We start from the raw sequence: 139,715 nt of genomic DNA, 5'->3' as shown, positions 1-139,715 counted from the left end.
TGTCTCCTGGAACCTCAGAGGAGAGAGACTTGCAGGTGGGACTGGTTTGGCACCAGGCCTCAGGTTTTCCTTTGAATGGAACTGAGAATTCTCTTGCTTCAGAGCAAAAAACAGAAGCAGGAAACTGTGCATAGAGGAGGAGTTTACAACTGAACACTTCACCCTTTTTCCCCTCTTTCTTTTTGGGGGGTGGGAGGTAAAGGAGGCAAATCCAACCTTCCAAATTCTTCTCCAAGATGTTTGGCCAAAAGTTTGGCAGCCACACGTGGGAACCACTGTCTGGGGATGCTATGTCAGGAGCTTCTCCTCTGCCTTTGCTTATCAACAGGCACAGTCCCTGCCCCTCCATCCTCCACATCCCCTCCATCCTCTACAATCCCTGCATCCCCTCTATCCCTCCATCCCCTCTATCCCTCAGTCCTCCACATCCCTTCCATCCTCTACATCCCTTCCATGTCCTCTATCCCTCCATCCTCTACTTCCCCTCTATCCTCTCTGTCCTTCCATCCTCTACATCCCCTCCATCCTTCCATCCTCTACACCCCCTCCATCCTCTACATCCCCTCCATCCCCTCTATCCCTCCATCCTCTACATCCCCTCCATTCCCTCTATCCTTCCATCCTCTACATCCCCTCCATCCCCTCTATCCCTCCATCCTCTACATCCCTTCCATCCCCCTCCATCCTCTCCATCTCCCCTGTGGCCTCTCCTAGGCAGCCTTGGGGAAGCATTGGTGCTGCTTGGAGGTGGCAGGCACACACCCCATAGGAACCTCTGTGACTACCAAGTTTGCTCCCAGACAAGGCCAGAATGCACAGGAATCTAATTACCAGTGTCCTGGAAGAGCAAATATTTAGCCAGTGGAATCAAGGTAAGGAGAAGAGAGCCTGTTCAAAATGGATCCAAGCAGGCTTTGTGCATGACATCCTTCCCCAAAGCAATGTCACTCCCTGAGCTCAGGGAGACATTGTGACCCCAGCCCAGCAAGAGTGGTCAGGGACTGGAATGTGCTGCCCAGGGGGGTGGTGGAGTGCCCAAGCCTGGAGGTGTTTGAAGGAGGTTTGGCTGTGGTGCTTGGGGCTGTGGTTTAGGGCTGAGCCTTGCAGAGCAGGGCTCTGGGCTGGAGTTGGTGGTGCTGAGGCTCTGCTCCAGCCTGGCTGTTGCTGTGTGATCCTGTGGCTGTCCAGAGGGAAAGCTGGAGCAGAGCCTCTCCTACAGAAGTGGCCTTAACTAACACACTAAATTTGGGTTAATTATGCTGCAAGATAAAACTTGAAGGCCAAAAGCTGAGCATCAGATACACAATGAATCTAATTAATGTGAGCACAGCTAATTAGATTTGAATCTGCTCACAGTCTTGCATGTGTGCCTGAAACTGCTGCCTTTATGGCAGTCATTTAAATAAAGCTAAGCAGGGCTGGATCCAGGAATTCAGCAGCCCCAGTGATTGCCTTTTAAGCATGTGCTCTTCCCCTGCATTGGTGTTGTATCTGGTTTCTTCAAGCAGCTGTTAGCTGTGGACCATTTACTCCTCCAGAAGCTGACAGAGGTCCTGTAGCTGCCACCACTCCTGCTGAGGGAGGTGGGGATCTGCAGGAGCCATTTGGCACAACTCCTTAGGCAGAAAAGTTGTCTCCTGCCTAGGAAATCTCCTGCAGAGCCTGAAGGGCAGCAGCCTAGTGGGCACTTGGCCTGCCAGGCTGAGGCACTCACATCCAAATTCCCCCCAGCCCTGCGAGGGGCTTCCCATGGGTGTAAAGGACAGAGCTCAAGGCAGGTCCTGCCCATGCAGCCTGCTGTCGCTGCTGTGCATCTGCCTGTGCTGGAGCATGAGTGATGAGAGCACCTGGGCAGCACTGGGAGGCCTCTCAGGGCCAGGTGATGGGAATCAGCCTGGAGTGGAGCTGCTGGGGGATAAAAGACAGCTTCAGGCTCATGGGAAGGACTCAGGGCTAGGAGCAGGGTGAGGGATGTGTCACAGGTACTTGAGGGGAAGTGGAAGTTGCTGTGAGGTCCTCACACCGGCTCTGGGATGCTGTAAGAAGAGAGCATGGTGAATCCATAGCTGAGAAAAGCCTCACAGAAGAGTTGAGGTTGGAAGGGACCCCAAGGATCGTCTAGTTCCAACCCCCCTGCCATGGGCAGCTTCTTCCTCTGACATCTAGAAATGGTGAGTCCCTGTGTGCTAAACAACCTGCTGGGGCAGCCCCTCTTCCTGGGAGGGAGCAGCCAAGGGATGAAGCCTCTTGCAGCTCTGCCTGGGTGAGCCTGGAAGGGGGAATGCTGAGCAAAGGTGGTGTGGGACAGTCAGTACATTCTGCTGGTCCTCCCAAACCACAGCACAGCCCCTGGGGTGCCTTGCAGTCTGCTGCCTCGTGAGGGAGGGGGCCTCTGTATGCAGTGGCAGCACAGCCCTTAAGTAAGATCTATCACACACGTTAGAGGGACTTAGCCCCTAATGAAATGGGACTGCCCTGAGCCCCTAAAGCTGTCGCTGCGGCAATTGATTTGATTTCTCTCCATCCACTGTGGCAGAGGAGGGAATTGTGCTCTGGGGGGGGTGTCTCATGCTTCTAACTCCTGCTGCTGCTCAGTGTCACATGGAGACATGATCTGGTTTAGGTTCCTGACAGCCTCTTTGTAGCTGGAAATCCACTACAGCTGAGGCTGCTGGTTGAAGATTTCCCCTGCCTTCCCATCCTCTGGCCAGCGGGGTGGGAGATCCAGCCTGCACCAAAACCCTGAGTGCACCACCCCCAGTGCTCATTTCATGCCCCATCCCTGCTGTCTCAGGAGCCTTGTGCCTGGCTTTCAGACCTGGCTTTGTCGTGCCCAGCCTCAGACAAAACTGGCCCTTTGTTGGGGCTGGCTGTTTGCAGAGCAGAGGAAATGAACCGCAGGGCGGGGGAGACACGGTGGAAACTTGCCTGGGAGTTTTGGACCCCAGCACATCCAGCAGAGGCAGTTGGCTTTGCTTAATTAAAATGATCATCATGCTGAAATATTTAATTAGATGCAGGCACCTGTAGCCAGACAACTGCAGCATTCTGCATTAGCTGCCGTGGCAGGGACGTCGCTGCCACGCTCGGCGGCTCTCGCCTGGCACTCTGTCAGAGGCTTGCCCTGCTTCCTTGGGCTTCCTGGTGCTGTGTCCCCTTCTTGGGGACAGCCTCCTGTTCCCACCTGTGAGCCTGTCCTGGAGAGATGGGAGAGAGGACTGCATCCTTTGGCCATGCTGCAGGCAGCTGCTGCAAGCTGCCACAGCTGAGACTCTGCCACCTCTGCCTGCTCTGTCATCCTGTGCTCCCTCTGCCCTTCAGGCAAAGCCCTGCTCAGCATGAAACCTGTCACCCGCATCAGGCTCTGTCACTGCAGGCCACATGCCTGCAGAAGCCCTTGGTGCACCAGTTCCAGGTGGCATGCCCTGCAGAGCAGTTTTCCTGCAAGGGAAAAAAAGATGAGTTTGACCTCTTGCAAGAACCTTTGTCTCAGCCTAGGTGCCTGAAGGTTCAGCTGATCAGGAAACACCAGAGAGTCACAGAATTGCCAGGGCTGGAAGGGACCTCAAGGCTCAGCCAGTCCCACCCCCCCTGCCATGGCCAGGGACACATCAGTCCTATCCCTCCCTGACACCCTCACAAGTCCCTCCCCAGCTTTCTTGGAGCCCCCTGCAGATCCTGGAAGGCCACAATGAGGTATCCTGGGAGCCTTTATCTCTCCTTATCCTGCTAGCAAAGACTCCCTCGACCCTGAGGCAGGCCAGAGCAGCAGCCATGGTTTTCAGGAGAGCTGGGGGGGGTGGGTTTAATCTCCCAGTTCCAAAACCAAAGACTGGAAAAGTTTGGTCCATGCCTTGTTGGGAATGCTCAGCTCACACAAGCATCTCCAGGGCTGCAAGGAGATAGAGCAGGCAGTGGTGGTCATGTATGCAGAGCCCTGGGGATGGAGAGTGGTCTCAGCCTGTGCTGCAATGGTTGTGGCATGTGGCTGCCTGCACACCCTGGGGGTTGTCTCACTGTCTGCTGGTGTGGTGCAGTTTCCTTCCAGCTCTGGCAGCAAGCTGTGGTGGTGGCTACCAGTGCAATGCTATCATGGTATGCAAGCCACCACAGGACCCTGTGCCAGACCCTCCAGACCTCCCCTGAGCTGAGAGGAGGATTTCCAGAGCGTGGCTTGGGGGGCTGAGCTCAGCCTGCTCTGTCAGGCCATCTGCATGGGAGCTTGCTGGGGTCGGCACCAGGAGAGTGCCAAGTGCTGACCTGCAGCTTGATGATATGATCGATCCAGGGAGGGAGCTGGGGGTTAATGAAGCCAAGCACGGCTGGAGACAGGTGAGGATTGCTTTGGTCCCCTTAATGGGGATGAATCACCGGTGATGCCTTCCCATTCCTTACTGCCTGGGAGATAGATGGGCTCCTCAGCAGCCCCAGCCCTGCTCAGAGGGGCTGTAGAGGCATGATGCAGCAGGGGGCCTGGCTCAGAACCGGCAAGAAGGACAACTGCACCTCCTGAGCAGATGGGGTGCTGCTTAATCTTGAGAAGACTGAGAAGGGATCTCATCAATGTGTATAAATATCTGAGGGGTGGGGGTCAAGTGGAGGGAGCCGAGCTGGTTTGGGTGGTGCACAGCAATAAGCCAAGGAACAGTGGATACAAAGTGGAGCAGAGGTTTCAGCTCAGCATGAGGAGAAACTTCTTTGCAGCGAGGGTGACAGAGTCCCGGAGCAGGCTGCCCAGCGGGGCTGCGGAGTCTCCGTCTCTGAACACATTCAAAACCTGCCTGGATGCATTCCTGTGCAGACTGCCCTGGGTCATCCTGCTCCGGCAGGAGGGGTTCGACTTGCTCTCCGGAGGTCCCTTCCAGCCTTTGACGTACTGCGGTACTGTGACTTTTGGGTGCTGCGAAGGAGAGCGAAACTCCCCCGAGCCGCCGGAGCAATTTCCTGAGTCACGGAGTCCTGAACGTGACTGCAGCCCACCCATCTGTCACGCCTTGGCTGCGAGACAGAGCCGGGAATGAGCTCTGCCCACACGGAGCGGGGCACACAGAGCCGGCAGCGCGCCCCGCCTGCTCAAAGTGGAGGGTTTGATTACCGCCGAGCCCCGTAACTGACAGCCGCCCTGGGGAGCAATCACCGCTCCCAAAGGCGAACCCCCGGCGCCTGCCACCGAGCGCGGCTCGGGCGGCGAGGGATGCGGCGCCGAGGGCAGAGGTCTACCTGCAGCGTGCCCTGCGAGGGGCTGCCGGGGAAAGAGGGACGTGTGGGCACGGAACGCTGAAGTCTTCGCCTCTGCAGGGCATGAAAGCTCCTCTGGGAAGGCAGCCAAGCCGTGGCGAGGCTCCAGCAAAAGATCCTGTAGATCATCGTGATGTGCCGGTGCCTTACAACCACACGGTGTGTGCAGGGAAGGGACGTGGAGATCAGCTGAGCTTTGTCCTCTTAGAGATTGGGAGCTGATGTATTTCCCTGTGTGAGGACCTCTGACGGCTCAGTGATGCTCACAAGCCCCTGTGCCAGATGAGGAGGCTGGGGGAGATGGGGGGAGGGGTGGATCTCTCCTTGTGGCCAGCCCTCCCTCCCCTGCCGGCCGAGCAGATCAGTGCTATTGCCACAGCGTCTCCCGGGCCCCTCGGATCCAGAAGCACATCAGTATATATTATGCCTCATTTATGCTCAGGCTCCTGCAAGGAGCTGCTACCCCCAGAAACCATGCTCAGAAGAAAAGGTCAGCTCTGCAGGGCCCAGCGCTGCACAAAGCCTCCATCCAGAGGATGTAATATTGCAGCTAGGGTGGAATTGGTTTCTCTGTTCCTGAAACCCTCTCAGGTCACTGGCACGTCTGCCAGGCTCCAAGTAATTAATTTCCTCTCCGTTCCTCCATCTCCCACAGCACTTCCTGGCCCCCACCCCCCAGCTCAGAGCTGCAAGTGCAGAAAGCCTTCCTGCTGGGAGCACTCCTGAGCCTGGCAGTAGAACAGAGCTGGGTTTGGAAATTATGTTTGGCTCTCCTTGTTCACAAGGTCTTCACTAGTGGCAAAAGGACATTTCAGTAGTGAGGGGGACCCCAGCCCTCTCAGTGAACAGCTCACCCATTCAGCTCTTATTGCTTGGGTAGTACCAGGCAGTTCTGGAACCAGTCCCTATCCAAAGTCCATCTCATCTCAGAACAAATCAAGCTCTGGTTGCTTTGTCCCAGCTGTGTTTCTGGCTTGTGAGGAGCTGAGGCATTTCCAAACAGTGCTCTTTCTCTTGAATGCCAATGATGTCCTGGCCTGCAGCAGGAGCAGTGTGGCCAGCAGGAGCAGGGAGCTCATCCTGCCCTGTGCTCAGCACTGCTCAGGCCACACTTTGAGTCCTGTGTCCAGTTCTGAGCTCCTCAGGTTAGGAAAGAGGTTGAGCTGCTGGAAGGTGTCCAGAGAAGGGCAAGAAAGCTGGGGAGGGGTCTGGAGCACAGCCCTGGGAGGAGAGGCTGAGGGAGCTGGGGTTGCTTAGCCTGGAGAAGAGGAGGCTCAGGGGAGACCTTCTTGCTCTCTCCAACTCCCTGAAGGGAGGTTGTAGCCAGGTGGGGTTTGGTCTCTTCTCCCAGGCAGCCAGCACCAGAACAAGAGGACACAGCCTCAAGCTGTGCAGGGGGAAGTTTAGGCTTGATCTTAGAGGAAGAGATTTTTTTTCCTCCCCTCTCTTAGCTTTGATAGCTTTTTCTGTAACTCAGGGGTGGTTAGAGTGGCTCCCAGCTTCCCCCATGGTTCTGCAAATAGTGCTGAGACCCTGCCAAGGACATCTTTCCTTTCCCAAGAGAAGGAAGCTGTGCATCCTCCTGTGGGTTGTGTGGCTTCCAAACTCAGGAGGGATGTACAGAGAAACTGACATGAAGTTGTATGGTTGAGGGGGAAACCTGGATGCCAGAGTGGGTCCTGTCTCCTGAGAGGTTGGACACAGCCTTGAACTCACAGCTCACAGGATGTCAGGGGTTGGAAGAGACCTCCAAAGATCATCCAGTCCAACCCCCCTGCCAGAGCAGGAGCAGAGAACCCAACACAGGTCACACAGAACACATCCAGATGGGGCTGGGAAGGCTCCAGAGAAGGAGACTCCACAACCTCTCTGGGCAGCCTGCTCCAGGGCTCTGGGAGCCTCCCAGGGCAGAAGTTCCTCCTCATGCTGAGCTGGAACCTCCTGTGCTGGAGTTTCCATCCACTGCCCCTTGTCCTATCCCAGGGAGCAAGTGAGCAGAGCCTGTCCCCTCCCTCCTGACCCCCAGCCCTCAGCTATTGATAGACATTGATCAGATCCTCTCTCAGCCTTCTCCTCTCCAGTCCCAGGGCTCTCAGCCTCTCCTCCCCAGGCAGTGCTTCACTGCTTCAATCATCCTGGCAGCCTCCCTTGGACTCTCTCCAGCAGATCCCTGTCCCTCCTGAGCTGAGGAGCCCAGAGCTGGATGCAATGTTCCAGGGGAGGTCTCAGCAGGGAGAGCAGAGGGGGAGGAGAACCTCCCTGGCTCTGCTGGACACACTCCTCCTGATGCAGCCCAGGAGTCCTTGGCCAGAAGGGCACACTGCTGCCCCTTGTTCCTCACATCCAGGGCAGCATCCAAACATGCATCTGTTAGCAGCTAAGCTGCCTCCCTAACCTCATTTGCAGAGATGCATTTGGAGAAGCAATCTGCACAGAAATTGATTTGTCTCCCTGGTTCAGTGACCAGAGTGGTGATTTTAAAACAAACAGATAAATAAAGTCCTTATTTCATGTTGAATGAAGCACTCAATTCAGCTCCAAAGAGAGCACTGGGGGCTTGCTCTGCAGTGCTTACCACTCTCATTTGAATTGAGCTGGAGTTCGAAATGAAACATCCCTAATGGACCACTGGAGCCTTTCAGGATGGTGTCTATTTAACTTTATGACTTAGAAACCATAATGTTTTGGGGAAGGAAAAACACTTTGCCAGCTGCACAGCCATCTAGATGATTCTGAAGTGGTGAGCATCCTCTAAACAGATGACCACATTTCCTGAGCCCTCTTTGGGGCTCTCTGATGCTGGTGGCCAGGCTGAGCTGGTGTCTTGCAGCTGTAGAACCACAGAGCTGCCAGGGCTGGAAGGGACCTCAAGTCTCAGCCAGCTCCAACCCCCTGCCATGGGCAGGGACACCTCACACCACAGCAGGTTGCTCACAGCCACATCCAGCCTGGCTGCAAACACCTCCAGGCAGGAGGCTTCCACCACCTCCCTGGGCAACCTGTGCCAGGCTCTCACCACCCTCCTGGGGAACAACTTCTTCCTCACAGCCAATCTCAATCTCCCCACTTCTAGTTTTGCTCCAACCCCCCCAGTCCTGTCCCTCCCTGACACCCTCACAAGTCCCTCCCCAGCTTTCTTGCAGCCCCCTGCAGATCCTGGAAGGCCACAATGAGGTCTCCTGGGAGCCTTCTCCTTTCCAGCCTGCACAACCCCAACTCCCTCAGTCTGTGCTCACAGCAGAGCAGCTCCAGCCCTCTGCTCCTCCTCCTGTCCCTGCTCTGGACCCCTTCCAGCACCTCCAGATCCTTCCTGGCACAGAGGCTTCAGAACTGGACCCAGTGCTCCAGGTGGGGTCTTAGATGTTCCTTCCAGCATGGAGAAGCCCCAGGTCCTTCTCTTCCTCCGTGTGCCTTGGCATGATGTGCAGCAGGGGTCAGTGCCCACAGCCTTTCTGCCCTCCTGGCCAGTTTGGGTTCAGGCACCCTCCCAGCTCTCTCCTGGCTCTTTGGGTGCTAAGCTCTGTGCCCCAGTTCGTGGGCTGGGTGGGAGGCTTTAAAGCCTCTTCCCCATTTCTCCCCCTTGCTTCCCACACCCCTGAATTATTCACTGTAGTGCAGAGACCTCATGAATTATTGATCCCAGATTTGGTGTCTCCTAGCAACATATTTGCTTATTCCATTGCCATCCCTGTCTGATCTCTTGGACTCATGGGCTGTCTCTGGCCTCTCTCCCACCTTCACCCCCCCTGCCACAGCCAAGTGGCCATGGCTGAACCCTTACCCCTTGCTCTGCTGGGGGAGGTGGGAAGGGCTTGCCTGGAGCTCTGAAGTGAAACTCCCCTCTAAGAGCAAAACCTGTGGGCTTGATGCCATCTCAGGGAACAATCAGTGCTCCCCAGTGGATGCTCCAGTTTACCCTGAGATGGATCAGCTGCTCCAAAGTAGCTTGCTGCTTCCAGAGCCCAGATCACTTTGTGAGTAGATGTGGGAGGCACCTGGGAGGCTTCCTGCCTCTGCAAAAGCAGGGAAAGAAGGTTTAAGGAGGGGGTGAACCTTTCCAAGCAGTGAGGCTGGGAGGGGAAGGAATGCCCTGAAGTGACCTTTTTGGAGCAAACTCATTTGTTTGGTTACTTCCCTGGGAGAGCAGAGGAACAAGAGCTTTGCAAGCACCTCCTAGCTGTGGTTTCTCACCTGGGTGTCCACCTCTGCCCTCTTTCTGCAGCCTGCATGGCAGTTACTGGAGAGCATCCCACAGTGGGGTGGGTGGGCAGCAGCCAGACCCCTTCTAGCAGCTGCTGAGAGATGACCTCTCCACCCAGCTGTGCTGAGTGGGGTCCCAGAGGAGCCAGGGGAGTGCTGGTGGATGGAGCTGGGCTTTCTGGCCCAGCACTGCTTCAAGCCATGCCTTCTTGGGCTGCTCCTTGGCAGTTTTCTCTTTGCAGGCACCATGCTCAGGTGAGTGGGATCCAAGCTCCATGTTCCTTGGCATCACCCCTGCACTACCTGGGGCTGGTGGCCACTGAGCAAGGAGAGCCTTGAGCCCTTCAGTCCCAATCCAGTGACTCTTTATAGCTCCCCTCTAAGCTTCTCTGTGCTTTAAGCTAACCTTGCCTCTGGCTTTGAAGGACTGGCATGGGTTTGGGAGGTGTGTTTGCAGCAAACCTTCCCCTCCAGCTCCTGTCAGAGTGGTGTCACTGTCTCTGCAGGTGCTTGCTGGAGTCCCCAGTGCCTGTGTCAAGAAGGGCTTGATGCAGCCCCACACTACAGCTTGCTGTAAAATGCCAACCTCTCTCCCTATGCTTCATGAATAATTCAGAGGATCCTCTAAAAATAAAGTTCCCCAGGCAGCCTCTGAAGCCTGAGTAATTGGCCTCCAAGATCATGGGAGAGGTGAAGAGCTCTGTTCTCCCCTGGGGCTGCTCATTAGCAGAGAGGCTGAGGTCTGGCCAGGCACTGGCTGCTGGTAGGGCTGGAGGAGCACAAACCTGCCTGGTCTGTGCCATGTGAGGCAGCCCGGGCTGGGCTCTGCCTTTCCCTCCCTGCGGGGCCAGCCCGTGGCAAACCTCCACTGATCTGTTTGCTGAGTTGTTGTGCTGTTGTAGCAGTGACCTGGCAGTGACAGTGTAGTGCCAGGGGGTTTGCAGAGCTATGTTGTACAGAGCAGGACTAGCAGAGGTTTGCTCATTAACAAGCTGTTAGATGCTGACTCCCATGAGTAGATCCCAAGGTCTGCTGCACACTGAGAGCTGCAGAAGGCAGAATACAGCTCATAGAATTGTCAGGGTTGGAAGGGACCTCAAGGCTCAGCCAGTCCCAAACCCCCCTGCCATGGCCAGGGACACCTCATACCACAGCAGGTTGCTCACAGCCACCTCCAGCCTGGCTGCAAACACCTCCAGGCAGGAGGCTGCCACCACCTCCCTGGGTAGCCTGTGCCAGGCTCTCACCACCCTCCTGGGGAACAACTTCTTCCTCACAGCCAATCTCAATCTCCCCACTTCTAGTTCTGCTCCATCCCCCCCAGCCCTATCCCTCCCTGACACCCTCACAAGTCCCTCCCCAGCTTTCTTGGAGCCCCCTGCAGATCCTGGGAGGCCACAATGAGGTCTGCTGGGAGCCTTCTCCTCTCCAGCCTGCACAACCCCAACTCCCTCAGTCTGTGCTCACAGCAGAGCAGCTCCAGCCCTCTGCTCCTCCTCATACAGCAGGATGCTTTATGTGGCTGTGAGCAACCTGCTGTGGTGTGAGGTGTCCCTGCCCATGGCAGGGGGTTGGAACTGCCTGAGCCTTGGGGTCCCTTCCAGCCCTGACAGTTCTATGGTTCTGTGAAAATTCTATGTGCCAGCCCAGGGGTCCCTGCTGGTGAGGGTCTTAGTTTAGAGCAAGACAAATGCTCTTTTACCTCTTCCAACAGGGGTAAAAGAAAAACCCTGGTAGATCAGGACAAATCCCACTCTGCTGGACCTGCTTACTCCCTTCTGTGTGGTAGGCACTTCAGTGGTGGACCTTAACACCACAGGGTGCAGCTGCATGACTGTGAAAAGTTCCCAGGCAGCTCCTTGGGAGCAGATCTGTCACAAGTGACTGTGCACAGCAGCTCTTGCCTGGCTGTGCTCTGTGTGCCCTGAGCTGTGCCATGACTTTACCCTGATGGAGAGGGTCCTGAGGAGGCCACAAAAATGCTCAGGGGGTTGGAGCAGCTCTGCTACAAGGACAGGCTGAGGGAGCTGGGGGTGTGCAGCCTGGAGGAGAGAAGACTCCAGGGAGACCTCATAGCAGCCTGCCAGTACCTGAAAGGGGCTCCAGGAAGGATGGAGAGAGACTGTTTGCAAAGGCCTGCAGGGGCAGGACCAGGGACAATGGCTTCAATTAGAGAAGGGCAGATTGAGACTGGATGTTAGGAGCAGGTTCTGCACCATGAGGCTGGTGGAACACTGGCACAGGCTGCCCAGGGAGGTGGCTGAGGTCCCTCCCCTGGAGATACTCAAGGTGAGGCTGGATGAGGCCCTGGGCAGCCTGATCTAGCTGGGGATGTCCCTGCTGGCTGCAGAGGAGGTTAGACTGGGTGAGCTTTGGAGGTGCCCTCCAGCCTGGACCATCCTATGACTCTCTGGCTCTGCCATGCAGCTGTGGGGGTGTGCCAGCTGCAGCAGCAGCTCTGAGCAAGCGTGGCTGCTGCTCTGCAGGGCCCTGTGCTTGGCACAGGGATGCCTGCAAAGGAGATTTCCCTGAAGGGATTAGATGTGTGAAGGATTTGAGTGCCCTGTGACAGACAGGTGTGTGGTGATGGATGAGAGAGCAGCTGGGGAGCCAGACAGTGCCACTCCATTTGAAACCATGTCTGCAGGCTGCTGCTGGTGGTGTGGGACTTGTGTTTCTGGAGCTTTTGAAACAGACCTCATCTCTTTTTCCTCTTTCACTCTGCACCAGTAACCTGCAGCAGCACAGGCTGGGAGGGGATCTGCTGGAGAGCAGCCCTGTGGAGAAGGACCTGGCAGTGCTGGTGGGTAACAAGCTCTGCATGGGACAGCAATGTGCCCTGGGGGCCAAGGAGGCCACTGGGAACCTAGGGGGCATTAGGAGGAGTGTGTCCAGCAGAGACAGGGAGGTTCTCCTCCCCCTCTGCTCTGCCCTGCTGAGACCTCATCTTGAGTCCTGTGTTCAGTTCTGGGCTCCCCAGTTCAGGAGGGACAGGGATCTGCTGGAGAGCATCCAGGGGAAGCTACCAGGATGATTGAGGGATGGAGCACTGCCTGGGGAGGAGAGGCTGAGGGGCCTGGGGCTCATTAGTCTGGAGAAGAGAAGACTGAGAGGGATTTAATGTTTATCAATATCTGAGGGCTGGGGGTCAGGAGGGAGGGGACAGGCTCTGCTCACTTGCACCCTGGGATAGGACAAGGGGCAGTGGATGGAAACTCCAGCACAGGAGGTTCCACCTCAACACAAGGAGGAACTTCTGCCCTGGGAGGGTCCCAGAGCCCTGGAGCAGGCTGCCCAGAGAGGTTGTGGAGTCTCCTTCTCTGGAGCCTTCCCAGCCCTGTCTGGATGCATTCCCCTGTAACCTGTGCTGGGTTCTCTGCTCCTGCTCTGGCAGGGGGGTTGCACTCAGTTTCCAGAGGTCCCTTCCAACCCCTCACATCCTCTGATCTGAGCTTTCTGGCAGGTGATGGGGCACCTCCAGGTCTTGCTGCCAGCCAGGACTCTCCTTGCCCATGGCAGCCCCAGCACAGGGCTCCAGCCCCAGCACAGGGCTCCAGCCCCAGCACAGGGCTCCAGCCCCCTGCCTGTGAGTTCAGCACGGCTGGGAAATGGCTGAGCTCTATCTTACTGGACAGGAAATCAATAGCTGGGTTTAAGATACTTTTCTATTGCTGTTGATCACGGTATATTGCATTAAGAGGCAGTATATTCACTTGGCTCACTGCTGCAGGATTTTACAGCTCTGGAGCTCAGGGCAACAAGCTTGGGGATTTTTTCTGGGTTTTTTTTTAACCTTTTTTATGGTTTTTTGCACTTCCATCACAGATGGAAATTCTGCCTCATCCCCTGACCTTCTGTGTTAGCAAAAAATACTGCTCTTGCTTTGCAATTAATGAGCTCAGAATGGGGATAAAAAAGATAGAGGTGTGAGTGAATTGGAGAGAGCTGCTAGGATCTGCAGAGGGCCTGAAATAGTTCCTGCAGGATGCAGCCTGCTCTCTGCACTTCCCTGTGCTGCTCACTCACAGCACAGGAGGCACTTTCATTACCTGCTTATCAGCATGTCCAAGGAAGAAAAGATCAGATAGCAGAGCTGTAACAGAGGAAAATGAAAGAGGGGGGAGATGGAGGTGGTACAAATTCAGCTGTGCCATCAGGCAGCAGCTCTTGGAGGAATATCCCCAGGTTCCTCGATGGCACAGGGGCACTCAGAGCCCAAAGTTTGTCCTTCTCTGGGGTCCAGCAGGGACTGAAGCAGCTGGAAAGCAGAGGAATCCCTGGGACAGTTAGCTAGGCAAAGCCCTTGGCTGCAGAGTGAGAGACTGTTCCTTCTGCACTCAAAAGCTGCTGCCCCTGGAGTGGCTGTGACATGAGGCTGCTCTGAGGCTCTTTTCCTCCTTTCTAATGTAAGCAAAGCAGGCAGCTGGAGGGGATGGTGAATCACAAGTGCCTTGCCCAGGTGCTGAGGGGTGGTGCAAGCAGAAGGTCTGCAGAATCCTTCCTTCCATCCATGGGAATGCCAGGTTTCTCCCACCTGATTCCTGAGCTCTGCTGCCAGAGCCCTGGTCCCAGGGCTGCTCCTGCAGGCAGCACAGGGGCAGCAGCTCTCTTGGCTCTTTTGAATGGATGTGCAGTGAGGGCTAAACATGAGAGCACAGCTGAGCTGACATGTGAGGGGTGAAACTGCCCCTGTGGTCTCAGAGCTCCTCCAGCCACAGGCTCCCCACATCCAAGAGGAGAGGCCGAGCTCCGGGTTGAGTCTCTGCTCTCCTCCCAGCAAGATGCACCGTGGGGCAGCCCAGCACCAGTGCCTGGCACTGCTTCAGATGTCTGATTTCCTATAGAAGCAGCCAGCTGAGAATAACACTGTGGAACAGTTCAGGGAGAAAGAGGAAATGTGGAGAGCACTGCCAGCCCCTCCCCAGATCTGTGTCTGGTGGAAACAAGGTCACTTCTGCAAGCCCGGTTCCCTGCCAAACCTTTCCAGCAGAGTCGATAAGGAGCTCTCCCTTTCGCAAGGAGACTGCTCCGGGCCTTTCCTGAGCTGCAGAGACATCCGCCGTCTCACAGAGCATCTCTCGGCTGCGGCAGGAACGTGCAGCGCATGGCAACGGCCTGCCCCCTGCCCCCGCCCCGCTCCGCAGCCTCTCCTTGCGAGGTGAGCACCGAACCCGGGCTGGCCCTGCCCCAGCTGCCCCCTGCCCCAGCTGCCCCCCGCCCCAGCTGCCCCCTGCCCCCGCTCCGCTCCGCAGCCTCTCCTTGCAAGGTGAGCCCCGAACCCGGGCTGGCTCTGCCCCAGCTGCCCCCTGCCCCCGCTGCCCCCTGCCCCCGCTGCCCCCTGCCCCCGCTGCCCCCTGCCCCAGCTGCCCCCTGCCCCAGCTGCCCCCTGCCCCCGCCCCGCTCCGCAGCCTCTCTTTGCAAGGTGAGCACCGAACCCGGGCTGGCCCTGCCCCAGCTGCCCCCTGCCCCAGCTGCCCCCTGCCCCCGCTGCCCCCTGCCCCCGCCCCGCTCCGCAGCCTCTCCTTGCAAGGTGAGCACCGAACCCGGGCTGGCCCTGCCCCAGCTGCCCCCTGCCCCAGCTGCCCCCTGCCCCCGCTGCCCCCTGCCCCCGCCCCGCTCCGCAGCCTCTCCTTGCAGGGTGAGCCCCGAACCCGGGCTGGCCCTGCCCCAGCTGCCCCCCGCCCCGGCCCTGCTCTCCGACCCAGCGCTGGGTAGGTGGCCCCTGCGTTCCTGCAGGCGCCCTGCCGGAGCCTGCGGAGGGCTGGCAGCTGAGTGTGCTCATTAGGCCATCGCTGAGGACCTCGGGGCAGCGGCACCTTCCCATCCTGAGCGGCAGCGTCCTGCTCGGGGCAGCTCCGAGGGTTGGAGAAGAGCCTGGACGGGGCACTTGGAGCCATGGTTGAGTTGATTGGATGGTGCTGGGTGAGAGGTTGGACTGGATGATCTCAAAGGTCTTTTCCAACCTGGTCTGGTCTGGTGTGGTCTGGTCTATTCTATTCTATTCTATTCTATTCTATTCTATTCTATTCTATTCTATTCTCTCTGCTCTCTTGGCTGTTTTGCCTGGCAGAGGGACCCAAACCCCTGCCAAGCCTACAGGCTGGTGCAGCCTTGGTTCATCATCTGTGGCTGGCTCAGCCTCAAAGCGTGCTGGCAACCTGCCCTCGTTGCTACAAGGGTCACAGAGGAAGTGTCTGGAAGCAAAGTCTGGGGCGAGTGGTGGTGGTCAGCAGTGAAGCTGCCCTGCAGCCAGCTCTCCACTGACCAGGTACAGGAACACCCTGAGGGCTAAGCTTTGTGCTGCCTCATCCTGAGGTGCCAAGGGCAGGCACTTTGTGTGTGTTCCACTCCTGCATTTCCAGCCCTGGGGGAAGCCTCTGAGCCCTGCCTCCCATCCTGCCCCAGCCAAGAGCAGCCCTGTCAAACTGTTGAATAGACGCTGTTGGGTGATAGGTTGGACACAATGATCTCAGAGGTCTCTTCCAACCTGGTTGATTCTATTCTGTTCTATTCTATTCCATTCCAATCCCACTCCTGCTGCTGCATTTTGCTGCTGTCAGACCCCTTCCAACCTGTTCCCTTGGGTTGCAGTAAGCAGCCACAGCTGCCCTGTCCCTTGCCAGTGCCCTGTCCCTTGCCAGTGCCCTGACCCCTGCCAGTGCCCTTGTTTGTCTTGCATGGGGATCTGTGTGGAGGGGGGAAAGGAGCCTGCTCCACGTGCCAGCCCCTGAGTGGTGCCAGGGCTGGCAGCAGGGAGCTGCTGTGGCTGCTGCAGGGTGCAGGTACCTGTCCCTTCCCAGCACTGTGTAAATTTAGGTTGGGAGTGTTTGTTTCAACGACATGACCCATTTAGCACATCCCAGTGTCTCCTGCTGAAGTGACAGCTTTAACATTTCCCTTTAACCAGTACAGATTGTGCCACCCCTGGGTAATGTGTTAGCAAATCACATTGTTAGTGCTGCACAATAAACCACTTTTATCTCGTGCTGGGAGAAGCTGCAGAGGCCTCCCCGGGGAGCCTGAGCTCACCTTCTGAGCTGGGGCTGGGGCTGGGGCTGGAGCTGCCTGGTGTGGGCTGGGCAGCGCCAGACATGAGGGCTGAGCCTCCCAGGCGATAGGTGACTGCCCTGAAACACTGTGTGTGGGGGTCACGACTCCCAGGGGGGTTGTGCACCGCTGCAGAGATGATCTCAGCATCACCTCAGGGTGGAACAAGCAGCAGAGGCTTAACTCTGCCCTTGCCTCCCGCTGCTTGCTCCCAAGTGCCCTGGGACAAGGAGATGCCAGCAAACTCTGAGCCCTGCAGCAGTGCCAGCCCTGCCAGCCCCATGCTGCAGCCCCAAGTGCTGAAGGGAGCCTTGCTTGTGGTTCTCAGGCAGAACAGAAGTTGTCTTTTGGGCGTTGCTTTCAAATACTGGAGATGAGGAAATGGGGGCAAGGTACCTCAATAGCTCAGCATGAGGGAGCTGGGGGTGTTCAGCCTGGAGAAGAGGAGGCTCAGGGGAGACCTTCTTGCTCTGTCCAACTCCCTGAAGGGAGGTTGTAGCCAGGTGGGGGTTGGCCTCTTCTCCAGGCAGGCAACCAGCACCAGAACAAGAGGACACAGTCTCAAGCTGTGCCAGGGGAGTTTAGGCTTGATCTTAGCAAGAAGTTCTTCCCAGACAGAGAGATTGCCCTTTGGCATGTGCTGCCCAGGGAGGGGCTGGGGTCAGCACCCCTGGAGCAGCCTGGGTGAGGCACTCAGTGCCATGGTCTGGTTGGTTAGTTAGGGTTGGCTGATTGGTTGGACTTGGTGATCTTGGAGGTCTCTTCCAAGCTGGCTGAGTCTGTGACTCTGTTGCGGGTCCCTGTGGCAGAGGAGAGCACAGGAAGCTTGGCATGCTACACCTTCCCACAACAGGGGAAACTTCTTTCTGGTTTGGTTTTGGTGTTTTGTTTGGTTTCATTTCTGGGTTTTGTTTCTCTTTTCTTGCCAGCTGGTTCCCTTGGCACAGACCTGCTGCTGGGTACTGGGGTGGCCAGAGCCAGGGCACTTCAAACACCAGGGTAAAGAGTAAGCTCTGGAGAGCAGCAAGTCTCTTAGAGGGACCCTTGCAGTTTGCTCATGTGAAGACCTGCTGCCTGCTCCTCCTCTGCCCTCTCACCAAGAGTAAAGCTGCAGGCTGTGGCTGGATTTTTTATGGCTGACAGGGACAGGCTTTTGCTCAGGGCCTCTGCTCAGCTGTAAGTCAAGAGCTCTCCAAGCCCTTCGAAGGGCTTGCCTCCAGCAAACGCCAGCAGAGCTCATGGAAACTGCCACGCCAAGCCTGGTGGAAGAGCAGCAGTGTCTCAGGAGAAGACAAAAGACTTTGTTCAGAAGAAACACTACCAAATGCAGATGGAGAGGTGCACAGCCCATCTGCTGCCCACAAGCTGTAGCCCTTTGGAAAACTCCTTCCTACCTGCTGGCCTCCAAGCCTGGTGCTCCCCAGGGACTGTGGGCATCCAGCAGCCAGCTCCCACCCACACCCCTCTCTGCATGCTGCCCCTCATGCCTTGGGCTTCCCAGCCTCTGCCTTGAGTTCCTGCAGCTACCTCCTGCCTTTGGGGATGGGAGATGACCCCCAGCATACCTTCAGCTGGATCTGTGCTTCAGGTGCTGCTCCCTGCCTCCCCCGGCCTGGGCTGGCTCCATAAGTTACTTCTCGATGCTGTCACCTGCAGGAAGGAATCACCAAGTCTCTTCTGGCCAGGTGTGCCCTGTAGGAGAGATTGCTGCAGCAGGGCAGAGCCATGCTGGCAGCTTTGCAGGCCAGAGGCTCCTGTGTGTTGCTGTGAAGAGGAGGGGGCAGTGCTGGCCAAGGATCTGCAGGAGCTCTTAAACCCTGCAGCATCACTAATGCCAGGCATATCAACTTGCACTGACCCCAAAAGCCACAGGATGAGTTTTTCCACTTAAGAAGAGGTTTTTAATGTACTCTGCATGCTTTAGCATTGTTAATGGCTTAATGAATTAGGCTAATGATGGCTTTGCAGTTGCATATTGGTCTCGGTACAAATGCTCAGCCTGCTCGGGGGGACTGGCAAGGTAATTCCCCTTTCCTTTCAGGCCATTAGGCAGGCTGGGCCGAGGAGCTGCACAGAGGCTGGAGGGAGGTGGAGATGAGACACTGCATCAGGCAGCACTGGTGACTGCCTGATCATCCGACCCAGGGAGCTCTGCAGGTGAGTGAGCCCAGGAAGGCAGCTGGCAGGGAGCACAAGGGGAAGGTGTCAGCTGTCCCCTTGCAGGGAGAGGGAGGAACAAAAGGGCAGAAGGGAGCATGCAGGGGCCAGAGCTTGGGGCAGGGTGGCTGTGGAGGGGAGCTGAGGTGGCTCAGCTTGTGCTGGAAAGACCACTTGCCATAAAGCTCTGTGCTCTACACCAAGAGCACGTCTGGAGCAGTTTCCCCTGGTTGCTTGCTGGCATCCTTGCTCAGGACAGCTGGCCACGAGCCTCAGCCAGGCAAGTAGTGACCCAGCAGCCTGTGTACTGCCCTGACCCCAGCACAGTCCTCCTGAGGGGGGTGCTGCTAACCCTGCCCCTACAGAACCTGCAGGTCCTCAGTTTGCCTCTCTGCCCTGGGGATGCTCAGGGCTGTTCTCATCCCAGGAAGGGCTTAGCTGAAGTTTCTGCCTGATATGCTGCTTCCAGCATGACTTTTTTCTCACTAACTAAGAGAGGGAAGGAGCTGGTGCACCATAATGATTCTTTCCCTCTCCTTAGGCTTGGCTGAATATTGATGTCAGCTCAAACACAAGGAAACACAGCAGCATCTAAGGAGTAGCACTCTCAGGCCAGCTCTCAGGAAAGCCTTTCATCTCTAAACCAGGCCTGGACATATGGCTGCAAGGCTAAGAGAGGAGCAAACCACATCTTTCTGCCCTGGACAGAGCAGAGCAGAGGAAGGCTGTGGATACACTGGAGTGAGTCCAGGGAAGGTCAGACACTGAGGTGGACAGAGCACAGGACAGGAGGAGAGGCTGGAAGTGTTGAGTCTGCTTGGAAAAGGCTTGGAGGATGTAACTGCTGCCTGCAACTACAGCCTGGGGGGTGTCACTAAAAGGACAAATGAAGGCAACACAAAGCAATTCAGAGGACAGCTTCCTGAGGAGCAGGCCTGAAGGAAATTCAGTGCTTCCACCCTCTCTGTGCTCCTTTGCTCTGCCCCTTGTGAGCTGGCAGAGAGCCTCGCTGGGGCTTTTGCTGGGATGCTTCCATTTGTTTTCTCCTGGTGCAATCTCCTCCTCTTCAGACAGCAGTCCCAGCAGCCACAAGATGGACAGATGAGTTATGCCTGGCTTATGAAGCTGCCAGCTGGGGTTCCAATGAACTCTACTGATCTCATCAATCATGTGTGTGACCCCTCTGCCAGCCGCGGCTCCGCCGAAACTTCTCTGATGTGAAAACCACTCCAAGGGTGGAAGCAGCACTTTGTCCTGCTCAGCAATAAGAAGCTCCCAGCTGCTACTTGGGTGAGTGTAAGTTAGCCCCAAAACCTCTCTGAGAGGATTATCTTAGAGGATGAGCAGAGGGCTGGAGCTGCTCTGCTGTGAGCACAGACTGAGGGAGTTGGGGTTGTGCAGGCTGGAGAGGAGAAGGCTCCCAGGAGACCTCATTGTGGCCTTCCAGGATCTGCAGGGGGCTGCAGGAAAGCTGGGGAGGGACTTGTGAGGGTGTCAGGGAGGGATAGGACTGGGGGGGGGATGGAGCAGAACTAGAAGTGGGGAGATTGAGACTGGCTGTGAGGAAGAAGTTGTTCCCCAGGAGGGTGGTGAGAGCCTGGCACAGGCTGCCCAGGGAGGTGGTGGAAGCCTCCTGCCTGGAGGTGTTTGCAGCCAGGCTGGAGGTGGCTGTGAGCAACCTGCTGTGGTGTGAGGTGTCCCTGCCCATGGCAGGGGGGCTGGGACTGGCTGAGCCTTGGGGTCCCTTCCAAGCCTGACAGTGCTCTGGTTCTAAACCCCCCCTGCTCATGCCTCAGTGGGGTGTTGATGATGCAGGCTGTTATTAGTGATCAAGGACTGAGCATGATCAGCCAGGTAGCAAACAGAGGCTAATGCTTCCCAAGTGCTGTGCAGTTGTGGATGTGAGACACTGCCAGGAGGCAGAGGAATTATGAGTGCTCACAGGGAGCTTAATGCTGTGCACAAATGGACTGATGAGCTCCTTGGACAAAGGAAGAAGAAAAAGCTGAGCAGAGATGTGGGCTGATATTGGCACTTGCTGAGTTGCCTACGCCTCTGACAGCACAGATAGGGAAATGTGGAGAGCTCAGGGAAGGGTCATCTCTAAAAGCCTCTTCACAGGGAGCAACCTAATGGTCTCAATCCATTTAAGCTTGTCTGAAGATTGAGGTGGTTTGAGCACAATTTTGCAAGGATCTATGTGAGGAGATTATACTTCCAGGTCTATTTATTTAAGGGCTTGTTTATATCCAGGGCTTTTAAATCCAGCAGGCAAAGCCATAAAAAAGATTAAGGACAGGATGCCCTAATGTTTTTATTCAGGGACTGTAATTGACCCTCAGATGTTCCACCACAACTCCAGGCGAGATCTTCCATCATGCAGCATTTCAGAGCTGGATCTTGATGACTCTTCAAAGAACCAGGGTGTAGCTGAGGGTAAAACCTCTGGCTTAGCTGGCTGCAGAAAGCAAATGATGCTCAGGCTGGTTGGGGCAAAGCCCAGCGCTGGGTCTTTCAGAGCAGGTGCCCTTCCAGGGAGCAATGAGCATCCACATGTGGCCAGGGACTGTCCCCACACTGAGCTGGCAGCAGTGTTGTGGTGGGTTGAAATTATGCCCCCCCACGCAACATAAAATTACCAGTCTAGCTCAGCTGGCAGCAAATGAAGCTCTGTTTAGAATCATAGAATCAATAAGGTTGGAAGAGACATCAGAGATCATCAAGTCCAACCTTAGTATCATAGAATCAGTCAGGGCTGGAAGGGACCACAAGGATCATCCAGTTCCAACCCCCTTGCAGGGACACCCCACACTAGATCAGCCTGGCCAGAGCCTCATCCAGTCTGGGCTTAAACACCTCCAGGGACAGGGCCCCAACCACCTCCCTGGACAACCCACTCCAGGGCTTCACCACTCTCATGGGGAAGAACTTCCTCCTCACCTCCAGCCTGAATCTCCCCACCTCCAGCTTCATTCCATTCCCCCTAGTCCTATCACTACCTGAGAGCCTCAGAAGTCCCTCCCCAAACCTTTCACCACAGACCTCATGACTACTAAACCACGGCACCAAGTGCCACATCCAATCCCCTCTTGAACACCTCCAGGGATGGTGACTCCACCACCTCCCTGGGCAGCACATTCCAGCGGCTAACAACTCTCTCTGTGAGGAACTTTCTCCTCACCTCCAGCCTAAACCTCCCCTGGCACAGCTACTACAAAGCAAAACTACAGTCTGAACAATAGAATGCAATGAATCTGTGCAAAGTAGACAGTGTTGACACGGGCTTACCAATTGTAAACGGCACCAAACTGCCCCTGGACAAAACCAGGGGGGGTACCAACAGCTTCCTTCTCTTCTCTCCCTTCCCCCCTGAACGAGAGACAAAAGGAGAAAAACAGAGAGTAGCTAATTAGTACTTAGCCACCACAAAGAATGCAGCCAAGGTCAGCAGCAGCCAAGCAAAGTATCTGCTAGAGAGAAAAGGCAACCCAACAAAACCCCCAAGAGTTAGTTTACACAACTCCCTTCGTTAGTAATTAGAGCAAGGGGATTAATTGGACCTTATCATTGCTTTCCCTTTTGGCATCCCACGGTCATTTCTTTACATTCTGCCACTTTTACTGAAGACCTGGGGAAGATTTCCCCAGGCACAGCCTAAAAGTAGCACAAGTGTCAGGGAGGACGAGTGGGCAGGCAGCAGGATGCTGCTGGCCCGGGAGCTGCAGCATTTCAGAGCAGCCAGCCCTGCATCTGCACACAGAGCCTGCCAAGGACGCCGGGGAGGGCACAGGCTCCGCTCCGCTCCCTCCTCACCTCCCTGATTTCCCCCTGCCTTGTTGCTGGGTAACTCTGTTTGCCCAGCATGGAAGGGACTCTGTTTTCAGAAGAACTCCCAACCAAAGTGTTTCTTCTTCAAACAGCAGAAGTGATTAATCAGAACCTGTGCTTGCTGTTTTGGTTTGGGCTCTCTGTACCACTGCAGCCCACAGGAAAACAACAACAAACAGCAACCAAAAACCGAGGCAACAGGCTTTAAAACTTTTGACTACAAAGATGAACGCCCCTTCTTGCTGCTCTTGGCTAACCTTGCCTTAAAATTAGATCCAGCTTCGAGGTTTCAAGGCTGTCACAAGTGTGACAGTGCTTAAGACAGGCAAAGAGTGAGCTGTTGATGTTCACAGGCTCACAGGATGTCAGGGGTTGGAAGGGACCTCCCAAGAGCATCCAGTCCAACCCCCTGCCAGAGCAGGAGCAGAGAATCCAGCACAGGGCACACAGAACACATCCAGAGGGGGCTGGGAAGGCTCCAGAGAAGGAGACTCCACAACCTCTCTGGGCAGCCTGCTCCAGGGCTCTGGGACCCTCCCAATGCAGAAGTTCCTCCTCATGCTGAGCTGGAACCTCCTGTGCTGGAGTTTCCATCCACTGCCCCTTGTCCTATTCCAGGGAGCAAGTGAGCAGAGCCTGTCCCCTCCCTCCTGACCCCCAGCCCTCAGCTATTGATAGCCATTGATCAGTCTTCTCTCCAGACTGAACAGCCCCAGGGCTCTCAGCCTCTCCTCCTCGGGCAGAGCTCCAGTCCCTCAATCATCCTGGTAGCTCTCTGTTGTTACCTGCAGGGGAAGAGTCCTTCCCCCCATCAGGCAGGGGCCCTTGCCCTGTTTTGTGCCTGGTCTTCCCAAACACGGTCTGGCTCTTTTTTTCTCTTGGGGCCAACCTGCTCCTGCTGCCCCTCCTGTAGCATTGGCAAACACAGAGGTTTCTCTGTGTTAAGCATCCAGCTCCCTGCAGAGCTGGGCAAAGCTTGGATTTCTCCTTTCACGGCACAGAGCCTGCTGGTGGGGCTTATCACAGGCACAAAGCTAGCTTGAAATGTGGCCATCAAGCAAGACTTCCCAGCGCCCTCCTTTCACAATGGGTCACCTCTGCAGGGAAGGTTGTGGGAGCCAGCAGCGCCTCTGCCTCCTCTGCTGCCCTGGGCGAGCCCTGGCAGACTATTCTTTCCTGAGTGCTGATCAGATTAAGTTGTTATCTCCATCTGAAACGCAGTGGATTTCTCCTCTGGCTGCCACAGCCCACGTCAGAAGGAGATATTCTAGCAGAAGGCAGCCTGTGAGAAGCTAATCAGACACCTAACGGGAAATGCTCAGAGTAATGAGCTGGGGAAAGGCAAAAAAAGAGCTCTGAAATGCATTCCCCGTGGCAAAGCAGGGGCTGGAGGGAAGGCAGTTTGCTGTGGCCCGGGAAAGTGCTGTATTTCTCAGAAGCAGAGACGTGCAGCAGTCCTGAGCCTGTCTTCTGATAACTCCTTAGCAGGCACTAAATCAGTTAGATTGGGCACAGGGGGGATTTTCAGGAGGCAGTGGGGCACTGCCTAGCTTTTATTCCTGTGTATAAATAAGAGGACTGCAGGGAAGAGCCTATAAATAAGAGCAAAGAATGCAGAAGTCACAGAAACAACCAGGCTGGAAGAGACCTCCAAGCTCATCAAGTCCAACCCATCACCCAGCCCCAAGTTGTAGGGATGCAGTTCTGTGCCTTAACCCAGGGAAGCATCACCACATCCAGGCTGCCATGAATCTTCAGCACTGACTGCCCACAGCTCTGGGCTAGGTCCTCCTTCTCCTCTCCTGCTTTCAAGCCATGCCCTGCCCCAGGCTGTGCTCCTGCTGCCAGCCATCACCACCGCGCTCCGGCTCCACCACGGCGCTGATCGAAGAGCAGGCTGCTGATGGATGTGAGCTCATTGATCTCATGCAAACTCTGGTGAGAAATACATAATACATGACCCTGGATTTAGACACAGCAAGCTGAATCACAGGACATTGCAAAGCCTCCTTTTGGCTGTGCAGGGCCTTGGGTCAGATCAGGCCTGGCTGGATTTGCTGGCTTACACCAGCTGCAGAGGAGCTGCTTCCCACCCACAGGGTGCTCAGGCTTTGCCTTTCACCTCCAAGGCATCTCTCCTGCACATAGAACCATAGAGCTGTCAGGGTTGGAAGGGAGCTCAAGGCTCAGCCAGCTCCAACCCCCTGCCATGGCCAGGGACACCTCACACCACAGCAGGTTGCTCACAGCCACCTCCAGCCTGGCTGCAAACACCTCCAGGCAGGAGGCTTCCACCACCTCCCTGGGCAGCCTGTGCCAGGCTCTCACCACCCTCCTGGGGAATATTTATTGCACCCCCCTGCCCTGCAGAAAGAGAAGCACCCAGGGGACACATGATTGACACCAATGTGCATAACTTGCTGAACTGTTTCACCCTGGTGCTGATATTAGCAGCTCCCTGGTACCAAGCCCTGCTCCAGGGTTCTCCATGGGATGACTTCTGTGTATACCAAGCTATAGGCTCCAAGACATAAATGGCCAAAAACTGGGTAAAATGAGAGGCAGCCTCTTTCCTCATACCTAGCACTTTAAAGTGCTGGTTTTAGTCAGTGGGGGAAGGCTGGAGGCCAGGGGAGTTTGTGTTCCCCCAGCCATCAACCCCTCTCTGGCTGCTGGGCAGGTACCGGTGTGGGTCCCAGGCTTGGTCCTCCCACAGAACTGACTCATCCCAGCAGCTGCCCTGGCTCCTTGCTGCCAGACAATCCTGCTGGAGTGGTTCCTGGAAATAGGGAGCAATACTTCCAGTGTAATTTATTACAGTCACTGAGAGGTAAGCTCAGGAGGAAGGGGACATCAGGCTTTCAAAATGCCAGGGTCAGGGGGAAAGGAAGGGAAAGGAAAACCCTCTCCATTTAGTTCCTTAGAGATGCTTTTTGTAAGGTAATGCTGATGAGGAGCCACACTTGGGAACTGGTCACAGGAGGGTAGGATGGGATAGGGTGGGATAGGGTGGGATAGGATAGGATAGGATAGGATAGGATAGGATAGGATAGGATAGGATAGGATAGGATAGGATAGGATAGGATAGGATAGGATAGGATAGGATTAACCTGGTTGGAAAAGACCTTTGAGATCATCCAGTCCAACCTCTCACCCAGCACCATCTGATCAACTCAACCATGGCACCAAGTGCCTCAGCCAGGCTCCTCCTAAACACCTCCAGGGATGGGGACTCCACCACCTCCTGGGCAGCACATCCCAATGGCCAATCTCTCTGTCTGGGAAGAATTTCTTCCTAACATCCAGCTGGAAGGCAGTCCTGAAGAGGAGAAATGGGATGGCAGAGCAGAGAGTAGGGGATCAGGACAGGCCTGGCAGTGAGTTTGCAAAGAAGGGCTAACAGGAGGGGAAGAGCCAGTTGGGTCTGGAGTGGATTTAGCTGCTGTCTTTGCTCACCTGGCTGTCTTTGCCCCCTGCACTCCCTCAGAGAGAGAGGAGATGTCCTCCTGAGCACTGAAAATCGATGCTGCTGCTGGTGTGCAGAGAATTCCTCCCAGGCACTGCCTGTCAGTGTTGCCTCACCAACACAGCAAAACAGGGCCAGTGCTGAGGCTTGCTGCTGTGGCTCCAGGGTGCCCACCTGGCACCCTGTGCCTCACCCAGAAGCAGCACCCCACCGTGGGAGCAAGCTGTACCTGAATGAGGCCCACAGGAAAGCTGGAGAGGGATAGGCTGTAAGGGCTGGTGGTGACAGCACAAGGGGCAGTGGTTTGAAACTAGAGCAGGGTAGATTCAGAGCAGACATCAGGAAGAAGCTCTTTACAGTGAGGGTGGTGAGGCTCTGGGGTGGGTTGCACAGAGAAGTTGTGGATGCCTTCTCCCTGGAGGCATTTCAGATCAGGCTGGATGAGGTTTTGAGCACCCTGGGCTGGTGGGAGGTGGCCCTGCCCATGGCAGATGGGGTTGGAACTGGCTGATCTTTAGGGTCCCTTCCAACTCAAGCCATTCTATGATTCAATCTATTTACTGTTCCACAGATGCCTGATAGAGCACCAAGAGCAAGCCCCTCAGCAGGAGGAAGAGGAGGAGGAGACACTTCACTGGTACTTGGTTAAACTCCAGCTGAAACCAGGCTGTGGGAGGCTGTTTGAATCCTTGCCAGTGGGGAGGGGGAGGAAAGGGGAAATTGAAATTGGTATCTTTATAAGTGACCTTTTTCTCTTGGGTTTGTCTTGATTCTCAGTGCTGCTCTTGATCAGCCAAAGGAGACAAAATGGAAGGGAAATGCCTTCTATAAAGGACATGGCTGGGAAGGAAAGCACAGTGCTCAGAAACAGAGATCCCAGAGTGAATGTCCAACACAGCTCACCTTGCAAGGCCAGGAAGAGAAGGATCTCCCTGCAAGCCCTGCAAATGGAGAGACACCTGAAGGAGGGAGCCCCAGGAGCAGACTGAGCTGATTTTTGGCATGCTCTGCAGGTGAGTCACATCCTGAGAGCTCTCAGGGCCTCATGGGGACTTCATAGCTGTGCATTTCCTGCACACAATATGCTGTGCTGTGATAACCATCACACTGGGGGCTGGAAGAGCATTCCTGTGCTCCAAACTCATCTTCCCCATGGGCTCCAGCCAGGCAAAGCAAGGGCTGAAGAGTGCTGATTGCTTTGAGCCAGCAGACTTCTGCAGTGGAAAGCCATGGGGGGCTGCTCAATAGCACACACACAAAGCTGTGAATTTAAAGTCACTTGTGATTGATGCATTGAGCTCCTCCTGCCAGGCTCTGTCTTCAGGCAGGTATCACTGTGATGGACACACTCCCTTGCTGCTTCAGCCCCAGCAAAGGCCAGGGATTAGGAGTGTCCTGCAGGAGGGATGTGCCTAGGAGCAGCTGTGGGAAAGCCTCAGCACTCAGCCCTCAGTACGTCAGGTTTAAGCACAGGGAGGGTGTGCTGAAACCCCACACTCAGATAATGCAGGCATGTGAGGATGGGAACTGCTCCACCCACCACAAAGACCTCTGCCAAGCTTCCCAGCAAGAGAGATTGGCCACTGGGATGTGCTGCCCAGGGAGGAGGTGGAGTCCCCATCCCTGGAGGTGTCCAAGAAAGGCTTGGATGTGGCACTTGGAGACATGGTTGAGTTGTCAGGAGGTGTTGGGTGCTAGGTTGGACTTGATGATCTCTGAGGGCTTGTCCACCCTGGTTGATTCTCTGATTCTGTGAAAGGATGGGGCTGGAGGTGGTGAGGGACACCTCCCTGCTCTGCCTGGCATGGTGGTCTCCAGCAAAGAAAACCCAAACCCACTGGAGCTGGGTGTGCAAAACAGTCACTGCCTGCAGCCTGCAGCACCCTGGGCTTGGGGCTTCTGATGGAACAAAAATCTTCTGAGCCAACTGGCTAGTTGCTGGGGGGAGTGGAGGTAGCCAGCCAGGCTCTGCCAGAGAAAGAGGCCTGGTGTTGCTGAGCCAGTAAGTGGTGATGGCTCTAATGGTGTGCTCAAGCCCCATGGGAGAAGCTGCTCTGCTGCAGAGATGAACCTTGACACGGGTTCCTAACCTGGCCAGGCAAAGCACTGCAGCAAGAAACGCAACCAGAGGTGGTACTGCTGCTGTCAGCATCTCACTGGGAAGCTGCTGTCAAAAGGAAGAGGGCTGTGAGGCTTGGAAAGCCCGGGTGATCCTGGTGCCCAGGAAAGGCTGGGGCACGCTGCAGGGCTGGGCAGGCCAGGCAGGGGTGCCCAGGCTGCAGGCAGAGCGATGGCTGGCTTGGCAGGCAGCACCCAGGAGCCCCTAGGACCACAGTTCCCCTGGGTTCTGAGTTTGGCAGGACCAGTGGCTCCAGGCAGAACTCCCTTATCCTGAGAGCTGGGCTCAGATCCCCTGTGAGGTTGAGCCAGCCTGCAGACAGCATCTCGTGCTGCTGTGAAGGAACCAAGGCTGAGGTCCCTGTGAAGGTAGTGACCTGGAGCTAAGAAGAGCAAATGGGGGCTCAAACCACAAACACAGGCATGTGCATGGCAGGCCTCTCCTCCTTCCACAGCAGCAGAAGTCTCTTGTGATGCAGTGCTGCCTGAAAGTAGGTTTTCCTGTGTTTTGAAGGGCTCACATTTGGAGATGCACTCAAGGAAGCCTAAAAGCAGCTCAGAGCTCCCCAGTGCTGCCCCTGTGGCCCTCAGAGAGCTGATGTGGAGCAGGGAGCAGGGTCTGGCATGAGCAGCACCTGGAGGGTGCCCAGAGAAGGCTCTGGGGATGTTCTCTTGTTCAGCAGCCCTGAAGTGCCCAGAGAAGGCTCTGGGGATGTTCTCGTGCTCAGCAGCCCTGAAGTTAAGCACAGATCATTCCTCAGAAGACATGACTTATGAGATAACTTCTCCCCATTGCCACTCTAACTTCACCCTGTTAATCCCACACCTAAAGGGTGCTGCTGAGCCTTGCTGAATCACAGCCTGCTGCTCTCAGACAGGAGGCTTTCAACACAGCTGTGGGGTTGGAAGCCAAAGCACAAAGCTGAGTCAGGACAAGGACTCCAGAGGTAGCTTCACCATTTGCTTTGCAGTAGAACAAATCATCTTTGCGAGTGCCCTTCCCCCAAGCCCAGGGTGATCCCCAACCCCCCCAACATCCCCATGCTTCTGAGATGTGCTGCAGCAGAGGGACAGGCTGGAAGCCAGAGGGCAAGGATCTGTTTGTAGGACACCAAACCCCGTTGGAAGGGTCTTGTGCTGGGCAGGTGCCCCTGAGGAGCAGCAGGGCTGCCCCTGGTGTTTCCAGGAGCTGTGTGCTGGGAGAGCCACTGCTCTGGGACCTTCCCAGGCAGCTCCCTGTGCTGGGCAGTGTGCTTTGGCAGCATCACCCAGCCTCCAAGGAGCACCAGCAACAGGCTCCCCACAAGTCCCTGGTGCTGAGAGCAGGAAGGATCCCTGCAGGCAAGTGGCAGCTTTGCCTGGCTTGTGCACATTTCCTTGTTCTTTTATGGCAGCCCAGGAAAAGGATCATCTGCCCTCAAAAGACATGGGCAGGTGATTGCCAGCTCAGCTGAGGTCTGCTGTGCCACACTGCTGTGTGCTGGGGAGGACAGGAAGACCCAGGGGGAGGCTCCAAGCCACTGGAGGCTGCATTAAGAGGAGTGTGGAGGGCATCGAGGAGTGTGTCCAGCAGACTGAGGAAGGTTCTCCTCCCCTTCTACTCTGCCCTGGTGAGGCTACACCTGGAATATTGTGTCCAGTTCTGGGCTTCCCAGTTCAGCAGCGACAGGGATCTGCTGGAGAGAGTCCAACAGAGGGCTACAAGGATGATTGAGGGACTGCAGCACTGCCTGGGGAGGAGAGGCTGAGAGCCCTGGGGCTGGAGAGGAGAAGGCTGAGAGGGATCTGATCAATGTCTATCAATAGCTGAGGGCTGGGGGTCAGGAGGGAGGGGACAGGCTCTGCTCACTTGCACCCTGGGATAGGACAAGGGGCAGTGGATGGAAACTGCAGCACAGGAGGTTCCAGCTCAGCATGAGGAGGAACTTCTGCACTGGGAGGGTCCCAGAGCCCTGGAGCAGGCTGCCCAGAGAGGTTGTGGAGTCTCCTTCTCTGGAGCCTTTCCAGCCCCCTCTGGATGTGTTCTGTGTGCCCTGTGCTGGGTTCTCTGCTCCTGCTCTGGCAGGGGGTTGGACTGGATGATCTTTGGATGTCCCTTCCAGCCCCTGACACTCTGTGAGCCTGTGTGTTCCTGTGACTGGCCCCATCCAAAGCCTGCTCCTGCTGTGTTGACAGCAGCAGACTGAGCTGTCTGGGGACTGCTGGGGGAAGTTCCTGGCCTGGGGGGGATGCTCCATTCTCCTTCACAGAGCAGGAGACAGCCACAGCTCTGTTTTCAGCTGAGGTTTCTCAGGCTGTTTACCAGCACTGCCAAGGAAATCTGTTAGCTCCTCAGCCCTGCTGACAGCTCTGCCTGGAGCTGACTTTTCAGGGAAGTCACCTCCAGAGTGCTGGGGGCAGGGCTGGGGCTTTGTAGGAAGGAAACAGCAGCCACATGCACTTGCCCAGCCCTGAAACCTGTTAATCAGCACCTGAGACAAACGGCCTCACTCTCCCTACCTTGATGGGATGAAATCAGTGTCTGCTGACTGGTGTCAGGGAGCTGGTGTCCCCTGCCCGGTCTGGGAGCAGGGCATGAGCTCTCCCTGCTGAAGAGCAGTCACAGCATCACAGACTCACAGAGTGGTAGGGCTTGGAAGGGAAGCCCAGGAGATCACCTAGTCCAATCCCCCTGTTAAAGCAGCTTCACCTAGGTCAGGTTGCACAGGATGGCATCCAGGCAGCTGGAAGCTTACCAGCCATGGGCAGGGTTATGTGACTGGTGCCACAAGGATGCCAGCACCCTGCTCAGCCTCTGAGCCTGCTGCCACATCAAGGTGAGGTCAGGACCTGGCATGGTGCTACCTGCCAGCAGCTCAGGACATCAGCCCTGGTCTGTCCAGGATCTCCATCCCCACTCTGCCCTAGACCCCCAAGGGAGGGCAGGGTACCCCTCCCCCTGCAGGCAGGGAGATGAGCCAGGGGGCTGTCCTGTCCTGTCCTGTCCTGTCTGATGTCAGCAGCCCTAGGAGCAGGGTGGAGGAGGCGATCTGGGGAGCGTGGTGTGAAGCTCCCAGCCCCACATCAGCCTCCCATCAATTTCCTGAAGTAATGAAGGGGTAATTAAATTGAGCGAGGGAAGGGAAGCTTCACCGAGGGCAGGAGCACGTTGAGGCTCTTGAGCTCGTCGGGGGAAATGCTGGGCTCCAAATTAAATGCATTTACTGTTTCATGTACCCTTGCTTACAGTGGCTGTAATGAATCCGGGAATTAATTGTTTGCCCGTTTCAGACAAGTCCCTCCCGCGCTCCCCTCCCCCCTCCCCCCCGCTGTAATTTGATATTCCGGTTAGGAAACAAATTGGCATTCATTGGAAAATCAATCTTCTCATTGTTTAACTCTCATTCCTCCGGGGAACGTGTGGGAATGGAATTACATCCTCTGATAGGAGCCCTCGCTGAATGCCTAATTGCAAGCTGGGTGCAGGGAGGGCTGCCCGCGTCCCGGGGGGCACCGGCGCCCCACGCCAGCAGCATCCCCAGCGCCGCACGGGGCGGGGGGGGCACGGCAGCGCTCCGCAACGGCGAGTGCCAGCCGGTTGCCTCGGTAATGAGCCCGTTAACAGAGCCTGTCATTTATTAGCCGGGATGAGATGCAAAGCGGTGCTCACGGCGGGGGAGACGACGGCAAACAGCGCGAAGGGAAGCCTGGAGACACAGCACTGTGTTCATTCAGGCTGCGGAGAGGAAGCACAAACAAAATGTGTCCTGTCCTGTCCTGTCCTGCCGGCTTGAGACGAGCTCAGCCCCTGCACGTCCACACACAACGGGAGACAGGTCAGGGCTGGAAGGGGCCTCAAGGCTCAGCCAGCTCCAGCCCCCTGCCATGGCCAGGGACACCTCACACCACAGCAGGTTGCTCACAGCCACCTCCAGCCTGGCTGCAAACACCTCCAGGCAGGAGGCTTCCACCACCTCCCTGGGCAGCCTGTGCCAGGCTCTCACCACCCTCCTGGGCAACAACTTCTTCCTCACAGCCAATCTCAATCTCCCCATTTCTAGTTCTGCTCCATCCCCCCCAGTCCTATCCCTCCCTGACACCCTCACAAGTCCCTCCCCAGCTTTCTTGCAGCCCCCTGCAGATCCTGGAAGGCCACAATGAGGTCTCCTGGGAGCCTTCTCCTCTCCAGCCTGCACAACCCCAACTCCCTCAGTCTGTGCTCACAGCAGAGCAGCTCCAGCCCTCTGCTCCTCCTCCTGGCCCTTCTCTGGACACCTTCCAGCACCTCCAGACCCTTCCTGGCACAGAGGCTCCAGACCTGGCCCCAGAGCTGCAGCTGTGGTCTCAGCAGAGTGGAGCAGAGGGGCAGACTCCCCTCCCTGGCCCTGCTGGCCACACTTCTCTTGCTGCAGCCCAGGCTCTGCTTGGCTCTCTGGGCTGCAAGTGCTCACTGCTGGCTCCTGCTGAGCTTCTCTTCCCCCAGCACCCTCAGGTCCTTTTCTTCAGGGCTGCTCTCAAGGCAGTCCCTGCCCAGCTTGTATTAGTGCCTGGGATTGCCCCGACCCAGCTGCAGGACCTTGCTCCACATCTCAGCACACCAAGGTTCTTGCCACCAGGCTCCCAGGTGCTGGTGCTGTCAGGTCCCTTGGAAGCTTTCACAGCACGGGGATGGAGCAGTGCCCACTCAGGGCTTTGCTCTTCCCTTGCAAGAGGGCAGCCTCTGAGCACGCCAGGCAGCCGGCCTGGCGATGATGCTCTCTCCTCCCACGGAGACACTTGCTGCTGAAATAAACTGCTGGGTTTATGGGAAGCACTGGTTGTGGTTTACACTTTACTGCAGGAAATGAATAGCCACTTGTATGCAAAAGAGATTTGACTGTGAGCTCAGAAAGTGCTAATGAACACACAGCACCAAACTGCATGGAACCCCACGAGTCAAAGCTCCTGGAGAGAGATTTACACAGCAAAGCAGAGAGCAGGAGGAGATAAAATCCTCCAGCCAAAGTGGGTTATGTAATTACTCAGGGACTATAAATTCCTGAAAGATTGAGCTGTCAGTCCCTTCCCCCCAGATGCCCAGCTCCATTCCAAAACTCAATAACTTGCAGTTGTGAGGAGTTCATTCAGCAGCTAAAGCTCCACCAGGAGAGCAGCTTCTGCCTTTGCAAGGGACAAGCTTTCCCCCAGCCCAGCCCAGGCCAGGCCTGCCAGCATGCACTGGGTGAAGGACCCCTGGAGCATCTCCCTCACCCAGGGAATGAGCAGCAGAGGGGCTCCCTGCCCACCTCTCTCCCACCAAACCAGGAGGTGGCATCGCCTGGTCCCACAGGATTCTCCCATCAGCCCTGGGGCACAGGGTTGGCTCTGCCTGGCTCCTCGCTGCTCCCTTGCTTTCCCTCTCCCCCTCCCTCTCCCCCTTCACAAATTAGAGACAAACACGTTCCAGGTTGTACTAATTAGTTGTTTGGAAGATTTCAAAGGACCATTTGGGTGAGCATATGCCACCACTGCCAGGAGCCAGCTCTGGCTGACTGCATCCCTACCGCTGACTGGCAGCCACCCCACAGCCCCCCCAGGGCCCCCACCGGCGTCTCTGGAGACACCTGCCCCACGCAGTGGGTCCACCCGCTCCTCCTTACCGCTCTGGCAGGTCAGGAGGGGGAATTTAGGGTCCCCAGAGTCGGTGTGGTCACAGTGACAACATTCTTTTGCACGGGGAGGGGCCCAGCTCCCCACAGCCAGGCTGCTCCCTGCCCCCAGGGGACCCAGGGTGGCTCTGGCGTGGGGCCGTGAGGGATGGCATGCTGCTCCCTGCAGCGCTGTAATCACATTGCCTCCCTTGGCTCATAGTCTCACTTAGCAACACTCCATGAGCATCTTTGTCAGGCACAGATTAGGAACCATTCTTCATAAAAAATTAAGGGCTATGGAAATGAAGTGACCTCTCCAAGGGCTTCAATTACACTGCAAGGTAATTGTGCCTGCCCCAGGCCTCCAGCTCGGTGTTTAGGAGTCTTCAGCCACAATTTATGTATTTATTATAGTTTAAGTGTCCTTAGCCCTCAGCTCTTTCCAGTAATCAAAATATATGGCACAAACCCCAGCAAAGGGAGCCTGAGGCATGTGTAAAACACCACAGCAAGGCTCCTGGCCTGCAGAGGGAAGCAGCTGCAACCTCCCCTGCACCCCCACAGGCCTGCAGAGCTGCTCCCCTCTGCCCCACAGGACCCCCACAGGGCATGGCCAGGTGACAGGAGACCAGGCTGGGGATAAAAGGTCTGGGACCAGGGCAAGGCAGAAAGCCTTTCCTGGGGAGCAAACAAAACCCCAACCAATAGATTCCTTTTGTTGCTCTTGGCACCAAAGTTTGCTTGGGACTGGGACAGACAGGCAAGGCAGAGGCTTTGCCTCAATTTTGATTGGCTTTTTTACTCCTGCAAAGCCTTTTGTGGCTGTGTGCAAGTGTTTGTTTTCCAGGGAAGGGCTGCAGAGGCTGGAGCCAGGCTCAGCTCCTTGCACATCAGGGCAGCATCCCCAGGGCCAGCCGAGGTCTCTTCAGCCATAAAGGGAGCAGGGAGTTACCCAAAGCAGAGCTGGGCCACTGAGGCTTTACTTCAGCTCTCAAGGTGGTGTGGATGTGGTGCAGGTGAGCCCTGGCAGCCGTGCTCTGGTGCTGCTGTGTGCTTCCACCTGAGCTGCTGGATCTGACCAGTGAGAGGAATAGAAATGCTATTAATAAATCAATCTATCCATCAGGTACTTTGGGTCCTTTCCCTCTGCCCCCAGCTCTGGGGGAGGCTGAGCATGTTGGCAGGGAGCAGGAGTCTGAAGGAGTGAGGCTTTCCTTCCCCCTCTGCTGCCAGGAACAGTTCCTCCCGGGCCAGGATGCCACAGAAGGAAGAGCCTTGTGAGATATCACTGGGGAAAAGGAAAGGTGACAAAAAAGCAGATTTCTGGTTTTCCCCTTGTCAGGAAGACACCAAGGCCTACACCTGGGGTGAGAGGTAGATGGTTTAACAAGAACAAGATGTCACTACCTCCCTGAGCGATAAATCACTCCTCTTGCTTCCCGTGCAGCACAGCTGCGTAACAGCTGCTCCCTGCGCCGTCAGCGCCGCAGCCCGGCCGAGGGCAAAGGCGGCCTGGCCCCGTGGCTTAGAGCTGTAGGCGAACCATGCAGCAGCTGGGAAGTATTTGCCTGCCCCTGCTGAGCTGCAGGCTAATGCCAGGAAGATGGTGCAGTCGGGGGTAGATGAGCCTGGAAGCCTCAAGGGCTGTCTGCTAGGGGCACCCAGGGCGCAGGGATGTTGGAATAATAACCTTCGGATCACTCATTCAGGTGGCATCACGGGGCAAGTGAGGATCTTCCTCCCCCTCTCCTTCCTTCCTCCCCCTCTCCTTCCTCCCCCTCTCCTTCCTTCCTCCCCCGAGGCAGAGCAGAGCTGGGTGCCCGTCCCAGCCCTCCTGCAGCGCCTGGCTGGTGATGCTGCGGTGAGAGCACCAGCAGAGTTTCCAAAGGGTTCCGACGGACCTCCCTCGGTATAGAAACTGTAAGGACAAGAGGCTGCCTCCTGCTGCAGGGATTTAATTGCTGAGGAGGTGATAATTGCTTCGGGAGTAGTGACAACGATCTGATTACAGTCGGTGTGAGCAAAGAGAGCGCAGCACCGACCAGTAACGCAGCTCCTGGGTGCTTGGAAAAGGGCTAGGAGAAATCATGAGCATCACTGCCTGCGTGGGGAAAACCACCCCAGCCGGCAGCCCTGCAACCAAATGGCTGTGGATGGGAAGGTAAAGAGCTCTTCAACGAAGTGTTTAAGAAACAGTGGAGGAAATAATCCATCAGAAGTTCAGCCGGGCAGGCAGCTGTTGAAAACAAGCAAGTAGCTGGGAAACAAGGAAAGGAAAGGTGGCTGTGAAGGAGCACAGGAGAGGAGAAGCAGAGCCACAAGGAAATGTTGGTTAGATGCCACTGCTCCGAGGAGGAGAACTTACAACAGAGTTAGGAAAGAGCAAGCAGAGCCTGGAAGGGGCAGGCAGGGAGGCTGAGGGCAGGAAGGTTTGGGTTGCAGCAGCTGAGGGTGATGGATGCTTTCTCTCCCAGCTGCACTGAAGAGGCACAGCTTAAATTTGGCTGCCCTACCAAGTCTGCCTCTCTGGAGCCTGCAGCACTGCCTGGGGAAGGGACTGGAGGGAAAGGCTGATGAGGAGAGGCTGAGGGAGCTGGGGGTGTGCAGCCTGAAGAAGAGCAGACTCCAGGGGCAGGCATCTCACACTCTACAGCTGCCTGAAGGGAAGCTGTAGTCAGGCGGGGGTCAGGCTCTGCTCCCAGGCAACTTGTGACAAGACCACAGGGCATGGCCTGGAGCTGTGCCAGGGGAGGGTTAGGTTGGAAGCATTTCCTCATGGAAAGGGCAATCAGACACTGGGATGGGCTGCCCAGGGAGGTGGTGGAGCTGCTGTCCCTGGAGGTGTTTAAGGCAAGGTTGGATGTGCCATAGTCTGGTCAGTGTGGTGGGGTTGGGTCACAGGCTGGACTGGATGACCTCAGAGGTCTGTTCCAGCCTCAATAATTGCCCTGTGATTAGCAGCTCAGCCAGGCCACAGCCTTCTTCCTCTGGGAGGGGCATGGGAAAAAGGATGGAAGCCATGGGGCTGTGGACACCATCCAGAGGCAGAAGGCAATGGGAATTGTGCCCAAGCTATGCTGATGCCACCAGCCTCCTACCCCCTGCCCCCCAGGTCTTTTGCAGGGCTCATCTCCTGTGGTAGTGGTGAGAGCAGCTGGGTGGGCACTGCTCCACAGTGCTCACAAACTAGGTGAGGAGGGGCCAAAAGCTGGGAGCTGAGAAGACCACATCACCCTTGGGCATGTTAGCTCTTATGTGCCAGGTATGGCCTTGCTATGGCCCTGGAGCCTGGCTGCAAACACCTCCAGGCAGGAGGCTTCCACCACCTCCCTGGGCAGCCTGTGCCAGGCTCTCACCACCCTCCTGGGGAACAACTTCGTCCTCACAGCCAATCTCAATCTCTCCACTTCCACTTCTGCTCCATCCCCCCCAGTCCTATCCCTCCCTGACACCCTCACAAGTCCCTCCCCAGCTTCCTTGGAGCCCCCTGCAGATCCTGGAAGGCCACAATGAGGTCTCCTGGGAGCCTTCTCCTCTCCAGCCTGCACAACCCCAACTCCCTCAGTCTGTGCTCACAGCAGAGCAGCTCCAGCCCTCTGCTCCTCCTACACCCCAGGACATTCATGTGCACACCAGCCCAGCCCTGCTGCCTTTCACTCCCCTGTTGTTATTGATCCTTTGCTCTTTTCTTGACTTGTCCTTGCTTCCTGGTTTTTAAAGACCTCTGAATTTATGGCCAGCAGCTCCCCAGGAGGAACTGCAGCTGTAATGGCCAAAAGGCAGCAGCTTGGGTGCTGTGCCTTGCTGGGCTGTTTCCTTGGGCCCTGGTTACCATTTGTTTCCATCTGAACACCATTTCCCTGCAGCAGTTGCAGAGCAATATTCTATTAGCCTTTAATTCTGACCTTGCTGCAATTTTCTGCCAGGAAAATTGTTTCAGCTCAGGAAGGGCCAGGTTTGCTCTTCAGGCCAATGAAAATAAGTCTGCCAGGTTGAAAAGAAGATGTCAAAAGCAGGCACTAAAGATCTCTCTAAATGATAACAGTTGTACTTGAAAGCAAGAATAAGACACAAAGCTTTCATCCAGCAATTTTCATCCTCAGACAGCAGAGTGCTTTCAGCTGGCAGCAGGGCTGCTTGTGAAGGGGAGCAGGGATGTGGCTCAGAGCTGCCTTGGCTCTCTTTCTCCACCTGAAACCAGCTTCTTAACCTCAGACTTGCCAGCCCTCCTGTGCTCCCAGGCTGGGCAGGGACTGGCTTGAGAGCAGCCCTGAAGAAAGGGACTTGGGGGTGCTGGGGGAGGAGAGGCTCAGCAGGAGCCAGCAGTGAGCACTGGCAGCCCAGAGAGCCAAGCAGAGCCTGGGCTGCAGCAAGAGAAGTGTGGCCAGCAGGGCCAGGGAGGGGATTCTGCCCCTCTGCTCCACTCTGCTGAGACCACAGCTGCAGCTCTGGGGCCAGTTCTGGAGCCTCTGTGTCAGGAAGGGTCTGGAGGTGCTGGAAGGTGTCCAGAGCAGGGCCAGGAGGAGGAGCAGAGGACTGGAGCTGCTCTGCTGTGAGGACAGACTGAGGGAGTTGGGGTTGTGCAGGCTGGAGAGGAGAAGGCTCCCAGGAGACCTCATTGTGGCCTTGCAGGATCTGCAGGGGGCTGCAAGAAAGCTGGGGAGGGACTTTGGAGGGTGTCAGGGAGGGATAGGACTGGGGGGTACTCATTTCAGTTGAGTGTTTGGCTTTTTTCTAAGCACTTCTGACAGGCAGTGGCTCTGCCCTGGGCTGAGAGCTGCCTATGGCACCCAGCCACCTACCCCCTGGCTTTTTCTCATCCTGCCTCAGACTGTTTCTGCAGAGAAAAATACCTGAGCAAGCTCTGAGAGGCAGCAGCAGTGCCCTCTGAAATAGCTGCACAGGGTCTCTGTTTAACCCTGCCAGCTGGCCAAAAGGCAGGAGGCTGCCCCTCAGGCTGGGCTCCTGCTGGGCTTGGCCTTTGCACCTCCTCACTGCCGTGGGAGTGCTGGCACTGCAGCCTCTGCTGCCAGGGAGAGCTCAGCAAGGGAACCTTCTCCTGCAGGTAGTTTAATTGCAGCCATTAAGTCTTTAATCTGAGCATGGTTTGTATCTTTAAATGGTGATGCCACCCCTGAAACCCAGGCAAGCTGCCACTTGCCTGCTGCCTGCCACTTGCCTGCTGCCTGCCACTTGCCTGCTCCCTGCCACTTGCCTGCCCCCTGCCACTTGCCTGCTCCCTGCTTGCCACAGGCTGACTTGGCCAGGAAAAAATATACAACACTTAAATAAATACCTCAAGTACTGAAAAGCAGCAGCCCCCAGCCTGCAGTTCCAGAGCCCTTTGCAACTGGCTGCCTCTGCCAGAGCCCTCCCAGGCTGTGGAAGCTCCACCAGCACCCCCATACACACACCCCCAGTGGCTCAGCCTCCTCCTCACCCCTGCAGCCAAGCCCTTGCCCCAGCCCAGGGCTGGAGCCCCTTCTGCAAGGTGGAGAGGGAAAAGCCTATCAGCAGTGGCTCTGCCTTCTGCAGCCAGGGCAGAGCAGCCTGGCCTGACTGAACTGCTCCCCTCCTTGTGCTTGTGTGACAGGGAGGGGACAGCTGTCCCTTCACACTGGGTGCAGCCCCTCCAGCAGGCTGCTGGATGCTCACAGGACTCCCAGGGCGTGGGATGAACTCCTGCCTCAGACCTTAACAGTGATGGGATGCACTGCACAGTGCTCACAGGCTCACAGGATGTTAGGGGTTGGAAGGGACATCCAAAGAGCACCCAGTCCAACCCCCTGCCAGAGCAGGAGCAGAGAACCCAGCACAGGGCACACAGAACACATCCAGAGGGGGCTGGGAAGGCTCCAGGGAAGGAGACTCCACAACCTCTCTGGGCAGCCTGCTCCAGGGCTCTGGGAGCCTCCCAGGGCAGAAGTTCCTCCTCATGCTGAGCTGGAACCTCCTGTGCTGCAGCTTCCATCCACTGCCCCTTGTCCTATCCCAGGGAGCAAGTGAGCAGAGCCTGTCCCCTCCCTCCTGACCCCCAGCCCTCAGCTATTGATAGACATTGATCTGATCAGATCCCTCTCAGCCTTCTCCTCTCCAGACTGAACAGCCCCAGGGCTCTCAGCCCCTCCTCACCAGGCAGTGCTCCACTCCCCTAATCATCCTGGTAGCCTCCCTTGGACTCTCTCCAGCAGATCCCTGTCCCTCCTGAGCTGCCCAGCACTGGATGCAATATTGCAGGTGTGGCCCCAGCAGGGCAGAGCAGAGGGTAGAAAAGGAGGCCCAGCATGGCTCACCTGGTGGGGCTGGGGGAAAGAAGATGATGGTAAGCAGCATGAGCTTGTTCATCCACAGAGGCTGCTGGCACCCTTCCTCTGTCTCCCTGTGGTCTTCTTCAGCAAGGAAAAGCCCAGGAGATCCCAGCAGAGCCCTTCAGGACTGTGTGACAGGCATGAAGCCTCCCCACAGGCATGAATGGTTGGCCAGAGACCCCCTGGCTTCCCAGCCCACCTTAGGAGCAGGGTTCAGGACTCTCACCTGCAAAGGAAAGAGAGCTTTTGGGGGTGCCCAGCCCAGTTTAAAGGAGCTGTCCTGTGAGCAAGCAGATGCCTAGAAGGTGTGGACAAAGAGGGATGCCCCCCAAAAGGCTGCTCCAAAGAGAGACTTCATTCCACCTGGCTGTCTGATTCCAGTGCAATCTTATCTGCAGTTCCAGGGCTGCCTGGGAGATCCCTGCTGCCTCACCAGGGAAGAGGCTGTTTGAAAAAGGATTAAATCTGACAGCCTTATGCCAGGAGTGGATTTTTAAGACATAAGCAAAGATCCAGGAGGAAAAGGTTAGTGGCTGTTGAAAACACAACTGTGCTTAGGCTAATCAAGCTTAATTTGGAGCTGGGTGTTAGCAGAGCCAATGTGATCAGCCCTGCTGAGTGCTGCCCTCAGCAGCCACCAAAGGCAGGCAGCTGCTGCACTGGGGGGGAAGGGAAGGGAAGGGAAGGGAAGGGAAGGGAAGGGAAGGGAAGGGAAGGGAAGGGAAGGGAAGGGAAGGGAAGGGAAGGGAAGGGAAGGGAAGGGAAGGGAAGGGAAGGGAAGGGAAGGGAAGGGAAGGGAAGGGAAGGGAAGGGAAGGGAAGGGAAGGGAGCCAGGGCCCCCTTTGCAGCACAGACCCCCACCAAGACACTGCCCCCTCAGTGCTGCTGAGGTCCTGGGTGAGCAGCAGGGTTCTGTTTTCACAGGTTTAGGTTTAGGCTGGGAGGGACCTCAGAGGTCATCTGCTGTGGGCAACCTGATCCAGTTGAGGTTGTCTCTGCTGGCTGCAGAGGGGGTCAGACTGGATGACCTTTGGAGGTCCCTTCCAACCCTTCCACACACAAGCTTCCCTCTCCCCAACACTGACTGCAGCCATGTGCAGTGATGCCTCTCAGCATCCCTTGCTGCACCCCAGTGGGCACCAGTGTGGCTCCTCACATCCCTCCCTGGCAGCAGTTTCCAGGTCAGAAGGAGCCCCAGGAGGAGAGGACAGCCCAAACCCCAGTGGCACCAATGCTGCTGGGCAGGACTGCTCTGACCCAAGCCCTGCCAGGTGCCACTGAGAGCATGGCAATGCCTGGGAGCTGCCCCCATTCCTCACCCACCCTCTGCTTCTGAATTCACCAGGAAACAGAGCAGCTCATTCCCCTGCAGGCTGAGTCCCCACCATGGCCACACCACCAAGGAGCCAGCCCCTGCTGCGCTGCCCCTAAGGCAGGGAAATTGCTTTTCAGCCCCACACTGACACAGGGCAGCTGTGCAGCACCTCCCAGGGCTCAGCCCCTTCACAACACATGGTTCTGCTGCTCTCCAATTGCTTCAGATGAAGCAACTGCAGCACAGAATCACAGACTCAGCCAGGCTGGAAGAGACCTCCAAGCTCCCCAAGTCCAACCACTCACCCAACCCTAACTAACCAACCAGCCCATGGCACTGAGTGCCTCACCCAGGCTGCTCTTAAACACCTCCAGGGATGCTGACCCCAGCCCCTCCCTGGGCAGCACATCCCAAAGGGCAATCTCTCTGCTGGGAAGGACTTCTTGCTAACATCCAGCCTAAACCTCCCTGGCACAGCTTGAGACTGTGTCCTCTTGTTCTGGTGCTGGGTGCCTGGGAGAAGAGACCAACCCCCACCTGGCTACAACCTGCCTTCAGGGAGTTGGAGAGAGCAAGAAGGTCTCCCCTGAGCCTCCTCTTCTCCAGGCTAAGCAACCCCAGCTCCCTCAGCCTCTCCTCCCAGGGCTGTGCTCCAGACCCCTCCCCAGCCTCGTTGCCCTTCCCTGGACACCTTCCAGCAGCTCAACCTCTTTCCTAAGCTGAGGAGCCCAGAGCTGGACACAGGACTCAAGGTGTGGCCTGAGCAGTGCTGAGCACAGGGCAGGATGAGCTCCCTGCTCCTGCTGGCCACACTGTTCCTGCTGCAGGCCAGGATGCCTCTGGGCATTGTCCCTCCCTTCCTTCTACCTTGCTGCCTGATGCTCTCCTCCAGCTCAGTGACTTTGCCCTCAGCATGCATTGGATCTCGATGCTGCAGCAGTGCCTGCCCTGCCTGCCCTGCCTGCCCTGCCTGCCCTACCTCGCTGGGTTGCAAGCAGCCTCTCTCAGTTTTCCCAAGCCCCTGCTGCAGGCTGGCAGCAGGGTGCCAGGAATGGTCAGGCTGGACAGAGCTCCTCTTGCAGCCTCACCAGAGGGGGCAACTGTTCAGAGAGCCCAGGCAGAGCTTCCCTGCAAAGCAGGGAGGCAGCCACGCTCCTCTGCTCGCTCTTGGTGCCTATCCAGGGCTTTGGGGGCTGTTCCTGCATCCTGAGGCTCAGCTGGACCCTGCTCCTATCCCAGAAGGTTTCCAGGCACCCAGGGCGTACCAGGAGCCGTGCAAGCTCCAGGCAGCAAGGTGTGAGGCAGGGTGAAAAGCAGAACAAATGGTCTTACCGAGCTGGGGCACTTAAAAACGGTGCAAGTCAGCCCATAACTCACCTGGCCTTGCATCTCACATCGTTCCTAATGACATGTGTCATCAATAAGCAGCTTGTCACTGCCTCCTGCTCCTGGGCTGCCGCTGCAGAGCACAGGGTGTCCCTCCTGCAGACATCCACACCTGGGAGCCCTTCCCCTTCCCTGGGCAATGTCACTGCTCTGGATTTATTCCCTCTCCCTCCACAATTCCCCTCTGCAACATTCAGAAGCCAGTAAGGGACGTGGGGTAGAAGGAACTGGGACCACTCTGCTCTGGGATGCCCCTGTGCCACCATGCCTGGCCAAAGGAGAGGGACTTGCACTTCCCCAGGGACAGCAGCAGCCGGGCTGGAGCGGCAGCCTCTCAGAGCTGAGAATGTGCCCATTGCCATGGAAACAGCGGTGACATCAGCTCTGCTAACGTTATCCCAGTGACTAATGGTGCTGGGAGCAGCGAGCCAAACTCCTGAGACAATCCCCAGGGCCCAGAGGTCTGTAGCTACCATCCCAGGCGGGTGCCAAGATGTGTCCTTCACCCGCAGCGACACGGGGCAGGGCTGGAGGGCAGCGAGGGACCCCTGCCCAGGCTTGGGTGTGGGGCACAGAGGGGGAGCTTGGGCTGCAGCCCACTTCTGCTTGGAATCCTAACCTTCTGAGGCCCCTCAAGAGCTGGTGTGCAGCTGTTTCAGCAGCCTCCAGGGCTGCCCTGGCCAGCCCCTTGCTGCAGCACCACTGCTGTGTGGTGTGCAGGAGCAGAGGCTGCAGAAAGGGTGCACCCAGCGAGGGTGAGCATGGACAGGGGGCAGCTGCTGCTGCACAACCAGAGCCAGGCTTCTGGATCCCCCCAGCTCTGCTAAGTTCAGCAATTCCCCCACAGCCTGTAAGGGCAGCCTGGGTACCTCCCACCCTGCTGCTGAAGAAGGGGAGGGCAGGGCAGCTGGGGCCAGCCTGCAGCACAGTGAGTGTCCAGGCTGGGGGATGCAGGGGAGCATTCAGCAGGCTTCAGAAGGAGGGAGAACTCTGGGGAGAGGGCACCTTGCCCCAAGAGCTGATGTGAAAGGTAGGCACAGGGTTAGGTGTTCCACTGTTTTGCTTTTAAGTGGCAAATAGCATGAAGAAAGGCCCCAGGCAGAGGCAACTCACGGGAGGGGAGGATGAGAGTCTTGCTCTGAGGAGCCAGCAGCCATGGGCAGGGCTGGCTGCCTGTGGCCTCTTTTCCCTGGTAACCTGCTGGGTCCTGGAGCCATCTGGAAAACAACCAAAACCAAAGCAACCCACAGGGCAGCCCTGATTGTTTATTCATTTCTCCATTGAAAATCCCTTCCTTAAGCTACCAGGAGGGCTTACTGCATCAGCAGCTCATAACTCCTGGCTTCCCACAGCATCCTAACTCTTTATGGCTCTGTGTTATTTGCTGCCTGACCCTGAAACAGGAAACATTAGGAATTATTACAGGAATTATTTGGGTGCCCCAGATGCAGCCTGGAACCCTCTGCTGTTCACATCACCCTGGACAGCAATGTGTCCTGATGGCCAAGAGAGCCAATGGGATCCTGGGGTGCAGCAAGAGAAGTGTGGCCAGCAGGGCTGGGGAGGTTCTGCTCCCCCTCTGCTCTGCCCTGCTCAGACCACAGCTGCAATCCTCTGTCCAGTTCTGGGCTTCCCAGTTCCAGAGAGACAGAGACCTGCTGGAGAGAGTCCAAGGGAGAGCCAGGAGGATGCTCAGGGGACTTGAGGAGGAGAAACTTCTTTGGTGTGAGGGTGCCAGAGCCCTGGAGCAGGCTGCCCAGGGGGGCTGTGGAGTCTCCTTCTGGGGAGCCTTTCCAACCCCCCCTGGATGCATTCCTGTGCAGCCTGCCCTGGGTGATGCTGCTCTGGCAGGAGCTTGGGCTGGGTGATCCCTGGAGCTCCCTTCCAAGCTCTAACATTCTGTGATTCTGTGACATATTGAACCCTCCCTTGCCCAGCCTGTGGGCAGAGCAGTAGAGGTCCCCTCCTCCTCCACAGTGCCCTCAAAAGCAGTGGGAGCAGGCTGTTAACGACCAGAAGACACTGACCTGACCCTCACATCGCTGTGGGAGGCATTGATCACAGCAGCAGGCAGCAGCAAGGCAGAGGCTCTCCTCCCTGCGCCTGAGACCTTGGTGGTGTCCAGCCCCGGGGAGGACGAGCGCTGAGCCAGGATTTAGGACTTATCTCAGTGGGTTCTCAGGGGCTCCACAAATACCTCGAGCAGAGCAGCTCTGCTCATAAATCCCCATCCATCACCCAGTGTTAGTCCCCCTGCAGGGACATCCTGCTGGTTAAGGACAGATCGCTCATTTTTCTCACCAACACATAACAGGAATAAAAACCCCAAACCATCCTTTCTCCTTATTTCCCTTGGCTTCCCTCCACTTTGCCAGGCCGGACACGAGCACGGGTTTCCTCCTGGGCTGCTGGAGGGGCTCTGGCTGAGGCTGGCAGGGAGCCTACATCAGCTCCTCGCCATTAAGAGGCTCATTCAGGCAGCCGTCCCCCGCAGCGCCCATTAACACTCACCAGCGAGCGCCCGGAGGTGAGAGCTTCACTAATCAAATGTGCTATTAAGATCCTAATCCATTTCATTAGCCCATTTCATTTGACACTCGGCGCGGCTCAGAGCCGCTCTGTGTGCCGGGGATGAGGGCGCACAACCTGTCCTGTGGAAAAATAAATCCTTTTCATCGGGCCCCTAATTCCCTCTCATCCTTCATTAGTTTATTTCCCAAGCCGAAGGGGCGCCGGGGATGCGCGGCTCTGCTGGGCCAGGGATTTCCCCTCTGCCTGCATCTCACCCTGCAGACAGCAAGCCCGGGCAGGGATGCACAGACACCAGCAATATCCATCCCAACCCCCCCAAAAAGAGCCCTGGGAAGTAGGTCACCCAAGTATTTGATTTCGGATTGCTGGTCCGTGGTTTGGGGATGCTCTCCAGAAGGATCTCCGCTGGGGGCTGCACTGATTGAACACTTTGGCCCTACCTGGAGTCATTTCAAGCTGATTTCTTTCTGCGGTTGGTAGCCACATGAGAGGGTCCCGGCGGCCAGCAGGGGGGCGGGCTGCAGAGTTAAGGCACAGCTCTTCCGTGGGGAAAGGGCTGAGGGGGTCAGGTAAAGCCCCCCTGCACATGTAGACTGGCTGCACAGAAGCACACTTGGGGCTGCATCAAACCTTCACATCACCAAAGAAGTGCTTTAGGGAATACAACTTGGTGAGTGGCATCTCCGTGTCAGGGCCTGTGTGGGGCCAGGAAGAGCTGGGGGAGATAGCCACATCCCACTCAGCACAGCTGAGCTGTGTCAACCACAGGCTTAGCAAGGTCCTACCTGAGAGTAACCTTCTCCCTCTGGGTCTGGCGGTTATCTGGGAGCAGCCCCACTGCCAGCAAACCTTCCCAGCCACACTGAGACCTCCCCCAGCTCACTCCAGAGGGTTGTTGCCAGCTGCTCTGCACAGCACAGGGGAGGAGCTGGGTGGCAGCCTGGTCCTTGCTGGGTCGGGCTGCTAGGGCAGGAAGCAGATCGATGCTGGACCACCCTGGACCATCCTCCCTTAGCCACAGAGCCACACTGGCAGAGCCCCCAGGTCTGCTTGGCCTCAGGCTGCTCAAGATCTCACTGCCCACAGTCCAGGACAGCAGCACACAGCCCAGTTCCATCCCCAAGCAATGTGTGAAGGGTGGGGAGATGCAGCCCGGGGGTGGCCTCCTCATTTTTTCCTGCTGCAGTTGCTACCTGAGGTGGGGCAAAGGGGAGAGGTCCTGTCCCCACAGCCAGAGGGGGCAGTGGAGGTGAGGAGCAGCAGGTGGAGCATTTCTTCATGCAGGACTCTGAGGGGGCCTCAGGCCCCCTTGCTAATTTGTTAGCAGGCAGAGTGCCCAGAGCCAAGGGAGCCTGAGCCCTGCCTTGCCCTCTGTCCTCTGCCATCTCCTTGGAGACAAACAATTTCTGAGCAGCCCTTGCAAAGAGAAGTTGTTACCTAAAAGCATCTTTGCCTTCAGCAGCTCAGAGCCATCTGCTCCCTCAGCATTGCCTGGGGCATTTGCCCCCACCCAGCTCACCTGCTGCCCCCCTGGGCTGCTGCTTCAAAGTGCTCCTGGAGGGGTCCCCGGGAAGGTGACTCCACCACAGTGCTCTGTAGGGTCCCTGCTGGAAAGCAAGCCCAAAGCCAAGAGCCACGGTGCTGTGCTGGGGGAATGGTGCCAAGAGAGGGGAGCAGTGTGCAGTGCTGCTGATGGGGAGGGCAGCTGGGTGGCAGGGAGCTGCCACGGGGCCCAGGCCCACCCTTGGTGGCACAGTGCACATCTAGCCAGGGCTCAGGCTCCAGAGCAGCAGCAACACAGGCAGGAAGGATGAACTGCTGCTGAAAAGGGAGAGGCTCTCCCCTCAGGCTCCTTGGTGGAGGCTCAGTGCACCCCACTGGAGGCTGGGTTTGTGGTAGACTTGGCAGTGCTGGCTTAACAGATGGACTTGCTGATCTGAACTGTCCCTTCCCACCTCCATGGTTCTACCACCCTGTACTCACAGCAGAACGGTGTTAGGCACCACCAGGACAGCATCAGAGAACCCTGAGCCCCAGGGTCTCCTCTTCAAGTGCATGAGAGACTTTAAATGTGTTTTTAACCCCCCATCATCTCCAAAGAGAATCAAAGAGGGGCAGTGAAGCACCCCCACCGGGCAGAGAGATCACAGATCCCTCCCCTCCCTACCCCTGCCGGCTGCAGAGCCTGGAGCATGGCCATGGCTGGTGGGCAGGAGCCTGCTCTTGCAGAAAGCATTTCCCCAACCCCCTGGGCCCTGCAGTATTCTCCTTTGAAACTTCCACGGCCCTCTGAGCCCATCCCTGTCCCTGCTGTGGCTCCCAGAGGAGCAGCAGAGCTGTTCAGCCTCACAGGGATGACAGCTTGGGGGTGACACCATCCCTCCCCCTGCAGCCCTGCCCTCTGCCCATCCTGCAGCCCCCTCCTCCCCTGCACCACTTACACTCCAAATCACAGCCCTCCAGCTCTCTGCAGCAGGTTTGTGCCCCTCTCACGCTGCAGGCCACCAGCCCCCTGCCCAGGCAGGTCCATGCAAGGGCGGTGCAGAGCCCAGGCAGCTCAGGGAAGCACTCCTCTCAGCTTACTGATAGGGATCAGGCTGTGCCACAAACAGGCTTGTTAGAGGCTGCTCTCTGGAAGGAGAGTGCCCCCACGGCAAATCAGCAGAGTGTTTCTTTCAGGGACAAACAAGGAACTGAGCCCCAGTCCAGCTGTGTTGTGAGGATGCCTTCTGTTGCTGCTCTCTGCCTCCAGAGCATGGCCATGAAAAAGGGCAGGACACAAATGGATACAAACTGTGGGGGGCCGAGGATTGAAAGAGGATCAGAGGATGTTAGGAGTTGGAAGGGACCTCAGGAGATCATCCAGTCCAACCCCCTGCCAGAGCAGGAGCAGAGAACCCAGCACAGGGCACACAGGAACTCATCCTTGCCCATGGTAGGGGGTTTGGAAGTCGATGATCCTTGAGGTCCCTTCCAACCCCAACAATTCTGTGATTCTATGATCCAGATGGGTCTTGAAAGCCCCCAGGGAAGGAGACTCCACAACCTCTCTGCCAGCCCCCTGCAGTGGGACCTGGCAGAGCCAGGGACAGGCAGACAGCTCCTGGCCAGGATGCCACCCCCAGCCCCACAGGCAGCCTGCACCCCTGCCCACGGGCTTTGCACTGCTGCTTCATCTCTAAAGGGGTTGGTGAAGAGAGCAGCTGCCGTAGCAGTGCCCTGCAGGCTGGCAGTGCCCCGCAGGCTGGCAGTGCCCTGCAGGCTGGCACTAATCAGGCGTGGAAGCAGGGGCTCCTCAGGGTGCTGAGCATCCTCAAACACACACTTCCATTTTTAGCAGGAAAATCCTGGGGGTAAAAGAGCTAACTGGAAAGCTGTGGCATTGGGGGGCCAGAACCAATTAACATCACTTCTCAGGGAGGAAAGGAATCTCCCCAGGCTTGCAGCTCGGCTGCCCCTCACACAAATCCCCTCCAGGCTCTTCCCCTCCCTGATCCCAGGACTCCCTCCTCCCAGCTCGGATCAGGGACTAATCCTGTGGCAGGAGTCACAAACCATCTGGTGCCAGCCACAGGTGAGCTGTGCTGCAAAGAGCTCCCTGCCGGCTCCAGGCTCCGGCCAGCTCCCCGCCGGGCCGGCGGCAGGGGCAGGCGTTTCACAGCAGCCCCTCTGCAGCCTGCAGAGACCCCCTCCTCACAGCAGCCCCTCTGCAGCCTGCAGAGACCCCCTCCTCACAGCAGCCCCCCTGCAGCCTGCAGAGACCCCCTCCTCACAGCAGCCTCTCTGCAGCCTGCAGAGACCCCCTCCTCACAGCAGCCCCTCTGCAGCCTGCAGAGACCCCCTCCTCACAGCAGCCCCTCTGCAGCCTGCAGAGACCCCCTCCTCACAGCAGCCCAATGCTGCCGGGGGGTGAGGCTGGGCCGCTGCAGGAGACAGCAGCTTCTGTGCTTGCACACAGGCTCTGGAAAGCCTGCCTCCCATCCCTCCCTGCCCAGCCACGCCAGGGGGCTGCAGGAGAGCAGGGGCTGGGCCATCCCCCAGCTTCCCTGCTCTGCTCCAGGGCCAACCCCGTTCAACAGGCAGCTCCCACACCAAAGCACCCTGAGAGAAGCCCTGCCGGCCGCCTCCCCGCGGTCACAGCCCTCAGCCTCTGCGTCCTCCCGGGCCCTGCCTGCTGGCACAGCCCCGGGACCCGGTCGCACACGGCTCAGGGAGGATGCAGAGCACACAGGGAAGACAGGAGGGAGGCATGATTAAGCAGAATCCTTTATTCGCCTCCCCGAGCAGAGGAGAAGGTTTTGCCAGCCCAGCAGTCCGAAGGGCAGCAAGGGCCAGCCTCTTACCTGGCATTTGCATTTGCACCCCAGAGGCATTGGGTGGCTGCTGCCAGCCGAGCCCAAGGGCAGGCTCTGTCCGGCCGCGCTGGCTCAGCCTCCCGCTGCCCCCGGCCGTGCTCCACTGAGCCCTTCAGTCCTTCCAGAGGGTTCGCAGCTCTGCTCCCCCCGGAGCGGCCGTGGGCTGCTGCGAGGCGGAGGAGGCTCTTGCCAAGCAAGCGGGCTGCGGTAATGAGCTCAGATGGGAGAAGGAGAGCGGGAGCAGGGGCTGAGAGCTTGCTCTGAGAGCTTGCTCTGACAGCTCCCCCGGTGAATTCCTTGTTTCCTCGTCTCTGAGGCGGCCAGCCACGCGAGAAAGCTAATGTTGAAACACTTCTTAGCCGTACTTAATGTGGTATCAAAGCAGGAGCCACCAAGGGAGCCCAGCTGCCCCCAGCCCGGCTGGCTGCCGGGGCCATGCCTCCCCCCGCCGCCCATTCAGCCCCCGGGAGCGGCAGAGGGCTGCTTCCCCCTGCTGCACAGGCAGCATCTGCCTGAGGGTCCTGCAGCACCGAAGAGAGGCCAGCCCTCTGCCCCCTGCTTCGGAAGGGTGACACAAGTGAGAGCCAAGGGGAAAGAACAAATTCAGGGTAACTTACCTTACTTAGGGGCTTGCAAAGAGCCTGCACTCCCTTCCCTCATGCTCAGCCCCTACGCAGACCAGCGTGAGGAGCTTTGCTCAGGGAGGGAAGGGCTCTTCAGCCCTGCAGAAGAAAGCAAGCCAGGACTGGATGCAGTATGAACCAAGGTGCCAGTCAACAGTGAAGCTCCCTGACTGCTGCAGCTCCTTGGCTAAGTGGGGCCCAGCTGCCTCCTCACTGGGGGATGAGGCTGCAAGGGTGGCAGAGTCCTTTCTATGCAAAAAGCCCCCCAGAGCCAGCAGCTGGGGCTGGGACAGGCACCCCCAGCCCGGGCTTGGGGCTTGCACAGTGCAGGCTGGACACTCACAGAGTCCCCACAGGCCACACATCATCTTTGCCTTCTCATCCACTTCAGAGCAGCCAGGGAGCAAAGCCCCCTGGGGGAGCAATAGAGATCTGGCCACAGCTCAGCAGCTGGGGCACTGGGCTGGTACAGAGGGGCTGGGAGGGTGAGAATGTCCCCAGCCTGGATCACAGCATTACAGAGTCATAGCAACAGTCAGGCTGGAGCAGAGCCTCAGCACCACCAAGTCCAACCTAGAGCCCTGCTCTGCAAGGCTCACCCCTAAACCACAGCCCCAAGCACCACATCCAGGCTTGGGCACTCCACCACCTCCCTGGGCAGCACATTCCAGTCCCTGACCACTCTTGCCAGCAGAAAATTCTTCCTCCTGTCCACTCTGAACCTCCCCAGTGGCAGCTTGAGGCCATTCCCTCTGTTCTGTCACTAATGACCTGTGAGGAGAGACCAGCAGCAGCCTCTCCACAAGGTCCTTTCAGGGAGCTGCAGACAGCAGTGAGGTCTCCCTCAGCCTCCTCTGTTCCACACTAACCATCCCCAGCTCCTTCAGTCTCTCCTCAGCAGATTTGTTCTCCAGAGATGCCACAGGACACAGGCTGCAAGGGTTTGGGCTATCAGCCCATGACAGTGGTACCAGCTGACTGCCTGCCACATGCTGCTGTGGGCTCCAGGAAGCCAAGTGTGACGGTGAAAGACACAAGGCTCTCCCTGCAAGAAACTGAGGGGCAGAGGAGAAGTTGTGCAACCATCAGGCTCCCACTGAGCAAGCACCACAGTGCCACACACACACACTCACACCAACTGCTACCAGCTCAGCCTCCTGCAGGAGCTGGTGGAGGAACCCCACAGGGAACCCAAACCTCTCTGGGCTGGAAATCCCTGCTCCCAGCAGCTCGTGTTTCCAAGCACAGGGTGCAGCCCTTCTTCACCAGCAGGCTCAGTGCCTTGCTTGCCTTCTGCAGAGCAAACCTCCTCTTTTGAGTGGCAGCTGACTGAGGCTGAGTGATCTGGGGGGGGATGTTTCCAGCTGCACAGGGTGAGCAGGGGTTATCAGCCAGTTAAGCACTTATGGCCAATTCAGCCTTCCTAGCACCAGGCTTGGAGAGCAGGCAGCAGCTCCTCCAGAGGAAGGGGTTAAAGGCTGCTCTGCTGTGAACACCACACTGGCTACCAGAAAGCACACACAGGAGAAGGCCTCTGAAAGCTTCTCTTCAGGCTACAGTGCAAACAGTCCCTCAGCAGAGAGAGTGTGGTGTAAACACTGCAGAGGAACTCTGGTGAGGCACTACCAGAGCATGAGGCATTGTGCCCCCAGCCCTGCAGGGAGGGTTGGATGCTGCAGGAGCTCCTGGAGATAGGCTTTGCTGTGGGCTGTCACCCAGGGGAGCATCAGTCACAGGATGCCAGGGGCTGGAAGGGACCTGAAAAGCTCATCCAGTCCAACCCCTCTGCCACAGCAGGGGCACCTAGAGCAGATCACACAGGAACACATCCAGCTGGGATCTGAGTATCTCCTGGGAGGGAGACTCCACCTCAGGGACAGTTCTTTACTGCCTGCCCTTCCTCAGGTGTACTCCATGACCTCGTGCAGTGCACCTGGTGGGTGCTGGTGTTACCCTCTCTGCTGCCATCACCTCTCATAAGCTCCTTTCTTCCTGAGATCACTTAGAAACCCCAACAAGACTAACTCCCCTCAGGATGTTCCAACAGAGAGAACTTCTGCTGTAACCTCTTCAAAAAAAACCCAAACCAACCCAAACCAACCTCCCCCCCCCCCCCCCCAGCCTGGTGCAGATGTTGGGGCAGCATCCCCACCAGCCTTCCCCCACCACCTGCATTCAGCTACCAGCTGCACACAAGGTGGCCAGGCTGCATCACAGAGCTGGCAGGGCTGGAAGGGGCCTCAAGGCTCAGCCAGCTCCAACCCCCTGCCATGGCCAGGGACACCTCACACCACAGCAGGTTGCTCACAGCCACCTCCAGCCTGGCTGCAAACACCTCCAGGCAGGAGGCTTCCACCACCTCCCTGGGCAGCCTGTGCCAGGCTCTCACCACCCTCCTGGGCAACAACTTCTTCCTCACAGCCAATCTCAATCTCCCCATTTCTAGTTCTGCTCCATCCCCCCCAGTCCTTTCCCTCCCTGACACCCTCACAAGTCCCTCAGGAGCAGCTTCCCAGGCAATCCCCCACCCTCCTCTGCCTTCACAAGGTGGGGACACAGCAAAGCAAGAGCTGCTCAGGGGCTGTGTGCCTCTGCTCCCTGGCTGCAGTGGGCTGTTTACAGCACTCCCCAGTTTCTGTGAAGCAATACTTAACATTTACCAAGCATGCTTGAGCCCAGGGATGAAATGCACACTTGAGTCAGCCCTGCCTGCTGCAGCACCTGCTGGAGGCCAATCAGCCATTTGGATGCTGGTTGCCAGGAGTCCCCCAGGATGGCCATCCCCCCTTCCACAGCATCTTTGACTGCTGACACAGGGCCAGGCTGGTGACAGAGGTCACTGCAGCCTTTAGAAGCAGTGAGCTATGATGGTGAGAGAAGAGATTGAAAACAAGGTGAGGAAAACACTTCACAAGAGGTTGGAAGTGGCCTCTGGAGACCATCCAGCCCAACCCCCCTGCCAGAGCAGGAGCAGAGAGCCCAGCACAGGGCACACAGAACACATCCAGAGGGGGCTGGGAAGGCTCCAGGGAAGAAGACTCCACAACCTCTCTGGGCAGCCTGCTCCAGGCCTCTGGGACCCTCCCAGGGCAGAAGTTCCTCCTCATGCTGAGCTGGAACCTCCTGTGCTGGAGTTTCCATCCACTGCCCCTTGTCCTGTCCCAGGGAGCAAGTGAGCAGAGCCTGTCCCCTCCCTCCTGCCCCCAGCCCTCAGCTATTGATAGCCATTGATCAGATCCCTCTCAGCCTTCTGCTCTCCAGACTGAAAGGCCACAAGAGTGGCCTGAGGTGACAAACACCTCCCTGCCCATGAAGTGTGACTGTGGTCACCTGGTTCACTTTCCTGCCCTTGCTGCAGCTGCTGCTCATCCAGGGATGGTTGTCTTCTGCTTTGAAGTGGTGTTTGTCACACAGCAGCTCCCAGCAGTCCTGGAGAGACAGCTGGTGCCTCCCCAAGCTCCTGAGGCCTGGACAGCAGCTGCACTGCAGCTGCACCCACATGCCTCAGAAGCTGTGATCAGCCACCAGGACATGACCACAGCTCAGTCCCTTGTGCCCAGCTCCTGAGAGCTGCTGTGGGTGTTCACATGCAGCCTCCACAGGAAAACCACCCTCCAAAACCCGATGCCCAAGGGCACCAAGTCCCTAAAGCACCTCCTGCTTTGTGCTAGTGCTGAGGAGCAAAAGGAGGAGAGGGCTGCAGGTGTCAGTCTTTAAAGCACTGCCAGCTAACAATGCCCTGCTGCTCTTCCATGGAGCCCACAGCAGCTCTGCTCTGGTGGTTGTATAGAGTCACAACCAGGCTGGGAGAGACCTCCAAGATCACCAATCCACTCACCCAACCCTAGCCAATCAACCAGCCCATGGCACTGAGTGCCTCACCCAGGCTGCTCTTAACCCCCTCCAGGGATGCTGACCCCAGCCCCTCCCTGGCAGCCCCTCCCAAAGGGCAATCTCTCTGTTGTGCCCCTGAAACAAAAGGCAGTGGAGGACTGGTGCCAGAAACCAGAGCCTGTACTTGCCTGTGCCCTCTGCAGGAGGTGCCTGGGGCACACCAGGCCAGGGCACACCATGGGTGGAAGGCAATCCTGCCTCAAGCTGCTTGCAGCTGCAGCTCTCTTGGTGCACAGGCCAGGCCAGGCAGGTGCCCTGGCTCTGCTGGCAGCTGCCCACAGGGCCGCCTGGGCACGCACCATGCAGTACAGGCAGCTGCCAGGGCTGGCTGCAGGCACTTCCATCCCCCACACACACTGGCACACAGACACAGCCCAGAGGGAACTTACTCCTCAGGGTCAGGCAGGGCCAAGGGGCTGCAGCTGCTGTCTGTGCCCAGGCAGGACCCTCGGATGGAGGCTGAGGCACAGCGCAGCCGGCGCTGCCCCCCGCGACAGGAGGCCTGCAGGAGCCACTGCTGCCAGGGGCACAGCAGCAGGGCAGGGTGGCACAGCAGCAGGGCAGGGTGGCACAGCAGCAGGGCAGAGGGGCACAGCAGCAGGGCAGAGGGGCACAGCAGCAGGGCAGGGGGGCACAGCAGCAGGGCAGAGGGGCACAGCAGCAGGGCAGAGGGGCACAGCAGCAGGGCAGGGTGGCACAGCAGCAGGGCAGAGGGGCACAGCAGCAGGGCAGAGGGGCACAGCAGCAGGGCAGAGGGGCACAGCAGCAGGGCAGGGGGGCACAGCAGCAGGGCAGAGGGGCACAGCAGCAGGGCAGAGGGGCACAGCAGCAGGGCAGAGGGGCACAGCAGCAGGGCAGGGTGGCACAGCAGCAGGGCAGAGGGGCACAGCAGCAGGGCAGAGGGGCACAGCAGCAGGGCAGAGGGGCACAGCCTTGAGCCAGCCCTGCTGAGGCACAGCAAGGCACCAGCCAGGCCTGCACTCAACTGAGTGCTCTCACCACGCTCAGGAGCCCATTTGCCCACTCTCCCCTGCTGGCAATCCCAGAGGAGCTCTTGAGGGCTGTGGTTAGATCTGAATGGGATGCAGCAGGGAAATTCCCTTGGATCAGAGCTGAAGGGCAGGACATGCTCAGACAGGCTGGTGCTGCCTCTCCTGTTAGCTCCAGGATATGTTTCCTTCCCATTGATGAATGATTTGTGGTGAGCCTGCATCAGCCATGTGCCTTGAGTCTCAGCAGCCCTTGGGGCCAACACCCTCCCAAGGCTGCAGCAGCTTCAGACTGCTCATCCCCTTCACCTACAGGAGTGGTTTGAAAGGCCAAGGGAGGTGGACTGCCTTTTTAAGGCCAGCATTGCTCTTCCAGGAGCAGCAGCCCAGGGCCACCCAGAGGTGGATGTCACCAGCCCAGCTCCAGGGCTCTGTTTGCCACCCCCAGTGCCAGCTGCCAGCAGGCTCACTGGTTGTGAGTGACAGCTTTGATACACACACACATACACACATACACACACACACACTCTCCCAGGGGCTGCCCCAGCTCTGCATGGCTCACTGCAGCTCTCTAGCTGAGAGCTGCACTCCTCACTAGCCTCCCTCAAGCTTAGTCCTGGGGCAAGGCACCAGCTCCATGCAGAGGAGAGGCTGCCTGCAACTCAGCTTTCCACTGAGCTCCTGCCCTCCTAACCTAGCAGCAGTGCTGCCTTCAGCTGGGTGAGAGCAGAGCAAGGCAGCCCTCCCCCTGTGGCTCTCCCCTGGCAGCCACTGCCACTCTCTCCTGGGGCTCAAGCCTCTGTGGCTCAGCTGGTGCAGCAGAACCCAGGCTGCAGATGGTCTCCCTGCAGAGCACCAAGCACAGTGAAAGGTTCCTCACACCTGGCTGCTGAGCAAGCTCAGAGTGGGTGGTGAGCAGTGAGGCCACGGGGCTGCAGCAGCAGCCAGAGCCCCAGCCCAGTGCTGACAGCAGCTCACACAGCAGAGGCAGAGTTGGCCTTTAACCACACTGCTTTATTCCTGGAAGATGTCCCAGCAGAGGCTGGAAACATGCCTTGGGAAAAGCCAGCCAGGGGAGGGGAGGGGAGGGGAGGAAGGCCAAGTGACAAATATTTGCCTGTGCCAGGGGGAAAGGCCTCCAGAGGCAGGGCCTGGAGACTCCTCAGGCTTGGAAATTAAGGTCCTATTTTTCCTGTGGAGAAACTTCCCCCAGCAGATCCCTAAGTTCCCTCCCTGTGACTCCTAAGTGGGTGCAGTGGGCTCCTGCCTTGCTCTCTTGGAGAGCCCAAGTACCTCAAGTGCATCACAGCAGCAAAGGAAGCCAGTGTGTTGGTCTGTTTATGGTGAGGCACGTGTTGTGCTTCGTGCTGGCTGCACCAGGGGTGCCACCACCCTGCAGAGAGCTGCACCAAACCAGCACACTGCCTTGGGCACTCCTTGGTGGCATGCCCTCCAGGAGCTGCACTTTCTCCTTTCCTGGCTAATGCACCTCCCAGGTGCTGGACAGCACTGCAGGCAGCCAGCACTCGCCTGGGCAGCCTCAGTGTGTGCCAGGCCCAGCAGCTCAGCACTGGAGAGGGCCCAGGCCTTGGCAGCAGAGCTGGGAGCCCACAAGCTGAGATGGATACAGCCCCACACCAAGGCCTGCTGCAGAAGGTGATTGGCAAGGTCAGCAATAAAGGAGCTCCAGAGGGAGCCCCCAGGGTTATGGCCCCAGCACAAGTCCCAGAGCAGAAGGAGTTGTGATTCCCAGGCTCAAAAGTCAGAAATGGGATTTGGTGCCTCCCCCTGTGCCCTGCCCCTGCCAAGCTGCACAACATCCTCTGGCCAGCTCAGCCCATTCCTTTGCTTTCCAGACTCAGCCTTCTCTCCTCAAGGGGGGACACAGATCACTCCCTCCAGCCCTTCTGCAATTCCATCCAGCCTCTGCCTGCACTCCTCCTGCAGCTGCTTCAGCTCTCTCTCCAGGCTGGCCTCCCTCCTCTGCAGCTCTCTGATCACCTCTGCAGCACTGACAGCTGACACAGGCTGCTTGGAGACAGATCTGCTGCAGCCCCTCTGGCTGGCAGGCTGCTTGCCCCTGAACACCAGCCTGCCTGAGCCATGAGCTCTGTTCCTGCCTGCAGCACACAGCTGTGTGAGGTCTTGCAGCTTCAGTTCAACACTCTCCTGGATCTTCCTGGCAGTGGCAGGGAACCCCTCCTCCTGCAGCTCTCCCTTTCTTGCTTTCACCTGTAGAGAGGAGAGAGAAAGGCAGGGGAAGTCTGTGCTGCATTCCAGTGGGAACAGAGAACCCCAACCTCCCTCCAGGAAACACCACAGAGAGAGCTGCAGTCAGAGCTGCAGTCAGCCACAGGGAGCTGGGGCAGCCCCTGGGAGAGGACCAGGATGGACCAAGGAGAGGAGAGCCAGCTGTGAGTGTGGCCTAAGTGCATGGCCCTGCCAGCTGAGCTGAGCTAAGCTGTGCTGTCTGGCAGGCAGCAGCTCCAGTGGCCAGCAAGTGCTGCAGCCTCTTGGTTGTGGAGTCAGAGCCTGCCAGCTTCCCCACTGGGGGCTCACACACAGGGGCCCTGCACTCCCTCACCAGGAGTGGGCTTGGCTTCAGAGCAGAGCACATGGAGGGGCAAGAAGGGCAGAGCCAGCAGAGTCACCTTCACCACTGCTGTGCTTGAAGCCAGCACCTTCCCCTAACAGCTGAGCTGCCTGCTGAGCAACAGCACTACTGCAGGTTGCCCATGCTCTCTGCCTGGCAGTGCCAGCACACAGGGATGGCAACTGGCAGCTGGGCAGTCCTCAGCTCTCATTAGGGGGCAACAAACAGGGACAGAAAGTGGGGCAGGGACACAGAAAGAGAGGCTAAGGCCAGAAGGAGCAGCAGGCAGCAGAGCTTCCCTGCAGACAGGCCCAGTAAAGCCAGGCTTCCCCTGGGACAGAACTCAGACTGGCTGAGAGAAGCAGCTGGGAGTGCTGGGATCTCCCCAGGGCATTTGATTGAATGGTCTCCAACAGCTGGGTGTGGAGAAGCTGCAAGGCACTGACTGCCTTGCCAGCCTCACCAGTGGCTAAACAGGGCTGCAGTGCCTCACCTCCAAATGCAGCTGCCAGTGGGGAGACATCCCTAAGGACAGGGACCCTGCTAAGCCCTTCAGGCTGACACCTCCTGGTCGGTTTTGGTTCCTCCCACAACCACAACCACAACCACAGCCACAGCCACAACCACAGCCACAACCACAACCACAGCCACAGCCAGAGCCACAGCCACAACCACAGCCACAGCCACAGCCACAGCCACAACCACAGCCACAGCCACAGCCACAGCCACAGCCACAGCCACAGCCACAACCACAGCCACAGCCACAACCACAGCCACAGCCACAGCCACAACCACAACCACAGCCAGAGCCACAACCACAGCCACAACCACAGCCACAGCCACAGCCACAACCACAACCACAACCACAGCCAGAGCCACAACCACAGCCACAACCACAGCCACAGCCACAGCCACAACCACAACCACAGCCACAGCCAGAGCCACAACCACAGCCACAGCCAGAGCCACAACCACAGCCACAACCACAGCCACAGCCACAGCCACAGCCACAGCCACAGCCACAACCACAGCCACAGCCACAGCCACAGCCACAACCACAGCCACAGCCACAGCCACAACCACAGCCACAGCCACAACCACAGCCACAGCCACAACCACAGCCACAGCCACAGCCACAACCACAGCCACAGCCACAACCACAGCCACAGCCACAGCCACAACCACAGCCACAGCCACAGCCACAGCCACAGCCACAGCCACAACCACAGCCACAGCCACAGCCACAGCCACAACCACAGCCACAACCACAGCCACAGCCACAGCCACAGCCACAACCACAGCCACAGCCACAGCCACAGCCACAGCCACAGCCACAGCCACAACCACAGCCACAGCCACAGCCACAACCACAGCCACAGCCACAACCACAGCCACAGCCACAGCCACAGCCACAGCCACAACCACAGCCACAGCCACAGCCACAGCCACAACCACAGCCACAGCCACAGCCACAGCCACAGCCACAACCACAGCCACAACCACAGCCACAGCCACAGCCACAACCACAGCCACAACCACAGCCACAACCACAGCCACAGCCACAACCACAGCCAGAGCCACAACCACAGCCACAGCCACAGCCACAGCCACAGCCACAGCCACAACCACAGCCACAGCCACAGCCACAACCACAGCCACAACCACAGCCACAGCCACAGCCACAGCCACAGCCACAGCCACAACCACAACCACAGCCACAGCCACAACCACAGCCACAGCCACAGCCACAGCCACAGCCACAGCCACAACCACAACCACAGCCACAGCCACAGCCACAGCCACAGCCACAACCACAGCCACAGCCACAGCCACAGCCACAGCCACAACCACAGCCACAACCACAGCCACAGCCACAGCCACAGCCACAGCCACAACCACAACCACAGCCACAGCCACAGCCACAGCCACAGCCACAGCCACAACCACAACCACAGCCACAGCCACAACCACAGCCACAACCACAGCCACAGCCACAGCCACAACCACAGCCACAACCACAGCCACAGCCACAGCCACAGCCACAACCACAGCCACAACCACAGCCACAGCCACAGCCACAACCACAGCCACAGCCACAGCCACAACCACAGCCACAGCCACAGCCACAACCACAGCCACAACCACAGCCACAGCCACAGCCACAGCCACAGCCACAACCACAACCACAACCACAACCACAGCCACAGCCACAACCACAACCACAGCCACAGCCACAACCACAGCCACAGCCACAGCCACAGCCAGCCAAAGCAGCTCAGCCAGAAAAGCAGCCAAGCTTCACAGAACCACAGAATGGTAGGGGCTGGATGGGACCTTGAGAGATCATCCAGTCCAACCCAGTGAGATGGCGGGAAGGAGGGGAAGGGAGGGGAAGGGAGGGGAAGGGAGGGGAAGGGAGGGGAAGGGAGGGGAAGGGAGGGGAAGGGAGGGGAAGGGAGGGGAAGGGAGGGGAAGGGAGGGGAAGGGAGGGGAAGGGAGGGGAAGGGAGGGGAAGGGAGGGGAAGGGAGGGGAAGGGAGGGGAAGGGAGGGGAAGGGAGGGGAAGGGAGGGGAAGGGAGGGGAAGGGAGGGGAAGGGAGGGGAAGGGAGGGGAAGGGAGGGGAAGGGAGGGGAAGGGAGGGGAAGGGAGGGGAAGGGAGGGGAAGGGAGGGGAAGGGAGGGGAAGGGAGGGGAAGGAGGACAACAGGGAACACTAGAAGCTTAGATCCTCTGCTTGTCTCTCTCCCTCCCACCCTGTAAAGCCATCTCTGGTGCCCCAAGCACCTGGCAACAAAGAACAGGAGAAAACACACAGCAGTGTTAAGCAGAACAGGGCAGTGCCTGGGGAGCAGGCAGGGGCTGGCACAACTCCCCTGCCCCAGGGAGGAGCAAGTGCCATCCATCTTCCAGTGCAAGCCAATCTCTGGTCTGTGCCAGCTGACCCTCAGCTAAGACACGACTGCCAAGCCACAGAATCAGAGGTATGACCTCCAGGTCAGCAGGCATGCCTCCCAGGGCACAGCAGCACAGAATCACTCAGGTTGGAAGCCCCCTGGGATCAGCAAGTGCAACCACCAAAGCCACTCGGCAAACTTGACCCCTAAACCCCAAGCACCAGGGGAAAGCCAAGCTGCCTCTGCCACCTGCACGAGTCCCAGAGCCCTCCTGCAAGCTGAGCTCTGGAGTGCAAGCTTCAAAACAAAAGCAAGAGCAAGAGCCCATCCCCCAGGGAGAGGGAGGGCAGGATTCAGAGGGAGGTCACCCAGCGCCTCAGCCCTCCAAAGCAGCCCTGCAGCAGGGAGCTTCCCCAGCTCAACCCATGCCCCAGCCACGGGGACAGGCACAGCACTTGCTGCAGACCCAAAAGCAAGGGAGAACAGCTGACAAGGGCCTAGGAAGATGAAATGGATGAGCACCTGAGCTGCTCAGCTCAGAGCCAGCCACTGTGTCCTGCTGTGAGAGTCATGAGCCGTGAAATGCTTCCCTGCAGCCCGGGCTGAGCCCCGCGGCCAAGCTCAGCTCAGGTCGAGCTCAGTGCTGGGGACACTCCCAGCCCAGCCCCGAGTCCACTCGGCAGTGAGTCCCTCCCTTCCCTGGCCCCAGGTGAAGCTGGACAGCTCCTGGGGCTCTCAAACCTGCAGAGCCACGATCAGACATCAGCAGCTCACAGGCTGCACTCGGGGCTGTGTGGCACCTCTCTGCCCCACCACAGCTCAGCCAGAGCCCACAGCAGAGCCAGCTGCAAGAACAAGAGCTCCAGGACTGCACAAAGCCTCTCCTGCCCCTGCCGAGCTGCCCGTGCTCAGGGTCAAGCCAGCTGGAGAAGGAAAAACAGGAGGCTTTTCCCAGGCAGCAGAGAGTTTTGGTGCTGAAAGCAATTCTTATGGCAGGTGGGGGTCAGACTGCCTGCTTCCACTGCAGCCAGGAGGGGCAGGCACAGCTAGCCTCCCCTGCTCACACCAGCCTCACCAGGGCTTCACTCACCCAGCCCACAGCCCTCAGCAGAGTTTCTTCACCAGTTTTGCAGCCAAGGAATCTTCTCCGTGGTCTGCTGATGTCTTATCCTCCCCCCACTCCCAGCCCTGCTCAGGAAGGACTAAGCACAAACCCAATCAGATCAGGCAAGGAATAAATGTCCCTGGGTCTCCCCTGGCCTGCTCAAGGCTTTGCCAAGGCAGAACCAGGAGGCCTCTGCTGAGTCAGGGATTTGAGCAAGGAGGTGAAGCCAATCCTTACCCCTGAGCACGAAGCAAGGCTCCCCCTGTCCCAAAGTCCCCAAGGAACCCCAAGCCACCTCTGTGCTGCTGGCTAAGAGACTGCCTGGGGGGCACTTCTCTAACAGCACTGCAGAAGCAGCAAAGCTTAAAGCCCTCAGTTCAGTGCTCCCTGCTCTCCCCACTGCCAGCCAAGAAAGGGTGTCTGCACAGGGGATCTAGGGCTGGAATCCAGGGTGGGAAGAGAATGTCCCATTGTGTGCAGGGAGCCCAATCACTCAGCAAACACAGCCACAGAAGGCTCTTTACCTTTCACATTAGCTGAGGCAGGGCAGGAGCAGGGCTGCACTAAAGTGTTCCTGAAGAAACAAAGGCTCTCACACTCTCCACCCCCAAGGCTGGAGGGTTTCATTATCCATGGTGCAAGGCAGATGATGGAAGAGCACAGTCCCCAGCACCCAGGGCACTGAGCTCTAACTCCCAGCAGCAGCCTGAACAGGAACTGCTATGCTGGAGCAGGAGCAGCTGTAAGGACAAGGACAAGAGCCTCCCAGTCAGGTGTCAGGAGAGCAGAGTCACACAGCAGCCAGGCTGGAGCAGACCCCAGCAGCACCAGGCCCAGCCCAGAGCCCTGCTCTGCAAGGCTCAGCCCTAAGCCACAGCCCCAAGCACCACAGCCAAACCACCTTCAAACACCTCCAGCCTTGGGCACTCCACCACCTCCCTGGGCAGCACATTCCAGTCCCTGACCACTCTTGCCAGCACAAAATTCTTCCTCCTGCCCAGTCTGAACCTCCCCAGTGGCAGCTTGAGGCCATTCCCTCTGTTCTGTCACTAATGACCTGTGAGGAGAGAGCAGCAGCAGCCTCTCCACAAGGTCCTTTCAGGGAGCTGCAGACAGCAGTGAGGTCTCCCTCAGCCTCCTCTGTTCCACACTAACCATCCCCAGCTCCTTCAGTCTCTCCTCAGCAGATTTCTCCTCCAGGCCCTTCCCAGCTTCCTTGCCCTGCTCTGCCCTGGCTCCAGCCCCTCCACATCTCTCTGGGATTGAGCTGCCCAGACTGGACACAGCACTCCAGGTGTGGGCTGAGCAGAGCTGAGTGCCAGGGGACAATCCCCTCCCTGCTCCTCTGGCCACAGCACTGCTGACCCCAGCCAGGAGGCCTTTGGCTTTCTCGGCCTCCTGGGCACACTGCTGGCTCCTGTTCAGCTGCTTGCCCATCAGCACCCTCAGGTCCAGAAGCACCACAAGTTCTGATACCCAAGGAGGAGGAGGAGGAGGAGGGCACTGCACTGCTCTCTTCTGAGGAGGAAGCAGATTCCCTGGGACACCATCAGATAAATTTAACAGGGGAGATTCTCAGCCTGCAGACTCTGAGGGGAGAGCAGCAGCTCAGCAGAGCACTGTTTACTGCCTGGCAGCACAATCTGGAGCTGCCTTGGGTGTTTGTTGTGTTCTTGGCACTGCTCTCTCTGGTGAGCTCTGCAAGCATATGCACGGCCACAAATACTCTCCCTGCCATTTGGAGACTTCAATAGCTAAAAACTCTCTGAGGGTTACCTTCAAGTAATATTCTCTGCTCTTCACACCCTGAGTGCTTGTGAGAGCACTCCATAACCTCCTCCCGTATGGTTAATCGATGCTCTTTAGCAGCTCGCTGGCTCCCCTCAGCCAGCACACCATCATCACCCTGCCTGCAGGCAGCCCCAGCCTGGGGGGAGCAAACACCCTGAAACGGCTTGGGAGCCTCAGCACCCTGCACCTTCCCTCTCTGGAATGGGATGGGATGGAATGGGATGGGATGGGATGGAATGGGATGGACCAGGTTGGATGAGACCTTCAAGATCATCACATCCAACCTCTCTCTCTCTCTCTATCCCCCAGCTCTGCCTTTCAGGCTCAATCTACCAGCTGGAAGCTGAATTCCCAGTCAGCAAGCAGAGCTGGCTGACAGGTGCTGCACCTCCTCTCCAAAGGAACACCCCCACCATGACCAGCACCAGCCCAGAGGCACAGGCTGCAGGCAGGGAGGGAATGGGCTGAGGAGGAACCAGCAGCTTGCAACTGACACATGGCCCTTGCTGGGGCCAGCACTCACCTGCTCTGCTGCTCACCACAGCACAAGAGAGCAGTCACCCACCTGGGCTGAGCCCATGAGCCAGCAGTGTGCCCAGGGGGCCAAGGGCAGCCAGGCCTGCAGCAGCAACAGTGTGGCCAGCAGGAGCAGGGAGCTCATCCTGCCCTGTGCTCAGCACTGCTCAGGCCACACCTTGAGTCCTGTGTCCAGTTCTGGGGCCCTCAGTTTAAGAAGGACATTGAGATGCTGGAAGGTGTCCAGAGAAGGGCAAGAAAGCTGGGGAGGGGTCTGGGGCACAGCCCTGGGAGGAGAGGCTGAGGGAGCTGGGGTTGCTTAGCCTGGAGAAGAGGAGGCTCAGGGGAGACCTTCTTGCTCTCTCCAACTCCCTGCAGGGAGGTTGTAGCCAGCTGGGGGTTGGTCTCTTCTCCCAGGCAGCCAGCACCAGAACAAGAGGACACAGTCTCCAGCTGTGCCAGGGGGGGTTCAGGCTGGAGGTGAGGAGAAAGTTCTTCCCAGCAAGAGAGATTGGCCCTTGGGATGTGCTGCCTGGGGAGGTGGTGGAGTCCCTGTCCCTGGAGGTGCTCAGACAAGGCTTGGATGTGGCACTTGGAGGCACTCCTGGCACTTGGCAGGAGGTGCTAGGTCCTAGGTTGGACTTGCTGACCTCTGAGGTCTTTCCCAACCTGGCTGATTCCATCAGTCTATGATTCTCTGCTGTGCCTCTGCTGCTCCAGGCTCAATGCTTTCAGGCCTCCCACTCCCAAGACACTGAAAGCCAGCAGGAAGCTCCCAGGGCACCAAGTGTCCTCCAGCCCTACAGAGCTGCTCAGAGCTGCCAGGAGTGCACTCTGAGCAAGTACTGCTGATGGGCTCCTTCCAGCTCCTCACCTCACCCTGTCACTGCATCACTGCCTGGACAGGGCAGAGGCCAAAGGGCCCCAAGTGCTCCTAGACAAAGTCCTTTAAAGTGACTTCAGTCTTCCAAGAGGTCACCACAGGCTTCCCAAGGGTACCAGCAGCTAAAAGCTAAAGGGGAAACTGGAGTAACTGTCCTGTTGTAAGGAGAAGCAATGAGCTGGTGCAGCTGCAGCCAGGAGCAGCCCAGCTGAGATCACAGCCTGAGAAGAGCCTGAGGTGCCAGCCAGCCCATGAGCTCTTCCAGAGGCTGGCACAGTGCAGATGCTGCTGGCAGCTCCACGTGCAGCAAGAGGCAAAGGAGGAAACACCAGCATGAAACAGAGCTCCTCCCCACTGCCTGGTGGGTGGGGAGAGACAGCCAGCCTCTAGCTCCTGGCATGGTGGAGCCAAGCCAGGCAAGACACCCAGGCAGTGCAGGAAGACACTGCACCTCCCCAGGGACAGCACCATGGCTGCTGCCATGATCCCCAAAACCTTCAGGCTGAGCTCTGGCTGAGCAAAGTGTGGCCCAGGGGAAAGAGGAAAGGGTGAGCCCAGTGCAGGACACTGCCAAGGGGGGGTGAGGTGAGGCAGAGCAGTGGGCAGGCTGAGCAGGCAGCTGCTGCTGCTCTCTCCTCACAGGTAATTAGTGACAGAGCAAGAGGGAATGGCCCAAGCCCAGCCAGCAAGGCCTGGCCAAGCACAGCCAGCAAGGCCTGGCCAAGCAGAGCCAGCAAGGCCTGGCCAAGCACAGCCAGCAAGGCCTGGCCAAGCAGAGCCAGCAAGGCCTGGCCAAGCAGAGCCAGCAAGGCCTGGCCAAGCAGAGCTCAGCTCCAGCAGCACAGCCAGCAAGGCCTGGCCAAGCCAACATGCTGCTCTCCTTGCCTGCCCCTCTCTCTCTCTGTGCAGAACACTGATGAATAACCCCAGTGCTCTGGGTGTCCTCAAAGGCAGCAAAACCAAACCTTTGCCCAGCATGAGGGGCTGAGGGCTCTATGCTGCTTGAACAAAGGAGGACTCCAGCCAGGGGGGCACAAAGCTGCCTGCTGGTTGGGTTTCCCCATGGGCAGGCAGGGCTAAGTGCATGACAAATGCTTCCCTCCCTCAGCTAGAGACAGTGACCCATTCAGCCCCAGAGCAGCAGGGCAAGGCTCCATCTCAAGGGGTGCTGTGAATGCAGAAGTGGTGAGGAAAAGCAAGTCCTGCAGCTCCCTGCAGGGAAGGACAGGACCCTGCAGAGCCTGTGGACCTCAAACATTTGCTGACCACTGACTTCCAAGACCATGAGAGCCCCTCCAACCCTCAGAACAACATCTAAAGGCATCTGCTGCTTATACCAAACCAAACCAAACAACAAAATGCCATCCTGGGGGGGGTGAGAAGGGCTGTGGCCAGTAGGCCAAGAGAGGTTCTCATCCCTCTCTGCTCTGCCCTGCTGAGGCTGCATCTGGAATACTGAGTCCAGTTCTGGGCCCCTCAGGTCAAGAAGGACCTCAGGGAACTGCTTGAGGGAGTCCAGTGCAGAGCCACAGCAATGCTGAAGGCAGTGGAAGATCTTCCTATGAGGAGAGCCTGAGGGAGCTGAGGCTCTGTAGCCTGGAGAGGAGGAGCCTGGGGGTGACCTCATTGCTGTGTTAAGTGCAGGGGGAGTGCCCAGAGGCTGGGGCCAGGCTCTGCTGGGGGCTGCCCAATGCCAGCACAAGGGGCAGGGGTGGAAGCTGAGGCAGAGGAAGCTCCATGGACACAGCAGGAAGAATTATTTCCCTGTGAGGGTGGCAGAGCCTGGAGCAGGCTGCCCAGGGGGGTTGTGGAGTCTCCCTCTGGGGAGGTTCTCAAGCCCTGCCTGGCTGTGTTCCTGTGTGTGCTGCTCTGGGTGCTGCTGCTCTGGCTGGACTGGAGGAGCTCTGGAGGTCCCTTCCAAGCCCTATCACTCTGTGAAAACAAAGCAAAACAACCCCCTCCCCACCCCCCACCCCCCAGGAGAAAGCCAAAGCAATCTCTGCAATCAGCTGCCGTGGGCCCTGGCCAGCAGAGCCGAGCAGGAGCTGCTCTGTCAAACCCCCCCGGCTCTAATCTCAAATTCAGGTCTCACAGCGCCTTGACCAAAGGCAATTTCAAAGCTGTGAGAAAGTTATGAAGTTCAGACTGCAGCTCCACAAAGCTTTGTCTCAGTGAATCAAGCTTCTTGGCTGGGAGCTTTCAAGGTTCCTAATTCTCTGCAGCAAGCTCTGCCGGCTGAAGAGGAGCCAGTTAAAGAGGCTGGAAACCATCATTGCTATTTTAATAGCTGAACACTTCCCACACCGTCCTGCCTAAATGAGGTTTCTTTCTTCTCGCAAGATCCTCGCCCGTACACAAAGGGACTCGATGTTCTTCTGCAACAGCCCATTTAGCAGCCCTGCCCAGGCACTTAGGGCTTGAAAGCCACAATAAACTGCTCGATTAGCCTGAGCTACCCCCAGGCACAGGCCGGGGGCTTCACCCAGCCGCTCCCGGGAGGCATCGCTCCGCTCGGCCAAGCTCCGGGGGTCTCTCTCAGCACACATTCTTGCTTTGCTTTCATACAGCCTCAAGCAGATCAGGAGAGGAGCCCAGCCCTGTGCCCTCGGCAGTGAGACACAGGTCTGGTTCACCGCTGGCCAGGGAGCTCTGCCTCAGCCACTGGCTCCTCATAGGCTCAGCCAGCTTGGGAGAGACCTCCAAGCTCCCCAAGTCCAACCACTCACCCAACCCTAACTAACCAACCAGCCCATGGCACTGAGTGCCTCACCCAGGCTGCTCTTAAACACCTCCAGGGATGCTGACCCCAGCCCCTCCCTGGGCAGCACATCCCAAAGGGCAATCTCTCTGCTGGGAAGAACTTCTTGCTAAGATCAAGCCTAAACTTCCCCCTGGCACAGCTTGAGACTGTGTCCTCTTGTTCTGGGGCTGCTTGCCTGGCAGAAGAGCCCAACCCCCACCTGGCTCCAACCTCCCTGCAGGGAGTTGGAGAGAGCAAGAAGGTCTCCCCTGAGCCTCCTCTTCTCCAGGCTAAGCAACCCCAGCTCCCTCAGCCTCTCCTCCCAGGGCTGTGCCCCAGACCCCTCCCCAGGCTTCTTACCTCCTGTTTCATCTGCAAGTCTCACACCCTCAAAACTCCACTTCCAAGAGCTTGCAGAGGATGGTCCAGCTGTAACCTTGCCCTGGTTGAACTGCACTTCCCTCCCCTCTCACAGAGGGGACAAGGGAACTCCTCACTTCCCTCTCACAGAGCCAGGCAAGGGAACTCCTCACTTCCCTCTCACAGAGCCAGGCAAGGGAACTCCTCACTTCCCTCTCACAGAGCCAGGCAAGGGAACTCCTCACTTCCCTCTCACAGAGCCAGACAAGGGAACTCCTCACTTCCCTCTCACAGAGCCAGGCAAGGGAACTCCTCACTTCCCTCTCACAGAGCCAGGCAAGGGAACTCCTCACTTCCCTCTCACAGAGCCAGGCAAGGGAACTCCTCACTTCCCTCTCATAGAGGGGACAAGGGAACTCCTCACTTCCCTCTCACAGAGCCAGGCAAGGGAACTCCTCACTTCCCTCTCACAGAGCCAGGCAAGGGAACTCCTCACTTCCCTCTCACAGAGCCAGGCAAGGGAACTCCTCACTTCCCTCTCACAGAGCCAGACAAGGGAACTCCTCACTTCCCTCTCACAGAGCCAGGCAAGGGAACTCCTCACTTCCCCCCAGGGCCCCAGGGCTCTCAGCCTCTCCTCCCCAGGCAGTGCTCCATCCCTCAATCATCCTGGTAGCCTCCCTTGGACTCCCTCCAGCAGCCCCCTCCCCAGCCTTGCTGCCCTTCTCTGGACACCTTCCAGCAGCTCAACCTCTTTCTTGAATTGAGGAGAGCCCAGAACTGGACACAGGACTCAAGCTGTGGTCTGAGCAGTGCTGAGCACAGGGCAGACCTAAGTCCCAGATGCCACAACTCAGGCTGCACAGCACAGGGACCAAAGAATGAACACCCCTCCCCTCCTCCAAATGCCAAAGCCTCAGTACTTCACAGCACCAACAGAAAGTTCCCTCCCTGGGGCTCAGCCTCTCAGGAGGTATTTCTGTTTTAACTACAGATTCATCTCAAGGCTTTTCCAAGCCCTTGACTCCCATCAGAGGATCACAGAAATGAATGCAGCAACAGGCAGCCACTGCCAATATCTGCTCTGAGGAGCAGCCTGTGTCAGGGGCAGTGATTCAGACACTTGCAAAAAGGCTGCAGTGCTGCTCTGGAACAGCCTCTGACAGCTACAAATCACTGAGGAAGGCAGCAGAGTCCTGCTCCATCTAACAAACTGATCACTTGTTTCTCAGTTTATTCTTCCAAACTTCTCCTCTTGGGCAGCAGAGACAAACACTGCTGACAGGAGAGCCCAGCCCAGAGCCAAGTGGCTCCCAGAGCCTGGGAGGGCCCCCACCTTGTTTGAAGCAGAGCTTCACCACTGTGCAACATGAAGGCAGCCCCTTCAGAAGCAGCAGTGCTGCTAATGGCTTGCACTTGGAATGGGCCAGGCTGGAAGGGACCTCCAAAGCTCCTCCAGTCTGACCTCCCCACACTCAGCAGGGACACCAGAACAAGAGGACACAGTCTCAAGCTGTTCCAGGGGAGGCTCAGGCTGGAGGTGAAGAGAAAGTTCCTCCCAGACAGAGAGATTGCCCCTGGGGATGTGCTGCCCAGGGAGGTGGTGGAGTCCCCAGCCCTGGAGGGGTTCAAGAGGGGATTGGATGTGGCACTTGGAGCCATGGTTGAGTTGTCAGGAGGTGTTGGGTGAGAGGTTGGACTGGATGAGCTCTGAAGTCTTTTCCAACCTTATTGATTCCATGCTTCTATGATTCCCAACCAGATCAGGCTGCCCAGGGCCCTGTTGAGCCTCACCTTGAATATCTCCAGGGAAAGGGCCCCAAGCACCTCCCTGGGCAACCTGTGCCAGTGTTCCACCAGCCTCAGAGTGAAGAACTTGCTCCTAAGATCCAATCTCAATCTGCTCTGCTCCAGTTGAAGGCTCTTCTGCATTGCTGTGCTGCCTGGGGAGAACAGGATGTGCACACAAACTCCAGCCACACAGTCCCTGTGTTCCTATCCCCCCAGGCATGTTCATGTGCAGCACTGCTCAAACACACAGGAGAGGAAGGAATTGCCACCTGGGCACACAGGCTGTCAGCAAAGGGCCACTCCTGTGCAAAAGCCACAGGGAAGAGGAAAGCCAAAGCAAAGCCCCAAAGCCTTTAGGGAATTTCCTCACTGCCAGAGCAGTTTGGATTTCAGCCAGAGATGTTTAGCAGTGAGTGATGGACCACTGGGATGGGCTGCCCAGAGGTGGAGGAGCTCAGCCCTGCAAACAGCCAAGGGCAGGGTGACCCAGGTGTCCCTGCTCACTGCAGAGGGCTTGGACTAAATGACCTTTGAAGGTCACTTCCAACTCTAAGCCTTCTGTGACTCTGTTCCCTTGTCCCTTAGAGGGGTCTTGCATGACCACTGCAGAACCCCCACCAGCACCCAGCCCTGCAGGCCTCTCTGCAGGAGCAGGGTAACTCACCCAGCACCCCAGCTGCCCACAACTAGGGCAGGAGGCAAAGAGCCCTAGCTGCCAGGCAGAGAGCTGTCTGCCAGGGCACTGCCAGGCTTGCAGTGGAAAGCAGACACTTCCACAGCCACTGCCCTTCACAGTGCATGCAGCTTCTGGTAGCAGCTCCCAGGTCTGATGGCAAGCAGCAGCTGGAGGTGGAGGTGAAGCTGCTTCAAGTGGCCACTGTGTCTCCTACAGGCAAAAGCTGGGCCCTGCAGCTGGCTTGGGAAGGGCTGGGGGGGAACCAAGGAGCTCTCAGGGCTTTGAGGGAGTCACCAAGATTAAAGCAGTGAGCTCCAAAGTGTACTCAAGCTTGATTTCGATGCATTTCTGGCTGGGAAGGAGAGATGTGGCAATAATAAACGACAGGTTTCCTTGCTGTCAGCTCTTGTGCAAGCACAAGGGACACAGGCACAGAAAGGAGCTGGAGGCTCTCTCCCCTCCTAGGACCAAGTGCCCTGGACTGCAGGAGAGGTGACTGAGAGGAGAAGGCCAAGGGTTTCAGAGAAAGAGGACACCTGAGGTGAAGCTTTGCATGCAGGGATGCAAACAGCCTGTCTGAAAGCACTGCCACCAGCTCACCTCAAGCCAAGCACTGCTGCAGAGCAGAGGCCTCCTGCCTGCTGGTGGAGAAGGAACCCATCCTGACAGCCTGCCTGGAGCTGTAAAGCAAGCCAGGAACCTCCTGCAAGTTACTGTCCCCAGAACCCAGGGTGAAAGGCTCAGTAAAACACACTGATAGTGCTCCAGGGAGAGCTGCTCTAAAATACAGCCACTGGCTATGCCTAATGCAGCCTCTGCCAGCCAGAATCTGCTGAGTCCCCAGGCTCAGAGAGCAGTGCTCACCACCTGCAAGGGACTCAAACCCAGCACAGGCTGGGAGGGGATCTGCTGGAGAGCAGCCCTGGGGAGAGGGACCTGGGAGTGCTGGTGGCTAACAAGTTCTGCATGGGACAGCAATGTGCCCTGGGGGCCAGGAGGACCAATGGGCTCCTGGGGGGCATCAAGAGGAGTGTGGCCAGCAGAGCCAGGGAGGGTCTCCTCCCCCTCTGCTCTGCCCTGCTGAGACCTCATCTGGAACATTGCATCCAGCTCTGGGCTCCCCAGCTCAGGAGGGACAGGGAGCTGCTGGGGAGAGTCCAAGAGAAGTCTACCAGGATGACTGAGGGTCTGCAGCACTGCCTGGGGAGGAGAGGCTGAGAGCCCTGGGCCTGTTCAGTCTGGAGAGGAGAGGCTGAGAGCCCTGGGGCTGCTCAGTCTGGAGAGGAGAGGCTGAGAGCCCTGGGGCTGCTCAGTCTGGAGAGGAGAGGCTGAGAGCCCTGGGGCTGCTCAGTCTGGAGAGGAGAGGCTGAGAGCCCTGGGGCTGCTCAGTCTGGAGAGGAGAGGCTGAGAGCCCTGGGGCTGGCCAAGGGAAGGGAAAGCAGCAAGGGGGAAACAACCAACTTTCACCCACGCTCCTTCAGGCCCCCCAGCTCTGCACAGCAAGCAGCAGCCAGCACTCAGTTTTCAATGCCTGCCTCTTCCCTGAGGAGAGGGAGGCTTTCAGAAGGCAGAAGCCCCAGGAAAATGCCAGGCTGGGTGCTTTATTTGCAGTCACATTTGTGTGTGTGTGTGCCTGACAGCAGTGTGCTGATTTAGCAGCCAGCACAGAGTCTCTCTTCCCTCACACAGCTCAGCACAAGACTCAGCAATCTGCACAGCAAGTTGCATCTGCAGATGAAGAAGGAACCCACCTCTCTTTCATCTCTTTGTACTCTGCAAGCCCAACACTGGCTAGTCAAGGCCTGACCAACCTGCAGGGAGCCCTCAGAAGTGAGTGAGATTCCTTCCTGCATCTCCCCAGCTCTGCTTCCCTGCCAGCAGCTCTCCCTGGGCATGCCAGCCTTGAGCCAGGCTAGCTAGGGCCTTTGGGTCTAGCACACCTGGATCCTGCTGGGAAGAGGGGAAGTGATGCTGAGGGATGGAGCCCTTCCTCCCTCCAGGACAAGAGACAGCACAGTGCCTGCCCTGCATCCACCTGGCCATCTGCTCCAGCAGGGCCTCCACAGGCACTCAGCCAGAGGCCAGCAGCCAGAGCTCCTGCTCTGCTGAGTGACAAACAGAGCAGTGCAAGGACCTGCATGACCAGAAAGTGAACACAGACCAGGGGTGAGTCTGACTTCCCCCTGCTACAGCAGATCCATGCTTTCTAATAACCTAAGGCTGCTAATCCCATGGCAAATCCAGCAGCAGGACATGAAATCCTCCATTTAACTAAGAGCTACACATCAAAGCCCTCAGCCCTCTCTGCAGCCCTCCTGCCCATCTCCTCCACTGCTGCCTGTGATGGATGTTTCTCTTGGTCTCTCTGGGTTTCCTCCCCAGGCACCTGGGCCCAGCCAGCCATGCATTCCCCAGAAGCTGCTCCTGTGGCCTTGCTAGTTCTGCAATTTCCTTCTGCATGGCAAGCTCACTGGCAGCCGCTCAGGGCTCCAGATGGAGGCTTGCAAGCACAAAGGGAGCACAGAAAGGCTTTGGGACTGGGGCAGGGGCAGGGGCAGGGAATGTGCTGACTGAGGCACTGAACCATCCCCCCTGCCACTCCTCCACCTCCTGCAGCCCAGCCAGCCTGGGTGATGAGCTGCTCTCTACCCTGGCAGCTTCACCCCAGCAGAAAGCCTTGAGAGCCTGAGCAAGCAGCAGGAGCAGCAAAGATGCAAGGTGAAGACTTTGCCTTCCAGCATCAAACCAAAACAAAGAGCTTGTGAGAAGAGTTCAGAGGACTCTCCAGGGAGAGCTCAGCTGTCCCTCTGCCACCTGTCCTGGGCTGAAGACAGCAGCAGCACAACCTGGCCCTGCACTGGTGCAGGAGGGAGCACAGCAGAGCAGGAGGCAGTGGAAACCCCCAGGGCTCCTCTCTGTCCACAGTGGAGAAACAAGGAGTCACAGAACCAACCAGGCTGGACAAGACCTCAGAGGTCAGCAAGTCCAACCTAGGACCTAACACCTCCTGACAACTAACCCATGGCTCCAAGTGCCACATCCAGTCCCCTCCTGAACACCTCCAGGGGCAGGGACTCCACCTCCTCCCTGGGCAGCACATCCCAGTGGCCAATCTCTCTTGCTGGGAAGAACTTTCTCCTCACCTCCAGCCTAAACCTCCCCTGGCACAGCTTGAGACTGTGTCCTCTTGTTCTGGTGCTGCTTGCCTGGGAGAAGAGACCAACCCCCAGCTGGCTACAACCTCCCTGCAGGGAGTTGTAGAGAGCAAGAAGGTCTCCCCTGAGCCTCCTCTTCTCCAGGCTAAGCAACCCCAGCTCCCTCAGCCTCTCCTCCCAGGGCTGTGCTCCAGACCCCTCCCCAGCTCTGTTGCCCTTCTCTGGACACCTTCAAGTCTCTCAATGTCCTTCTCAAACTGAGGAGCCTCCCCCTCCTCTCTTCACTTCCATGCAGGTTAGAGACACACAGCACAGCCACACCAGCAACAGCTATCAGGGCACCCACAGCTCCTCCAAGTCGCTCTCAGCTCTCTGCAAGTGCTGCCTTTGCTTTTCCCCCAGTAGGTAAAATTTAACTCACTCTTGGTTGAAAACACAAAACCAACCCAAACCACCCAGAGCCATGTAGCTTGGCTGTTTCAGCATCAGCCTCTGGAGCTGCTTCCCTAAGTGAAGCCTCAAATCCAAGTGCATCCAAGCCCATCCTGCCCCTCATGGATGCAGACCCCTTAGGGAAGAGGCTCCTGCCATTAGCCTCTGCCAGCAGTGTGCTGGGCTGGGCTGGCACTGCCACAAGGCTTGAGTGAAGCACAGCACTCTTGGGGTGGAGGTCTCTGTATGAGAGCCCCCCCCAACCCCTGCCCTTTCCTGCTACTACCACTCACCACCCCTGACCCTCTCTCCTCTTGCTCCTGAGAGCAAACAATCCCAGAGCCCCTCCCCAGCAGAGAGTGAACCCAAAGGGGGCCTGCTCTGAGCCCTGCATCCTCCCATCCAGGCTATGGGCATGAGGGTATGGGAAGGAGGGACTGGATGGCAGGGGGAGGCAACTGCTCAGGAGGAAACACAGCAACAGAGACCAAATGCAAAATGCTGTCCTTAAGGAGGTCTGATGTGAGCCAGGGATTGCAGAGCCTCAAGGCTGGGTCTCAGGCACAGGGGGAGCCAAGCCTGTGAGCACAGCCAGCAGCACCTGTGGGGAGGGCTCTCGGCTGGAAGGAGCAAGGCCAAGCTCAGACTCATGGCTCTGAATCTCTCTGGGCCATGCTTCAGAGGTGCATGCATGAGTGAGCTCCACACTGGCATCTCAAAGGAGCCTGGCTGGCTTTTAAATGGCAGTGAGCACAGAGGATCCCAAGTTTCAACAGAAGCTGAGTGTGGTCTGAGCACTGATGTGATGAAAGTGAAACTACTACCAGCTGGAGTCAAACACTCTGCACTCCGGCCTGGGATGCCACATGCTCAACACAGGCTGAAACCAAACCCCTTTCTCAAACAGAGGAGTAGGTAACATGAAACATTCAGCCAGAGGAAGGCAAACAAACAAACAAGGTCTCTGCTGAAATCAGGAGAGGTCATCTTTGGCAGCTGAACTGGCTCCTAGGAAGAGAAACATTTTTACAGCTCAACCCTTGCACCCAACTGTTTCACCCTCTGCAGAGCCCCAGAATGGCACCACAGAGTGAGGAGGATCTGTCCAGCACTGCATGCAGAAGAGCAAAGCCAGCAGTGGGAAAGCCTCCCAGTCAGGTCACTCCTCTGCCACATGGAGCTCCTCTCCTACAGCCACAGGCTGAGAGCTGGGGCTGTGCAGGCTGGAGAGGAGAAGGCTCCCAGCAGACCTCATTGTGGCCTTCCAGGATCTGCAGGGGGCTCCAAGAAAGCTGGGGAGGGACTTGTGAGGGTGTCAGGGAGGGATAGGACTGGGGGGGATGGAGCAGAACTAGAAGTGGGGAGACTGAGATTGGCTGTGAGGAAGAAGTTGTTCCCCAGGAGGGTGGTGAGAGCCTGGCACAGGCTGCCCAGGGAGGTGGTGGAAGCCTCCTGCCTGGAGGTGTTTGCAGCCAGGCTGGAGGTGGCTGTGAGCAGCCTGCTGTGGTGTGAGGTGTCCTCACAGCAGGTCCAACTCCTGTGCAGCCACCCCTGACAGCTATTTGCACCCCCTGCTTTGTGCAGGGTGCAGCTCCCAAGCCTGCTCCAGCATTTCTCTGCCCTGGGCATTAGGGATGTTCCTTGCCAGCACAGCAGCAGCTCTGTGCTGTGCTTTGCAGACATGTCCCATGGGGTAGGATAAACAACAACCACATCTTTCCTCCAAGGCAGCTTCCTTCCAGTCAAAGAATCAGATCCCTCACTTCAGCCTTTCCATTCTCCAAGTCCTTCCAAGACCTTACATTCCAGACTCACCATGAGCTGCATTCTCCTCTTCTGGACTCTCCCCAGTTTCTCTCTTGCATTGTGATGCTAAAGTGGATGTAAAGAAAGAGCAACTGTCCCTTGCTCTATCCAAGCTGCATCCAGCCCAGCACTTCCTCCAACAGCAAATAGCTAAGGAGGAAGCTGAGGTCTAGAAAAATCCTCAACAATGCCTCACCAGAAGACACAACCTCCTGAACTGCAGTAGCCAGCAGCTGGAGGCTTTCCTGGTCAGAGACCACTTTCTATGGCTCTTGCTTAAGAATGATTACTGGGGTTTTAATTCATTAATTTGACCAATAATTGTCTCTGGGTTCAGCCATAGGAAACCCAAAGAGCAGCAGCAGAACTATGAAAGGTTTTCTGCTGCTCCAGTGAGATCTCTCTCTGCAGTCTCCCCTCTCCTCCTGCAGAGCTCTAGCCTAGGCAAACTGCCTGCAGAAGAGGAGGCTCAGGGGAGACCTTCTTGCTCTCTCCAGCTCCCTGAAGGGAGGCTGTAGCCAGGTGGGGGTTGGTCTTTTCTCCCAGGCACCCAGCACCAGAACAAGAGGACACAGTCTCAAGCTGTGCCAGGGGAGGTTTGAGCTGGATGTTAGGAAGAAATTCTTCCCAGCAAGAGAGATTGGCCATGGGAATGTGCTGCCCAGGGAGGTGGTGGAGTCCCCAGCCCTGGAGGCGTTTAGGAAGAGCCTGGCTGAGGCACTTGGTGCCATGGGTTAGCTGCTCAGGTGGTGTTGGCTGAGAGGTTGGACTGGATGATCTTGAAGGTCTTTTCCAACCTGGTTCATTCTGTGTTCCTTGCAGAGAAAGCCTCTCACAAGCTGGCAGGGACATCACTGCTTCCCCTCCCTGAGCCAGAGCTGCACCAAGCATTCCAGGAGGGATGGGACTCCTAAGGTTTGGCTCCTTCTGATTTCCTAAGGACTGTCAGCCTTCAGTTCAGCATTTCTGAACACTGACACTTCCAGAGAGCCATGCTCTGAATCCCCAGAGCTCACTCACATGAGCCATGGCAGTCAGCTCCAAAGCAGCACACAGAATTACAACTCTCCCTTCAGCTTCATCTTGGCTGACTCAGCCCCAGGCAGTCTCAGCCCACCTTTCACCACTGCTCAGCACAAGGACTCTCACAGTGCTGTGCTGCTGTCCTTCATGTGCTCTTCAGGGCTTAGTCTCCTCTTGGGCATCAGCCCCCTGGAGACCTGGCTCTGCAGCTCCTTCCCCAGAGCAGTCATCCACAGGTGGAGCAGCAGCCCAGGCCCCTGCCAGCTGCCTCCTCCCTGCTTCCTGCTGCTGTTAGCTCAAGGGTGAGAGGAGAGACAGCCACAGGGGCAGTCTGTGTTGCTGAGCAGCTTGCCAGGGGCTGCACCAAAGGCCATCTGCAAATGCAATCGGGCAATGTCAGCCCAGCCTGCCCTGCCCCCATGCTCACTGCTGCCTTCCAAGGAGTCCTCCCCCCACAGCACATCATGTTCAATCCTTTGCCCTCAGAACAGCCTCTCCTCAGCTGCCTGGCAGACAGCAGGCCTGCTGGTAACCACAGAGAGCTTTACTCTCTGGATCATCACCTTCCTTCCTGTGAAGTACAGGGTGGCAGCAGGAGAGCTGCACCGAGCTGTCCTGGCCCTCAGCTGAGCAGGCTTGGGAGAGCCAAGAGCATCTCCAGATGTCTCCAGATCAGCAGGTACAAAGCTGGAGAGAATGACCACTTCAGCTACTGCTGCAGCTTCCCTTTTGTCTGCCTATGAAAGTAGCACAGGAGGGGAGGCCTGGTAAGCTTATTTCTCCAGGGACAAGACTGAAGGGGGCAGAAAACTACAGCTGATAGAGAGCCAGCACTCAGCAAGGACCCTGACTGTGGGGGAGAGAAGAAGCCAGCCCAGAGGCAGAAAGCACCACCCAAGCAGAAGGACTGTTCAAAGGAAGGGTTGGTATCAAGAGGATTGATGTGAGTCCCCTGCCCCCCAGCATCCCCAAAGCCCCCTCCCCGTGGTGTGACGAAGCAGTTCTGTCCCAGGGCACGTAGCAGAGGGGCACTGGGGCTGAACCATCCTTGTAGCAGCACATCAGGATGCACTGCAGTCCCTGCCCACAGTCACAAACTCAGATGGCACTCACTGGATCCCAGGAACACTGGAACTCGACCAGCCAGCACTCCAACCCAGCCAGTGCATCTACTTCCAAGCACAATGAAGAGCTCAGCAGCTCATCTGTCTGGGCTGCCTCTCCCATTTCAATGTGGCTATTACATAACATTTAACAGCACACACACTGGCACAGAGCAGAGGCAGAGCATGTCTTGCTCTGGAAATCATGCATTGCAAGCTCTATTTTTGGACTCCCAGGTGTGAGTCATCCTGCAATGGTCATGTCTGCTTTGCCAGAGAAACAGCCAAGTGTGGTGGCACTGGAGCCCTGCTGAGCCCTGCTGAGCCCTGCTGCCCATCCCTGACAGCCACCACTGACAGCCATCCACAGCAAGTGCCCTGCTGAGCCCTGCTGCCCATCCCTGACAGCCATCACCAACAGCCATCCACAGCAAGTGCCCTGCTGAGCCCTGCTGCCCATCCCTGACAGCCACCACTGACAGCCATCCACAGCAAGTGCCCTGCTGAGCCCTGCTGCCCATCCCTGGCAGCCATCACCGACAGCCATCCACAGCAAGTGCCCTGCTGAGCCCTGCTGCCCATCCCTGACAGCCACCACTGACAGCCATCCACAGCAAGTGCCCTGCTGAGCCCTGCTGCCCATCCCTGGCAGCCATCACTGACAGCCATCCACAGCAAGTGCCCTGCTGAGCCCTGCTGCCCATCCCTGACAGCCATCACCGACAGCCATCCACAGCAAGTGCCCTGCTGAGCCCTGCTGCCCATCCCTGACAGCCACCACTGACAGCCATCCACAGCAAGTGCCCTGCTGAGCCCTGCTGCCCATCCCTGACAGCCATCACCGACAGCCATCCACAGCAAGTGCCCTGCTGAGCCCTGCTGCCCATCCCTGACAGCCACCACTGACAGCCATCCACAGCAAGTGCCCTGCTGAGCCCTGCTGCCCATCCCTGACAGCCATCACCAACAGCCATCCACAGCAAGTGCCTGGAGAAGACTGCAAGAGAAGGGCAAATCTATGGAGAGGCTTCCTCAGCCTGCTCCCCCAGCCTGCAAGGCTTTGGTCCCTTGCAGCTTGCTGTGGTTTTTAAGTTCATAGTATCACAGTATCAGTCAGGGCTGGGAGGAACCACAAGGATCAGCTAGTTCCAACCCCCCTGCCATGGGCAGGGACACCCCACACCAGATCAGCCTGGCCAGAGCCTCATCCAGCCTGGGCTTAAACACCTCCAGGGCTGGGGCCTCGACCACCTCCCTGGACAACCCATTCCAGGGCTTCACCACTCTCATGGGGAAGAACTTCCTCCTCACATCTAGCCTGAATCTCCCCACCTCCAGCTTCATTCCATTCCCCCTAGTCCTATCACTCCCTGAGATCCTGAGCAGTCCCTCCCCAGCCTTCCTGTAGCCCACTGCAGATCCTGGAAGGCCACAATGAGGTCTCCTGGGAGCCTTCTCTTCTCCAGACTGAACAGCCCCAACTCCCTTAGTGTGTCCTCACAGCAGAGCAGCTCCAGCCCTCTGCTCATCCTCCTGGCCCTTCTCTGGACACCTTCCAGCCCCTCCAGATCCCTCTTGCCATAGGGGCTCCAGAACTGGAGGCAGTACTCCAGGTGGGGTCTCCCCAGAGCTGAGCAGAGGGGGAGGATCACCTCCCTTGCCCTGCTGGCCATACTTCTCCTGCTGCAGCCCAGGATCTGATTGGCTTTCTGGGCTGCCAGTGCACACTGAGAGCTCCTGGTGAGCTTCTCCTCCCCCAGCACCCCCAAGGCTCTTTCCTCAGGGCTGCTTTCCAGCCAGTCCCTGCCCAGCCTGGATTTGTGCCTGGGGTTGCCTCCACCCAGCTGCAGGACCCTGCCCTTGGTCTTGTTGCACCTCCTGAGGTTGGCTTGTGCCCACCTCTCCAGCCTGTCCAGGTCCCTCTGGATGGATCCCTTCCCTCCAGCTGTCTGCTGCAAGTTTTACTTGCATGCTTGATAACCTCTGATGGAATTCATCTTCCAAGAATCCATCCAACAGGTTTCAGAGCCACGTCCACTGCTTATACCCACAGGGTCCTGGGGGATGAAGCTCCATAGCCTGTGTGAAGCAGCAGCTCCCTGCTCCTAGCCCTGTCCCACTCATCCTTATCCTGGAAGAGAGCACCTAGCTCTCCACACCCAGTTTTCATGGCAGACCCTTCTGAACTCAAGCAAGCCCCTCTTGACTTGACCACCTGCCAACTTTTCAGCTGCTCTTACTACACTCTTGTCACCCATCACCTCCAGTAAACAACACCCCAAACAAAAGCAAACAACAAAACCAACCAAGCAAAACTGGAAGCACAACCCCCCCAACCCCTCCCCGAGTTAGCAGAGACACAAAGCAGTGAGCCAGCACTTCCAGCACTGTGCTGTCTGCCCCAGCTCCTTCTCTCTGCTTTTCCTCCACACACAGTTTTCATAGTTCCTCTGGTCTCCTCCTTTCCTCTTAATGCCTCAACTGTCACTGAATCTTCTCCTCCTGCCAGTGTGTTAACACTCAGATTCCCCTTCTGCCTCTGCCCCCTCCTGGTGCTTCCCAGTGTCTCCCCATGCCTGTGTCAGAGAACACCGTGTGGACTTCCTCCCCATCACCTGCCTGCCTCCGCAGCCAGCCTCCCACCGCCAGTCTGTTCCTCCACCACATCTTCTGCTGAGTCCCTGCTCTCACTTCACAGGTTTCAAATCTTCCTTATTCCTTCCCCCAGCAGGCATCTCAAAGACAAGCTCAGTGAAAGATGACAAGCTCTCCCACCCTCCTTTCCCTGTGAATACCTCCCTTTATTTCCCTCACTGTAACCGTTGCTGATGTGTTCAGCCCGCTGCCTCTGTCCCCTCTGGGAGCTACCACGATTTCCTCCTCTCCTCTCCTCTCCTCTCCTCTGTAACCCCTACCCTTTGATGCTTTCCCTTCCAAGAGAACTCCTGGTTTATTGCAGCACTCTGCCTCTCTGGGAGAGATGCCTGCTCGGAGTCTGAAAGAGCACCTGGCATGCTGTGGGCATAAACAGACAAGTAACTGCAGATCTGACACCCAGACTGCAGCAAGGCTGACACAAAGCAGCAGCAGGGAGGCTGCCCTAAAATGGGCTGTAATGAGGGAGCTGAATAACGCAAGCTCTTGCAGGGATGCAGAAGGCTACCCAAGGCCTTACCTTCTCACACCACGCAGCCCTTCGGCGAGCCACGAGCTCCTGCAGCTGCTCCCGGAGGGGCAGCAGGTCTCTGGACAGCCTCTGGATTTGCCCAGTCAGGCTGTCAGCCCAGGGGCAGCACGGGGTCACCTCTGCCAGCCTGCTGTCCTCCACATGAGCACCCTGGGGCTCTTCAGCCATGCTATCCAACACAGTTTCCTGAAGGGAGAAAGCAGCTGAAGTTACTTTTCAGCGGGACAGAAATTCTTCCCTCTTCCCCCCGCAGCTTTCTGGTAGCTCACAGCCAGGAATTCACTGCTGCCATCTCGGTCTGCAGTTGCTCCACAATTCCAGAGCTATTTTAAGAGCTAACCTCCCCAGTTCACTGTAGCACATTTCTAAGTGAGCAGAAAACTTGTGCTGCTAGCCTGCCTTATTATAGAAAGTGCTGCATGCCGACAGCAGCCTCCCGCTGCGCTCAGCCACGAGGTTACGCTCACGGGACAGAGCTCAGCAGCACTGCTGAAGCCCCAGCTGCATCCCCTCCCCTCCAGCTCCTGGGGCCGGCTGCCCCTCTGCAGCTCTCTGTAACAAAGTGATGATGGTGAGGCAGGAGATGGGTGCCTGCACTCCTGCTGCGTGGCAGGGCGAGCTGGCACACCCAGGGCACCGCTCGTGCCCACTGCAGACTGAGGAAGCCCAGGAGGAGCCTGCTGCAGGCTGTCAGCTCTGCCTGAACATCACCTCCTGCCTGCGGCCAGACTCAATCCTGCAGCTGCCTTGGGAGACAGAACCCAGCACTTGAAACACCCAAACCCCACAAACAGCTGGAGAGCCCTTGAAGTGCATCTGCCCAAGCACCCACACACTGCAGTGCCCAAGCACCCACACACAGTGGTGCCCATGCACCCACACACAGTGGTGCCCATGCACCCACACACAGTGGTGCCCATGCACCCACACGCCGCGGTGCCCATGCACCCACACACTGCAGTGCCCAAGCACCCACACGCCGCGGTGCCCATGCACCCACACACAGTGGTGCCCATGCACCCACACACAGTGGTGCCCATGCACCCACACGCCGCGGTGCCCAAGCACCCACACACCGCGGTGCCCAAGCACCCACACGCCGCGGTGCCCATGCACCCACACACAGTGGTGCCCAAGCACCCACACGCCGCGGTGCCCATGCACCCACACACAGTGGTGCCCAAGCACCCACACGCCGCGGTGCCCAAGCACCCACACACTGTAGTGCCCAAGCACCCACACACAGGGGTGCCCAAGCACCCACATGCCGCGGTGCCCAAGCACCCACACACAGGGGTGCCCATGCACCCACACACCGCGGTGCCCAAGCACCCACACGCCGCGGTGCCCAAGCACCCACACACAGTGGTGCCCAAGCACCCACACACTGTAGTGCCCAAGCACCCACACGCAGCAGTGCCCAAGCACCCACACGCCGCGGTGCCCAAGCACCCACACGCTGCGGTGCCCATGCACCCACACGCCGCGGTGCCCAAGCACCCACACGCCGCGGTGCCCAAGCACCCACACGCCGCGGTGCCCAAGCACCCACACACAGTGGTGCCCAAGCACCCACACGCCGCGGTGCCCAAGCACCCACACGCCGCGGTGCCCAAGCACCCACACGCAGTGGTGCCCATGCACCCACACACAGTGGTGCCCAAGCACCCACACACAGTGGTGCCCATGCACCCACACACAGTGGTGCCCATGCACCCACACACCGCAGTGCCCAAGCACCCACACACAGTGGTGCCCATGCACCCACACACAGTGGTGCCCATGCACCCACACGCCGCGGTGCCCAAGCACCCACACACAGTGGTGCCCATGCACCCACACACAGTGGTGCCCAAGCACCCACACACAGTGGTGCCCATGCACCCACACACAGTGGTGCCCATGCACCCACACACCGCAGTGCCCAAGCACCCACACGCAGCGGTGCCCATGCACCCACACGCCGCGGTGCCCAAGCACCCACACGCCGCGGTGCCCAAGCACCCACACACAGTGGTGCCCAAGCACCCACACACCGCAGTGCCCAAGCACCCACACGCCGCAGTGCCCAAGCACCCACACGCCGCGGTGCCCATGCACCCACACGCCGCGGTGCCCATGCACCCACACGCCGCGGTGCCCAAGCACCCACACGCCGCGGTGCCCAAGCACCCACACGCCGCGGTGCCCATGCACCCACACGCCGCGGTGCCCATGCACCCACACACTGTAGTGCCCATGCACCCACACGCCGCGGTGCCCACGCACCCACACACCGCGGTGCCCATGCACCCACACACCGCGGTGCCCAAGCACCCACACGCCGCGGCGCCCAAGCACCCAAGCACCCACACACTGCGGTGCCCAAGCACCCACACACCGCGGTGCCCAAGCACCCACACGCTGCGGTGCCCAAGCACCCACACACAGTGGTGCCCAAGCACCCACACACAGTGGTGCCCATGCACCCACACGCCGCGGTGCCCATGCACCCACACACAGTGGTGCCCAAGCACCCACACGCCACGGTGCCCATGCACCCACACACAGTGGTGCCCAAGCACCCACACGCCGCGGTGCCCATGCACCCACACACAGTGGTGCCCAAGCACCCACACGCCACGGTGCCCAAGCACCCACACACCGCGGTGCCCAAGCACCCACACGCTGCAGTGCCCAAGCACCCACACACAGTGGTGCCCATGCACCCACACACAGTGGTGCCCAAGCACCCACACGCCGCGGTGCCCATGCACCCACACACAGTGGTGCCCATGCACCCACACGCCGCGGTGCCCAAGCACCCACACGCAGTGGTGCCCAAGCACCCACACACAGTGGTGCCCAAGCACCCACACGCAGTGGTGCCCAAGCACCCACACGCCGCGGCGCCCAAGCACCCAAGCACCCACACACTGCGGTGCCCAAGCACCCACACACCGCGGTGCCCATGCACCCACACGCCGCGGTGCCCAAGCACCCACACGCAGTGGTGCCCAAGCACCCACACACAGTGGTGCCCAAGCACCCACACACAGTGGTGCCCAAGCACCCACACACCGCGGTGCCCATGCACCCACACGCCGCGGTGCCCATGCACCCACACACAGGGGTGCCCAAGCACCCACACGCCACGGTGCCCATGCACCCACACACAGTGGTGCCCAAGCACCCACACACCGCGGTGCCCAAGCACCCACACGCCGCGGTGCCCAAGCACCCACACACCGCGGTGCCCAAGCACCCACACGCCGCGGTGCCCATGCACCCACACGCCGCGGTGCCCAAGCACCCACACGCCGCGGTGCCCAAGCACCCACACACTGCGGTGCCCAAGCACCCACACACCGCGGTGCCCAAGCACCCACACACAGTGGTGCCCACAGTCCATAGTCACGCCAGGGCAGCACAGCATCACCTGGCTGTGGTGCCTGGGGCTCTGGTTTAGGGAGAGCCCTGTAGAGCAGGGCTCTGGGCTGGGCTTGGTGACCCTGAGAGGCTTTTCCAGCCTGCATATTTCTGTGATTCTGCGGTTCAGGACTTAACTCCAGGCAGCAGCCTAAGACTCACTGCTAGCCTCAGAGGCAAAGGCTGTGGTGGGCACACTGAAGTGCCAGAACACTGCAGCTCTGCTTTGCCTGCTTGGAGCCAGGCCTGTGCCAGTGCTGATGCTCTCCCCCCAGACATCCAGGTGATGGCAGTTAGCAGCCAGGCTGCTGATTCTCCACACCTTGTGAACTCACACAGCTAATGTGGAGCTCTGGAGGATTCCTGTCAGCAACTGTGAATGGGCAAAAGTTGCAGGGAGAAGGGAGATGGATGGCAGCGTTTTCACCGGCCTGAAAACTCAGCAGAGGCCCAGAGAAAGGCTTATTGATCTCCTTATGATCACTCAATGCAGTTCAAGGGGAAATCAGCAATTCCAACACACTATGTGCCTGGGGAAAATGATGTTGCCTTCAAGATCAGCTGCTTGCAAATTCAGTTGTTCTCAAATCTGCAATAAAGCTCAGAGGTCCCCTTCTGAAAAGCCATTTAATTTCCAGAGAATGCCCAACTGCCATGCTTAAAGAAAGATCAGAGAGATGAAGATCAAACATTCTCATTTGGGTTAACTATAGGAAACTCTGCCCTGCATCAGCTCAGCTTAGCTGGGTTGAGTCTTACTGGAGAAAGCTCAGGGATCACAAAAATCACAGCAGCCAGGCTGGAGCAGACCTCAGCAGCACCAAGCCCAGCCCAGAGCCCTGCTCTGCAAGGCTCAGCCCTAAACCACAGCCCCAAGCACCACAGCCAAACCACCTTCAAACACCTCCAGCCTTGGGCACTCCACCACCTCCCTGGGCAGCACATTCCAGTCCCTGACCACTCTTGCCAGCACAAAATTCTTCCTCCTGCCCAGTCTGAACCTCCCCAGTGGCAGCTTGAGGCCATTCCCTCTGTTCTGTCACTAATGACCTGTGAGGAGAGACCAGCAGCAGTCTCTTCATAAGGTCCTTTCAGGGAGCTGCAGACAGCAGTGAGCTCTCCCTCAGCCTCCTCTGTTCCACACTAACCATCCCCAGCTCCTTCAGTCTCTCCTCATCAGATTTCTCCTCCAGGCCCTTCCCAGCTTCCTTGCCCTGCTCTGCCCTGGCTCCAGCACCTCCACATCTCTGTGGGATTGAGCTGCCCAAACTGGACACAGCACTCCAGGTGTGGGCTGAGCAGAGCTGAGTGCCAGGGGACAATCCCCTCCCTGCTCCTCTGGCCACAGCACTGCTGAGCCCAGCCAGGAGGCCTTTGGCTTTCTTGGCCTGCTGGGCACACTGCTGGCTCCTGTTCAGCTGCTTGTCCATCAGCACCCCCAGCTCCCTTTGCAGCCACACTTCCCAAGCCTGTAGTGCTGCTTGGGGCCCTTGTGACCCAAGTGCAGCACCTGGCATCTGCCCTTGCTGCAGGCAGTGAAGGAAGGAGCAGTAAGGAAACTCTGCCCTCTTGCTTTGGGTTTTTTCTCAGACTTTTGGTTTGCAACACCCATGTGTGTGGGCAGAGGCCTGTGTGAGTGGTCAGCCAGGTTAGAGTCAAGAAGCTGAACCCCTCAAAATCAGTTTGATTCCTTACCATCCACTGCCAATAAACTGCTTCCAGTTGCTTCCACTCCAGAAAGGCCTCTAGTTGCATGGTTTCAGACTCCAGAAGCTGCAGCAGCTAGAGGAAAGGAGACAGAGGAAAGAAAATCAGGTGCCACTGATCACTTGTCAGCTGGACAGAACCTGTGCTTGGTCTGCAGTGCCCAAGGAGTGGCAGTGGTACCCAGGGCAGCAATGCTTTGCTTCACAAGAGCACTGTAACACCTGCAGAACCACGAGGTGAAACCTTCCCCAGCATCACTGCCTTCTTCCTCACCCCAAACCTTTGTGTACATCACTGGGAGCTTCCATGCTGCTTTGAGGGATCAATGAGGCATCTGAACCAACCGATGCATGGCCTGGATGCATGACCATCTTCCAACCACCCATGCCCTTGACTCAAATGAGATGCTTCTCTGCGAGTATTTGTCTCCAATGCACTCACACTTAGCAGGGCTGTGAGGTCTGAACCTCTTCTCTTCCCAGCCATGCATGGCCTCCTCTCAGACAAAACTCACACCCTTGGTCTTTGACCCAAACTCCTCACAGGCAATACCAATGATCTCTCCTGTGGGGCACAGCTATCCCCATGAGTCCAAGGGATCTCCTTCTCATGCTGCTCCCACACCTGCACAGAACTCCCATCTCCAGTCCTCTTTGCCTTCTCCCCCAGAATCTTCCACCCCTTGTTTAGATCACTCAGACTGAGATAACCTCTGATGCTCTGTAAATTTTTCCCTGTGAGGGTGGCAGAGCCCTGGCTGCCCAGCGGGGTTGTGGAGTCTCCCTCTGGGGAGAGATTCCAAACCCACCTGGATGTGTTCCTGTGTGAGCTGCTCTGGGTGCCCCTGCCCTGGCAGGGGGTTGGGCTGGATGAGCTTTTGAGCTCCCTTCCAGCCCCTAACAGCCTGTGATCCTGTGCAAACAGCATGGAAGAATGCCCTCTGCAAACATGCACTGTGAAAGCTGCCTGGTCTGCTGCATCAGGACTCCTTCCCTCTACCTGAGAGACCTGGCAGAGAGGTCATGTTTTAGATGCACAAATGGTGCCTCTTTAACCATACACAGCTATAACCCCCCTGTACCTGCAGGGTACACAGGTACCTGCAGACAGAGCCTGTCCAGCACTAGAGACTTTACATCAGCAAGCCAAGCTCCTGGAGAGAATGAGGGATGCACACAGCAGGCACAGCTCAGAGCTCAGCAGCCTTCACACTTTCAGTCCTGACCATGTTCTTTGAAATGAACAAATTCTGACACCAAAGACAACATCTGAAGGTGAGACAGTGTCCAAGAGAAGCAGATCAGAACCAGCCCAGCTCACCTCATGCAGCCAAGGAAGCTCTGCTAGCTGTGCTTGCTTTCCTCACTGCATCACAGAGAGCTTAAGTAACTGCGGAACATGAGCTGGCTTTGCAGCTTTGTTCTGCAGATACAGCTTGAAGATCAGGAAAGCAAAGAACAGAACACACTTTGCAGGAGTTACTGCTGGAAGTTAGGAGCAGTTTGCTCTAAAACACTGCTGGATCCAAGCTACAATTGCTACCCATTTGTTGGCACAGCTGACACTTGGCAGTGTGCTCAATGGCTCTGCCAGCTCCCAGCTCAGCTGCTGGATGAAGGTGGGAGAGTGGGGTACCAGCTCCTCCTTTCTTTCCTAGGTGTATCTGTAGCACAAGTGGCTGACACTCCAGGATCTGCTGCTGGCAATAAAACCCAGTTGAAAAGTTGATTAAATACTCAGGCACCAGCTGAGTTAGCCTCTTCTGCAGCAGCTTTGCACTGCTGGCACCAGCTGCCTGTGGCTGCAGCCTGAGCTCACCTTGTGACAGGCAGGGGGGACTGCAGGCTGGAACTGGGGGGGTGGTGTCTGTGCTTTTCATTTCAAGCCTTGAAACAGAAACAAACCAAACAAACCCAAACCACCCCAAAACTCACAGCCACCACCTTGAGCTGGAGTCTCAGCCAAGGAGCTCCTGAATGTCAGGCAGGCCAAGGCCCCCTGCTTCCGTACCACAGCTGCAGCCTCATCAAACCTGCAAGTGTTGGAGTTACAGCAGCAAAGCTTCCTGGCCACTTTCCTGACCTCAAGCCTTCCAGGATCCCTGCACTGTGGGATTTCCTCCCTACCTTTCCCTCTCTAACTGCTCCACCAGGTACACAAAGCTTGCACAGCTCATTTGGAAGCTTTCATCTCCCTCACCTGCTTCTGCCAGCCTTACCTTCACCAGGGCACTGCCACCCACAGAAGCACCAGGCCAGCTCCTGTGTGCTAGATGGTTTCAGCTCTACATCAGCAAAAGGATGACTCCACTGCTCACCCTAGCAGGACAGCTTCCCAAGCAGCTGGAACGCAGCATGACAGCACTAGGCAGCCTGCAGGAGCCAGCCTTTGAGCTTCTGGCCCAAGGGACCCAAGCCACTGCCCCTGGATGCCAATATCCTCTGCCAGCCTCCACCTGGGCCTTGCAAGACTAGTGTCAGTTACTGCAGCATGGGGAACAAAGCAGGGCACAAAAGGCACCACAAATATTCTTCAGATCCCTTAGCAAAAGCCATGCAAAGAAATAAAGCATCAGGGCAGGGCTGGGCTGACAGGCTGCATGGATCTGCTCCCAGGGACAGCCCCATGTGCCCCAGGGGGGACAGGCTTTCACTCCCAGCTGCACTCAGCAAATGAGCAGCTCTCTGCAGCAGCCAGCTGCTCTCCCCAGCCCCAGCCCCTGCTCCAGCTCCCCAAGAGCACTTGCTGTTTGTGTGGCTGTGTCCCTGTGTGACTTTGAGGCCAAGGCCACTCACTTTGTGGGGTCACTCGTGGCAGGCACAGCACAGCTGGGATTTCAGCTCTGTTTGCAGCTGGGCCACCCAAGCCCCAGACTGTACCTCTGCACCTTCCCCAAAGGCAGTCCCTCTTCCTTCTCACCTAGCACCAAAACCAGCTCAAGAGAGATGCCTGTACATGCAGTGAACACTCCTGCTGCTACACAAAGCTCTCACAGTGCTCAAGCACAGAACAGTGCTCAAGCTGCCTGCTCACTCTCAGGCACCTAAGGACCCAGATGCTGCCATGCCTCCTCATCAGATAGAAGGACTAGCCTCTGCACTGCCTTTGGCTCCTGAACAAGGTGAAGCAGCAAGCCAAAACTGCCTCACATGGACATCCAAGTGATGCTCAGGGGAAATGTGTGAGCACTGGCTTTCCCTCCACACAAAACTGAGGCAACAAAACCCATTCCCTTCATTCATCTGGAGAAGTTATTGCTGTGAGATACTTACTGTGAGAGGAAAAGTAATGACAAATTCAAGCTGCTCATCCCTGCAGTAATTCCACAATGAATGCTGAGAGCAAACACTTTGCAGTGACAACTCCTCTGAAGCACTGTAAAGCAAAGCTGCTGCTCTGCTACCCAGACTGACCTGTGCTGAACTGAGCTGCCTCAGAGCAGGCTGCCAGGGAACCTCAGGGTGAGGCAGGAGAATGCAAGCCCTGTACAGAACAAGCCCTGCTCCCTCTGACATGTGGCTGTGACCTCCAAAGCCAAGCATCCAGCACAGCTCTCAGGCCTGAGGAAACTTGGGGAACCTCAGCTGCAGAAGCCCTCAGGTGAGAAACAGCTTCTAGGTGCTGCTGGACAATGACCAAGAGGCCAAAGTTGAGTCCCCTTTTGTACCCACAAATCAGGCTAGCAACAAAAAGCCATTACTGAAGCACACTGGTAATTACTTTTTCTGTGGAGATATTCATCTTTTCTCACATTATTTACTAGCATATTGCCAAATTCATTGATGGCTGCAGCCTGCTACAGCAATCAATACTGAATCATTTGCAGCATCAGGCATCCTTTTCACAGGCTCAGCTCCCCTCAGCAAGCCTTTAATCTCTGCTGCCCACAGATCATCACTCAACTACCCTATCACTGCCACAAGTATTGTTAATAACAAATGGCTCTGCCTGAATATTCAGCAGAGCCTCCTGTCGTTGGAGACACACAACAATGGCTTGCAGCAAGCAGTCCTGTGTCCTGGCTCAGAGGCAAATGGTGCAGATCCATCCCCATTCCACACAGCCCTGTGGAGAGAAACACCTGCACTGGGCTCCAGACCGCTGCAACCCTCAGCCCAGATGCTGACAGCAGTGCAGCATGACCTCACAGGACCACACTGCATGGCATGATGGAAGGGAGCTCCAGAGCTCCCCCAGGCCAACCCCTGCCAGAGCAGCATCACCCAGGGCAGGCTGCACAGGAATGCATCCAGGGGGGGTTGGAAAGGCTCCCCAGAAGGAGACTCCACAGCCCCCCTGGGCAGCCTGCTCCAGGGCTCTGGCACCCTCACACCAAAGAAGTTTCTCCTCATGCTGAGCTGAAACCTTCTCTGTTCCACTTTGTCTCTATTGTTCCTTGGCTCATTCCTGTGCACCACCCAAGAGAGCTTGGCCCCTCCCCTGGCCCCCAGCCCTCAGCTATTGATAGGCATTGATCAGATCCCTCTCAGCCTTCTCTTCTCCACACTCAACAGCCCCAGGGCTCTCAGCCTCTCTCCACAGGGGAGATGCTCAAGTCCCCTGAGCATCCTCCTGGCTCTGCCTTGGACTCTCCCCAGCAGGTCTCTGTCTCTCTGGAACTGGGGAGCCCAGGACTGGACAGAGGATTGCAGCTGTGGTCTGAGCAGGGCAGAGCAGAGGGGGAGCAGAACCTCCCCAGCCCTGCTGGAACCACTCTTCTTGCTGCACCCCAGGATATATTAAACCAGAAGGGGGGCAGGGGCAACCATCAGGAAAAAGACTGAAGTGAGAGTTTTACACTTTGACAGCCAAGACCAAAATGCCCAAGGATGAAGGCACACTTCCTGACAAGTACCAGGGCATAGCTGAAGAGCCACAAGCTCAGGCAGTACCAAACCCATTGAGCTGCACTCAGGCTCAGTTAAAGCCCATCCTACAGGCACCCAAACCCATCAGTACAGTAATGCCCATGGACTTCAGAGAAGCCTCATCCAGAGGCTTTGAAAGGAAAGCACCAAAGTGCCTCACAGTCCTGCCTGCCAGCTGCTCACCTTGTGCTGCCAGCCAGAGCCCCCTGAAGCTGATGCCAGAGACCACCACTCCTCTGCTTCTGCTCACTGCTGCTCTACACACAGGAATGCATTGCCCATCCCCTTTGCTTCTTCCCCCCATCTACCTCCCCATTTTCCTCCCTTTTTACCACACAGAGATACCAGCAAGGACAAGCAGCTTCTGCTTTGTGTTTTAAACTCCTGTGAGTCCAGAGCTGAACAGCACCAACAGCCTGGCTCCTGCCTGCTTCCACACTGGATGGCAGCAGACCACGAGGGAGTGCCAGACAGGAGGAGCAGTCTCCCCTTTGCTGTGTGCATGTGTGCTGACTACCAGCTTCAGCAGGGGAACTAACCCTTCAGGCTGCTTTTACCCTCCTGCCTGTATTAGCCTTGCCACCAGCTTCTCATCTCCACCTACTGTGTGCTTCCTCACTGTCCTCATCCTGCACGTGGCAGTGAGGAAAGACAAACACCATCCTTGCACTGAGCCAGAGGAATGCCTTCTGTTAAAGAACTGCATTAAAACTCAGCCTGGGTTGCAAACTCCTACTAAGCCAAGCAGTCTTTACTTCCCTTGAGCTCCAGCACTCCCTCTTAAAAAAATAAAGGCCTATATAGCACAAGCTGTGATGTCTTAAACTCTTGGTGGGGCTTTTCCACTGGGGTTCCTCCATTCTCAGCTGAGCACACTGCTGGCTGCTAGTCCCAAGTGCCATGGAAGGCTCCCCAGCCTCCTTTTCCCTCCCTGTCTAAAAGCACAGGGGCTTGGAGGCACCAATGAAATGCCTTCCTAGTGGAGATCTCCCCTGGCCTCTCAGGACCTTAAGTTAGGGCTGGATGAGCAAGTGACACCCAGGGCTTCTCCAGCTCTGCTCCAAGGGACAGCTCCCCAGGGATGGAACTGCATGGCTTCAGCTGCACTCTCAGGGCACCATCTGAAGCTCATCATGACCAGGACTGGCTTGCACAGCAGCCACAACAACCTCTGAGCAAGAATAAATACCAATGTTACATAAATGGCATCCTGGCTGGGCTCAGCAGTGCTGGGGCCAGAGGAGCAGGGAGGGGATTGTCCCCTGGCACTCAGCTCTGCTCAGCCCACACCTGGAGTGCTGTGTCCAGTCTGGGGCAGCTCAATCCCACAGAGATGTGGAGGTGCTGGAGCCAGGGCAGAGCAGGGCAAGGAAGCTGGGAAGGGCCTGGAGGAGAAATCTGCTGAGGAGAGACTGAAGGAGCTGGGGATGGTTAGTGTGGAACAGAGGAGGCTGAGGGAGACCTCACTGCTGTCTGCAGCTCCCTGAAAGGACCTTGTGGAGAGGCTGCTGCTGCTCTCTCCTCACAGGTCATTAGTGACAGAACAGAGGGAATGGCCTCAAGCTGCCACTGGGGAGGTTCAGACTGGACAGGAGGAAGAATTTTCTGCTGGCAAGAGTGGTCAGGGACTGAAATGTGCTGCCCAGGGAGGTGGTGGAGTGCCCAAGGCTGGAGGTGTTTGAAGGTGGTTTGGCTGTGGTGCTTGGGGCTGTGGTTTAGGGCTGAGCCTTGCAGAGCAGGGCTCTGGGCTGGAGCTGGTGATGCTGAGGTCTGCTCCAGCCTGACTGTTGCTGTGATAAAATTTAGCTCTCACCCAAAGACAGAAAAATAACCCTAAAGAAGAGGAGCTTCCACCAGTGGGGAGAGAGCAGCACACAACTGGCAGCAGATGTTGATGTCAGTTAAAAAAAGACCTCTGAAAGTTATTTGATGTGTGGATTAGTCTAAGCCTCCCAACTGGACATGCATCCTGCTTCTCCCAGCCCAGCTCTCCTGACAAGCCATCACAGCCTATGCAGCTGTGTTGCACACAGTTTAAAACAGGCAAACTATTGACTAATTGCAAGGATATTACAGGCTCCCTTCTGTGCCTCCTGCCACTGTCTTACCAGAGACCTTTAAATTCAGTGACAAATACATTCTAAAAAGAAACACAAACCTGAGAGCAAAGCATGAGTAACAGCTGACTGGGTAACTGGTGCCTTGGCTACTCAAGGAGCAAAGAACTCCTGCCAGGAGATCCTCAAATAAAGCCACAAACTTGACACCAGTCTAACCCTTAAGGCCCAGCTGCCAGCAGTCCAACCCTTGAGACCCAGCTGCCAGCAGTCTAACCCTTGAGACCCAACTGCCAGCAGTCCAACCCTTGAGACCCAGCTGCCAGCAGTCCAACCCTTGAGACCCAACTGCCAGCAGTCCAACCCTTGAGACCCAGCTGCCAGCAGTCCAACCCTTAAGGCCCAGCTGCACACCAAGTCTAACCTCACAAGGCTGTTAAAGAAAGCTCTGCCAGTCTCCCCCCAGCCTGAGCTGCATGCTCACCTCCATGAAGAGGGCTTCAGTCCAGCTCAGCTCAGCAGCAGCTCAGTTGTGACCAGAGTCAGGGCAACACTCAAAGGTAACTGCAGCTTGCTTCTGTCAAGAGCAGGGTGCTGGGGATGCAGTGGTCCTGCTTCACCCCAGTCTCTTTTTGCTGCAGCAGTGGATGCAGGACAGGAGGTCCCAGCGAGGGATGAGAGGATCCTTGCTGCTTTGGGGCAGGGCAGGATCAGCCTCCATCCACAGCCATATGCTGGCACAAGGGAAGAGAGACAAAGCCCAGGCCCCTTCTGTGAGGAGCTGATAACTGGATGAAAACACCAGCAGTAAGGACTCCACAAGCAAAGAGGCTCTGCACTCTCTAGTGGCTACTGGTAGCTGCAAGGCACAATTCAGGAGATGGATTGTGAGTTTTAAAGCTCCTCACCTTAGCTTTTTCTTTGTCCTGAGATTTAATGTGCTCCTTCAGGACCCAATGCTGCAGTTAAGGTCTCCTTGGCCAGACCAACGAGAGCCTTCCAGACCTCATTACCAGAGAGCAGCAGCAAGTGAGCAAGTGACTCCCACAGCTCCCAGCAGGGAGGCTGAGGCAGCATGACCTGGGTTATTTTGCCAGGAGCATGGAGACAAGACCCCACACATGCCCTGTACAGCAGCCCCAGCTGACCCAGTTGATAAATGGGCATCTCATCACTCACCTTGCAGACACCAGAGGTGATGCTGCTACAGCTCTTTCTGCAGTGCTGTATGGGACCCCAGGGCCTGCCTGGCCTCCCTCTGCTGGCCCAAAGCATCACAGACTCACAGAGCTGTCAGGGCTGGAAGGGAGCTCAAGGCTCAGCCAGTCCCAACCCCCTGCCATGGGCAGGGACACCTCACACCACAGCAGGTTGCTCACAGCCACATCCAGCCTGGCTGCAAACACCTCCAGGCAGGAGGCTTCCACCACCTCCCTGGGCAGCCTGTGCCAGGCTCTCACCACCCTCCTGGGGAACAACTTCTTCCTCACAGCCAATCTCAATCTCCCCACTTCTAGTTTTCATAGAATGGCTTAGGTTGGAAGGGACCTTAGAGATCATCTACTCCAACAGTCACAGAATCACCAAGGTTGGAAGAGACCTCAAAGATCACCAAGTCCAAGCTGTCACCACAGACCTCATGACTAAACCATGGCACCAAGTGCCACATCCAATCCCCTCTGGAACACCTCCAGGGCTTGGGGACTCCACCACCTCCCTGGGCAGCACATCCCAATGGCCAACAACTCTCTCAGTGAAGAACTTTCTCCTCACCTCCAGCCTGAGCCTCCCCTGGCACAGCTTGAGACTGTGTCCTCCTGTTCTGGTGCTGCTTGCCTGGGAGAAGAGACCAACCCCCACCTGGCTACAGCCTCCCTTCAGTCCTACTGTTACCTGACAGCCTCCAAAGTCCCTCCCCAGCTCTCCTGTAGCCCCCTGCAGATAGGGGAAGGCTTGCTGCCAGCACCAGGTCTGCCAGCACTTCCACACAGCAAAGCCCAAGGCATCCAGTGCCACCTGATGACAGAGTGCCTCAGCCTTGTCTCTCCAGCTTATTAATTTCAGCAGCATTGTCCCAGGTGTAATTGCAGTGCAGTGTGTCACTGTCACAGCATTCCAACGCTGCTAAGCATGGTGTAAAACAAGGCAGAGCACAAAGGCAGCACTGAACTGTGGAAGCAGCCTCATTGCTTTCTCTGGCAATCACAGCCAAGGGCTGTTCTGAGTCAGGCCACACAGGGCAGCTCCTGCCTCAGTGCAGCAGAGACCTCCTGTGCTTCAGAGATGCTTTCCTCTCTTCCCCTGTAGGAGACTAAGATATTGCTGCTACATAGTCCAACAATTTATGAAGCCTGTGATGCACCACTGGGTTGTTTGTCAAGGACCAAGAACTCTCCATGCTTGGCCAATAAAATGTACTAAGTAATAACTCATCCCCCAAACTAGGGCTGACAAGTCCAGCTCTGCAGCTCTATTAGCTCTCCCTCTTTCTTCCCCTTCCTTTCAGGAGAAGTTTAGCTGAAGGCAGTCTCAGTGACAAACTGCAGCCTGGGGAAGGTTCAGATCAAGGTAATGATGCCATGAGGTAGAAGCATTTGCTTCAGTACTGCTATACAGAGCTGCCAGCCCTGCCAAAGGGACACTAATTGCAGCCAGAGGCCACCCTGCTCAAAAAGGATCTACAGAAATATTTTAGCACTGAAACTGCCCAGGGTAATAAAAACATACAGCAGCTCCTGGAGAGGGGGCAGCAGGGAAGTGCAGGCAGGCACAGAGTCCAACAGTGAAATGGCTCAGGGCAGCTGAAGGAGTTGGTCCCATGCTGACACCACCATCAGCTGCCAGGCAGAACCTCAGAGGTGGGAAGGGCCTCCCTGGCCCTGCTTCTCTTGCTGCAGACTGTCATTAGATCAGGGTCCTTACAGCTTGACCACCTAAGCCCTGCATGTCCCAGTGTGAGCTGAGTCCCATTTGGCTGCAGGCAGCAATCACACCACAGTCCCCTGCCTTCCTCCCCTGTTACATGACCACTCCAGAGAGCAGAGCAGTGCTGTGCCCAGCCCACCCTGGCCCACCCCACCCAGCCCCTGCTCCTTGGAGAGCTGAAGCTCACCTGAGTTGTTCCTGGGCATGGGGCTGACCATCCATGAGGCAAGGGAAGGCAGACAGACCATCTGTTTGCTTCTGTTTACTTGCTCCCAAGGACCTTAGCTCCTCAAGGCAAATCAATCCCCTCCAAGAGGAGTTAATGATCAAGAAGTGTAAATATTTGTCATGAAATGCTGAAGCAAATTAGCTACTCCCACCCAAGCCTCATGAACCCCTTTGCCTCTCCTTCTGGCAGAGAGCTGCATCATTCATCTGCTGCCACCCTCAGTAACCTGATCCACAGGCACCTGGAGATGTCATCCTGGCTCATTACCAGCCCAGTGCTCACTCCAGCACTGCTGCCAGCACTGTACCAGTGACCTGGCTCCTGACTGCAGCTTACAGTCTCTGCTAATCACAGGGCTGAACTGCAGATGTGAAGCTGCAGAGCAAGAGAGAGATGGAACCAAAGGAGGAGGCTGCTCTGTGTCAGAGTTCATTGATCTCTGGATGGTAACAATTAGATGAGAGGAAAGTCAATACAGTGGCTCCAAGGTGCAACATCTCTCCTGCTCAGCTCAGGGTGAAAGAGCAGCACTACACTGCAGAGCAGGCTGAAGGCAAGCAGGCCTCCCAGGCAGGACCAGCAGTACACTGTGCTCACCCCAGCCACAACCCCCCAGCTGCTCACACAGCACAGCCCCTCTGCTGTCACAAGAGGGATGTGAGCACATCCTCAGGGCCAGACCATACCACCCTGGGAGGTCTGGGGCTGAGGCTGCTTCCCCTCAGCACATCTCCTGCATGCTTTCTGCAAACCATTTCCTTCCCAGTGCCAGAGAGCAGGACTCCATCTCTGCCCTGAGATACTTCAGGCTGGCAAAGAGCAGGCCCCAGCTAAGGGAGCAGTTCAAAAGCAAGCAGTGACATCTGCCAGCCAAGGAGAGATGTGGGCTTCTCCTTCCCCTTCTGTGTAACTCACAACCACCACAGGCCACCTGGGACCCCCATGTCACTGGGAAAGCTCAAGCCTGAAGCATGTCCTTACAGCACAGTGTTTGGCTGTGGCATTGCAGGGGCACTTTCACAGCATGTTTCAAGAGGGCTGGGCTGGATGATCTCTGGAGGCCCCTTCCAACCCCTACCATTCTGTGACCCAGTGGAGCTCAGGAAAGGCAGCAGATCATAAGGCACTCTGGCTGCTCTCAGCTGTGTCCCAGCACACTCTAAGTGACACATGGAAGAGGTTTCAAAGGAGATTCAGGGCCAGCCAAGCTCTCTACAATGCACAAGCTCTTGCCACACTCAGACTGTCCCCAGTCTGCATGCTCCAGCACAGCCCCACAGGCCAACAGCTCCAGGGCCACCACCGCTGCCTGAGGGGCTCCTGCTGAGAAAAGGACCAGCAGCAGAGCTCTCACCCAACACTCCACAAGGCAGAGAGCTCAGAAACATACACCAGCGTGCTGGGGAAGGCAGACACACATGTGGAGGCTGAGAGGTAGGATGAGCACTCCCATGGACTCCATGGAAATGGAACATAAAGTCACCTCCATTCCCTGAGAGCCCTGGGGCACAGCAAATAACACAGCAGTGACTGCAGCTGAGAGCCACAGAGGGGCACACAGGATGAACCAGGCTGCAGAAGACCTCAGAGATCAGCCAGTCCAACCTAGCACCCAACACCATCTGATCAACTCAGCCATGGCTCCAAGAGTCACATCCAGGCTCTTCCTAAACACCATGGGTTAGCTGTTTGGGTGGGTTGGATTGGTTGATGGGTTGGACACGATGATCTTGAAGGTCTCTTCCAACCTGGTTTGGTTTATTCTAGTTTATTCTAATACCTCCAGGGATGGGGACTCCACCACCTCCCTGGGCAGCACACCCCAGTGGCCAATCTCTCTTGCTGGGAAGAGTTTCTTCCTAACCTCCAGCCTAAACCTCCCCTGGCACAGCCTGAGACTGTGTCCTCTTGTTCTGGTGCTGCTCACCTGGGAGAGGAGACCAACCCCCACCTGGCTACAACCTCCCTGCAGGGAGTTGGAGAGAGCAAGAAGGTCTCCCCTGAGCCTCCTCTTCTCCAGGCTAAGCAACCCCAGCTCCCTCAGCCTCTCCTCCCAGGGCTGTGCCCCAGACCCCTCCCCAGCTTTCTTGCCCTTCTCTGGACACCTTCCAGCAGCTCAACCTCTTTCCTAAGCTGAGGAGCCCAGAGCTGGACACAGGGCTCAAGGTGTGGCCTGAGCAGTGCTGAGCACAGGGCAGGATGAGCTCCCTGCTCCTGCTGGCCACACTGCTCCTGCTGCAGGCCAGGCTGCCCTTGGCCTTCTTGGCCCCCTGGGCACACTGCTGGCTCCTGTTCAGCTGCTGTCAACCAGTACCCCGAGGTCCCTTTCTGCCTGGCCGCTCCCCAGCCACCCTGAGCCCAGCCTGCAGCACTGCCTGGGAGCACAGCCAAGGCAAAGAGCAGGGAAAGTGCCAGTTTTGCTCATGCCCCAGCAGAGAAAAAGCCACAATTAAAACCATTGAGCTTGAGCAACCTCCAGGTCTCTGACCCTGATGAAGAGCTTCAGGATCAAGTCACCAGGCCCTGTAAAATCCCTGTCCATGAAAGCACTCCAAGGGTTTTCCAGCCAGCAGTCCAAGGGAAGGACACTTTAAGCAGGTCAATGTGCAAGCTCACAGAGCAGGAGAAGTGTTGACCTTTCCCTTCATGAAGTGAAGCTTCACTTCAGAGCTCCCTGCAGCCTGCCACCCTCCTCCTGCCAGGGCTGAACACCCCTGCTTGGTTACAGGTCAGAGACACTTCTCCCATGGGAGATGCTGATGGAAATGAAGCCTGGGCCTCCAGAGTCCTCTCTGGGAGGGCTCTTCTGTGACCCTTGGATCTCCTTTGCATTTGCAGCCTTTGAAGGATGTCTGATAGGAGAAGGAACTCCTGACAGCCCCAGCAGGAGTGCCTCACACCAAGACATGGCCAGGCCTGCTCTTTGCAGTCATCCATGCAGCAGTTGGTGCTTGAGGCACCATGAGCAGAAATGCCACAGCACTGCAGGGGAATAAAGCACATGGCACAGGTTTGGGGGGAAGAAAGCCCCAGTGGGCAGAGTGCTGCCATCTGCACCAGCACCTGGAACCCCAGGCACTGAAGCATGGATAAGAGATGTGACACTGAGAGGCTTCTTGGGACATCTTCCAAGGCAGCATCCCACTGCATGTCCACAGTCACAGCCCTGGCAAAGCCACCCTTGGGACCAACCCCTCTCCAGCCCACAGCACCTTGGTAGTACTGGGCCCTGCAAACATGCTGAGCAGGTGACCCCCAGAGCTGCTGTGGGGAAACAAGGCTGAGAGGAGACAGAGACTGCAAGCACTGCTCAGGTGCAGACAGCAAGGACTGTAACTCCTCCCAGCACGCTGCTGCCATCAGCCCCTGCCAGCTCCCCTGCTCTTGCCAGCATCAGCCACAGCACAGCAGCTGAGAGGGAGCAGCCCCTCTCCTGCACAGCTTTGAGGGCTGCAAGAAGCAATCCCAGCCCTGGCTGCCCTGACACAACAACTCCCATTTGGGATCAGTCCAAGCAGCAAAGGCCATAAGGAAGGAATTTCTACCCCCCAGGCACTGGAGGTGCAGGCTGCTTGTGGCTGCCCCTGTCAGAGCCCAGGAACTGCAGATGGAGCCTGGGGCCACTCAGCATTCTGCCACCCTGCCCCTGTCCCTCCCAGTGACCATCCCCCTGCTAGTGAAGGGCTGTCCCCTGCTCCATGAGCTTGCTGCTTAAGCCTGGCAAAGGTGGAAGGAAGGCTTGAAGCAAGGAACACAGCTGGCCACTAAGCCTTCCTGAGTGCAGCCCTTTACCTCACCACAATGTCAGTCTGCACACACCAGAACGTGCTTTCCCCTGCAGCCTGAGCCCCCACTGCCCTGCACAGCTGATGGTCCCCAGGAGAGGAAGCAGTGTGCATGGACTCTCACTGACAGCAGTCAGGGCCAGCAGGCCATCAGAGCATCACTGCAGCTTGCTGGAACTCAGCAGTGACATATTCAGGGCAAGGCTCTGGAGAAGAGAAGTGGCAAAGTCCTTCTGCACAGCCTGGATGCTTCTAGGACCAACCCTCCACCCCCAGCTGCACACTTGCTAAGCTCTGCAAGACTGAAAAGCACAGGCTCCAGAGGACTGTGCTGCTGTGCTCCCAGCTGCTGAGCCCAGAGCTGCAGGAGTGGGACTGGGGAGCAGAAATGCAAAGGAATCCCAAGCTTCAAAGAAAGGCACCTGGGGGTACCTGTCCCTGGAGGTGTCCAACCTCTCACCCAACACCTCATGACTAACTAACCCATGGCTGCAAGTGCCACAACCAATCCCCTCCTGAACACCTCCAGGGACAGGGACTCCACCACCTCCCTGGGCAGCACATCCCCAGGGCCAATCTCTCTTGCTGGGAAGAACTTTCTCCTCACCTCCAGCCTAAACCTCCCCTGGCACAGCTGGAGACTGTGTCCTCTTGTTCTGGTGCTGCTTGCCTGGCAGAAGAGACCAACCCCCACCTGGCTACAACCTCACTTCATGGAGTTGGAGAGAGCAAGAAGGTCTCCCCTGAGCCTCCTCTTCTCCAGGCTAAGCAACCCCAGCTCCCTCAGCCTCTCCTCCCAGGGCTGTGCTCCAGACCCCTCCCCAGCCTCCTTGCCCTTCTCTGCACATGTTCCAGGGTCTCAGTGTCCCTCTCACCTTGAGGGGCCCAGAACTGGACACACAGTCTGCCTGTTACTGGCAGCACAAGACAGGAGTCAGCCAAATGATCCCAGATGCTTTCACTCTACAAGCCTTTTCTTCTGTGACTCCTTCAGCCTCTCCCTGCCTACCAGCTCTCAGGAAACTCCACCTCCTACCTTTGTGCTCTGTCAGACTGGGAGGAATCACTTGGTGAATGCAGGCTGCAAGTGAGGAAAGGGAGACTTCAAGATGTGAGTCCTTATTTCCATTGGAAACCAAGTGAAGACCATGCTGAAAGGAGCAGAGCCTTGCACTGAGCACTGCTTGTGCAGAGCATGCTGAGCATCCCTGACTCACAGGAGAAGCTTTACCTGCTTGCAGCTCTCAGGTTGTCTGATGAGCTCCAGTTCTGTGACAGACAGATGCCCAAGGCTCTGGTCCATGTGGGAGCCACTGGTCAGTAGATGGATCTGGAACAGATTCAGTTCAAGGCCATTTGTCAGTGCAAGCAGCAGGTCTCCAGCAAGGCCATTAGCTACCATCCACAGGCTGCATGGATCAGAGTGGTGATGTGAAGCAGTGGCTGGGAGCCCCCAGCCCGTGGATGTAACTCCCAGCAGCACCACAGCAGACCTCCTGACAGCAGCCTGCAGGAAATTATGACCACACAGCACCATCCCCTCACAAATGGTGCAGCTGCTGGTGCACCAGAGCCACAGCAGGGATCCCTGCTGCTGCCACCCCAGCACATCTGGCAGCTCCTTCTTTTCCCTTACACTACACACACATTCTGTGCCCAGGACAGGAGAAACCACTGGCCCAGCACAAGTCTTGGCACAGAACCCTCAGAACAACTGCTTGTTTCTTCCTTTAAAGCAGCAAATGGCCCCCAGTCACTCTCCTGCTGCTACACACTGCTGGCTTTTGCTCACCAGGACCCTGTCCCAGCTGTGCTGGGGCTGGGGTCATCAACTGCTTGGTGCAGAAGCTTCCCAAGTTAGCCAAGGGGACAACACAAAGCAGCTCCTCCTGTCCAGAGCTGATCCCTGTGTGAGTGCAGTGACTGCAGCTGCCAAAGAGGACAGCAGTGCAGATGTGCCAGGCAAGGGCTCCCATTCCATTCATGCTCCTGTCAGAAGGCAGAGTGTTTGCTGCTCCTCTTCCTCTGTGTTAATCTGGGCTGCAGCATGCCCTCGGGGACTGACAGCTGCTTTGAGCCTGGCAGCCACTGGGTAATTATCAGCCCTCCCCTGGAACTTCAGACTGCTGCAGCCCCCCTCTCCCCAGCCCCTCTCCCCAGGACCCCCCTCTCCCCAGCCCCTCTCCCCAGGACCCCCCCTCTCCCCAGCCCCTCTCCCCAGGACCCCTCTGGCACAAGTGCCAAGCTGGCCGCGGTTAACACCAAGCCCAGCACTGCCCCCCCAGGCTCTGCCTCCCCTTGGCCACTTCTCTCCCCCCTGCTGCTCCACACTGCTGCCCAGCCTCAGTGCCTCCAGCTGCTGCCCAGCCTCAGTGCCTCCAGCTGCTGCCAAGCCTCAGTGCCTCCAGCTGCTGCCCAGCCTTAGTGCCTCCAGCTGCTGCCCAGCCTCAGTGCCTCCAGCTGCTGCCCAGCCTCAGTGTCTCCAGCTGCTGCCCAGCCTCAGTGTCTCCAGCTGCTGCCCAGCCTCAGTGTCTCCAGCTGCTGCCCAGCCTCAGTGCCTCCAGCTGCTGCCCAGCCTCAGTGTCTCCAGCTGCTGCCCAGCCTCAGTGTCTCCAGCTGCTGCCCAGCCTCAGTGCCTCCAGCTGCAGCAGTGGTTCCCAGAGGCCCCTGCAGCAGCAGCTGGCTGCAGCCCCTGCAGCCACTCTGAGGTGCAGCACCCAGGGCCTGCAGCGCTCCCCCCAGGCCAGCCTGACACTGCATGCCTACTCTGTGTCTCTACAGGCTCCTACTGACCACCACCACACACTGAGGCTCAAACAAGGCCTCAGGGTCCTGCAGCCAGGCTGGAGGTGGCTGTGAGCAGCCTGATCTGGTGAGAGGTGGCCCTGCCCGTGGAGGGGCTTGGAACTGGCTGAGCCTTGGGGTGCCTTCCAGCCCTGACAGCTCTGTGGTTCTAAAGAAGCCTTCCAGTGCCTGAAGGGAGCTACAGGAAGGATGGAGAGAGACTGCTGACAAGGGCCTGCAGAGACAGGACCAGGGCCAGCAGCTTTGAACTAGAGCACAGGTTTGGACTGGATGTCAGGAGCAAGTTCTTCACTCTGAGGCTGGTGGGACACTGGCACAGGCTGCCCAGGGAGGTGCTTGAGGCTTCTTCCCTGCAGATAGTCATAGTGTGGGTCAATGAGGCCCTGGGCAGCCTGGTCTAGCTGGGGATGTCCCTGCTGGCTGCAGGGAGGTCAGGCTGGATGAGCTTTGGAGCTCCCTCCCAGCCTGGAGCACTCCATGGTTCTGTTCTGCACAACTGTACAGGTGAGAGGAAGCAGATGAAGAGCTGCTGCTCCATGGCACTGGCATGGGCTGAGGAGGAGGCAGCTCTGCTTGAACCTCACAGCAAGCACTGCAGGAGTGCAGGCACAGCCCCTGGCTGGGCATGGCTGCCCTGCAGCTCAGCTCCCCTGCAGGAGATCAGTCTGACTCCCCTGGGAGAGGATGAACAGGGGGCCTGTGTTCACACACCCCACACAAGGGGACAAGCTGCTACTGGAAGAACCAAAGGTTCTCCCAGCCAAGTACCTCCAGACAAAAGGAGCTAAGCTTAAGCAACACAGGCAGCTGCAGAGTGGGGCAGCTTCTCCCAGCCCAGCTGCAGATGCATCCAACAACTGCAGTCAGAGAAACCACCTAGGCAGGGGCCTGAGAGTGACCTCATTGCTGTGTAAGTGCAGGGGGATGCCCAGAGGCTGGGGCCAGGCTCTGCTGGGGGCTGCCCAAGGACAGCACAAGGGGCAGTGGTGGAAGCTGAGGCAGAGGAAGTGCCATGGGAACAGGAGGAAGAATTATTTCCCTGTGAGGGTGGCAGAGCCTGGAGCAGGCTGCCCAGGGGGCTGTGGAGTCTCCCTCTGGGGAGGTTCTCAAGCCCTGCCTGGCTGTGTTCCTGTGTGAGCTGCTCTGGGTGCTGCTGCTCTGGCAGGGGCTTGGACTGGATGGGCTCTGGAGGTCCCTCCCAGCCCCTGACTCTCTGTGACCTCTGACTGGACAATCACTCATACAATCACCCATACACCACTGACAGAGGGAAGCAGCCAGCACCAGTGCCTGTCCCCAGCACCAGTGCCTGCCCCCAGCACCAGTGCCTGCCCCCAGCACCAGTGCCTGCCCCCAGCACCAGTGCCTGCCCCCAGCACCAGTGCCTGCCCTCTGCTGCCCAGAGGTCAAGGCTGTGTCCATTCCCTCTCTCCTTACAGCACCAGCTCCAGAGGCACACCCAAGGCAGGCCATGTTGTGTCATGCTGTGGCACAGGAGGCACAGCAAACCACTCCATCCCCAGGAGGGATTTCCCAGGCTGCTCTGCACTGGCACTGGCAGGAGCCAGCTCTTGCTCTCAGAGCTCACATTAGCAGCTTTATTGTCCCTTCTCCAGGACCTGCTCATGCCAGCCATGGCCAGCTCCTGCCTCACCAAGGGTTCCATTTCACATCACTTTATTGCTCTTACCCTATGTGCACAGCTACAATCCAGTGCTCACCTGCCTAACAGGAGCTCACCTCTGGAGCTGGCCTAGCCCTCTCTGCTTCAGGTGTGATTGCTGCCCTGCTCTGCCAGGGGCTGGGGGAGAGCTGGTCATGCCCAGAGGCCCAGCTGTTGGCCAGCAGCTCACTTGTTCCACTGCTTGTTCCACATGCTGACTGGGGTGCAGTGCATTTAACAGAGCCCAGAGCCAGAGTTCAACTCCCCAGGCTCCTCCCTGGGCTGTGCAAGGCTGCTCATTCACAGCTCCCAAGGCCAAGTGGCAACCCAAAGCCTAGCTAAAATCACCTGCACTCCCCTGTGCATCCAAGAGGGACCAAAGGCAGGCAGAGAGCTAGCCCTCTGGCCCCTGACAAACAGAAGGGTGCAAGAGGTGTGCCTCCACACAGCAGTTTGCCCTTCAGACTTCCATCTGCTGGAAGGTGGAGCAGCTCCATCTGCACCCCTGAGAGTTCTGAGGGCATCACAATGGCCTTACCCTGTCAGGCTGCCAAAGCAGGCCAGCCCCTCCGTGGTGAGCAGCCACTGCAATGCAATGCAGCAGCTCACAGCCTCAGGCTGCAAGACTCCTCAGCAGAGAGGGAAGTTTCCCAGAGGAAGCCTTCCCTCCAGCAGGACATGTGTGTGTGTCAGCTCCAACAGGCCCCCTGGGAGCTGGAGGCCCTGGAAAGCAGCTCATCAGAAGAGCCAGCAAAGAGGAGCAGCCCACATCACAAGCACTACCCAGCACTGGCTGTGCCCCCAGAGGCCTCCCTCCCTCCCTCCCTCCTCAGTGTCCTGCACCAGCTACTGCAGAGCTCCACAGCCTCACCACTCAGCAGCTGTGGGCAGGACAGAGCAGAGCAAAGCTCCAGCCACCACTTCCAGTCCTTGTTCTGTGCTTTGGAGAAAGAACAAGCATTTATTTCAGCCTGTTGCCCCCTCCTGTCTCCCTCCTACTACTTCCTTAGCCTGCCCTCAGGCAAGCCAGCACTATTCATTAAGGCATGAGTCATCTCTTCTCACCTGAAGCACTTGCTCCTGATCACCCAAGGGACTCACAGCCTTGGCACAAAAGCACGGGAACAGGAAAGATCTTTGGAGGTCTTTCATCCCACCTCCTGCTCTAACCAGGACTGTCACTGACACAGAATGAACCAGCTTGGAAAAGCCCTCAGAGCTCATCCAGTCCAACCTAGCACCCAGCACCCCTGGCAATAAACCCTGGCTCCAAGTGCCTCATCCAACCCCCTCCTGAACACCTCCCTGGATGGGGACTCCACCTCCTCCCTGGGCTGCACATCCCCAGGGCCAACAACTCTCTCTGGGAAGAACTTTCTCCTCACCTCCAGCCTAAACCTCCCCTGGCACAGCTTGAGGCTGTGTCCTCTTGTTCTGGGGCTGGCTGCCTGGCAGAAGAGCCCAACCCCCACCTGGCTACAACCTCCCTTCAGGGAGGTGTAGAGAGCAAGGTCTCCCCTGAGCCTCCTCTTCTGCAGGCTAAGCAACCCCAGCTCCCTCAGCCTCTCCTCCCAGGGCTGTGCTCCAGACCCCTCCCCAGCCTCCTTGCCCTTCTCTGGACACCTTCCAGCAGCTCAACCTCTTTCCTAACCTGAGGAGCCCAGAGCTGGACACAGGCCTCAAGGTGTGGCCTGAGCAGAGCTGAGCACAGGGCAGGATGAGCTCCCTGCTGCTGCAGGCCAGGCTGCCCTTGTGCTTTGTGTCTGTGAGTCTTGCAGGCCAAGCACCACCTCTGCTGCTACACCTCACCACTGCCCCTCAGCACAGGGAAGCTTCTCTACTGTGCTTGAGGCTGCCAGGCTGTAGCCAGGGGCTTCCAGTCTGCTAGTACTGATGGGAAGGGCATGGATCCATTTTGTAACTACCCACCTTGCAACTATGCATCCAACAGCTGGAGGAAGTTGTTAGCTTCATCCTCCTTCATCCTCCTTCCCACCAGGGCAAAAAGCCTAAGCTCTTTAACCTCTTCTTAGAGGTCATGGCCAATTCAGCTTGTCCTTGATGACCATGGCAGCCTCCTGCTGGATCCCCTGTGTGCAATCCTAACTTCCAGCACCCATACTGATACAACACAGAGTGGAGGAGTCATCTGCAGGCTAAGAGCACATCTCCCAAGTGTGAAGTGTTGTTCTCAGGAAGCCCCAAACAGAGCCTGTGGGACTTCAGAGCCTGTGAGTCACAGAAGGAAAGCTGTGGAAGTGACACCACTGCTTGGCAGAAAGGAGAGCTCCTGAGCAGCAGTCACTAAGCTGAGAGACACAACCAAACAGAGCAAGGGGAAGTCATAACTACCACTCTGCAGGGAAAGTCCTCTCTGTCAGCATGACTAAAGCCCAGAGCACTCCTTAGCCTTGGTACCCTGCAGAGCAGCAGCTCACCCCCAGGGCCTGGGGCAGGGAGAAGAGCAGCAGCTCCCACCCAGGGCCTGGGGCAGGGAGAAGAGCAGCAGCTCACCCCCAGGGCATGGGGCAGGGAGAAGAGCAGCAGCTCCCCCCCAGGGCATGGGGCAGGGAGAAGAGCAGCAGCTCACCCCCAGGCCTTGGGGCAGTGCAGCCTCTCACCCCCAGGCCATGGGGCAGTGCTGCCCTCTCACCCCCAGGCCATGGGGCAGTGCAGCCCTCTCTCACCCCCAGGCCATGGGGCAGTGCAGCCTCTCACCCAGTGTGCAGCAGCACAGACAGCTCACCCATAAAGAGTCAGGAAACAGCCACTTCTGCTAGAACTCTGCCAGAGCAGTGTGCCCTGCTGGCCAAGGAGGCCAGGGCCATCCTGGTTCTCCTCCCTCTCTACTCTGCCCTGCTGAGGCTGCATCTGGAATACTGAGTCCAGTTCTGGGCCCCTCAGTTCAGGAAGGACCTCAGGGAACTGCTTGAGAGAGTCCAGTGCAGAGCCACAGCAGTGATGGAGGCAGTGGAAGAGCTTCCTGATGAGGAGCCTGAGGGAGCTGCAGCTCTGCAGCCTGAGAGGTGAGCTCACTGCTGCTGGTAAAGCTGTGCAGGGTGACCCTGCTCTGGCAGGGGGTTGGACTGGATGATCTTTTGAGGCCCCTCCAACCCCTGACACCCTGTGGTATGTTGTGCTGCTGTAGCTGTTAGCACTAATGAGCAGTGTAACAAAGTCCCTTCCACAGCCACTCTGGCCCTGCACTTGGCCTGCCTCTCACTGACAGATCAGGGCACTGCACCTCAGCACAGGCCTGAGCAGAACCCCACAGCTGCACACATGCACCTGAGCACAGCTCACCATATCAGTGTGATCACACAGGGAGGAGCTGGGCTCTGCTCTCCTCTCCAAGCCCCCCTGAGGACAGCTCCCTGCACACTGCAGAGCACAGACTGCCTGCAGGGATCAGCACCAGCACCACTTACTGCTTGCAGTTCAGTCCAGTGGTGACAGCTGTGGAAAACTGAATGAACAGAGAAACTTCTCCCTCCTGCTGATTCTTCTGGATTCTGGAACCAGCAGGCCAGGGAACTGCAGCATAACTAAGCTGTCTCTTGCCTTTGTCTGACTGTAACACTCCTAACAGTCCCAGGTCAAGGGAGGGGATTCTGCCCCTCTGCTCCACTCTGCTGAGACCACAGCTGCAGCTCTGGAGCCAGCTCTGGAGCCTCTGCGCCAGGAAGGGTCTGGAGGTGCTGGAAGGTGTCCAGAGAAGGGCCATGAGGAGGAGCAGAGGGCTGGAGCTGCTCTGCTGTGAGCACAGACTGAGGGAGTTGGGGTTGTGCAGGCTGGAGAGGGGAAGGCTGCCAGGAGACCTCATTGTGGCCTTCCAGGATCTGCAGGGGGCTGCAAGAAAGCTGGGGAGGGACTTGTGAGGGTGTCAGGGAGGGATAGGACTGGGGGGGATGGAGCAGAACTAGAAGTGGGGAGATTGAGATTGGCTGTGAGGAAGAAGTTGTTGCCCAGGAGGGTGGTGAGAGCCTGGCACAGGCTGCCCAGGGAGGTGGTGGAAGCCTCCTGCCTGGAGGTGTTTGCAGCCAGGCTGGATGTGGCTGTGAGCAACCTGCTGTGGTGTGAGGTGTCCCTGGCCATGGCAGGGGGTTGGGACTGGCTGAGCCTTGAGCTCCCTTCCAACACCCTCCCAATTCTATGATTCCATGATTCTAAGTTATCAAACACTCTTCTTTGGATAGCTGCAGGGGCCTGGGTAACAACCCAGCTCCATTTCAAGGTACAATTGCTATGGGAACACAGAATGCACTGGGCTGGAAGGGATCTCCAAGGGCCATCTAGTCCAACCCCCCTGCAGAGAGCAAGGGCATCTCCCACTGGATCCTGCCCTCTGTCAAGAAGCTGAGCATGCTGCCCAAGCAGCACTTCTCTTGCTGATTTCAGTGCCTGTGAGAGCAGCTCTGGCTGTGCTGCAGGCCCCATGGCCAGCCTGCCCTTCCCTCTTCCTGGCTTTCATTAGCTGCAAGCTGTGCTGGAGTCGCCTAACGATTTGGTACTGCCAAGTACCACATAACTCAGAGCACTGCTGATGAGCTGGGGAGGTGTTTGCCTCACCTCCTCTAACACAAATCAGCCTGCCTTAAACTAGCAGCAGCTTACCAGGGGGGAAGGTGGCAGCCCCCCAGGCGGCCGGCGCCTCCCCAGCAGCATCGCCGTCTGCAGGCTCCGAGCCAAGCCCAGGCCTGCTCCTCACTCACACCCAGCTGCTCTCTCTCTGCCCACAGCAGGCAAGCATGCTTGCAGTGGGCAAAGGGAAGCAAAGGTTATTCTAGATGCTGCACACACAGCACCTGGTCTCTCCCTGGGGCTGTCACTCAGACCTCTTTCCCAGCAGTCAGCTCCTGTCAAGCACCCACTGTAACCTCCTCACAGTCTGCAGCTCTGCTCTGCCAGGCACAGGACTGGATACCAAGAAGGCATCCTGCTGTAAAACCTTCTGGCTCCAACTCTGACAGCTTTCTGATAAAGGTTGTTCCTTGAGGAGAAATTCCTCCAAAGGGTTCTTCCATCTCACAAAGGTTTCCTGTGAAGGGTCTGGGAACAGTTCCCAGTGGCTCCACATCAGATACCTGAAGAGAGCTGCATGGAGAGAGGGGGCCCAGGGAGGACACTACTGAGTAACTGTGAGGGCTACCTTTAGAAGCATCTTCTGAACTGGTCTCTGCAGTCACCATCTCTGCTAGCTCTGAGGAGGTAGGCTGGTGCCATTCTAAGCAGACATAGTATCACAGTATCAGTCAGGGCTGGAAGGGACCACAAGGCTCAGCCAGTCCCAACCCCCCTGCCACGGGCAGGGACACCTCACACTGGATCAGCCTGGCCAGAGCCTCATCCAGCCTGGGCTTCAACACCTCCAGGGATGGGGCCTCAACCACCATGATGCCCCCAGGGGTCTGTGGGTTTCAGACAAGGCACAGAAACATCATTCCTAAGCAGAACTGGAACCTCAGCAATGCAGAGGCCTGATTTCAAAGGAGGTGGATTCCAGGCTCTGCTCAGGAAGGGAAGCTGTGTTTTAGTTTGCTGTTACTCCTTCCAACATCCCTGTTCAACATTTTGAGTCCACATGACCAAATGAAGTTCTGAGTCATTACTGGTTTGAGGGACCAGAATGCTCTGTCCTGACTCTGGCAACCAGCACCAGAACAAGAGGACACAGTCTCAAGCTGTGCCAGGGGAAGTTTAGGCTGGAGGTGAGGAGAAAGTTCTTCCCAGCAAGAGAGATTGGCTCTGGGGATGTGCTGCCCAGGGAGGTGCTCACAAAAGGCCTGGATGTGGCACTTGGAGGCATGGTCTGGCTGTCAGGAGGTGTTAGGGATTAGGTCATAGGTTGAATTTGATGATCTCTGAGGTCTGTTCCAACCTGGTTGACTCTGTGACTCTGCCAGGAGACAGCCTATGGCTGCAGAGTGGTTTTTGTGTCAGGCTGTCAGAGAGACCTCTATAATGACTCTAAGCCCCCAAACACTGGGACACACACTTGGTTCCCCCAGGGCTCTGCCCCTCTGGGGAGGGGTGTGTGTTTGCATTGGAGGCAGCTCACCCCTCCCTACAGCACACACAGAGCCAGCAGACAAGAATGATCTTTATGCTTGGCACCAGCTGGCAAGGCTTCTCAGTGCTAAACAATGCCAGAGAGAATCAGAAAGCTCCTTTACCTGGTGCAGAAGTTTGGAGTGCTCTTGGTGCTGAGCATGGAGGCTCTGCCACTGCAGCCTCAGCCTGCCCTTCAGCCACTGCAGGTAGCGAACGTCCACGCTGCCTCCCGGCCCCTGCTCAGCTCCTGCCCCTTCCTGCCTGCCTGGCAGAGCAGCTCCACACTGGAAGCACAGGAGAACACCACAACGTTTCAGGTTAGCACAGCACAGCATAGAACAGACCTTCAAGATCATCATGCCCAACCCATCAACCAACCCAACCCACCCAAACAGCTAACCCATGGCACCAAGCACCCCAGCAAGTCTCCTCCTGAACCCCTCCAGGGATGGGGACTCCACCACCTCCCCAGGCAGCCCATCCCAGTGGGCAATCACTCTCTCTGTGTAGAACTTCCTCCTCACCTCCAGCCTGAACCTCCCCTGGCACAGCCTGAGACTGTGTCTTCTTGTTCTGGGGCTGGCTGCCTGGGAGAAGAGACCAACCTCTGCCTGTTTACAGCCTCCCTTCAGGGAGCTGTAGAGAGCAAGAAGGTCTCCCCTGAGCCTCCTCTTCTGCAGGCTAAGCAACCCCAGCTCCCTCAGCCTCTCCTCCCAGGGCTGTGCTCCAGACCCCTCCCCAGCTCTGTTAGCTTGGATGCTTTCAAACCACTCAGCACTTAAGAGCCTATAAGGCAAAGAGGCCAAAGAGGAGGGGGGGAAAGGAAGTTCCAGCAGCAGAGAGGAATTGTAATGCTCTAGGACACAGGCCTGGGAACAGCCTAACAAGGACTGAGGTCTGGACCAAACACTGCCCTCCCAGCTGCCATGTTGAGCTGCCTCCCCTCCCATCCTTCATCTTCCCTGCCCAGGGAGACAGTGCTCCTGAGACTGCAAGCATGCTGACACCCAGGTGGGAGAGCCACATTCTGACTGGATCTGGTAAGTCACACCCCCAGAAAACCAGCTACAGCCCTCCAGGGCCTTCCTGGCAGCCCTGCAGCCTGCATGCAGGGAGACTGCTGTGGGAGTTAAACCCTGCACAGGGACAAAAGGGCAGGCTTGTGCTTGCCCAGCTCTTGAGCTTTTCTCTGTCCAGCATTCCCCTGCTTGCAGGGCAGAGGAAAGGAAGCACCCAGCTGCCACTGGCCAGGAGTGCAGAGGCACTCCCAGCTCCACCTGCAGCACCTGGTTGGGCTTCCTGTAACGTGGAAGGAAGAAGGGAGCAGCAGAGAGGCTCTTTGTGTCAAACCTTGCCCCACTTTCCTGCTGCTGCAGAGAGAACAGCTGAACACAACACCAAGCAGCAGCCCCCACTTCCAGCTGCTGGATTGACCCTGCTTGGCCACTGGCACACAGCCAGTGAGGCCTTCCTCTCCTGCTGCCTCCCCAAGGAACATGGGGGCAACTCTTCTCCCCCAGCCTCTGGCACAGAGATTACTCACACTTACAAGAGATCTCTCTCTCCCCCTCCACTTCCAGCTGAGGCTCCTGCAGGTAGCAGATTCAAAGGGGTAGGAGGCCATGGGTTGGTTTATCTCTGAGGCCAGCAGCACCACTTGCAGTGAGGCTGAGCTGTCAGCTGCACCCAGCCCATGGAGAGCACCTACCACAGGCACAGCCCACAGCTCCTCACTGATTTGGTTACTGCAGCCTAGCAGAAGCAGTAACAGAGCTGTGAAGGCCTAGCTGCTCACAAGAGGTCTTCACCAGCTGAGCAAGGCTCTGCCAGTTGCTGGGCTCTCGAGACACTGAAGTGGAAAAGCTTCCTTGGAAGCTGCCTGCTGTCAAGCAAACACTCCAGCAGGTATTTGGAGCCCTAGACCCTGGCTGTGTTTAACCACATGTGCTCCCCTGCTTCTCAGCCCTCCCCTCCAGTGCAGCCTCATAAAGATGCAGCTGGCAGGCAGAGCTAGAACCTAGTTCCACTCTGGGTCCTGAACCAAAAATGCAAGCTGGAAAATGAAGAGAGTTTCATCTTGCCTTAACTGCAGACTTCAGCACCTCTGACTGTGATCCAACGGCCTCCTGCTGCTTCTCTCCAGCTGAGTGTCCCCTCAGGGGACAGGGCCCCCAGCACAAGGACACTCCTGTCACTTATAAGCACAGCAATGCTGCTCTGGTCACACAAAGTGTACCCAGGCTCCAGGCTTCTTCCCTTTGCTCTGGGGCTCAGATAAATGCATGCTGTAAATCACAGGGGTGCAGGCTGGGAAAGGCCTTTTCCTTTCAAGGGCACAGAGCCCTCCTGCAAAAAGTGAAGTAAAACCCCACAGCACCTCCTGCAAGAGCACTCTGCTTCCCTCAGCTGCCTTCAGCCCCTGCCCCTAAACACCAGGCACCAAGACCCAGGGCACTGCAGCCCTTCAGCCCCTGCCCCTAAACACCAGGCACCAAGGCCCAGGGCACTGCAGCCCTTCAGCCCCTGCCCCTAAACACCAGGCACCATGGCCCAGGGCACTGCAGCCCTAGCTAAGGACCTTCAAGGTTCAGATTGTCTTTCCCCTGCCAGGAGAAGCTTCTGAACTGTGAAACCACACAGACAGGATCACCAAGGTCACAGATGTCAGGGGTTGGAAGGGACCTCCCAAGAGCATCCAGCCCAAGCCCCTGCCAGAGCAGGAGCAGAGAACCCAGCACAGGGCACACAGAACACATCCAGAGGGGGCTGGGAAGGCTCCAGAGAAGGAGACTCCACAACCTCTCTGGGCAGCCTGCTCCAGGCCTCTGGGACCCTCCCAGGGCAGAAGTTCCTCCTCATGCTGAGCTGGAACCTCCTGTGCTGGAGTTTCCATCCACTGCCCCTTGTCCTATCCCAGGGAGCAAGTGAGCAGAGCCTGTCCCCTCCCTCCTGCCCCCCAGCCCTCAGCTATTGATAGACATTGATCAGATCCCTCTCAGCCTTCTCCTCTCCAGACTGAACAGCCCCAGGGCTCTCAGCCTCTCCTCCCCAGGCTGTGCTCCATCCCTCAATCATCCTGGTAGCCTCCCCTGGACCCTCTCCAGCAGATCCCTGTCCCTCCTGAGCTGGGGAGCCCAGAGCTGAACACAGGACTCAAGATGAGGTCTCAGCAGGGCAGAGCAGAGGGGGAGGAGAAGCTCCCTGGCTTGCTGGCCACACTCCTCCTGATGCAGCCCAGGATGCCCTTGGCCCCCTTGGCCCCCAGGGCACATTGGTGTGGATGAACTCAAGGAGCCCAGCAGCTGGGCAGTAGCCACTGGAGGGGTGACCAACATTACAACACTGGACAGGAGCAGCCAGAGAGCTGCCAGGCCAGAGGCAGCCCTGGGATTCCAGGATCAAAATGTGCATTTCCCCTGACTCTCCAGGCCAGCTCCAGCCTCCCCACTTGGAGGTTCAGCATGGCAGAACTGCTGCCCTGGGGGTTCAGCTGGGGAAGCAATGGCATCAGGCTGGATTGCTTTGGCAGTGCAGTGACAAACACCATCCTGAGCTAATGTTACTGTAGCAGCCTGCCTCATTAATATTAAAAGAAGGCAGCCAATGCATTTTTAACAGCTTCTCTCCAGTATTTATCTCCCAGCCTGCACAAAACATTGCCTTTGGCTGAGGAACACCTAGCCTGGCACAGAGTGAACAAGGGACCAGGAAAAAGCCTTACACATCCTGCTGTGACCTCAATCTCTAGTCCTGTCTACAATCTAAGACTCATTCCTGCTGTCCCAGTGGGAGAAAAGCCACTGAAGTACCAGCCCAGGCTAGAGCCCTTGCTTCCACACTGACTGGGAATGTCTCCAAGCTATGCAGCAGGATGGGCAGAGCCCCTACATTCACTTCCCAGAGAGAGAAGTGCATGGGATGCAGTCAAAAATCAGAGAGGGAGCAGTCAAAGCAGCTGCCCAGGGCTCCCAGTGGCCTTGGGATGCTCCACACCAGCTCTGCAAAAGATCCTCCCAGAGCCTCCTGCCAGACAACCTTGTGTGCTGCAGCTGCTGCTTGCCTCTGCTCATGTCCCAGAGAATGAGGCTGCTGGGCTCCAGCTGCAGGCTGGTGGTGCAAGGGCCACATCACCACCCTTGGAGCCACTGCTGTGGCAGGGGCAGAGCTGGTCTCAGACTGGACAATGTGGACCTGCCAGAGAGCCTGTGATTGGCATGACTTGAACAGAAGCTAGGATGAAGCCCTCCCATTCCACTCCCAGCCAAGCTGAGCTCCTCAGCTGCAAGAGCTGAAAGCACTGCTGCCAGAGGATCTCAACAGCCACCCATGGGCAAGGCTCAGAAAAGCAAGCACAAGAGGGGTGAAAGGGACCTGCACAGGCCCATTCCTGACCTCTCACCCTGCACACAAACTCAGCTCTCCTGTGGCAAGGCCCAGGCCAATCAGCAGCTAGGCCCCAGGACACCACACAGCAGCCAAGGAAGCTCTCAACTACAAAACTTACCTCAGGCCCCTACACACACCTCTGGCTCAGAGCTGAGCAGAGCTCCCCTGCTCAGGCTGCATGGTTCCAGGGCTTGCAAGGCAAAACATAGTCACAACATGGGTGAAATTTGGGCAGGGATCCAGCCTCCAGCACCACACAACTTTGGCCCCAAACATTCCTGCCCAAGCTCCTTCAAGTCCAATTGTTATGAAAGAAGGAAGCAAGATCACTCTCAAGCCATGGAACATGCTGGAAGGTGTCCAGGGCAGGGCCAGGAGGAGGAGCAGAGGGCTGGAGCTGCTCTGCTGTGAGCACAGACTGAGGGAGTTGGGGTTGTGCAGGCTGGAGAGGAGAAGGCTCCCAGGAGACCTCATTGTGGCCTTCCAGGGACTGCAGGGAGCTGCAAGAAAGCTGGGGAGGGACTTGTGAGGGTGTCAGGGAGGGATAGGACTGGGGGGGATGGAGCAGAACTAGAAGTGGGGAGATTGAGATTGGCTGTGAGGAAGAAGTTGTTGAGGGGTTTGGAACACAAGCCCTATGAGGAGAGGCTGAGGGAGCTGGGGCTGCTTAGCCTGGAGAAGAGGAGACTTAGGGGTGACCTTATCACTCTCTACAACTACCTGAAGGGAGGTTGTAGACAGGCTGATGATGGTCTCTTCTCCCAGGCACCCAGTACCAGAACAAGAGGACACAGTCTCAAGCTGCGCCAGGGGAGGTTCAGGTTGGATGTTAGGAAGAAGTTCTATACAGAAAGAGTGATTGCGCTATGGAATGGGCTGCCTGGGGAGGTGGTGGAGTCGCCGTCACTGGAGGTGTTCAGGAGGAGACTTGATGGGGTGCTTGGTGCCATGGGTTAGCTGTTTGGGTGGGTTGGATTGGTTGATGGGTTGGACACGATGATCTTGAAGGTCTCTTCCAACCTGGTTTGGTTTATTCTAATAAAGGTTTATTATTCTAATAAAGGTTTATTCTAATAAAGGTTCCCCAGGAGGGTGGTGAGAGCCTGGCACAGGCTGCCCAGGGAGGTGGTGGAAGCCTCCTGCCTGGAGGTGTTTGCAGCCAGGCTGGAGGTGGCTGTGAGCAACCTGCTGTGGTGTGAGGTGTCCCTGGCCATGGCAGGGGGTTGGAGCTGGCTGAGCCTTGAGCTCCCTTCCAGCCCTGACAGTTCTATGACTGGACTGGTGGCTGGGCAGTGTAGCCAATGTGGCCAAGCAGGTTTAATCCAGCAAATCCAACCAAAGTAGCAATGTAGGGGGGTGGGGGGAATCACAGCATCACAGAATCACCAAGGTTGGAAGAGACCTCAAAGATCAGCAAGTCCAACCTGGCCCCAACACCTCATGACCAGACCATGGCACCAAGTGCCACATCCAATCCCCTCTTGAACACCTCCAGGGATGGGGACCCCAGCACCAGTAAGAGGATCAGTGCAGTCCTCATGGCAGGAGTGCTGTGAGCCAGGCAAGTTGGATTCCCCAAGCACAAGGAACTGCAGAGAGCCACCAGAGATGAATGCACCCCGAGGAGAAAGGAGGCTGTGAGCCAAGGCAGGGTGAGAGACCCATCCCCAGCTCCAGGTCACACCCCTGAGCACACCCCCTGCATGCAGGGTGCTTAGAGAGGAACCAGAAGATGAGGAGGTTCCAACTTTTGCAGCAGAAATGGAGCTCCTCTCTCCTGGCTTGGAAGACAAAGGCATGCCATGCTCCTGGGGCCAGGCCTGCCAACAGTGGCTGGAGACAAATGCCACAAGTACTCCATCCAGGAACAAGCTGAGCAGCAGTGTTTGCAGGGAGCTGAGGAGGGAGCAGCTGTTCTGCACTGCTTGCTCCCTTGGAGGGCTTTGGTGACCTGGCACATGGCTGAGCTGGCTCTCCTCATACACCCTGAACTAAAGAGCCCCCCAAAGCAGTCTGACAGCAGAGCCCCTGCAGAGGCAGTGCAGAGCCTGCAGCATGGCACAAGCAGCACTGCACAGGAACTGCTCTGTGCTGCAGCCCACCCTCACTGCCTGTGCTTCTCCAGCTCACACAGGCCTCCCAGTGCCTCCTGCCCCAGCAAATGCTCCCTGCACAGTGGCAACCAGCAGGCCTCTGCTGCCTGCACTGCATGGAGCAAGGCAGGCAGGGCCTCTGTCCCCAGAGAGGCTCTTCTCTGACCAGGAGCTGCCACCTCTCGCTGCAGGAAGGAGCCTGGCTGCCACTGGCTCTTCCCAGCTGCTGTGGCTCTTCCTCAGCCATCTTCCAAAGGCCTCCAAGGCTCAGCTCTCTGCTTCCATATTTGGAGAGTCAAAGAGCTGGCTCTCTTCCCATGGAGAAGCAGCCCTGCAGGAACATGGGGAAGATGCCTAAGCCACAGACCTGTGCTCCCTGACACGACTCCTGGAGCAGTGCTAAGTGAAACAACTGCCAGCTGAAGCCTCCAGCACACACTGCCAGCCCAGCCCGCGCTGCACCTGGGCTCATCTGGCTCCAGACACAAACTCTTCACTCTCAGGCACTACTCAAACTCTTAGCCCAGCAGCCTGGTATCACCCAGGGGTGGGAAGGAGCATCTCTAGCTCCCTCACTGCAGGGCTGAGGAAAAGGCAAAGCCCTCAGACAAATCAAGGCAGTGAAGTGCTCCTGCAGGCTGCTCCTGCAGGCTGCTCCTGCAGCACTCCCAACTCAGGCAGAGGCTCTGCTGTGACACAACATATGTTAGGCTGGCTAATTACACAGCTCTCAATGGAGCATAGTGGTGCTACTGTTAATTAAGCAGCACAGCCAGAACTAACAGCAGCAGCCAGGCTGCCCTGCTGAATGCAGCCACAGGGCTGCCTGGGGGAGGGGGCAGAGGGAGAGGAACAAGCTGGAGAGAGGAATGTGGAAGGGACAACACTGCTCCCATCACCAGCACCACTGCTAATTGCACCTCCTCCAGACAAGCCAGGGTGCAGATCAGATGTGTGCATGGCAAGAGAGGTGGTGCAAGAGCCCCTCCCACATGGTGCCCCCAGGCAGCTCAGGCAGCAGGGCTGCTCAGAAGGCTTCCCCCAGAGCTGAGTGCTGACAGGTTGTGCTCACAGCAGAGTCAGCAGCTTGGAAATACCTCTGTGCAGCTCTGGGTCTCCACAAGGCCCTTCAGCCTCCTGTGCCTCCTGTGGAAACTGCTGCCATGGGTGAGCTGTTGGGTGGGTTGGGTTGGTTGATGGGTTGGACACAATGATCTTGGAGGTCTCTTCCAACCTGGTCTGGTCTGTTCTATTCTGAATTGCATCCAGGCCAACCTCTCACCCAGCACCAAGTGCCTCACCCAGGCTGCTCCTGAACACCTCCAGGGATGGGGACTCCACCACCTCCCTGGGCAGCACATCCCAAGGGCAAATCTCTCTGCTGGGAAGAATTTCTTCCTCACCTCCAGCCTAAACCTCCCCTGGCACAGCTTGAGACTGTGTCCTCTTGTTCTGGTGCTGGCTGCCTGGCAGAAGAGACCAACCCCCACCTGGCTACAATCTCCCTGCAGGGAGCTGCAGAGAGCAAGAAGGTCTCCCCTGAGCCTCCTCTTCTCCAGGCTAAGCAACCCCAGCTCCCTCAGCCTCTCCTCACAGGGCTGTGCTCCAGACCCCTCCCCAGCTTTGTTGCCCTTCTCTGGACACCTTCCAGCAGCTCAACCTCTTTCCTAACCTGAGGAGTCCAGAGCTGGACACAGGACTCAAGGTGTGGCCTGCCCTTACTCACAGCAGCATTCCCCAAGAGCTTTCCCTGGGCAGAGGGCAAAAGAGAAGGTGCTGAGGGAAGACAGAAAACATTAACACAGCTCCAGCCCATGGCTGCCTTGTGGAAACAAGCCTGCCTGAGGGGAGCCACAAGCCTGAGGCACCAGAGCACATCAGCCCCCTAGCCCATCCCTCCTCACTCATTCCAGAGGCTACCCAAGAGCTCTGCAAGTAGAGCAAGAGCACCAAGAGGCCTTCAAGAGAGCAGCCCAGCAGCACTGCCTGATCTTTGGAGCTGAAAGGGTTTAAACCACCACTGAAATCCCACAGCTGACTGCAGCCTGTGTTCAGCCAAGGCACAGAAAGCAAATCCAACACTCCTGGCAGGGCAGAGCTGAACCCAGAGCCTCTTGCAGTGCAGATAATGCCTCACTCTGCACCTCCTCTCCTGGAGCTGCAGCCCTGCTGGCCAGGGTAGCCAGGGGAGAGTTAGAAGGACGCAGCAAAGCCAACAGGAGGAGAAACAGTAAGAGCCCTCCAAGAGGGCCCAGGTGGGAGGCCTGCCAGGCCTTTCTTTGCCAGCTCCCTTTGTCCTCTGGAGGGAAATGTGCTTTGTTTGCACAGATCCTGCAGTGACCTCCAGGCCAACCCTGATCCCCCGGAGCACCACCCCGAGAGCAGAGGATGCTCTCACTGGAACCGAAGGGCACAGAAGGTACCAAAGGTACTGGCTGCTCCCTGCCGCTGGAGGGCAGGAGAGACCCTGAACCAGCTCAGTGCTGCTCGGCTCCCCCAGCAGAGGAGAGCTCTGCACAGGATCCAGCTGAGCACCAAGCCCGAGGACCAGCCCAAGCCTTCCTGCCGGCACAGCAGCCCTCACCCTCCTCTCCTCACCCAGGAGCTCAAGTGGTCCCAGTGCCTGGTGGTAGAACCCCCCCAGAACACATCAGCATCTGCAGGCCAGACCTTGCCAGAGAGGCAGCAGTCAGGCAGTGAGAAGCCTCTCTGATCAGCTCAGACTCCTCCTGCAGAGCACTTTACCTTGGCACGCTGTCTGAAAGGGGAAAAGCAAACCACACTCTCCAAAGTGTATTGACTGGGGCAGGCAGAGATGAGTGCTGCTGCCCACCCTGCAGGGAGCTGCCTTTCACTGGGCAAAGGCTCAGTGAGGAGCCTGAGGCACAGAATCAGCAGCCAGAGGAGGTCAGGAGGAACAGCAGGATGACAGGCAGACAATTGCAGCTATCATTTGGCACTTGGGCTTTAACCCCAACTAAGAAAGTTCACTGTAAGAGTATCAGCTGAAATGTGTGCCAGCTGCTGCATGGCAGGAGCACCCTTGAGAGAAGGCTGAGAGGGATCTGATCAATGCCCAGCAATAGCTGAGGGCTGGGGGCCAGGGGAGGGGCCAAGCTCTCTTGGGTGGTGCACAGGAATGAGCCAAGGAGCAGTGGAGACAAAGTGGAACAGAGAAGGTTTCAGCTCAGCATGAGGAGAAACTTCTTTGGTGTGAGGGTGCCAGAGCCCTGGAGCAGGCTGCCCAGGGGGGCTGTGGAGTCTCCTTCTGGGGAGCCTTTCCAACCCCCCCTGGATGCATTCCTGTGCAGCCTGCCCTGGGTGATGCTGCTCTGGCAGGGGTTGGCCTGGGGGAGCTCTGGAGCTCCCTTCCAGCCTCTAACATTCTGTGGTTCCCAGTTTCATCACCTGTGTCCACCTCTAGTTAAGCCTACAGGCAGTATCAGCAACTAAAGACAGCAACTAACACTCCAGGGCTCAGCAGGTGCCTGGTTAGGAAGTGACTTTTACAAGCACAAACCTCAAAGCACTTCTCTGCCTTAGCTCCTGGTAGAAGCCTTTGCAGGGTGGGCAGCAGTGCTCCAGGAGGCTTGTCAGCCCCACAGGAGTCCAGTGAGCTGGCCAGGGGACAGAGGGGCAGCACACACCAAGTATTTCAAGCTGCCAGGGGCCAAACTGAGGGGAGGGCAAGTCTGCAGGAGAAACTTCAGGCACCCTGAGCCCTGTGTTGAGGTTTGGGAGACAGCTCTCAAAGGCAGTGCTCCTCAGCAGCTGCTGCAACACAGCAGCAAACCCAAAAGGTAAGAGGGTAACTGAGTTACTGGGAAGGCAGCAGGGCAAAGCAGAGTGTAAGCAAGAGAAGGAGGCAGGGGAGCAAAGAAATGAAACCTGACAACTCACACGGCCCAGAAAGGTCTGGAAAGTGACCATGGCTCCCAGTCAGAGCCAAAAGGGTAATAGAATTACCTCCTCCAACCTCAGTGGAAGAGGTGAAAAGAGACGGGGAAAGCCCCAGGCAGCAGCAGGGCAGTGGCTGAGGGCAGTGCCAAAGGCTCCCTGCTGGAGGAGCAGCAAGGAGGGCTGCTCTCTTGGCACTTCCTGCTGATAAGGTGATGGATGGAGCAGCAGACATGGTCAGGTCTCTGAGAGGAAGGCATTCAATGAGATCAGCCTAGGCAGAAGCTTAGCTGGAGACAGCTGTGAGGCAACCTAGGCTGTGGCAAACAGGAGATGACTCAACTGTGAGCCCAGGAGCCAGAGGCATGCTTGGCTCCATTCTGCTCCCCCACAAGCAATTAAACTGAGCTCACTCTGGCAGGCTGCAGACATGCATGACTCCCACCAGCCATGACAGCTCCCTGTGGTGATTACTCTGGGAAGCACAGAAGGAGAGAGGCACCCAGCCTGAGAGGGCAGGAGCCAAGCAGAGTGAGGTAGTGGAGCTGGGAAGCAGTGTCAGTAGAACACAGCCTGGTGATAATGCCAGGCTGCAACACCACTGCCCCAGCTGAAAGAACACTTCAAAGCCTCCCCACAGAATTAAGCTACAGGGCAGAGATTCACTTCAGCTGCAGGAGTAACCCCAGTGCAGGCAGGAGGAGGCCAGGGTCACACAGCACTGCCCTGCACACAGCCTCACTTCAGCTGCAGGAGTAACCCCAGTGCAGGCAGGAGGAGGCCAGGGTCACACAGCACTGCCCTGCACACAGCCTCACTTCAGCTGCAGGAGTAACCCCAGTGCAGGCAGGAGGAGGCCAGGGTCACACAGCACTGCCCTGCACACAGCCTCACTTCAGCTGCAGGAGTAACCCCAGTGCAGGCAGGAGGAGGCCAGGGTCACACAGCACTGCTCTGCACACAGCCTCACTTCAGCTGCAGGAACAACCCCAGTGCAGGCAGGAGGAGGCCAGGGTCACACAGCACTGCTCTGCACACAGCCTCACTTCAGCTGCAGGAACAACCCCAGTGCAGGCAGGAGGAGGCCAGGGTCACACAGCACTGCCCTGCACACAGCCTCACTTCAGCTGCAGGAGTAACCCCAGTGCAGGCAGGAGGAGGCCAGGGTCACACAGCACTGCCCTGCACACAGCCTCACTTCAGCTGCAGGAGTAACCCCAGTGCAGGCAGGAGGAGGCCAGGGTCACACAGCACTGCTCTGCACACAGCCTCACTTCAGCTGCAGGAGTAACCCCAGTGCAGGCAGGAGGAGGCCATGGTCACACAGCACTGCCCTGCACTGCCCTCACAGGCCTGGAGAGGGCTGTGGTGGAATCCCTGCAGAAAAAAGGCAAGCAATCTCATTCAGCCAAGCTCTGACTGTGCCAGACAGGCAGAGTCCTACCAAGGAATTAGCTGCTCCTCAGGGAGCAGAGCCCCCAGGTCTGCCCTGCAGGCTCAGAGAGGGGCAGATGGGGCTTGTGCTGCAGGTCCCAGGTGCCAGTGGGACACAGGGAAGCTGAATTCCCTCTGAGTCACTGCAGAAAGATGTGCCTGGGCATGCTCACCAAAGCAGCCAAGGTGTGAGGACTGACAGCACTGCAGCACACAGTGGATGGGTGCAAAGAGCCTCTGCAGGCTGTGGCCATCAAGCACCAGGGGCAACAGCAAGAGAGAATTCCCAAGCAGCCAAGCACTGAGAAGCCCCAGGAGGTGCCCCCCAGCTGGCACTCCCAACCTGACAGACCTAGCAGAGTGGGGGATCACTCTTTCAGCAGAGCTGGCCAGGGCAAGGTTTGAGCTTTCACTTGCTGCCCCTGGAGTCACCAAGCCACTGAGAGAGCAGCCCAGGGAACCCCAGCAGGCAGGGACTGGAGCCTGGCCCTCTTGCCTCCCCAGTGCCTGCAGCACAATACAGGCTCTGACCATCCCCCCCCCAGTGTGCAAACCTCACAGACTGGAAGAGAGGCACTGGGGGAAGCTGCAGAGTCCTGCTTGCTGGGGCATCCCCTGGCAGGCACACAGTCCCCTGGCTCAGGAGACACTGCAGCACCACCCCTCCAACCAAATACAGGAGCAGGAGGCCACAGGAGGGAAGGTGTCCTGAAAGATCTTCTCAGCTAAGAAACAAATAGCTCCAGCCCCAGGCAGCCAGGCTGCTGAGCAGGCCTGGCCCTACCCACAGCTGCCTCAGCACTGTTCCTCAAGTGCCACTAGCCCCATCAGCCACAACCCCCTACCACCCCAGCCCCTGCACCGTGCTCTCACCACTCTGCAGCCTGGCATCCCAGGCCTCACTGAGCTTTGGGTTCTGAAGATGTAGTGCAGGCAAAGCAAGCTTGTAGAGGCCTTCCCCAGCTCAGGATCTGAAGGTTATGGATTCCCTGCAGCACCTGAGCTCCATGGCCATCAAGTGTCATGCACACCCCTGGCCCTCTATAAATAACCAGCCTGCAACCCTCCAGAGCTGATGGCAGAGTTCAGTCTGCAGGGGAAGCAAAGTGTGTTGCTAAGGAACTGCAAAGGGGAGAAAAGGCCAGAGAGTGGCAACCTGAAATGGAATGAAAGGAATTCATTCAATTGGCCCCTGGATGCTGGCTGTCTGGCACAGCAGCAGCAGTGCAGTGGGCTGGGGGCTTTGTTTCAGACTTAGGCTGAAATCCCAGTCACAACATGACTGCACCCTGCCTGCAGGGATCAGCTGCAGTCCCTCTGCTCCACACAACACCCCAGGCCACCCCTGGCCATTGCAGACAGCATTCTAAAAGCAAGCCATGTGAGTAGCAGCTGAGCTGGAGTTATGCCCACAGACCCTGAGACTCCATTCTGCACCTGAGGACAAGGGACAAGGATTCTCCTGCACATGTGTTCTCACTTGCAGACCAAGCAATGTGCCCTGCCAGCCAGCACTGGGGCTTGGGCCCTGCCAGCCAGCACTGGGGCTTGGGCCCTCTGACCCTGGCAGAGAGCTCAGCAATGCACAGCAACAAATAGAATCACAGAGCTGTCAGGGCTGGAAGGGAGCTCAAGGCTCAGCCAGCTCCAACCCCCTGCCATGGCCAGGGACACCTCACACCACAGCAGGTTGCTCACAGCCACATCCAGCCTGGCTGCAAACACCTCCAGGCAGGAGGCTTCCACCACCTCCCTGGGCAGCCTGTGCCAGGCTCTCACCACCCTCCTGGGGAACAACTTCTTCCTCACAGCCAATCTCAATCTCCCCATTTCTAGTTCTGCTCCATCCCCCCCAGTCCTATCCCTCCCTGACACCCTCACAAGTCCCTCCCCAGCTTTCTTGCAGCCCCCTGCAGATCCTGGAAGGCCACAATGAGGTCTCCTGGGAGCCTTCTCCTCTCCAGCCTGCACAACCCCAACTCCCTCAGTCTGTGCTCACAGCAGAGCAGCTCCAGCCCTCTGCTCCTCCTCCTGGCCCTGCTCTGGACACCTTCCAGCACCTCCAGAGCCTCCCTGGCACAGAGGCTCCAGCACTGGCCCCAGAGCTCCAGCTGTGGTCTCAGCAGAGTGGAGCAGAGGGGCAGAATCCCCTCCCTGGCCCTGCTGGCCACACTTCTCTTGCTGCAGCCCAGGCTCTGCTTGGCTCTCTGGGCTGCAGGTGCTCCCTGCTGGCTCCTGCTGAGCCTCTCCTCCCCCATGGACCTTTGCTCTCTAACATCTTCATTTCAGGAAAGGATTTCAAATTTCATTTATTTGTAATAAAGTTACCCTACAATTCCATGCAGAGGATTCTGCAAAGCTCTTCCTGTGCTGAGAGTCACAGTGCTGCTGAAGTCTCTTTCCGTTCTTTTCTGAGTCAGGTTTTTCTCCAGTGAAGCTTTTCTGTTCTTCTTTTACCTTCCCCACTGCTGACCTAAGCAGAAGAGCTACCCCTGCACAGGCTGCACTCTGGCTGCTCAGCAATGCCTCTGCAATCTGTCAGCCTTCCAGCACTTGAGCTCAAGTGTCACCAATGTCTGGAATGTAGCATTCCCAGAGTCAAGACTCCAGCAATGGCTCAAGCTGTACTTCAGCCCCCAAGGTATCAGGTATCAAGCTGACCACATCTCTTCCTTCCTGCCTCACTGAGATCTGTGGAATGCTGACTGAGGAACAGACTTTGCTACATGAAGGCATCCCACAAACCAAACAACAGCTGTCCAAGAATGATCTGGGATAACCACACTGAGCTGTCCAAGAATGGGATGGCATTCAACAAGTCCAAGTGCCAGGGGCTGCACTTTGGCCACAACAACCCCAGGCAGAGCTACAGGCTGGGGGCAGAGTGGCTGAGAGCAGCCAGGCAGAAAGGGACCTGGGGGTGCTGGGTGACAGCTGCCTGAACATGAGCCTGCAGTGTGCCCAGGGGGCCAAGAAGGCCAAGGGCATCCTGGCCTGCAGCAGGAGCAGTGTGCCCAGCAGGAGCAGGGAAATCCTTGTGCCCTGTGCTCAGCACTGCTGAGGCCACACCTTGAGTCCTGTGTCCAGCTCTGGGCTCCTCAGTTTAAGAAGGACATTGAGGGACTTGAAGGTGTCCAGAGAAGGGTAAGAAAGCTGGGGAGGGGTCTGGAGCACAGACCTGGGAGGAGAGGCTGAGGGAGCTGGGGTTGCTTAGCCTGCAGAAGAGGAGGCTCAGGGGAGACCTTCTTGCTCTCTCCAACTCCCTGCAGGGAGGCTGTAGCCAGGTGGGGGTTGGGCTCTTCTCCCAGGCAAGCAGCACCAGAACAAGAGGACACAGTCTCAAGCTGTGTCAGGGGAGGTTCAGGCTGGAGGTGAGGAGAAAGTTCTTCACAGAGAGAGTCATTGGCCCTGGGGATGTGCTGCCCAGGGAGGTGGTGGAGTCACAGTCTCACAGCATCACCAAGGTTGGAAGAGACCTCGAGGATCATCGAGTCCAACCTATCAACACAGACCTCATGCCTAGACCATGGCTCCAAGTGCCACGTCCAATCTCCTCTGGAACACCTCCAGGGATGGGGACTCCACCACCTCCCCGGGCAGCACATTCCAATGCCGAATGACTCGCTCGGTGAAGAACTTCCTCCTCACCTTGAGTCTAAACCTCCCCTGGCACAGCTTGAGACTGTGTCCTCTTGTTCTGGTGCTGGGTGCCTGGGAGAAGAGACCAACCCCTTCCCAGCTACAACCACCTTTCAGTCCCCATCCCTGGAGGTGTTCCAGAGGGGACTGGACGTGGCACTTGGTGCCATGGTCTAGGCATGAGGTCTGTGGTGCCAGCTTGGACTTGGTGATCCTCGAGGTCTCTTCCAACCTTAGTGATACTGTGATCAACTAACCCATGGCACCAAGCACCCCAGCAAGTCTCCTCCTGAACCCCTCCAGGGCTGGGGACTCCACCACCTCCCCGGGCAGCACATCCCAATGGCCAATCACTCTCTCTGGGCCCCTAAGCTGAGGGGCCCAGAACTGGACACGGGCCCCGGGCGGAGGGGGGACACACACGGGCCCTGGGCAGGGACACACACAGAGACACGGGCACACACACAGACAGACACACAGACAGAGGCACACTCACCGTGCAGACAGAGGCCTGGTCGCCAGGCTGCACTCTGTGCTGAGCCAGCAGCCGCTCCAGCAGGCCGAGGCCGAGCAGCCAGGAGAAGGCCAGCAGCAGCTCCCTGCCGGCTCCATGGCGGGGCAGCCTGTAGAGCCCCGGCCTGCCGTAGCCCTGGAACCACAGCGCCGCCTTCACACTGCTCACCTGCTCGGCTGCAAGGGAGCAGAGAGGGCAGTGAGACACTCAGGGCACACACCCATCCCCACAGCCAGCCAGGGAGGGACCCAGAGACCAGCCAGTCCACCCTGCCGCCCAGCACCATCTGATCAGCTCAACCCTGGCTCCAAGTGCCACAGCCAGGCCCCTCCTGAACCCCCCCAGGGACAGGGACTCCATCACCTCCCTGGGCAGCTCATCCCCAGGGTCAGATACTCTCTCTCTGGGAAGAACTTTCTCCTCACCTCCAGCCTGAACCTCCCCTGGCACAGCTTGAGACTGTGTCCTCTTGTTCTGCTGCTGGGTGCCTGGGGGAAGAGCCCAACCCCCACCTGGCTACAGCCTCCCTTCAGGGAGTTGCAGAGAGCAATGAGGTCTCCCCTGAGTTCCAGAAGATGCTGCTTGAAGATTATAAAGGCAGAAGAGGCAAAGAGCCCTCCCTGCTACAACAGGTCTCCAGCTCTCCTCTCCACTTTCTGATGAGCCACCAGGCATGCTGTGAATCAATAAACACCTGAGTCACTTCACTGCTGAAAGTGGAACATAGAGATGGAGGAGTTTCAGAGCCTGCTGCAGAGTCTCTGGGCACCAGAGAGCAGGCAGACAATGAAGCACACCAGGCCACATGGACAAGTTTACTCTCAGGAGTGCTGTGCTCCATAGCCCTTCACAGCAGCAAATGCTACCTGACAGCCACAAGACAGGCACTGCACAACTGAGAATGGCTCAGGAAACACAGGGAAAATGAGCTGGAAAGGTCCTGAGCAGCAAGGCTCAGCTCTGCCCCTCAGCCCTGCCCCTCAGCTCTGCCCCTCAGCCCCGGGCCAAGCCAAGGCTGTGAGTAAGAACACAAGCAGGGGGCCACGATGGCAAACAGCACACACCAGGGAAGGAGGAACAGGTGCTGCAGAAGGAAGTCCTGCTCCAAAAGCTGCTGGAGCTCTCCAGAGGCACTAAGAAGCAAATGATTAAGGAAGATTCAACCAGTGCAGGACCTTCAGACTTCCCAGTGGGCTGCAGCTAGCACAGACACCACACCACTGCAGTGGAGAGAGAGGGGAGGCTCTTGCATCAGCCACAAGTGCCTAGCAGACAAGAACCAGAGGGTGGCTTCACACCAGGGCTCGGTGCTATCCAAGTGACACACAGACACTGTGGCAGTGACAGGAAGGTTGGTGCTGAAGGGGTGTTACTCAGTAGTGAGGAACACAGGCAGATGATGGAGGACTGCAGAAGCCAATGGGCACCAGCTTTAATGTGAGAGAAAAGCCAAGCCCAACTCCACTGGCAGAGCAGAGCCTGGAGCTGCCCACTGGACTCAGGGACACAATGTCAGCTGTGACTTTCCAGGACAATGAGACACAGGCTTCTCTCATGTATCTGAAAGGAAACTCAACATGAGAAACCCAGCAAGGAAACTGAACAGAATACTGCAAACAACACAGAACCACAGAGCTGTCAGGGCTGGAAGGGACCTCAAGGCTCAGCCAGTTCCAACCCCCTGCCATGGCCAGGGACACCTCACACCACAGCAGGCTGCTCACAGCCACCTCCAGCCTGGCTGCAAACACCTCCAGGCAGGAGGCTTCCACCACCTCCAGGCAGGAGGCTTCCACCACCTCCCTGGGCAACCTGTGCCAGGCTCTCACCACCCTCAACATCATCTTGTTGTCTATATCCACTGTGACCCCATGGCTCAAAGCCAGGGTTAGTTTGTGTCTTCAGTTCCAAAAAGGCTACAGAAGACTTGGGAAAGAAAAACAACCAACCAAGAGAAGGCCAAGTAGAGAACAGCTTCCTTGCCAGAGCTGATGACACAGGCCAAGGAGATGAGTGAGAGTGGCTGTGACAGCAGCCTGGATGAGCACTGTGGGAAGGGTGTTTAGGGAATCACTTGTTTGCACAACATTCAGGACAAGAACTGTGAGCCACCACACAAAGTCAGCAAGCATGTGAGGCAAAGCAGGTGAGGGAGAAGCTGCTCACATGTACAGCAAGGCTCTGCAGCTCTGGCCATGGGACACTACAGACACAGACTGACACAGGCTCAAGGACCTGAGTTACCGACCAGGAAGCTTATGAAACAGGTTAGGGAAGTCTGGAGCCTGAAAGACTGCAAGCATCCTGCTGGACTTGCTCTGCCTTTGCCCTGAGCATCCCCCTTTGACCGCTGGGGGGCGCTAAGGAACCTGCAGTTTGACACAGCTTAGCCATTCTTCCATAGGATGGGAGAGAATAGACCAGGTTGGAAGAGACCTTCCAAGATCAAGTCCAACTATCACCCAGCACCACCTAATCATCTAACCCATGGCACCAAGCACCCCAGCAAGTCTCCTCCTGAACACCTCCAGGGGCAGGGACTCCACCACCTCCCTGGGCAGCACATCCCAATGGCCAATCACTCTGTGAAGAACTTTCTCCTCACCTCCAGCCTAAACCCCCCCTGGCACAGCTTGAGACTGTGTCCTCTTGTTCTGGGGCTGGGTGCCTGGCAGAAGAGACCAACCCCCACCTGGCTACAATCTCCCTGCAGGGAGTTGGAGAGAGCAAGAAGGTCTCCCCTGAGCCTCCTCTTCTGCAGGCTAAGCAACCCCAGCTCCCTCAGCCTCCCCTCCCAGGGCTGTGCCTGCTTCCAGAATGCTGCTCAGTGCCAGTCACAGCTCAAACTGTTGTGCACTTTGCTGCACACCTTCAGCAGAGGTGGGAACACAGGACTGGCCCTGGGAAAGCTGCAAATGAACTCCTGACAGAAGTACTAACCATGAGTGAAGAGCAACAGCAAGACCAGGAGCAGGATCAGGCAGGTGACATGCTGGCTGCAGCTACTGCAGGGCAAGGGTTTTGTGCAGGAGAGCTCCTGCAGACAGCTGGCAGCAGGGTTTAGCCCTAGCTTGCTTCTGCACTGCAGAGAGGGAAAGGAAACCCAAACACCTGCACCACTCCAGTGGGGTTTTGTGGCAGCTTCCCCTCACAAAGCAACAGTGGCACAGCTGCCTGTGGCTGGCTGAACACCTTGCTGTAGACAGGCACCCCAGTGGGCAGGGAGAGCACTCAGGTGTCAGAGATCTTCTTTTGCTTGCTCCTGAACACCCTCACACAAGCCAGGCTTCCTTCTTGTCCTCTCCTGTTCCCTGTGCACTTGCCAAGAAAGGCACTGCCACAGCAGCAGGGGCAGGAGGCCTCCCTCCAGCAGGCAGGGGCAGGAGGCCTCCCTCCAGCAGCAGGGGCAGGAGGCCTCCCTCCAGCAGGCAGGGGCAGGAGGCCTCTCTCCAGCAGCAGGGGCAGGAGGCCTCCCTCCAGCAGGCAGGGGCAGGAGGCCTCCCTCCAGGGGCAGGGGCAGGAGGCCTCTCTCCAGCAGGCAGGGGCAGGAGGCCTCCCTCCAGCAGCAGGGGCAGGAGGCCTCCCTCCAGCAGCAGGGGCAGGAGGCCTCCCTCCAGCAGGCAGGGGCAGGAGGCCTCCCTCCAGCAGCAGGGGCAGGAGGCCTCCCTCCAGCAGGCAGGGGCAGGAGGCCTCCCTCCAGGGGCAGGGGCAGGAGGCCTCCCTCCAGCAGGCAGAGGCAGGAGGCCTCCCTCCAGCAGGCAGGGGCAGGAGGCCTCTCTCCAGCAGGCAGAGGCAGGAGGCCTCCCTCCAGCAGGCAGGGGCAGGAGGCCTCCCTCCAGCAGGCAGGGGCAGGAGGCCTCCCTCCAGCAGGCAGGGGCAGGAGGCCTCCCTCCAGCAGCAGAGGCAGGAGGCCTCTCTCCAGCAGGCAGGGGCAGGAGGCCTCCCTCCAGCAGCAGGGGCAGGAGGCCTCCCTCCAGCAGGCAGGGGCAGGAGGCCTCCCTCCAGCAGCAGGGGCAGGAGGCCTCCCTCCAGCAGCAGAGGCCTGCATGCCCTCTCCTGCTTTGCTCCAAGCAAACAAGCATCACATGCTGCCACCTGCAGTTCAGGAAGCAGCCCAAGGAACCACAGAGCAGGTGCAGAGAAGCAGCCAGGTGGCTTTCCCCCCATCACCATTTCCCTGCCCTGGCAGACCCCTGGAGACCAGCTCCACAAAGGCAAACTGCAGCTGAAGCACTGTGCTGCTCTGGGCCTTCACCCACTGCTCTTTCACCTCTCCCTCTGCAGCATGCTACCCTCACAGGAGAGGCTGTGATGGGTGCACCAGGCACAGGTCACTGGTCACAGCATGGGTCTGGAACTGGGCCTCAGAGAGCCTCCCCAGGAGCTCAGGGAAGTCACTTGGGTTTGCTCAGCTCTGCCCTGCTCTGCCTAACAAGCAAAACGCTGCTCAGATGAATGGCAGAAGAGGCTGCATGGAAGCACCCGAGGCCAAGATGGACTCTTCCAGCCTGGGCAGGGGAGAGAGAGGAAAAACCATCACTCTAAGAGGCTGGCAGCAGTCACCCCAACACCTCCTCTGGCAACAGCTCCTTAGGAAGAGCTGATTTACAGACTCACTCTTTCCACCCCCCCTGCAAGCACATTCCTATGGCAGGCTGCTCAGCAAGCAGGAGCAGGCTGTGGGTGAAGCTCACAGCTCAGCTCTCTCAAAGCAGCAATACTCAGGCTGTGCTCCTCTGCTTTGTGAACCCTGCAGAGTACTGCCAGTGATTACAGCAAGGGTTCAAGCAAAGGCTATGCCTGGCAGGCTAAGATGGCAAGGAACTGTCTCAAGGACAGGAACAGACACTGACACATTACTTCATGCACCCAGGCAAGAAACCCCTGCACAGGTAGTGGTGTTATGGGAAACTACTGCTGCAGAACATTTCCTGCTCCATCTGTCAAACAAACAGAAACACACTGCAGCTCCAGAGCTGCCTGGCACACTACAGAGAATGAATGGTGGCTCCGGGGCAGACATTCCCTCCAGCTCTCTGAATGCACACAGCACTGCTGCCTGCTCTCAGCCTCTGAGAGGAAAGAGCAGCATGAAACCTCTCCTCATGACTTCAGCAGCAAGGCTGTGTCCAGAATACCATCACACAGCACACTGACTCCTGCCCCACTGCTATGTTTAGGGGCTGGAGCAGACTAATGTCTGAACAAAGCAGCTCCTCCAGAAGGAGAAGCCCAGGGAAGCCTTGGCAGGCACTGCTCAGTGCACTTCAGAGGGGCTTCCTTTAGCACACAACAGCTCCTGCATTTGCAAACATCAGACTGTGTGGGGTTTTTCCACATGGGGTTGCTCAGCTACTTCACTTTCTGCTGGGCAGGCAATAAAGCACACAGCAAGCACCTGAACACACACTGCAGCAGGCTCTTCTGAACAGGGCATCACAGCCAGCAGCAGAGCTGCTTCAGTCAAAGCAAACTCTCCATCTCCTCTAGAATGCACCTGTGTGACAAGACCAGATGCAAAAGTGATCAATGCAAACCACTAACCCAAAGGAGAAATGCCCACCAGGGTGCAGCTTCGAAAGTCACTTGACAGAACAGCAGCCAGGTCAAGGAAACACCTGGGAACCTATGCCCCCTTCCACAGGCAAAATCTGTCACTGCCAGGCACTGCTTTCCCCTGGCACCTCACTGCTGCAGAAGGCCCAACAGCTGGCCAAGCATTCCCCAAAAGCAGGTCCCACCCTGCAGAGGGGTGAGGAGAGCCACACTGACCCCAGTGCCACATGCAAACAACAGGCCAGAGCTCAGTGTGTCCCCTGGCAAAAGAAGAGGTACAAGGCCACTTCAGTGAGCTTTATCCTTCCTGGAGAGCTGCTCCTGCACACACAGTAACCCCTGTGCCAAAGGCTGCTCCTTACACACACAGTAACCCCTGTGCCAAAGGCTGCTCCTGCACACACAGTAACCCCTGTGCCAAAGGCTGCTCCTGCACACACAGTAACCCCTGTGCCAAAGGCTGCTCCTTACACACACAGTAACCCCTGTGCCAAAGGCTGCTCCTTACACACACAGTAACCCCTGTGCCAAAGGCTGCTCCTTACACACAGTAACCCCTGTGCCAAAGGCTGCTCCTGCACACACAGTAACCCCTGTGCCAAAGGCTGCTCCTGCACACACAGTAACCCCTGTGCCAAAGGCTGCTCCTTACACACACAGTAACCCCTGTGCCAAAGGCTGCTCCTGCACACACACAGTAACCCCTGTGCCAAAGGCTGCTCCTTACACACACAGTAACCCCTGTGCCAAAGGCTGCTCCTGCACACACAGTAACCCCTGTGCCAAAGGCTGCTCCTGCACACACAGTAACCCCTGTGCCAAGGGCTGCTCCTGCACACAGTAACCCCTGTGCCAAAGGCTGCTCCTGCACACACAGTAACCCCTGTGCCAAAGGCTGCTCCTTACACACACAGTAACCCCTGTGCCAAAGGCTGCTCCTGCACACAGTAACCCCTGTGCCAAAGGCTGCTCCTTACACACACAGTAACCCCTGTGCCAAAGGCTGCTCCTTACACACACAGTAACCCCTGTGCCAAAGGCTGCTCCTGCACACACAGTAACCCCTGTGCCAAAGGCTGCTCCTTACACACACAGTAACCCCTGTGCCAAAGGCTGCTCCTTACACACACAGTAACCCCTGTGCCAAAGGCTGCTCCTTACACACACAGTAACCCCTGTGCCAAAGGCTGCTCCTTACACACACAGTAACCCCTGTGCCAAAGGCTGCTCCTTACACACACAGTAACCCCTGTGCCAAAGGCTGCTCCTGCACACACAGTAACCCCTGTGCCAAAGGCTGCTCCTTACACACACAGTAACCCCTGTGCCAAAGGCTGCTCCTTACACACAGTAACCCCTGTGCCAAAGGCTGCTCCTGCACACACAGTAACCCCTGTGCCAAAGGCTGCTCCTGCACACACAGTAACCCCTGTGCCAAAGGCTGCTCCTGCACACACAGTAACCCCTGTGCCAAAGGCTGCTCCTTACACACACAGTAACCCCTGTGCCAAAGGCTGCTCCTGCACACACAGTAACCCCTGTGCCAAAGGCTGCTCCTGCACACACAGTAACCCCTGTGCCAAAGGCTGCTCTGCACACACACAGTAACCCCTGTGCCAAAGGCTGCTCCTTACACACACAGTAACCCCTGTGCCAAAGGCTGCTCCTTACACACACAGTAACCCCTGTGCCAAAGGCTGCTCCTTACACACACAGTAACCCCTGTGCCAAAGGCTGCTCCTTACACACACAGTAACCCCTGTGCCAAAGGCTGCTCCTTACACACACAGTAACCCCTGTGCCAAAGGCTGCTCCTTACACACACAGTAACCCCTGTGCCAAAGGCTGCTCCTTACACACACAGTAACCCCTGTGCCAAAGGCTGCTCCTTGCACACACAGTAACCCCTGTGCCAAAGGCTGCTCCTGCACACACAGTAACCCCTGTGCCAAAGGCTGCTCCTGCACACACAGTAACCCCTGTGCCAAAGGCTGCTCCTGCACACACAGTAACCCCTGTGCCAAAGGCTGCTCCTGCACACACAGTAACCCCTGTGCCAAAGGCTGCTCCTTACACACACAGTAACCCCTGTGCCAAAGGCTGCTCCTGCACACACAGTAACCCCTGTGCCAAAGGCTGCTCCTGCACACACAGTAACCCCTGTGCCAAAGGCTGCTCCTTACACACACAGTAACCCCTGTGCCAAAGGCTGCTCCTTACACACACAGTAACCCCTGTGCCAAAGGCTGCTCCTTACACACACAGTAACCCCTGTGCCAAAGGCTGCTCCTTACACACACAGTAACCCCTGTGCCAAAGGCTGCTCCTTACACACACAGTAACCCCTGTGCCAAAGGCTGCTCCTGCACACACAGTAACCCCTGTGCCAAAGGCTGCTCCTTACACACACAGTAACCCCTGTGCCAAAGGCTGCTCCTTACACACACAGTAACCCCTGTGCCAAAGGCTGCTCCTTACACACACAGTAACCCCTGTGCCAAAGGCTGCTCCTTACACACACAGTAACCCCTGTGCCAAAGGCTGCTCCTTACACACACAGTAACCCCTGTGCCAAAGGCTGCTCCTTACACACACAGTAACCCCTGTGCCAAAGGCTGCTCCTGCACACACAGTAACCCCTGTGCCAAAGGCTGCTCCTTACACACACAGTAACCCCTGTGCCAAAGGCTGCTCCTTACACACACAGTAACCCCTGTGCCAAAGGCTGCTCCTTACACACACAGTAACCCCTGTGCCAAAGGCTGCTCCTGCACACACAGTAACCCCTGTGCCAAAGGCTGCTCCTGCACACACAGTAACCCCTGTGCCAAAGGCTGCTCCTTACACACAGTAACCCCTGTGCCAAAGGCTGCTCCTTACACACACAGTAACCCCTGTGCCAAAGGCTGCTCCTGCACACACACAGTAACCCCTGTGCCAAAGGCTGCTCCTTACACACACAGTAACCCCTGTGCCAAAGGCTGCTCCTTACACACACAGTAACCCCTGTGCCAAAGGCTGCTCCTTACACACACAGTAACCCCTGTGCCAAAGGCTGCTCCTTACACACACAGTAACCCCTGTGCCAAAGGCTGCTCCTGCACACACAGTAACCCCTGTGCCAAAGGCTGCTCCTTACACACACAGTAACCCCTGTGCCAAAGGCTGCTCCTGCACACACAGTAACCCCTGTGCCAAAGGCTGCTCCTGCACACACAGTAACCCCTGTGCCATAGGCTGCTCCTTACACACACAGTAACCCCTGTGCCAAAGGCTGCTCCTTACACACACAGTAACCCCTGTGCCAAAGGCTGCTCCTGCACACACAGTAACCCCTGTGCCAAAGGCTGCTCCTTACACACACAGTAACCCCTGTGCCAAAGGCCTCTCCCCAGCCTGCCCCTGGGATCTGGGAACTGCTGCTCTCCTTGGTGTAGCTAAGGTAGTTAGGAGGCTGTCCAAAACCAGCAAAGGAAGGGAAGCTTGATCCATGGCCTAAGCACTGCACTTGGGTTAGAGGAATCCATTTCCACCTGCTGTTTGTGCAACAGGAGCCCACATTCACCTGGGAGCTCTTCAGCCCCTGTGCCCATGGCTGCCACATTAACACAGGAAAGACCACAAGAGCTCCACAGCAGGGACAGAGAAGACAGCAAAATCCTGACTGTGCTCACAGCAGACAGCTCACTCACTGGGCCAAGCAAAGGTAATCAGTGCAACCTGAGCTGCAGCAGGGCTTGCCAGCCTCAGCTGCAGCAGGCCTGGCCAGCCTCAGCTGCAGCAGGCCTGGCCAGCCTCAGCTGCAGCAGGCCTGGCCAGCCTCAGCTGCAGCAGGCCTGGCCAGCCTCAGCTGCAGCAGGCCTGGCCAGCCTCAGCTGCAGCAGGCCTGGCCAGCCTCAGCTGCAGCAGGCCTGGCCAGCCTCAGCTGCAGCAGGCCTGGCCAGCCTCAGCTGCAGCAGGCCTGGCCAGCCTCAGCTGCAGTTTCAATCACCAAGATGTGACCAAGCAGGCTCCCTAAATCTCAGCTCAGCAGCTCTGAGCTGAACCACACAGCCCTACCCCACAACCTAACAGCCGAGGCTGGGTTTGCTCTCCCTGGAGCCAGCAGCCTGCCACATGCACATGGAAATCCCATCTCCAAGTGCTCAGGACGGGGGCAGCCAGGACTCAGTGAGGTTGCACTGCTGCAGGACCACCTCCACCAAGCTGGAAGAGACAGCTGAGAAGCTGAGGTACCCTTCAGAGCAGATTGTGGGTGAGGAGAAAGGCAACAACAATGAAAACAGCAGTGCTGTGAGTGAGACCCATGCTGACTGCCTGCTGAGCCACCAGCAAAACTATGCTGGCTCTGCTCCACCAGCCTCAGCCTTTTTAACTCCAGTTCCAGGCACCAGATTCCCAGCTCCAGGGGACTAAAAGAGTGGTGGTTGGGGTTGGGTTCTCTGGCTTTCAGAGGCAAGTGGTTTGGGCTGAAGACACTTTTGTTCATCACAGACAATCCCGTTTTCAAAGCCTCCTCTGACAGTGAAAGAGCTTCACAGGGGCAGCTTTCAGGGCAGCTGTCTGGGGAGTAGTGAGGTGCATGGAACACCACACACCACACATTTAAGTAGCAAACAGTGCCCTGCCACTGTGAAAAGACAACCCACAGCCAGCTTCTCTCTGTGCTAGAGGCCCTGCCACAGAGATGCTCATGGTGCCCCTAAAGTAGTCACAGTCTGCCTTTGTTGTGTGTGTCCAGAACTTCAACCCAAGGCATTGCCTTCATGGTGCACATGCCAGAGTTCACAGCCCTGGCACAGGGCTCGATAGAGGATGACCCACAGAGCCATGTGCCATATGGGAAAGAGGGCAGGAAAGAATCAAGGACAAGCCAAACCTCTTCTGTCAGTACCCTAGCAGATGGTGAGAGTTTGTCAAGCTTGTGGCAGAGATTCACCAGCAGAAACATGTCACAGGGGAGCCAGAGCCCCCAGCAGCTGCAGGAACATCTCAGTTTCCTAGACCAAGCAAACCAAAGAGGAGCAAACCTTCCTGCACAGCTCTGATGCAACAGTAAGCTGGCAGCACAGGGATTCAAACTGGAGCATTTCTGACAGTCAGCAAGGAAAGATGCTACAGAGCCAGGCCCAGGACTGCCCTGGGCCAGAAGGCTATCACACAGACTGACTAGGTTACCTATGGCATCAGACTCTGTCCCTTTGCCTCCATGAATGTCTCTCAGAAGAGTGTAGAGCAGCCTCCAGAAATCCAGGCTCTGCAAAAAACCAGAGAGGTGGGGAGAGATCAGCAGGCAAAACACTCTCTGTATGTTCATTAATCATCAATTCAAGCCATAGCTGAGCACCAGCTGTTACATGGAGAGCACAGATGCATCCTGCCCCTGTCAAACCAGGCAGGTTCATGAATCTGCTTCCTTATGAAGAGGACACACAGTGAGGTGAACTCAGGCTACTGATGCTGGCTGCACAGCAAGAGCCAGCATGTCTGCTGAGGCACCCCAGCAGGGGCAGCAACAGCTCAGCTTCCTAGGCAAAGCAAGTCAGAGGAGTAAACCTTCCTGCAGCTCTGATGCAGAAGTTGATGGCACAGGGATTCAAAATGGAGCACCTCTGACAGTGAGCAAGAGAAGGGCTCCAAGCCCAGGCCCGGTGCCTGCTCTGATGCAGCCACACCTGGCACAACTCACCCACAGCCGGCCAAGCACTTGAAGGTACAAAGGATGTGACCACGCTAGGAGCAAAGGCTCACAAGCAAAAGGCAGCAGCACACAAGGAGCTGCAACGAGAAACCACTTCGTGGCCAGGGGAGCACCGCGAGCAGCCAGACTCAGGGACTCCCAGGGTTAGAGCTGCACTCCGCACTGGGAGCCTGCTTGGACAGCGAGCGGAGCGGAGCGGAGCGCCCCGGGAGCCGCCCGGCGCTGCCTGCCAGCCCGAGGCAAAGACCCGGGCAGGGAGCAGGGAGGCCAGCCCCGGGGAGGCGCTGCAGAGACGGCAAAGGCGGCTGAAACGCCATTCACACCGAAACCAGAGCAGCAGGAGTGCCTTCCGACAGCAGGGAGTCGGCAGTCCCGTAGCGAGTGCCCTGGGGCCCCCACAAAATCCTGCCCTGGGGCACCGGCCGCACGCAGCTCCCCGCTCCCCAGGCCCGCCCGCCCGCACCCGGCCCAGCCCGCAGCTCCCAGCCCGCAGCTCCCAGCCCCGGCCCCTGCACGTCGCCCCCCGACGGGGGGTGGTTGGCCGGGCAACAGCGAGGGCCGCCGGCCAGGAGCACCCCGGGGCGGCCCCCGCTCACCGCCTGCGGCCCGTCGAACTTGGCGCGGCGGAGGGTGTCGGGGGCAGGCCGGGCGCGGGGCGGCAGGGCCCGGCAGAGCGCACCGACGGCGGCCGGCAGCGGCGCCCCCCGCCGCCGCATCTCCCGCCCCGGGCACTGCCCGCCCTGGCCACTTCCCGCCGCGGCCACTTCCCGCCCTCGCCCGGCGCATGCCTACTGCGACGCCGCCCTGCCTCTGAGCCCGCCCGCCGCGGCGGCGCCGCCTAGCGGCCGGGAGGAAGCAGCGCACCGCCGGGCATGGGCGGCGGCCCGCGGGCTGCGCCGCACCCGGCAGGGTTTGGAGCGGCTGCTTCCAGCCCCGAGCTGCGTCCCCAGCAGCGCGCCCGAGGGAGGCGATGCTGCCCTTCTGCTCCGCTCTGGTGAGGAGGCCGCCTGCTGTGCTGATGCAGCTCTGGAGGCCTCAGCACAGCAAAGATCGGGACCTGTTGGGTGGGTTCAGAGGAGCCACGAAAACGTTGCAAGGGCTGGAACCCTTCCGCTGTGCAGCAGGGCTGAGGGAGTTGGGGTGGTTCCGCTCGGAGAATAAAAGGCTCGGGGGAGAGCTTATTGCAGCCTTCCAGAGCTTCAAGAAAGACGAGGACAGATTTGTTTCTAGCAGGACCTGTTGTGACAGGGCAGGGGTGGTGGGTTTAAACTAAAATTACAGCAGGGAGATTCAGACTGGATAGGAGGAGGAAATTTTCTGTGGTGAGAGTGGTGGAAGGCTGGCAGAAGTTGCCCCTAGAGGTGGTAGGCACTCCATCCCTGGAGACGTCCCAAGGCAGGCTGGACAAGCCTCTGAGCATGCCGATCCAGTTGCAGATGTCCCTGCTCACTGCAGGGGTTGGACTTCAAAGGTCCCTTCCAACCCAAACCATTTTGTGACTCGACAATTATTTCTTCTCCATGTGCTCATGCCTTAGGGCAGAGAGCTCACCTCTTGCCTCCCCTGGGAGTGCAGTGGGAAGTGCCCAGGGAACATGTGCCAAGGCAAGGCAGGCTCACTCTGAGCCACAGCCACATCTCCTGCCCAGCCAAAAGCCCCAAGCAAGCCCTGCAAGGTTCCCCTGCTTTCCCTGGCTGAAAGAGTCACCACAAAACCCTGGCTTTGGCTTTTCTAAAAGCAGCTCTGCTGCTGGCACACCAAGAAACAGTTTCTCAGCTGATGGGAGAGTGTTGGCATGGCGCTGGCAGCAGGGGATCAGTTCCAGTCGCCAGCTTCCCTCCTTGCCCTGTTCTGTGAGGGGTGATGCAGGCAGCCCAA

The 139,715-nt window shown here is 57.6% G+C and overlaps 1 protein-coding gene across 3 annotated transcripts; it reads right to left on the bottom strand.

Moving 5' to 3' along the window:
* Nucleotides 1–56,067: 56,067 nt before the first annotated feature.
* On the bottom strand, nucleotides 56,068–138,600 carry TEDC1 (tubulin epsilon and delta complex 1). 3 transcript variants are annotated; one of them, XM_068164536.1, is made up of 8 exons: nucleotides 138,434–138,600; nucleotides 137,315–137,393; nucleotides 126,563–126,756; nucleotides 110,740–110,901; nucleotides 101,330–101,428; nucleotides 86,223–86,309; nucleotides 81,108–81,305; nucleotides 56,068–57,297 (listed from the first exon to the last, which is right to left on the bottom strand). In XM_068164536.1, exons 1-8 carry the CDS (start codon nucleotides 138,551–138,553, stop codon nucleotides 56,938–56,940), a joined length of 1,299 nt encoding a protein of 432 aa, XP_068020637.1. In that variant the 5' UTR covers nucleotides 138,554–138,600; the 3' UTR covers nucleotides 56,068–56,937. The 3 variants fall into 3 exon arrangements, with proteins under 3 accessions (XP_068020637.1, XP_068020638.1, XP_068020639.1); XM_068164538.1 differs by lacking the exon at nucleotides 56,068–57,297 and adding an exon at nucleotides 75,681–75,872; XM_068164537.1 differs by lacking the exon at nucleotides 110,740–110,901.
* Nucleotides 138,601–139,715: the final 1,115 nt, after the last annotated feature.

The sequence above is a fragment of the Melanerpes formicivorus genome, unplaced genomic scaffold (assembly GCF_026170545.1).
Source record: "Melanerpes formicivorus ecotype bairdi unplaced genomic scaffold, bMelFor1.0.p_v2 SCAF_81, whole genome shotgun sequence".
Classification (NCBI taxonomy): domain Eukaryota; kingdom Metazoa; phylum Chordata; class Aves; order Piciformes; family Picidae; genus Melanerpes; species Melanerpes formicivorus.
The sequence above is the reverse complement of the archived record's forward strand: the minus strand, read 5'-3'. Positions and strand labels throughout refer to the sequence as shown.

Excerpts from the sequence above, each read along its gene's own strand:
- TEDC1 (XM_068164536.1), bottom strand. The coding sequence starts at position 138,553 with ATGCGGCGGCGGGGGGCGCCGCTGCCGGCCGCCGTCGGTGCGCTCTGC. Across the intron at positions 137,394-138,433 it reads AGTTCGACGGGCCGCAGGCG|AGCCTGGATTTCTGGAGGCT; the intron begins GTGAGCGGGGGC and ends GGTTTTTTGCAG. Across the intron at positions 81,306-86,222 it reads CAGTTTATTGGCAGTGGATG|GAAACTGTGTTGGATAGCAT; the intron begins GTAAGGAATCAA and ends TTCTCCCTTCAG.